This window comes from Larus michahellis, chromosome 9, assembly GCF_964199755.1.
Source record: "Larus michahellis chromosome 9, bLarMic1.1, whole genome shotgun sequence".
Classification (NCBI taxonomy): Eukaryota; Metazoa; Chordata; class Aves; order Charadriiformes; family Laridae; genus Larus; species Larus michahellis.
In genome coordinates this window covers 9,626,166-9,770,344 of record NC_133904.1, presented here as the reverse complement: position 1 = coordinate 9,770,344, position 144,179 = coordinate 9,626,166, and the positions used below count along the sequence as shown (strand labels likewise).

Genomic DNA, 144,179 nt, shown 5'->3' with positions numbered 1-144,179 from the left:
CGAGACTTACGGTTTGTATTCTTCATTTCCATTGAGGACATTGCTTGCAGGCAGGAAGACATTTGGGCTTCCAAGTCTGACTCATACACGTAACTCTAAGTTCCACAAAGAGCCCAGATCACAGAGGCAGAAGCAGCAGAGAGGGATGGACCCAGTTGCCCATCTTGCCTGTAAGTTAATGAAGGAACAGCATCTTTGTTAATGGAGGAGCAGTGCTCAGGACAGTGTAATTAATTTTTTTCCGTGTCTGCTCCATTGATGAGTAAAATATTAATATGAGGTCAGAAATAAGACATAGATTAGTTTGTTAGCAATAATATTTTTTCAATAGATTCAGTTGATGAATCCAGTTTTGCTGAGGAGAAGGCGTTATTTACTACAATCTAGATAAATAAGAAGTTTAACTTTGGTTCTATAGAACAGCTCAAAACCAATTCATAGAAAGGAATCCATCACTGGGATGGAAATGAGAAATCTGAGATGTTGAGGCAAATACATCCCTGGTCCAAAGGATGAAAGGTCCAAGGTAAATAAAAGACCTAAGACACAAAGGTAAATACAGTCCCAGTGCAAAGATTTCTGGCTAATCACTAATCCATATATATAAAGAAAAAGAGTTTAGGATCCACAAAACTAAATTCTGGCATTGGTTATGTCATCTCTGTATACTCCTGAGAGACAAACAACAGCTTGTTAGTAAGAGCTTGCTAAACCAATGATCCCTAAATATGAGGAAAGCAAAGATAGTGGTATTGTTGTATTACTGTCTTATCTGGCAACAATAAGAAATAATATCTACCCAGACATGAATTTGGCTTTGACACAGAACAGCACAAAGTCAAAAAATATTTCTTTCAGTCCAGAAGAATTACGTCTGACCAGTATTTCCAGAAATGCCTTTTAAAAATCCCCTAATAAACTCAGTGGGTTATGAAGTAATGTTGGATGGCAGACACAGAACAGCAAGAGGTAGTAATATATGTTGTTGGGTTTATTTACTTACTAACGACACAAGATTACTGTTGGAATACACACTGGAAAAAGAAAATGCATGGACAGATACAGAGACACTGCATTCCTATCCTGTGGATCACATTAGAACAATTTGGGGAAAAAAGCAGGGATCCAGATTATCAAAATGGTGTAAGCGGATGAAAGCAGTTTCTGTGGAGCACCTTCATTGAGAATGGGTGGGGGAAAACAGAGCAAATACATTTTTACCTTGATATTCAGTGAGCGTCAGTAAGTATTAGCATAAAAAGGTATTTTGCAATTTTATCGGAGCTAAGACAGCCTTCCCTCTAACCAGCAGTAAAAATTATTCATCAAAATTAAGAACATTTTTTTTGATACATATCAAGGTGCTATGTTCAGTGAGGTACTGGGAAAGAAATGTTAAAGTAGACTCTCCCAATCCTACTCACGTATTGTCTCCTGGTAATAGACAATATATTGTTCCTGTTGACAAATAGAAAATGAAATTTATAAGTGTATTGAGAGTCTTAAATACCTCCAGGAAGCTGTTACGAAGTTCTTGATAACCCGTCCTACCTATTTAAGCATATCACCATTAATTTGTCTGTTCAGATACTTATTTAGCCCTTATCTCTGTCTCCTATGTTCTATGTCACTTTTCAACAAGGCAGATTTTAAAAATGTGTATTTAGCCCCTGTGCATATCTGCCTGTCCTTTATCCAGCTATAAATGACATCAGTGTCAATGGGAAGAGATGCTCAGTGCTTTTGATCATTAAAACTGTTTCATTATTTATTTGTAAACATTTTTTCCCCAAGGAAAAAGGTTTTCTCAGTGGTGAGTTCAAACAATTCATTACATTCGAAAACCAAACACAATACTTGGTCCTGTTATGCTGAATAAGAGTAGAAAAAAAGCAAGAGAATTCATGGGAAAGGGTCAAGAGCTGTAGATGGAGCCAAAGCAAAAATGCAGCAGGAATCCTGAAAATCACTATTGATGGAACACAATGAACTTCCTTGAAACCAGACGTGCTGCTCCCAGTTCGCACACCCCTGAACTGACATCCCCTGGTGCTGCAGAAACCAGTGTTCCCATGTCTGTAGCCCCTACACAAACACTTTTTTTTTTTTTTTTCTTGCCAGGCCCAGAACTCTTCACAGGGAAAGGGCACTGAGGGTTATGGCTCGTTCGGGACATTTGAGTATTAAAATACAGCTGACTCTCCAGTGCTACCCACTCACTGAACATCCCTGGCAGGGTGGGCTCTCTGCGAGTACTGTGCAGAGCCAGAACCGTTAAAGTCTTTCTTTTTTTTTAATCACCCTTCAAGACTCACTTTTTCCAAGTCCACACATTTCTTCCAGCAAGGATGCTGTCGGGTGACGAATCAGAGCTGTAAATCTCTGACAATTTAAGACCTGGCCTTCCCGTGGGTTTCACGGGGCTGTCAATGCCTCCTTTGGGATGGCAGTTTCTTGGGAGCGGTCCTGAGCCTTCCTTTTCCCTGCCTTGGGCTGAGAACATGCTTGGCCCTTAGCCAGGATGCAGACACTTGCTTAGGTGGAAGTTAATTTCGAAGAGGCAGATGAACGAGGATAATACGTCACTCTGAAAACTCTGTGGCGCAGTATTTCTGATAGACTTTATAATCCTCTGCTGTATGAGCTAGCATAGTTTTATCTCCAATGGGAATATTAAGCTAGTTCTCTACAGAGATGGGAAAAAAAAAAAAAAAGAGCTGTTGCATTGCTCAGTACTCCATGTTAACATTAATCCATGGGTGGACCTGGAGATCTGAGCCCACATCGACACAAACTGGGGCAGATGTGTGCCGATAACACAACTGGCACACGTTCGTTTCATTGAGGAGAGAGGGAATGGGCTCGGCTACGCCATAGGGGTCTGTTAGCAATGGCTCAGCAAACTGAATTACTGCCAAGGGAGAAATTTGAACACCCATAAAAATGCAATATTCGTTCCAATATCTACCAAAAATTCAGTCCAAAATGGTGATCATTCGCCACAGCTTAGAAGCATATTTAGGGCTTTGTGTTCCAACTACACAGACTCCAACATGGAAGTTGCTATCGAATGATCTCTGTTCTGCTGTGGGCTATGGCTTTTGTACTGCAGAGGGATTTCCTCTCAGAAAACTTAGTATTTTCCTGAAGATTTGAACAAGAAATTCCAAATTCAAAAGCAATAATTCAATACTTAAGTGAATCCCCCTTGGATGAGCTGCTGTTATTATTTTGTAGCAAATATTTTTGCAGGATGTGGCCTGCAATGTGGCCAACTCATTGAGACGTGAAGATAACGACAGTCCCTGCTCCATGGAGCCCGCAGCTCGACTGACGAGCCGTAGCGCATAGCCAAGACAAATCTGTGAGATGGGGTGGCAGGCAGGCACGATGGGATTCCCAAAAATCCCAAACAAACCCCAGTCAGGGAATCAGCTTCCAAAATATTTATTAAGGTTTTCAAGGCTTCAAAGATAAAGGAATCGTTCTAAACATAAACTTTCATCCCACATAGACAATGTTTGTACTCACACGCTGTTGTCTCAACGAGCTTTTGTTTTCAGTAGAAAATCTTACTGCTTTTGAATATAGTTGCCGGCAGTTGAGTTAGCAGATGGGATGTTGACTGCGGAGAAGACCTGCATGTGGAAAATCACAATTAATTTACCAAAGGGCCGAGAATGGCTCGTCATAGCCTCTATGGCTTAGGATCAGGGTTAAAGGAAAGAAAGAAGGAAAAAGAGGAAAAAGGGATGAGAAAAGGAAATATGTTACAAAAATTTTCAAACATAATGTGTTTTCCAGAGGAGTTCAAACTAAAGGGACTTGCTTTCCAGAAAATTTCAATGCAATGTATTCTTTTACTTAGAGTTTAACCAAACCTTGAAGACTTTTCTTTTTCCACCAGCCAATATTGGACAGAAACGTCAGCAATTACTGCAGCTCAGCCAAGATGCAGTAGCTCGATGAACATGACTTGATGAATAAAGGTATTAGCACTTCCCAGATCCTCGTAAGTAAAGCTGACAAATTTCTCCACTGCATAGAAAGAAGAGTCTGGCTAATTCAGGGAAATATTATCACAACAAAAAAGATGAATTCAAAACTATGGGGGAATTTCAGCTCCAAAATCCAGTTTTAGAGCTCGCCCTCTTCCTTGTCCCATGAAAACCAAACTCCATCAAAAGCCTGGATATCAGTGGAAGTCCTTATGATAATCAGAGATTTCTAGTTGCCCTATGTCCAGGTGCACTAGGATTTACTTCCACCTGCTGCTGGAATAAGCACTGTGCAGGGCTGAGACTCAGCCCACGTTTTCCCAGTCTGCTCAGTTACCTCCATCTTTGGGCTCGGCCGCATTCCCTTCCTTTTTTCAGACTCTTCCTCTCATCCCCAGGCAGCTGCTCACAACCCACTTCTTCCTTTCTTGTTCCAACAAAGCTCTTTTAAGATTCATATTCTTTTTGATCTCTGGGCTCTCAGACTTGGCAAGCCAGCTGTGTATCTGCCTGGAGCCTGGAAAATAGCATTTTCCCAACTGATTATTGAGTTATTGTTATTTTAACTCCCTTGAAGTTGTTTACCCCAGGTATCACGTCTCGATCACTGTCTCGTTGCCCATTGGTTTCCATCTTCTCCCAGACTAAACAGCTTTCTTGGACTTAACTCTATAAATAATCTTCACATGCACAGGCTGGAGCATATAAACTCTTCATGAAAGCAGTATACTTAATTCCCCTGGTTCTCCAAACCACAGTAGTTAAGATCAGCTATCTAGAACGTTATTCTAAGAATTCCCAGATTTATAGGTTATGTCGTTGGTGGAAAAAGACTTCTGTGCCGCAGGGTCCCTGACTTTTGGATTTGCTTTCCTTTGTAGGTCTTCTCAGCTCTCTGTAATTCGCATGAGTGGAGGGCTGAGGGGGGAGGCAAGCCACCGCCTGAGGTGCTGTATAAGTAGGTATCTTTCAAAAAAATCCCAGTGGCCAGAGCTTTCACGCTTTGTAAATTCACTTGTTAAAATTTTCCCTTTGTTTAACATTTTCTAGTTTTCCAACACTTCTGTTTCCTTACCTATCTTTTCTTCCCCCCCCCCCCCAACTTACAATATTTTCATACCACTTCTTTTTATAAACCATTTTATACTGAGACTATTTTACAATATAGCCTGGGATTTCTTACTTTTTTGTGTTTCCTTTTAGAACCGAACCCAAGAGAAGTCTTCCAGCATAAAATGGAAAATATTTTTCAAGACGTCTTAAAATACAGTATTTGGGGGTAGGGCAACACACTGAAAGCAGAAAACACTGCATCCTACTTCTTTGCCTAATTTCCCGCTTCTGCTTCTTAGAATTAAAATTAGATACACTTAAAACCTAAGGAGAGAAGCATAAGTACCTGGAAGTGGAAAAAGAACTTGCAAATCCATTTCCAGTTTTCCAGGAAAATGTAGCTGAAATCAGCATGTACGTCAGGTTTAGCAGCTGACGTGTACAAACAGCAAAGTTATATGGTGACCACCCCTGTCATGGTGCTACAGAAAGCGCCAGTGGGAACAAAAGAGGAGGTAGAGCTGCAACAACTGCTGTCATTCACTCTGTCCTCATCAGCTCTACATAACACTGCATTAAAATTGCTTGTGTCTTTTGATACCTTGAATGTGCCCGTGTCCCCAGCACTGCTACAAGGTGGCACACTACAACAGGAGCAGAGGAAAAAGCCTTCCTAAAGCAGCCTGGATCCATCCGGAGCTAACTTCTCTTATCAACACCCAGTGCTCTCTTCACACCTGGTGCAAGGCTGAACAGTTTTCTCCTAATTCAGTGTCGAGGTGGAACTGCAAATGCAGGAGTTTTGTGACACTCTGTAAGAAACTGCTGGAACCATTGCAAAATCCGCCCAGACAAAACATCCAACTGTTATATAAAATGTAGTATCTCATTGCAGAATTAGGAAATGTTCCTTTGCAATGCAGGAAAACTATTCAACAGGCTGGTATTTATAAATAGCCACACGTCGCAGTCATGAGCTTCTGAAGAACACATTCTTTCCAAGAAAAATGTTGATGTTAATCCACTGAACAGCAAGTGGGTGAGTGCAAGAGACGGTGCGAACATGTGAGCGCAGCGGTGCAGGGCGGCTGGCAGGAGCTACAGCAGGAGGAACGAAGCGTGGCTCTCCACCCAGCCAGCTGCCAGGGCTTCCTCACCTCCTGCTCCCAGTGGGGGCCAGCAGCTGGATCCTTCAACCCCCAGCACCGGCAAAATGTAAAGCCTTGTGCATTTGACAAGCTGTGCCGTCCTGAGAGAGGAAGGTACAAAAGAGGTAGATGGCAACTGTAGCACGCAGGGAACAGCTTCAGGACCATATTTGCACGCTGACACTATGGCAGGGAAAAGTCCTTTTCCAGCCTTTGAAGACCTTCCGTTGAGCCACTTTTGGGGTAGTATGTGGAAACAGATTTTGGGATGCCCTTGAGGAAAGTCTGTCCTATATCTTCAGATTCTCCTAGACAATGGGACTCATTGAGAGGAATTCATTGTCTTTTCCCTGGCACAGGATGAAAAAAATCCATTAATGTGGCCTGAGTAGCAGAAAGAAGTAGAAGTTGTTATTATCGGTGTGTAAGGCTTCTCAGAAGGATAGAAGAAACCCTGATTCCCTCCTTAGCTGAACAGTGGATGAGAAAGTCTGCAAAGGGATTCCCATGAAGATTTCCATCAGTCACAGTGGGACAGTTTCTCTGGTGCAAACAGGCTCTCACTCAACTGAGATAAGACTCGGAGTTTTTCTACATTTTCATAAAGGAAAATACCTGACAGCACTAAATAAATAGCAAACTTCACTTATTTTTTCAAATGTGAAAAGAAGTTGCAGGTCACTAAAAAAATTAAAAGTTCAAGCCCTAAAAAACATTATTGTTACAATAACAAGGCTAAGGTCTAAAGGGACTTTTTTTTCTTGTCTTTCGATTTGTGGCAGAGATTTAAAAACTATTTTAGTAAAGGACAGATAATCCCAATATGAGCAATAATTAGAAGAAATTAGTTCAGCGATGGACCATTCACAGACACTCGGTCATAAAACAGCAAACAACTCGTCATTCCTAACGTTATTCTTCTCTAGGGAACCGAGCTTTTTGTTTGCTGTAACGAAGTGTTATAATTGAGCTCAACTTTACTGGAGTAGAGCTTTTTTCTTAAACAGCTGAGAAATGGAGATTTATCCTGGCGAAAAACAATGCAGCAGAATAAATGTGATATAACTAGGTCCTCCTCTGTGTGCAAAAAAATTACATTCTGTTACCTTTATTTTATATGTTCTTTTTCAAGGAAAGGCATTTCATTTTCGTTGCTAATATATGCTGGGTATCGAAGATCAGATGGCAGATATTATAACGAAGTGTTCTTTGTTTACAGAAAAAATTGCGTTCATGATTTTTTAATAATGTTTGACAGTTTCATCATAAAGAAATGGAGGTCTCAACTGGGATTGTTGTTCGTCATATGCCTGAGGCCTGAGGTTGATTTATTTTGTCACCAAGCTGAGCTGATTTTACTGGGACTCGTAACCAAAACTTTTCTGGCGTCTTTTGCTATGACAGTGCAATGAATGAAATGCTAATGTACCAGCAGTATCTCTCAGAAAACTCGTCATTATCTGAATGCAGGCTTTCCCTCCATTGCCTGTTAATTTTTAAGGCTATACTGTTTTATAAGGAGCTACATGTAGGAGGCAAATCAAGATGTAGGGATATCTTTGCTCTTCCCTCTACATCTACAGCTCTGGTCAGAGCCGAGAGTTTGTGCCAAATCAACCCCCGACTTATAGAACAGCCTAATGTATAACGGATACAACAGCAAAATAAAAATCCTATTCATGCAGCTTCATCTCAGAACCATAGTGAGTTTTGCAGTGTGGCTGCATAATAAGCCCACGGGTACAATTTAAATACCATCTTACCAAGCACATCAGCTAGAAAACCTCAGAGAGAATAGTTCTTGTCTAAATTGGGCTTGGCATGCTGTTTTACAGCACCCCTTGGAAATCACAGAGGATAAGCCTGGAAGATTATTTTTTCTAATGAAAAAAATTGGGAGCATTTAAGCGCTGCCTTTCATATGGCCAAAAAATTACTCTACAGAAGGAAAAGGACTGTGACAGCAAAGCGGAGACGTGTCCCACCCAAAGCCCATCACTTATCGGCTCGCTAACTAAAGGCCGGTTCCTCGCTTAATTGCGCTTCCAGAGGAGCATCAGCTCCACTGTAGTGGATTGCAAAACTACCAGTGAGTTTGGGGTTTATGATTTTGCCATTTGGATCCTAGGTATGCAAGGGAAACCTGGGGACTTGAGGGGCTGGTTATCGGTGACACAGCGGTTTGCTTCTAAGCACAAATCAAAACCTCAGGAGGGAACTGAGTGCGGGTGGGACTTTCTTCTCCCTTGTGCTAAAGACCGGGTGTGTAAAAGCCACATTTTCCCACTGAACACAATTCTTTTTTGAAGGTAAGTTTGAGTGGAGGCAGAAGATGAACATTTTCCAATAAACATCAATTTATATGATGAATTTCATATTTTCACCACTGCTTAAGCAATATGAGATTGTACAAAAGAGAATCGTAACTTCTCTCAGATATTTCCAACCTTTTCTTAACCTACATCCTGGAAAATAATTTTTTCTCCCTTGCTTTATGCTAAACTAAAGAGAACAACAGTCTGACTATTAGGGTTTGTTTGGAAATGCCTTCAGACCATTTTTCAACCCAAGATGCCTATGTATATTCCCTTTGGCAATGGGACATACTGGAAGGTTTATGTTAAGGTATTTTTCCTGCAGTTCTCTGCACTACAGCAAGATGCCTGCTTCTTGCACAGAAACCCCAAAGCACCCATGGCGGGAAGGCATGATTTGCTCTCTAGAAGAAAAAAACCCTTCCACTTGGCATGATGAACCATTTTTTGTTCCAAGTCCATATTTTCATTTTGGTTCTCCCAGTCATAAATGTCTTGTGATACTGAGTAACACCAACATAATCTGAAAATTATGCACAGATGAATGAGATCGTTCATAGCAGTTATTCCTCATCTATGACTTACACATTCCACAAATGATGCATTTTTTACCTGCATGCAGTTCCAAGGCATACATGCCGTGCACAGTGGTAAATATTTGAAGGGAGCCTGGCATAACGTATGACCCTATTACCCACAGGTCTTATGATCCATCCTGTAATAACCTATTTTTGGTTTGAGATTGTTTCCATCTCTTAAGAAGGTCTAACTTACTATAACTGTTTCTTGATTTAGCTTTGTTTCTTGGACATCTGAATTCACCAGTTTTTAGTTGTTGCTTAATACAAAGCATTAAAAGCAGATTCACACCCAACTATTAACCACTTGATGTATCCAGACGTTAGCTAATAAGGTAAAAATTAACGTGTTGAAACAAATTCTAGTAGTCTGGGTCTGCCCTCAGAGGCCATCTGAAATAAACACAAGATTCTTTCCCGTCACTGTTACTTCGAGTACACCCCAGGTCACCAACCTCGCGGAGTAGGAACCACAGTCATTTTGACTCGGTTCCACCGAGAGCCCGAGCACATCAGCCTCTGCAAAGCCACGAGATCCATCTGCTCTCAGCAGCGCTCCCAGCCCCATCCCACGGACACTCTACAGACAGGAAGCAATCCAGTTCTCTGCTGGAGAAACACTGGGCTGTGAAGGTAACTCACAGGTTTTGCTTTTTAACACTTGATAGTAGATTCCTTACAGCATTGCTTGCACAAGACCACCATTACCCGTGTCAGACAGCCACAGGGAGAGTTATGGACCCTCAGACCTGAATTTCTCTCTCATTCCATCTCCCCTAGATTAAGTCAGAAGAACATTAATGGAACAGCGTGGGGACCGCACTTGCCTTTCTCTTTGTAGAAGCTGGCTGGATAAAAGACCCATTTTACTAAATCCTTCATTTGCAACCAGATTGCTTCCTCTGCTATTGCACTTCTTTTGACCCAGCCTTTTGCGTGTTTGACTTCAATCCTGAAGAGAATAAGAATAAAGATGTGCAGATAAGGAGCTCATCAGATCATACATTTTCCCAAAGATTCAGGAGAAAGAGAAGAAAATATTTCTCAGAAGAGCTCATTCAATTTTAGTTCTCTTGGAGGCTTTTGGGAGCTGACCACATAAAAAATAATTTGGTTTATACCTCTGAAGCTTCAATACCACAGGAAGTTTGATAGGTAGAATGACCTCCGCTCAAATGGGAAAGGAACTTCATTATCTCTCACTCCTGTGCAATAAATACCTGTCACAGAAGAGCAATAAGAGACTGGTCGCTTGTCCTGCCTTCATCCCCTGACCCGTACCAGAGTTGTGAATTCCCAGCCTCTCTGCTGGCACCGTAGGTGATAGCTGGGGCTGCGGTTTGGTCACAGCCTCCGGCTCTCACTTTCTTTTTTTCCTTCAGCATACCCAAGGGGCAGCTAAACCCTCCCTTCTGAAATGTCACATCACCCTCCTGCTTGCTGTTCAGGACTCTCAGCAGCTCCTGTCTCTTGCCATGACCACCTCAAGTTCTCATCCCCATGTTGGCAAAATCAAAAGCACGTCACTTAAACTATCCTTCAGCCTCTGATTATCTCGGCTTGAGTCAAAAACATCTCCAAAATGAACCCATAAGACTTCAGATGGTAATATCAATCAGCTCCCCCAAAAATCCAGCCGCAAGAGAAAAGACATGCTCTGATCTCATGGACAATCGGGGCTGTCTGCATACTTTTCCGTTCACATCATCTGCTTTCCTCACTAACACTCTCCTCTTCTTTCCCTCATGCTGAAATATAAAACCAGAGCTTCCCACAGCTCCATAGCGCACCCTCTCAGAGCACATGCCTTTGCCAAACTGAAGGATTTGCAGGGCTGGGGTTGCCTTTTCCTCACCTGTGAAGGGCCACATGTATTTTTGGGCACAGAGACTACAATTTTTGTAAAATTAATTTGGATACTCTAAGTTAGACCAAGTTCAAGTTCCACGAGCCCACTTTGAGTTTCACTGGGGACATGCCTGGATTTTCCCATGCGACAGGAGGATTTCTCCTCTGTCTTGAGCTAAGAGAGAGCAATCACGTAAGGAAGGGTAAAAAAAGTAAAGCTGAACTCATGGCTTTACACGGAAAACTTTATGGATGAAAAGTTGTGGGTTAAATAACATATTTTATTCGTAGCAAGTCAATCACAGTAACAGCACTGAGAGTAACAAAAGAAATGCTGAAACAGAGTATAGAAGAGTATGCAATCTGCTAATTTAAGAGAAAAATATAAGCTAATTAAGATATTGATCCCCACAGTTAATTGCTCCATGAAATTAGAAAGTGTGTCTCTAATTCAAATGAGATGCTCTGCTGGCTAAATACTTAGTTCCTTTTGCTCCTCGTTGCCACAAGCTGGAGTATCTCAAATGGAATAGGATGAAATCAGTTTAAGACAGATTTGGGAATGTCCTCCTAGGACAGGCACGACTCCTGCGCACCCACTTTTACAGGGTCTGCCTAGGTAGGCATATTCAGGAAAATTCACCTGAAATAAGTAAAGATGCATATTTAAAGCACATTCCTAAAAATTGCATTCCTGTTTAGTTTGCAGTTATATGCTTATGTTGAAAATTAAGGTGTTCGTCATTCAATTTAGGTTAAATTATTCTGGAATAAGAGCATACAGATTATCAGCGCTAGTAATGAATGGGTGCCAATAAACAGTTTAACTGTAGTCTCATTCAGTGTATAAGCAAATCTGATCTCACACATCAAATAAAGTATTATTGTCCTAACTCTTAACGTGCAAATATCTGAATTTTATAATAATTTTTCATCTGGGACACAATATCAGGCAGCTTTTCCTCTAATTACTCTTATCAGATGATGTATAGTAAGGAAGTCCTTTCTCCAGTGCTTGATTTCTGTGGGTTGCAGTGAGTAGCTGGACCACAAAGCCAGCTGGAAGATGATGAAGCAAGAGAACATTTCAAATTTGAATTACATAATTTATTTGAATAGCTAAGAAAAAAAGACGATCTTTCGCCTAACTCTTTGGAAGGCGGCACAGAACATCCTTAGCTTGAAGTTGTGCTCTCTGAATTCTCTGAAGACTCCGGGTGACTTGAGCAGGCTTTGCTCAATCTCTACCACCCCATTTTTCGATTCCCCACCTGAATTAGCAGTCACAAGGTGACCTTCCCGCACACACTGGCCTCCAGCTCAGCTGCCCCACGTTCAGGCCATGCTCTTCACCATGCTGTACAGTAGCCACCACAAGTTATCGCAGGCCATTCCTACACAATAAACCTGTCCTGTTATCGTAACCCTCAGTAATTCAATAAAGGTATATCCAGGCTGCTCCCAAGTTCTTTTAAGCTTATAGAGTCTGTTCTTGACATAACTATATTGCTACTGTCTATATCTTTATATATTTATGACAAACAAATACATAAATTTACAATAAACATAAATTCATACGTGAACTAGTTTGCTTTTCTCACGGACGAGCATGCTGCACGGTATGGCTCTCTTCAATATTCCATGTCCGGAGTCAATTATAAGCCCTTTATGTTTCCCTAGCAGGAAGGTTAAAATTCAATTCTCTTTTATTGCAGTTTGCAGATATAATATACTCTCCAGCTGGCTTGGAAAAGCTCTTCAGTTAAATCATCTCGTGTAACGCTGCTTCTTAGTCGCTGGTACCTCCTACACAACAATAAATTGACAGCCCCATGCTTCCCGGGTATTTATTGGTCTGTTCCTTAAATGTGATAGTGATTTTACAACATATTTATTTTTTATTGAAATGACCCGCATAGACAGTTTTGGTTGGTTGTTGGTTTGGGTTTTTTTTTTTCTCTTTTTTTTTTTTTTTTTTGAGTGAGGGCACAACTGTGCTTTTAAATTTAAAATGTCTCCTAAAGGCTTTGAGTCAATGCTGTCGTCCTTTGTGCCTCTCCCCATTAAATCAGTTGCTCAGTTCTTTTTGTTTTCAGGGTTTAAAATACTGTTACTAGCAGAAAGTAAAGTGATGTGTTAGCATAGCGGAGTTTGCTGTGTTATTGAGCTGCGGCAAGGAGCCCAGAAAATGAGAGGAAAATGATCCATTGAAATCTATAATCCTTCCCTCTGCCCTCACCACAGCTCCAGAACATGAGATTACTATGCTTGTTAGAATAACTACTTATCTGCCCACGGCCAGGGCTGGTGTCTACTGGAATGTTAAAAAGGTCCACACCTCATTACGGTGCTGACTCAATTAGTTTTGTCCAACTCGTACTTCAAAGAAGTCCGTTACAGCTTATCCCCCAACGAAGGAAAGCAAACGGACTTATTGGAAGGACGGACATACCCCAAAAGGGTGAGAGGGGAATAAAGAGGAGGATTTGAGTGCCTTGCTATAGGGTGCTGGAAATCTGTGTGATTCTGTGATCCTTCAGCATGACTTAAGTGTTTCTGCCACCAACGCTGCAGCTCCCAAATCTGGCCAGGTTTTCCTGCTTTTCTTGCAACAAGGCTATCCCCTGGCAATCCCGGTTATTACACCTCTGCGTCGTTTTGCCTGATTTTCACTGGATGCTCCTTGGGACAGGGCCTGGGTCTTTTCTGCATTTTAAGAGTTAAGACACGCGCGCCCGATACATAATTACTATATACAACAAACTTAAAATTCAGGGCACCTTTGCTGGTTCTTACTTTCTATGACTCAACAAATTTGTTACCTTGAGGTGCTAAACACAGCTGTGAGCACGAGAGGGAGAAAAAAAATAAAAAAAGGTCAGTTTTTCTACTACAGGAGCTTCTTCTCATTTCATAGGAACCCACTGAGGCTGACACCGATATATTGTGTGCTGGTTTCCCCTCTCCTCTGAGATGTCATTTTTGTGAAAGTGCAAACCAGCACCTTTCCAGCAACATCTGTCAGTCGGGAAGATTGAGTAGCTTTGGCATTTTCACGGGCAGAAATTACAGCACTGAAAACAAGAGGTACAGTACTGATGATGCTGAGGGGTATCGTAGAAAGCTGCATTGATAGAGAACTTCCAGAAAAAGGAGAAGTCCGGATAATAAAAACACTTTCCAAAGGAAAAACGTGACATGCTCTTTCTAGATGCCTGTCCTTGACTGCCCTTTTTCTAAAGGATCCAATTAACATGCCCGCAAAATTTATTAGCCACGCTGTTTTTGGTGGCTGGGATTTCCCCACGCTATCGGAAAGGATCATCCGCCTCTGGGGACGCTCAAAGCCATTACTAAGGGGGTTAAAACCCCCTCTCGCCAACGCGAAGCTGCTGCTGTTCTCACCAGGTCTTAGTGCCCCTGGCAGTGGCAGAGAAAGCCTCCCCTGCCCATTCCTTAGGGGGATGAGCGAATCAACACCTTACACAACACCTAGTCTTAAGAAATCTTAATTAATGCTTGCAGTGCTATCTACTGGGGCACCCCGGTGGAGAATGCATCACGTTTTTCACCTGCAGGACTGCAATGTGTTTGTTTTCACCAATTTCCCACACCTGGTTAGGCGCAATGAGCACCGGGAGGTGACAGGAGGCCTGGGAAACAGGTCCAGGATGGGTCTCTTCTCCTGAGAGTCCCCGTGAAGGTCCGGGTTGGAGCGGGCGGCACACAAATCCGCTCCTCCGTATGCCTCACTCCAGCTGCTTAGAGGGAAAGCCGGTGCAGTTCCCCCACAGCTTCCCAAAGGCACGGAGTCAAACATGTCACCACAGTGATAAAATTAGGCGCCTTAATGAGAAACTATTTACCGTGGCTGTTGCTCTTTCTGCCTCTTTATTATTACTGCTGGTTACTTCTACCCCATCAGCATGCCGTAGGACCAGCCGCCTCACCACACAGTGACAGACGCCTTACAGACAACGCACGAGGGGGACAGTCCCTCCATCAAGACTAGAACAGTGCTTGGAGCGTGTTAAATCTGGGATGTTAGTCCATGAAGTTTTGGGCTGCTACTTTGTGGCCGTACCCTTTATGTAAGCGGGGCTGGTACAGAGCTAGGAAACCCCTCCCCTTCACTTCTGAAAAACAGAAGATTAAGTTCAATTGAAAGAGTTTGTTCCTCAACATATAAAAATGCAGTGCCTTGAATTTGTAATGTAAACTCGAGATCTCCCTGAAACATAAAAAGTAGTGTTTGGCTGCGAATTCGACTGCAAGTAAGAGAATAGAACAACTTGCACTAGGGAGAACTGTAAGGCAGGATGAAAGCATCCCCAGCCCCTTCGCCTTTAAAATGCCATGGAAGCACAGAGGCTTTCGGCAGAACACCTTATCTGCTCTCGAAAGCTGTGACTCCTCATCCTTTCGTTATGAAGCCCCGGGGGATTGCTTACTTAGCATCCACCAGAGGCAATGGCTAGGGAGAACAGCCACTGCAGCCAGAAAACCCCAGTGGAGAGCACAGGCGATTACCCTCCACAGGCAGAGACTCCGGAGCTGAATCGTGCTGAATAGAGAACCCCTCCGGCTGAGCGAGCCATGTGTGCCCGGCAAGAGCAGCCACTTGCGCTCCGCTGAAGAGCAATGCAGTAAGTGACTCGGATATTGCAGCAGGCACGGCGTCCCGGGGCTCACCAGGAGCTGGAGCCTTGCAGCTCGTGCTGGGAGAGAGAGGCACAACCTCCAGCCCGGGAGCAGTGTCAGGGCTGCAGGATTTTTTGTTGTTGCTGTTGTTTCTAACTGAGGTGGAGGGATGGAGGCGAAAGGCAGTGACACCGGCTGTAGCATTTTGCGCGGTGTGGTTGTGCGTGTGTTGCGGGGGAGCGCTCGCTGTACGGTCCTGGGCTGAACTAGTACCGTTAGGTTCGTGGCTTTTCTCTATAGTCATGTTTGACGGCGTTTAAACAGCGACGGTGCTTAATAACTTAATATCAGCGTACGTTTGTGCGCTCTCGCTTAATTCCACAGCATGCTTCCTGTGCTTGGGTGCAAACTATTCTCTGCGCTGTTACTCTAATGCTGGGTTTCCGGGGACTGTGCCTTGGGATAATGATAAATTGTAGATTGCAACTATGTGAAGGAGTGCCTGGATGATGAATAACGCTTTCATTTGACTTCAGCAGATATGGCTAATTTCTACAGTTTGAGGTGAATACTTCAACGTGGTCTGAAATTGCAGGTGCTTTTTTTGTAGATAAACGCTCATAAGCGGTACTTTATCGTGGCACAGCTGTGGCTTTCTTCAGATTCAAACGTTCTGTTTCTGCACTCTGCAGTAACAGCTTTCCATTTGTACCCGGCAGGAGAGGGAAAGCATGATTTAAAGTTTGGTTTGTAAGAAGGGGGATTTTTTACACAGTTCGGAAGGGTTTGCAAAATTACAGTTTGGACAATAATTGCGGGCCTTTGGAAGAAACTCTGTGCAGCGTTTAAAGCAAATTTGACTCTGCAGTTTTCGGTCTGTTAATTTAGGGACTAATATCGAGCTGTATTCCTCTGGTTTCTTGCTACAGCGCTGTCAGTGACTTACGAGGCTCCGGCTTTGGAATAACTGCCTGCCTTGAGAATAACTGCCATTTTGGGCTTCGGGCACGTTTAACTCTTGAAGGCAACGCATGCCAAATCTTTTAGAGAGCAGTACATGCAAGTGCCAAAAGTTAGGGATTCTTTTCTTGCTGTTCAGTCAAATGTCAACATGAAATAGCCATCGATCTCTCGTAAAGGAGCACTAATGAAAGCAGTCTTTAATTTTCCAACTCAATTTCTTTTTAGAAGTTGAAGTTTGTTTGGTTATTGTAAACTATTGTGACACGTTTAGGAAGCCTTTACATAACGGGGAAGAAATTTCCTCTTGGATTTATCTGCCACTTTAGTTTTGAGCAAAATTTGTAGTGTCCCTCTGTTAGAAGGGATCATTCTCAGCAATTAGACAAATGAACTTCCGTTTCTGCTGCAAGAGTTTTTGCAGGGATGCTGCTAAAGATGTGTGTGATGTTTAGTCCCAGGCACAGCTAACGGCACTGAGAAATGCCCTGGAAGTTACCGCGTCTTTCCACTCATAGGCGACATGCCCGTCTTGGGGACTTTTATCCCGGAGATGGATACTCGGGTGCTCCTCACGGCTATTCCCTCCGACACTGCAGTCAAGAGAATTTTCTCCTTTTTGCCTAACAGAACCCTTGCGACATATGGCGCTACTGAGTTGCAAGCATTAAGATAATGAGCAATTAATAAGTGATAGTTATTCTTCATTAGCTGTACATCTTTGAAGATGGACAAATCTACGAGGAGGGTGAATCCTGTCTGAATCTGATCTGCTCCCCTCCTCCCTTTCCCTCCTATCCCGACTTCTCCCTTTCTCTTCACGAGCACTTGGTGGGGGTTATAGTTGCTCTCATTTAAGGACCTGAGCCTAAGGTCGGTGCAATTCTCCCACTACCGGGTCCACAATCAGTGCTTATGTCATCTGTCCCCGTTTTCTCCGTCTAGATATCCAGCAAAACCAATAATGAATTTGGAACATACGAGGATTTATTATAAGATATCTCTGAACGAGCATTATAAACCTAATATTGATTTATCTATCATGAGGAAATAGCAGGGATTTCACCTGTAACTAGAACGTACTCAGAACACGCAGTTTTGATGACATTATCATCAGACATTTTCAGGTAAACTAATTCTGGTAATTTAACAAGCTACTGTTTGCAAATTATTTTCTCTGAGGAACAAAACAGGGGGAGGAAAATAAATACGAGTAAAGAGTCGATGTTGGAAAGATAGTGGATTCATAATGAGAATCACAAGATGAAAAGAAAGATTATAGCTGGTTTTATGCCTTCATGCAACCCCGAGTCTCTAATCAAAATGTGTTTCCTGAACTGGAACCTTAGAATTATTTGCCAGATATTATTGTTCATGTCAAATTTAAAATGGAGAACACTAGGTATAAAATCTAATTTCTCAGCAGTCTAGAGTAAGTATATTAGTAAACAAATGTTCTCACTTCTTCATCCTGTCTTTTAAGTAACCCTGGCAGGAGCCTTGCCTCATAAGTCAAGTTCACTTTATTGCATTGCAATCTTGGAGAGATACACGCAAAGGGAAGTTCACTGATTTTATCCTACATCGCCAGTAACGAGTTGCAAGTCAATTTAATTAATTAACGGTAGTTGCTGAACATTTGTCATCACCTAAACTGCTTTAATTTACATCATTATATCTCTACCGCTTTGTCACTTGCAGAAGCACTGATGTTTCCTTACAATATGAAACACAACTGCACCATCTTGTCATTTAAGTAGCAGAGACAAGGCTTCCAGTACAAAACTGCATAAAAGAATATACAGTGGGTGGGTAAACATGCTCCATAATTTCAAAGCATGGTGAAAACCTGTGTCATGGTTGTGCCAGGAACCAACGGTGCGGACGATGTTACGTTAGGAGATACGACATTCAGCACATTCTCAAAGAAAGAAGCTTAGGTGTATTCGTACAAGGGTAGAGAATTTTTGTACCATGCTTAGTAGAGCTGTCACGTTTATAAAGAAAAATCTTACAAATAGTGATGTCCAAAGCGTGCCACATACGTAGTCAATAGTTTCTTTCTGACTACAAAGGGAAGGCCTTTTTCCCCCTTTCCTGTTATTCAAGGGTAGGCTTGCTGATGGAGTCAACTACTTAGATATGCTGCATAATAATTATTTTATTCATATGTATGAAAGCGGATCTCTTAGAATCTTCATTATACTTATCTGCTGTGAGCATCAAGATCGGATTTAATTGGAATTCTAAAAAATTTTCAAATATACGCTTGGACAATCCATTTTCAACAACGAAATGAATATGCTATTATTTGCTACTATCACTTCTTACCAAGGGCAATTGCTTAATGCTCTACAATAGCTACAGTTCAGAATATTTTCTTTACCACAGCGACTATCTTTGCTTTCCACATCCACACAAGGCCCCAGAACCCACTGTGTGTAAGGCAGCAGTGCGGTAGTATTCAAGGAGGATTAAAGGACTAAGATCGAGTACTTCCTAAATACTGCTGCCTGAGCTGTTGTTTTAAACAGAAGCAAAAATAATGTACTTGGCTCTTCCAAATGCTGTTCAAAAGGTATAGATATGCACCCAAAAAACCATCCAGAATTAGAAAGATCATGCTCTATGTTTTGCAAAGTACCTTCAAAGTGTACGTGTGAGGCAGTTTGACCTTCAGGAGATACAGAAGAATGGGTCCACAATTTCTCCACCTTATGTACCTGTTTTCTAAAGCTTTAGGCAAGAATTCTGGCACCTGGCTTTCTGGAAGGTAATTCCATCCAGTGAACTTTAAAATTAGGCTGTGAAATTATGTATCCTAATAAACTTGATGATCGGTGACAGACTGCAAATCAGATATGTGATTCTCACTGAAACATCTGGAGGAAACTCCACACGCTGTGGGCTCAGTTCTGAGTCTTCGTGAGCCATTTTGTGGAACCTTTAATGGTCTTTTCATCCCTTTTCAACATAAATACAAAGGAAACGGCATCTGAACTGCACAAGGGTTTTCTTGAACAATGGCTGCAGAGACGCGTACCTTTTCTCAGCATTATTTTAGCATTTAAATTTCAGATCTATTTCGTCTAGCCCTGGCGAGACTAAGCCTCTGGGGGTCCTATCCACAGATATTCCGAACTCCGAGTAGTCGGCCAGAGAGATTCCTAGTCAGGAAGAACGTCGTATCCCCAGTGTCAGTCAGTACTTTGTTCAGAGGGAAAGATAAGGAAACGAGACAGAAGGTTGCTGAAAACACAGATGCTCACATTTCTTCTGCTAGATACAGAAAAAGGATTTATTTCTTTTTACCATAAATCACAGCTTTTCTCTTATTGCTTTTCTTTAGACTTCCAATCGGTGCTGATGGCTATAAAGAACCACATGCTCAAGCAAATCAAAATTATCTGGTGGAAAAGCCTCCCCTTTCTCTCCCTGCCCCCTCTGATTGATTTCATGATTACTGGAGAATTTGCTGCATCACACATTTAGTTTGTATTATAAACTGGTCCAAAGTGGCTGATGCCGCCCATCCGATTTTTCTTTCCATATTCAAATTCAAGCTCCCGCTCCCTCTCTCGGCATCACCAATATATCTACGACTTTTTACCAAATAACTGTAGCACACCATATGTTGCAGAATTGTTCTGGACTTTCACCAGCTTAGTCTAAAATTCAGCTCTCAGTCTGAGCATAATTCGGCTAGGAGGAGATATAGTAATAGATCATTTTTCCTGCCTTGCTTGGAGGCGTTAACTGTTTGTCACGTTGAGTCTTGGCATATTGAGTCCTTTACCTCCACTATAAAAATGGAGCATCTGGTCAGTGGGGCGACCCAAGTCATTTTGCGATCCTTGTGCTTTCTTTATCAGGGAAATCAGGGGAAAGAACATGGCAAATCAGTACGTCAGAGTGGCTGAGCAGCGCTGGCTCACTCTCAGCAATGAGTTTTAAAAATCCTGGTGGGAGCCATGAACCAGAAGCCCCTTCAGAGACTACATGAAACAGTGAGACTAAAGAAAAGAGGAAGCCTTAACCTTCAAAAAAGGAGGAGCCAATTTTTTTCAGGAAATTGTCTCCCATTATTAGAAGTCCAAATAATGACAAATCATAACTACTCAAAGTCATGAAGCTTGGATAATCCAAAACAAAAAGACTGAGCTCTGAAAAAATGAACACTGTGTTCTTTTTGTCTTCCATTTGGGGGAATGCTTTAGGATTCGTGCTTCAAAACTTTCATCTACAAGCAGGAGAGAGCATTTTTGAAAAAAGAATTTGAGATCCTTGCACAGTCACCTCACCAGAGCTTCGAAAGCATCACCACGTAGAAAAATCATACAAGTTCAAAAGTTTGATAACCCCTGTATTCAGAAGCACAATTTTACAAAACATTGCTTGCTTGCTTTTTTGGTTATCATTTTACATTCCTGTCTTTGAGTCTTACAGGCAGTGGAAATGTTTCCTAGGAAGAAAAATGGAAGGATTTTCTACTGTCTGCACCTGCAAGCCACCAGAAAATACTGTTTTCTGGATTCTAGTCTGGTACTGAGTTCACTGTATCATCATTGCAGTTTTGCCAGTTGTAAGCAGAAGGCAGCCAGAAAGGAAATACTCAAGTAAAGCAGACTGCTCCAACCCTCCTTCAGTCCAAAAGCACTCAGGAAGATCTCTCCTTTCCCTTTTCACGTGCTGTATTTGGTCAGCAAACTGAAGGTGACTGGCATTATATTCTCTCACCGTTCAGACTCATCACACCGTTACAACATTTACAGTTCTCATCCTCCTGTTCACTAGGGGTATTTTCGGGAAAGAAGCAGATTCTCCTGTTCAGAAAACACCTGCTGCCACTCCATATCATTTTCCTTCTGCCAGACCTCAGTAATGAGCTCTTAAAAGAGTTGCCTGGAGAATGGGAACAGGTTGGTAATCACATTCTAGCAAGTAAAAAAAAAATAAATAAACTAAGCCATAATTGCATCTCTGAAGGAGTTTTTCCCCCGCCGCCTTCTGCTTTGGGTCTTGATCCCAAACCCGTGGAAGACAACGAGGAGACTCCCACTGGCTTTGGATCAGAACCCAAAAGACTTCTGTGAAAGGTATATTGAGAATATTTTTGGTAACCTACAGCTACGTCCATTTGCAAAAGTCACTCTGCTTGCGGCACAGGAAAAAAAAAAAAAAAAAGGAGTGCAAGAGATCGTGACCTTGCAAACACTCGCCTTTGTGAGCAGCCCTCTCCCCTGTCAACAGCCAGCCTGTCGTCAGGCTTTGTTTGCCGAAGTCCTTGCACATACATTAAAGATTTATAACGGGGCTGCTATAGACAATGAAGTTATGTGCCGCCCTGTTGTTTTCTAACAGTGGTTTGATTTAAATTGCGTGTGGAACAAAGGAAATAATATTTTACAAGAGGAATGAAAGCATAGCACAAGCACAAATAAAATTTGGTTACAGATGGAATTTAAGTAGATGGAATAACTTTTTTTATGAAGAAATACTGTGCCTAGAGAGAATGTTCTGTATAGTACTCCATAGCCTGGGATTTGATTTAAACTGCCTTTTAGACATTCTTAGATCCCAAAATGCAGCCCGCTGGAGCAAACCAGCACAGGGATACGACTTTTTCTCAGCATTTAATTCATATAATCCTCATAAACCCAAGATTTCGGTGAGAAATAATAAGTGCATAGAAATGAAGCAGTATCTCTGAAAGAAACAAAATCAAAAAAACCCCAATAAATCAAGATTTGGAACGGAAATGAAGGCAGCATATATTCCATGGGAAAAGTTTCCTTGAACAGTATTTAGTACTAAAGCATTTACTGTCTTCAGTCTAAGAGAAAAAGCAACGTGTCACCTGAGCGGGTCCCAGCTGGATGTACCTGTCTCCTGATGGAAGCAGCTGACGACTTCAGCCAGCAGCCGCGGGGAAAGGCGTGAGCAGGCTTCATGTCAAGCTCACTGGGCAAGGCTTGGACAGCAAGCGGTCACAGCAATGGCTGATAGTAGCATTTGTTTCCAAAACTATTCCGTGACGCCATGGCCGATTAAAAGGATACTGCACAATCCACGCAGAAACCATCACTGTCCATAAGAGCGAGGGGCTGAATAACTGTAAAATACAGAGAGGGCAATTTGTATGTAATTGTGTAGGTGTACACACACGCAGATGCAAACCTTAGGGTTCATTTTTGGGGTTTCCACCAGCTGCCCATTAAAAGGGTTGCTAAGAAGGACTTGAGAGCCACTGGAGCCCACAAGCAACACAATATTTATGGAGTTTTTATCCACAGTACGAAAGGAATATACTAAGTTTCTTAGGGAACAAAGAACACTCAAAGCTTTTCTATTCCTCTTTTTTTTTTTTTTCAATACTCAGCTACAGAAGTGCCACCTCTGAGCTTCCTTCCTTGAACCTGTAGACCTGAAGGAACGGCACCTCATGAGCACTGCTCCCTACCCCTGCCCACGGGTGAGGGAAGCACAGATTAAATACAACAGACGTTGAGCTAAAACACGCAATTTAGAATCATCAGAACAGCTTCCTTCTGGTTGCCCTGCAGCTAGGATCTTGCTCTGAAAGCGATGTTATGTTTTCAGGTGCTATTTAATCAAACAGTCACTTGCTCATAAGAAAACACCCGAACTGACTGCTAGGCTTTTTTGCCCTTGGCTAGGGCTGAAGCATAAATGTACCAAGTGTGGAACAAACTCTTCACTGATATTTCCCCGGGTTCCCAATATCTTGCTATATGTGTAGTAGCTGAAACCCATCAGCCTGCGCATCACTGCCAAATATGAAGGATCAGTCTCACCTTTTATATATAACAGAATTACCAATGCTATTGTAGCAATCTCCTCCCATGGATTCAAAAGTAAAGCGCGTATGTAAACACACTGCCCTCAAAACTATTTATACACGCTCCAGTGACTTCCCTGGGCGGCCGGGTTAACATGGGACCTCATTGAATTCTTCTGAGTTAAAATTCACAGAAGTTAACAGTTTAAAACTGAAATTTGAAAGACTGTTTATACAAGGGAACCACAGGTGCAATCGGCCTCGGCTGAGATTTTTTTAGGAAGTTTGTGATTTAGTGGCTTAAACTTCCTTGGTTTTCTGAGAGGAACTACAAGCAAACGGGCAGCCTCATTACTGCGTCTCAGCTGACGAGAGGTAACTCCTAAAGATACATTGCCTGCATTGCTTGCTGCCTTAAAAGCATAACCCCACTGCATTGTAAGTATAATTCTAGTAAAAAGTTTGCTACCCTATCTGCAGTTATTGCCGTGTTATGTGATAGCAGTAACTGAAAGATATCAACATGAACTTTGCTAGAAATAGCTCTAACCCAGCTTTGAAAGCCACTTTTTCAGGTGAATGAAGTAAAGAGTTCACCTTTGAAAGTTTTCCTCTCCAGGAAACACGAGTCTCTCTAAGCCTTGGCCAACTGGAAGCCTTGGCCAACTGGAAGCAGACTCTATAGGAAACTGCTGTGCAGTCCACTTGGAAGCTGACTCGAGCACAGGAATTGAAAGAAATGAATTTGGCATCTACAGGGAGGTTTTGTGGAGTCAACGCTTTCTAAGCAGAGGACAGAGAGAGGTTTGGCAAGGCTGACGCATACATTATTGACATTTTGTCTCACGAAGGGGTAATCCCGGATCTAACTCTGAGCCAGCTGAAGTGGCAGTGGTCTCGAAGCCCACCCTTCCCAGGTGCATGACTTAAGCCATGCTGCGTGACCCAGACCGCAGTCTCTGTGTGGAAGAGACTGTCAGAAAACACAGACGTGCAAAAAAAAAACCCAAACCCCACCTTTTTTGCACTAACCTGCGACTTTCTGCATTCCCTACTACCCACCCACCAAAGATAAAGCTTTTGCGTGGACAGTTATCAGAGAGTTAGCATGGGATGTTGAGAAAGGGAATAATTTTGCCTGCTTTAGGTCGTTCAAACTGAAACACTTTTTTAAACTAATCATTCGGAAGTGGAAATCAATGATGGTTGGCATCACACTCAGAACATTGCCTTGGGACACCACAGTGCACAAATGCTCTGCCCATATTTTGGACACTGCAGGAGAATTTTCCAAGTGATTTTCCATCTCACAGCAAGAAAAATATTGCGTTTTCTTATTTACATGTGGACATCTATTTGCAGCTTAAGCAACCATCTGCAAAACATTAATGTCCACAGCAGGTTTTTTTGAAATCAATATCAGAGAAGGAAATAACACTGGCACTTTTAGCAGAATTTTATCTATTGGTTTTGGTAAGAATGGGATACTCTGTATCAACAAAGTCTTGTTTCCTTATTTGCATAGGGATCAGAGCGCTTGTCTTCAGCTTTCTTTCCTCCTGACAATTCGTTCCTGTAATCTCTTTACGTTCCTACATTCAAACCTTTGGCTAAATTGGGAGGTCACTCAACTGACAATTTAAGCAAGACATTAGTAAACATAACAGGAGGCGATGGAACAAGTCACTTCACCCCCCAAAGAAAGAAAAGCAGTGCACAACAGGAAATCTGTACTACCTCACCTACTACATTTTATTCCTTTTTAAAAAAAACTCGTTTCTTGCGATGACTTGCAAGTTACGCTTACTTATACTGAGTTCACGATATCTAAAATAGTTTGCACCACAATCAGGTCTGTTCTCAGGAGATCTTTGATATTTACCGGTGGTGAGCACACAAAGTGCATGGCTGGAGGGCGTTGAGACTCTGCACGCACCCAGGACTGCAAAGTACCACGGCAGGGATTTGAGATGGGCCAAGTGACCTTGTTCTGGGGCACATAGGAATCCTCAAAACAGCTCTGCATCCGCTGAAAACATCTTGTCAAGTGCAAGGTGCATGGTGTTACAAAACCTTAACTGAGAAATCACACAGCAGCCAATTCTAAGTAACTCCTCCTCAGAAATCGGGACACCGTTCACAAGATGGCTGGGTAGAGTCGGACAGAAATAACTGCAGCTGACAGCAGTGCCTCGGCTGAAGCACCGACCAGGATGTCCTGGGCACTCTCAGACGCTCGGGAAGGAGCCGTTCCTGCCACCAGCTCACCTCTGGGCACGGGCAGCTGTGAGAGGAAGGAGCAACTGCAGGAAACTGGTTTCAGCTCCAGGGAAAACAGAATTTCAATTCAGGACGACTGGGGCGATGCCGTCCGTAGAGTCCAGTGTATTGGATGGGGCATTTTCACTCCAGGGAAGCCAATTATGGAATTGGTTCCCAAAGACTATCAGGCAACACGAGAGCCTGATCGTCTCAAAGAAACATTGCAGAACTGTTCTCTCTCTCTCCTTACAAGCGGTGTTCAGTACAAATCATTCTATTGCATTACCACCGCACCAAAGTAGAACCCTAAGGAAATAATCGGTACTCCGAATTCCTGTCTCAACCAGAGCTGTGATCCTAGAGGCAGAGAAGCCCTGGGAATCTCTCAAAGGACTTTGCCAACACTTTCTCTGGACAAAGACCACGGACAATAAACAAATACAATTAATAGGGCATTTCCAACATGTTTTCTGCAAGAACCTGACTTGGCCTCTAAAACAGATAATCTCGGGGGCAAAAAAGTCTGTCCTTTTCAAAAACCACAGTTAGTATCTTGTCCTTTTCTGTGAACAAATCAATCTCTTTTTATTAGTACACACCAATCACTAGAGGGTTTTTTGTTTGTTTGTTTGAGTCTGTCTCTCCGTGTAGAGCTTGTATAAAAAGAAAAATGAGCAATTTAAGCTGGAAGCGTGAACACAGTTGAAAAGTTTTTGGCCCATCGGGTTTCATTCTAGCAGAGCACAAAGCAGGACCGCCTCCCCCGGGGCTGGAGCAGCACCACACCAAGGCGCCCTGGTCTTCAGAGGGGAAGGGGCTGTGGTGGAAGGAATTCTTTGAAAGCACCAATCTAGAGCTGCAGCCTCTCTGCTCTCCCGTTTTCCCCACTAGCTTCCCCCCCGCCCCCCCCCCTTCATCCCGTGATCCAACATCATTCCTTGCCCATCGAATTTCTGGAAAATTTAATAAGCTTGATCAGGAAGGGGAAAGTTTCTCCACTAGCTCTATTAAGTTCACTCGTTTTCCTGAAAGAAGAGGCTCTTTGAAACAGCAGCAGGGTATGCGATTGCAAGCAAACGTTAATTTTATTACATAACGGCCCAATAGCACTTTTCTGAAATATCTGGAAGTTCCACTGCACGGAGAAAGTCAGCATTTTTTAGAGCAGTTTAAGCCATAAAACAGAGTAGTAAACATCAGGGGAAAAGAAGAATAGCTGTTCCTTCAAAAATTTTTGAGCGATTAGACTAATTTTCAACCTTTCCTGTACATGATCTATTGTTTAATATCCCACCTTACTCCATATCAGCAAACAACAGCTTTCTATTCTAAACTTTTGTTTTTCCCCCATTATTGATGCATTTCTCTCTAAAATAATGGATTTTTGCAACATGCTTCTGTAAGAGAGATCAGAAGGCAGGAGCAGCTGCAAAACAAGGCTTCCGATGGCTGTGCCGGTTCTCCCGAGTGCGATCCATTGTCACTGCTGCTATTAAGCATATTCCTCACCTTGAAAAGCAAATCAAAGAGAATTTTAAAACAAGGAATAAAATTAGAAGGCTAAACACGTAAGGGTGAGGAAAGCTAGATGTGATCCAGTACTTACTAGGATGAATGAAATCAGAATTAGGCTTCCTTACTCATGATCTGGATTTTATTTCATAATAATACAAATATGGGAAAGAACAATCAGTACATGCTCTAACTACAACCTTATGTCAGCGGAAAAAGTAAGGGGACAGTCAAGTTTCTATAATTTTTTGGCTTTTCTCGCACGACACAAGGGCTAGCTATTGCTTCTTTTTTCCACTTGATCTCGCCATAAGATTATCTTAACGAGTTTTCCCCCCATGATTTGAAGAACTGAATACAAGGAACAAACTATTTCTAAACAGATTTTCTGGGTAAAATTTTCTGATTTCTGCTCTTACGGTTTCTTCCGGTTGCATTAGCACTTTCTTTTTTTCCCACCGAGCTCTGGCTAACATAAACCTGTATTTGATTAAAGCGACATTCAACGAGCCCATAAACAAGTTGGCATGCAGGTTATTTAATAACTAGTCAAGTTCTTGTAAAGACACGTTCAGCAAGTGAGAATGCATTTGAATGAAAAATAGCCACGTCTTTAAAATAGCAAAGCTAATTCTACAAATGTCTTTTTAAGATTTTTAGATCTCAGTAACTTTCTGAGGAGCTGCTGTTTACAAATGTGACACTAACGGGAGCGCGCAACATAAAACCTGAGGTCATTTACTTGCAGTCCTTCTCAAATGGGCGGCATTGGCTTGTAGAGCAGAACAAGGGTGCTGTGAAAAGCGCTGCTCCGTAAAGTCCTTGCCGGTTACTCTTTAGAAAAAGCATTTGTGAAGGAATAAAAGCACTTTTTCACCAGACTACAAAAAAGGAGGATGAAGAAATAGCTTCCAGTCGCTGGAAGTAAAAAAGGTGAGGAAGCGCGAGTGCAGGCAGAGGGGAAAAACACCGTTCTCCTTTGCAAAGGGGAAGGAAAGACAAGCTGGTGGTGTTCAGGAAAACACTTCTACGTGAAGAAAGATTAGTATATAATCAACTTCTGTTTGCCAAATAGCTGTTGCCAACATATTTCCATGCAAGCCGGTGCTGTTTTCCCTGCTTGAGTGGCATAGCAATAATAAATACATTTATTATGCATTAAATGACATCAAAGCAATTTAATACGCCTCAGCGTTTCCGAACAGTGTTCGAGTCGCAGCCATACAACACCCTTCTCACCTAATTTGCTGTATTAAGAGCCACACATTATAGTTTGCGCTCTAAACTTGCGGAGTGCTGGAAGGGGGAGGGTAATTTCCTTTGCCGTGTGTTACAGCGGAGGGAGGATGGGAGACCCGGCAGCGCGGGAGAGCAGGAGCTCACCTTGCTGAAGCGTAAGGCCAGACATTTACAGTCAGAATGGAGAATCACTTAGGTATCCAGAGTAAAACTGTTAAAAAGAAGCTTTTCTCAAAACAATAAAAAAAAAAATTAAAAAAAATAATAAAAAAGAGGAGGTTGAGCCTTATGCACAGCTCCATTCTCCTGTATTTTAAAACAGGATTAATAAAATTCACAGAGCTTTGAGGCTGTGAAACGTAGAAAATTTTTAAAGTAAAAGGATATCCATAGAGAGATGCTCTAGTATCTGCGTGCATTGTTTTGTGTGAGGGTTTGGGGTTTTTTTATATACATACATATGCAGAAAAAATAAGAAAGGAAGGGAGAATCAAGAAGATTTACTCTCGTGGTTTTCTCCGCTTGCTGCTCGGAAGCAAGTCTTCACATCGCTGTCTTAACTGGCCACAGGGTCCCAGCCTACATTTGCATGATGGAGAGCTCTGCATAGCATCTGCCTGAGCGCCACCGCACGCCAAAGGAGATGGAAGATGATTTATGGACTTTCTTGTTTATGGGGATAAATGAGGACAGAATTATGCCTAGTTCACCGTGTCCCACATAATTCCTTGAGGTTATAAAGTTTGTACAGCACTGTCTTACCAGAGGTTTATGCCAGCATAAAATTAAAATAATGGTAAGTGAACTACTGAAGCGGAATGCACAGGGAACGTACCAAAGCACATAGTGCTACGGGAGATGAATTTATCTACGACTGAACTGTGTCAGCCGCAGAGAAGAACCAAGTTTTATTCCCAGCTAATGCTCAGTGCTTCCAGTTAAACAAACCCGGACTGTACTATTGTCACCCAGTGCAGCATTTGGCAAACTATACCTACTAATAAAGTCCTGAAAAGTTTAGGGCATAAACAAACGAATCTGAAAGCGAAATAGTTTTTTCTTCTTCAAAGATCAGCACTTGAAACATCTAACGGCAGTTACCAATACCGTGTCCTGTTAAATACAAAGAGAGAAATCATTCACCGATCTAAAGCAGGCTACAACACAACAAACAGTAAAAGTGGGGTTCTCTAACCAGCAGGGAGATGACCGCTGCCATCCCTGAAGGGAGTTCAGAGGCACTATAGACGTGCTCCCACGTGATTGAAGCTGGCAGTAACATCTCACCGAGATGCAAAATAAGTCTGAAAATGAATATGCAAGTCCATTGGTATTGATGTTATTTACTGCATGTCTCCCAAATAAGAATACGGAACTCCAGGATTCTAAAGGATGGTTCCCAGCCTCCGCTGCCTTCTGTGTCTTGACAGTGACAGAACTCCCGTTCATGAATTCCAGCACATCCTAGGAGCTAAGGCTGGCTTTAGAATTTACTAACATCGCTGCAGTTCGAAACTGAAAACTGAACACTAATCTACCTGTTATAACTCTGGCCAAAGGCTTGCGGCATGGAGTTGTCTTTTTGGTACACCATCTCTTGCTTTCATAGCCGCGTAATAAGATCAGGCATTGAAAAACCGGTTTGTTGATTGGGGCAAATGCTACTGAGGTGGTTATACGAGGCTGTAGCCTCAGTAAGCGTGGGATAGGATTCACTATTCCGTTACAAAACGAAAAAGTCCAACATTTGTAAATAAAATGCTCTGAAAAGGTTCTGTGCCAGGAAGACAAGCCTTCCAAGATAGATTTCTATCTACTTGGTCCAGAGTTCTTCAATGTTTCTGTAAGCAGTAATGTTTTCATCCTGCCAAATACCCATTGATTTCAGTTTCTACTGACTGCTAGGTCAAGCTTGCTACGTATTTGCTTAATTAATTTCTCTGACCTTTCTTCCATTTAATGCTCAGGATGACAATCTTCCATTTTACCAGCTGTGTGGATGTGAGTCTGAAGCACTTATGATGTCAAAGGCTTTGTATTAATTTACTAAGCAAGTTATTTCTAGCCATTTTTTTGCAAATACGTCTGGTCAGCATAGATTTATGATTTGTTTTTTCAGCTCAATCTGATATCATTTGTCACATGGATTTAAATTAATGCATGCACATTGACTTGCAGGAAGGAGATGGTTACTGTTTCTTGAGATATGAGGAGATAATCTGAATTCCAGGGAGGATTTCAGATAAACGCATTAATTTTTAAAGTCGGAAAGTTCTGTGTAATTAGCAGTGCTTCAATTTCCTGCCTTAACATTCAATAGCAGAGGTGGAGATTGGAAAGAGAAGTACCATATCCAGTGAAAAGACTGTAACATACAGGGAATTCTAGGTGCCATCCAGCAGAACAAGCAAATACTTAGCGCATGTGTTTAAATCTGACAATATTAGTTGGACTGAGGTTAAAAGTGAAAGGCACAGGAATAGATTGGCTCCTAAATCCTGCCTAGGAACTCTGTTCTCATTAAAGTCTATGAGTATTTATGAACCCAAACACAATTAGGTATCTTGGCCTTACTGCTGTACTTCTCAGGGCTGCCCTAAGTGCGTATTTAAAGTTAGACGCGTGCTTAAGCCCTTAGGTGAAAATTGCATTCAGACAAGTGATCTACAATTAAAATATCAACCTGACTCTTCCATACTTGCAAATCAAATTTATTTTGACAACAGTTTAAGGTAAGACCCAGCTGAGACAGGGAGCCTAGAGCTAGGTGGATTGTATGATTTAATGCTCTGCAATTAAAAGACAAATCCCAGAGACGCTGCCTTTCAAATGTGCGTGGGGAAGTTCTGCCAGCGTTCTGTTGTCTGCCTGCATGCCAGTAAACTGGAGCAGTCGCCACGTTACTTCATGGAAAATTATTTATTAAGTTAATGATTTATTTAGTCTGTTTAAAGGGGGTGGGATAGAACTCTGGGCTGGTGTTGCCATGATAATTATGCTATTATTTTTTTTTTTTAATTAATATTGAGCAACCTGTACTGCAGCCAACTTCAAGACACTTGAGAAGCGCACTTCTCATTCTCTGGCTGGAGAACAAAAGCCTTCACTCTAGAGAAGGGTACGATAAATAATATTTTCCTTCTAGGACCCTACAGAAAACTACTTTTCCCAGAATCTTCCACACACAGGCAGAAAAAACGGACTCTTGATTTTACTGTTTTGTCTTACAGGGGAGATATTAGGGGTTTTTTTCCCCATCTCTGAGAAATTAAATATATAAACCCACCTTGTGTCAGAACAGATGCAGTCCTAGGTCTGAAGATCCCACAGAGGGGAAACAGCTCCTATCTCCATGCTTCTATAACTCAGTGCACTACTTACTTACCCAGACAGGGCGTTTCTCACCCTACTGACCCGGGATAAATGACCTGGGATTATTTCCACCCGTCCACCCCAAACCACCCATCACTCTCCCCTTCGGGCTCGACCTGCAGTTTGCCAGCACAACCGCCCTTGTGCTCACTCCCGGACCCGCTCTGGGCTGTTAAGGGGGAAGTTTTTTACCCACTTTTCAGAGGTGAAACAACACGGATTTTTATACCAGAGATTTGGCATTGGAGTAGAGGGAAAGGAAAAGAAAGGAAAGAGCAGCTGGGCACAATACCCTCAGCTCAGCTTGTCTGACCGCTAACCTCCACCTCTTTTTAGCAGCTGAACTTTATACAACCACTGGAAAAGACTCCTTCAGCTCACGTGGGAGACAGTAGGGTTTTGGTAGTAAAAGCCCCGGATATATTACTATTGCTCGCTGTCGGGGTCAGCAGGGCAGAGGCAGGTGACTGTCAGTCCCAAGTGATAGTGTCTGACTTGCGGAAAGCCACGTGAATTCAAAGCTGCCTGATCCAGAGAAGAGAGCCGTAGTGAACTGCAACCCATCCTGGTACAACGGTGTAACACTATGCTCTTTTAAATCCTTAATAGAAACAGTCTTCAGAAGCTATTTTAATCAATTAGGAACAGTTGGACCCTTTAGCACATGCCTACCATCATCTACTTATTATGTACTTAAAGTACAATTATGGACAGGAAAAAAAAAAAATGTTAATTTTCTGTTGACTTCTTTTTACTCAAGTGAATTAAGTCTACTTCTCATCTGCATTCGGAGTCCCAGCTGCTTCCTGGCTGAAACAGATTCTGTAGGCTTTTTATATCCAGTAGCATTGCAGCGATGCCATATGCGAGGCTGGGGTGTGTGTGGGAGCTGGGATGTCTCCTGGCTCCTGAAGGATCAGGCTGTTCCAAGTTCCAGTGCAGAATCATTCCCAGGTTGGTGATTCATGAGGTAGCAAAGAACCTAGATGCAGTTCCCAGGCTAAGTTTTTGGGGTTAGAAAAGCAATCTTGCTTTTCAAGCAAAGAAAAGAGAAAAAGAAAAAAGGGAAAAAAAAAAAGAAAAAAAAGAAAAAAGAGAAAAGAGAAAAGAGAAAAGGGAAAAGGGAAAAGGGAAAAGGGAAAAGGGAAAAGGGAAAAGGGAAAAGGGAAAAGGGAAAAGGGAAAAGAGAAAAGAGAAAAGAGAAAAGAGAAAAGAGGAAGATGGTTTTTAGAGTCTCTTTCTATAACAGAGCAGATCTCTGAGACTATTAGCTATCCAACAGGCTGGGGGTAAAGTAAAAAGGGTGAATGTATAGTGATGGAATTTTCCTAAACATGTATAAATAGCAAACCATCAAATTTTCACCGGAAGAAGCAAAATTTGCAGGAGGAACAAGTTACTGTGCTTTGAAGTGCATTTGACTTCAGCGACTGAAACGTCTTCATATGTAGCTTCAACAACCGACAAACCACATCTGAAATTCAGGGCGACGCACGAGAACTCCTGGAAACACAAAGGCTCGTATTCCCTCAATGACATTGGCGCAAGTTGCTTGCTACCATAATTAGCTTTGTCAGAAGACCTTAAATAGAAAGGAATGGAGGGGAGTCCCTGCAGCAGAAGCCAGCGGCCACACGTACCAGCGCGGTGTGTAGTACGGATGTCCCCAGTTTCTTAAAAGCAGATCTGCATTCATTCCTAACCACTGCACTTACACCGTCGTTGGATGCACAGATACGCATAGGCTAGCTGCATTTCACCGTTAGAGTGCTAATACAGTTTCAAGGTTATATTTATAAGAAACCTGGCAAATGCTTTAGTTGGTATCCACTGCAGAAGGTCACCGAGAAAAAACAAACAAACAAACTCCAGTGTAGAATTCATGTAATGAAAGCATGAAGCGTAAGCTTACTTTGTAAGCTTAGAGAAGTTTTAATTTCGGACAAAATAGCCTATCAGGGCTTCAGACTTCTGTGACGACTTGGCACTTGAAAACTATGCCTTCAGTAGACACCAAAGGAATAATTTGAACACCTTTCTTTGTGGTCAAGCTTAGGTTTTCATGCTGGTACTGTAAAATGTAAACCCCTCCTACTAAAAATTGCGTATCAATAGAACTGGCTACATCCAATATCAGATAACTGCTAGCACTTACTTTTCAAAGTCAAAACTCTGCTTGGACTTCCCTTTGAGAAAATGAGCAGTTTTATTAGTTGGCAGAGAAGGGGAGGTGATACCAAGGGGAATTTGGCTTGGGAATGCAGTGTTCCAGTTAGAGCATCCTTTCTGGCAGAAAGGCTTTCCTCAGCGAGAAAGTCCAGCAGGGTTTCCTGCGACTGCTTAGCTCTCAGACCTGGTTTTACAGAGACCTTGGAAGATGTCGAGATGATGCCTTCAGACCTGCGGACCCACCCAGCCGTGCCCAAACCCCGCCGTCTCCTCACTGCAGAGTCAGCGGTGAGTCAGCATGTGTGGCACTTGCAAAAAAAAGGAGAGAAAAAAAAAAAAAAAAAAAAGGTTGAGGGGGAGGAAGACTAAAGTTTGTGCTCGTCATATCACTGCAGCACATGGGAAATGCCGAGCGCAGGCTGTCAGCCCGCACGGCCCACTGGTTTCATATACGGGCGTCTCAAACACAAACTTTACTCGTCCTGAATATCTCATTGGGTGTCCCTCTCCTCAGGCCTGACTGACCAGATGTCCACGTGAATAATACTGCCCTTTATTGTCCTCCTCATGGGGGGACATTTGCCAGAAAGATGATGCCATTTGTCAGGTTAGCCCAAAAATACCGTGTTAAAGTGAAGCAATCAGAAGTTTCTAGCCGCCCGCAGTCTGCCTGCTTGAAGTCAATGCAGGTTTTATGAGGCATTTTATTATTAAAAGAATTTCTCTAGAAATCAACCCGCCCACTGCCAGTCCAACGTTTACAAAACTAATTTAGTTCAAGGGTGCTCGCAAGTCAAGTTAATGCATGCCAAGCGTTATTCTCTGCTAGGGAAAAGTTATTCAAAGAAAGGTACGGAGCAACGTGCAGAACATATTTTAACATGCCCATAAAGTGCTATTTTTTAACTTAGTGCTGTACATCTCTCTGCTTTTGAGTGGTTTGCGGTTGCAACGTTCACTCAACCCAGGAAAGGTGCCCGAGGCAGCTCTAGCGTACGAGCCCCGTTATTTACTGGGGCTGTCACTGGGGGGTCGCCGACCTCGGTACCGTCACATGCATCAGGCTGTTGGCAAGCAGGGCCTCCCCAACCTCCCTCCCACACTCCGTCTTCTTTACCAACCAGCCAATACGTGTCTGTCTTGTTTTGAGGCTTGGTGTATTTATAAGAACGAAATTTTACAGCAGTCTCAGGCTACTTGCCATTGCTGTTCACTCCCCCCAGAACTGCGGGTGCAGTTGGGTGCAGTCATGTAAATGGATAGAGGTGCTTGACTAAATCTCGATTTGCTGGGTTCGATTTGCAGAACAGGCTTAACCAGAAAGCCCAGCACTGTCAGGCTCCGACAGGTTGCCCAGAGAAGCTGTGGCTGCCCCATCCCTGGAGGTGTTCAAGGCCAGGCTGGATGGGGCTTGGAGCAGCCTGGTCTGGTGGGAGGTGTCCCTGCCCAGGACAGGGGGTTGGAACTGGATGATCTTTAAGGTCCCTTCCAACCCGAACCGTTCTGTGATTCTGTGACCTGACTTAGAGCAGTGTTGGAGGTTTCTGTTGTTAAAGGAGCTTCCTTGTATCTTTGCTTAATATATCACTTTCTTTCAGCTTATTCAGAAAAAAACCAGAAGAGGTCATATGGTTTTATTTGCCTTCCTTTAGGAGTGTTAACTCTTAAACTCGGCTAAAATTGAGGTCTGTGCTTTCCCATTGCAGGTGACTTGAACAATCCTGCTCTAAATAGCCAGCTTGAAGGAAACCAAGGCTCCTTGCCTTGTCCTGCGATAGAGAGCTCCTACGGCCCGCGTTGGCTCCCGCCGCACAAAACCTGAGCATCACCCACACCTTTGTATGAGACACGCAGAGGTCTCATTTTTGTGTCAACACAGAACAAAAAAAAAAACACCCAAAAGAAAACGACAGGGTTTTTTTTAGTAAAGAGGAAACCATTTCCCCCAGCCACTGCAACCAGATAATTCTACATGTAATCTGCAGCAACAGGGGAGAAGATCACAGGCTTTGTTATTTCTGTGCATCGGCTGATGTCAGAAACACTGCAAAGCTGATGAAAACCAATTCCTTTTGTTAATATTCCAAGATAAGAACTATGCTTAACCACAATGGAGTTATAAAGGCTCTTTCCTCCACTTCCCTCTCCCCCTCCCCAGTCAAACCCCTGGTTTAAGAAACCTGAGTGCTGCGGGCACACGGGCAGGAGAAGCTTCTGAGCCCAGCAGCGATGGGACGGCACCAGGCAGAGCTACAGCTGAGCAACAGAAAAGCAAGGGCTGGTTTTGAGCCGAACGTCCTGTCCTTCCAGATGCTCCCAGGCTCAGTGGTGGCACATGGAACCTGTGGGAGATCTGGACTCATTCCTTAGCACAAGGCACAGCACTAGGACTGTCTAGAAGACTTGCAGGGAAAAAATGCCAAGGGGAAGGAAAGAACACTTCGTCCAAAAAAACCCCCAAAACCCCAACCAGTTTCAGATCTGTATTTGCGCATATATAAAAAATCACCTTAGAAAAGGCTGGTTCTGTAACGAGGTATGACTGCAGTCCCATTAGTTCCCATCCTGACGTAAATCTTAACATAGAAATACACCAAACGAGGCAGGAAAATGTAGTTAAACCTAAAAGTATCACCTTGCTCCCCGCATAGTTTTAAAGATCATTGGCTGTGTGCTCCGTACCGAGTTACGTGTCTGGAGAGATGGTGTTCAGGGGGAATCCTGTCTTTTTCAGGACACACAGATTTGGGGGTGTAATTTCTGTCTGTTAGACATGTACTTGTTTCTGGCCCAAAGTCAAGTGTTCTGCAAGACAACTACCCTCTGCCGCCTGCATTTGCGATTAACTAAATCTCCAAGAGCACAGACATAAAATGAGCCTGTGACAATAAATAAACAGCTACCAGTCCGGGGGCAGGCAGAGACCCACTGGGACACATCTCACCTTATTATTCATAGGACTGAGCTGTTTGAGCTCAGTTTCCTTTCATGCATGAAAGGCTTTTGAGGAATCTCATTATTGTAGTGAATATGTAAATATAAAGAGATGGAGTTAAACTAGAAGCACAAATCGGTGCCTGGTTCTAAAAGTATGAGAACTATATTACTTAAAGATATAAATAGACATTAAGGCTGAAATTAGATCAGATCTTTAATATTATCTCTTTTTTAGTGGGAAGTTTCCAGGAGTCAACTGGAAAGCATTAGCAATCAAAGAAATAAGAACATAAGAACTGTGTTGTTGGGTCAGACCAGTGGGCTGTCCAGACCGGTACTCCATCTCCGTAGTGTGAAGAGTTGATGCCCATTAGGGGTATCATTCGGGTGGTGAGACACCGGCACAGTTTGCCCAGCGGGGTGGTGGAGGCCTGGAGACATTCAAGGCCAGGCTGGATGAGGCTCTGAGCAACCTGATCTAGTTGAAGATGTCCCTGCTCACTGCAGGGGGGTTGGACTGGGTGACCTTTAAAGGTCCCTTCCAACCCAACACATTCTATGAAAGCCTGGCCACATTTTGAGTTTGTCCTCCAACATCCACAACTGTTGCAGTAGGGAGGTTTTAGGGAAGACCTCTGCTTAGTGTTTTCAGCGTCTATTTATGGACCTGCTGTCCATAACTCAGCCAACCTCTTTTGAGCCTGCTGGTACTGTCTCCAGTGGCAGCAAATTTAAGGAAGTCACCACTTGCCAAATAAAGAAGGGTTTTTTTCTGTTTCAAGCTGATTTCTTACTAGTTCCATTGAATGCACCCAAGTTTCCCTATTTCAGAAACTGATGAATTTTTTTAATTAGGAGGAAACCATTTTCCCACCCACCTGATTTGTGAGTTTGTATAGTTCAAACATATTATTCCTCAGCCACCTTTTTCCCCAAACTGAAGAGTCCCATCATCTTCAGGCACCTGTAAAGCAACCAATTATCCCTTTGAGCACTGTAGGGAGTTCTCTTCAGAACAACTAATAGAAGGTATCAATTCCTCAGCACACTGACCCGCTTTCAAATTACAGTAACCCTAGTCCACCAGAAACCAAAATAATAAAGGTGGCTAGAAGGAAAAAAACAGGAATTAGGCTTGGGATGTTTGAGCACATTCAGAAGTTAGTGTGATCCTTGCAAGGGAGAAAAGACCTTCCAAACTGCTGAGTCAGTTCCGGCGAGCCCTCATTGCCCCCTGCACATGAGGTTCACTTAAAAACGTTCCTTGTGGCTAATGGCTCGTTAATAAGGTATTGGCCGTACAGGCCTGTCAGGTGCTGTGCCAGAAACACAGTCTTTTATAAATTGAACTTGTATAAAGGTTCTGGCACCCTGATTCCAAATGACCCACTGACAAGCTACTGATGTAGCTGAAGATGTGGAGATGGAATGTAATTGCACACAATCTTTTTAATCAAGGACTACACTTCCAGTAATCTGCTGCAGTGACAAGGAAAACAACATCAGGCTGTAATACATGGCTGGAATCAAAGCTCCGTTCAGTACAGTCTTAATTAAAGAGTGCCTCTGACTACAAGTTTTATAGAATAGTCAATGAGCTTCCAGCTGAGGAACCTTTCTTGATGTGAGAAAATAGCTGCACATGTACTTAGAGCACGATCAGAAGAAAAAGAAACGTGTAGAAACACAGGTAAAATTGTGTACTTGGTAATATGATCGATACAGGTTGGAATGAGAGGGAAGGCGGGAATGAAAAGGCATTAATCACCCCCAAAATCCCAAGGACAAACAAAGCTATGGCCAAAGCCATCACTGGCACAGATCAGAGCTGCTTCAGGGATGCTGCATTACAGCCTGGCTTGCAGCGGCCGCCCAGGACTCGGGTGCCTGAGGACTGCGGACTTGGAGGTGATCCAAGGAGCATGCCCCAGAAACGGGAATGACAACCAGGGTAAGAGCCATTGGGTGTCTTTTCACCCCTTGGACAGTCTTCAATGTCGGGCTGTGCTGGTGGTCACTAAATCGGTATTTTGCCCACCTCATGCCACCAAAGCCCATTCAGAAAGTGGCCGATTGCTTTACCGTTCTCAGAGATCATTTTTGACTGTTCTCTGTCCTTGATTAAACACAGGCTGTATTTTACACCCATCCATCTGGCACTTCTCAAATATATCCTGCCACTAAAAGATACTCGAAGTTCCCATGTTTATTTTGTCGTCCCCTCTATAGAAGCACATTATAGCGTGATGACCTGTCACAGAGGTCAGGCGAGTTTAACAGTATTTGCATGGGCTGCTCTTTGCCAGCCAGCCTCCCTGCCAAAAATTAGCCCTGGACACATTTGATTTACTAGTACAGATACAGCCCGCATGTCCTGCGAAGGACGAGAGACAGAGACCACGAACAGCTGGGGCTTAGGCTCAGGATCCCCCCGACTGATCCTCGCTCTTCTGAGCGATAGGACATTTATCCTTTCACCCATCCTCGCTCGGTGACACGCAGAATTTGGAGGCTGCTACATTTGTTATCTACCTGCAGAGCCGGAGACTGGAGTTCAATTATCCTTAAATTCTTATCGGGATCCTTCGCTCCTGCCAGCGCTGTCATGGAAATGTAATGCATGTCCTGCCTCAAGGTTTTGGTTCATTTGTAATAAAAATCATCTGGCCTCTCTCTGAAGGAAAACGCAATCCATCCCCACTGGGAGACAGTCGAAAATATAGTTTATCTGGATGCCAACTGGATCCTCATCAGAAAGAAGCTTTTGTGCAGTATCCATGTGCAGGACTGTGCAGAAAAGGAGGGTGGGGGTCTGAAAACAGGAAGATTTTCTGTGCTGTTGAATTGTTTGGCTGGTCGCACTCCTTCCAGATGGTGCTCCAGGCACTCAGCCTCTCTGAAAACGGGCCAATTTTCATTCTCCCAGTTCTTATAGTAGCAAGAGAAAAACTGTTCTCTTGAGAAAAGAAAACAGGGAAAAACTAGTAATGTTATTGCTACTTCTCCTGTTGGCAAATCATAACCAAAATTAGCTAACATGCTGCAACAATTCTGGCTTTCCAGCTGGAGAGGGTGAGGAGCAGCGAGCTTCTCTGGGTGTCTCCTGCAGCAGAAAGCACGGCTCCCTGGGACAGCCCTCACCCAGATTCATTTCAGATCACCTGGGGCCTCTAACTTTTCATTTCAGATCTTCAATTATTATTTTTTTTTCCCTCCTATTCCTTGTACCAGTGGAGAGAGATAAATCTGCTTAAGTAGGGTTGTTTTTGCCAATGTTTTCTAAGGGTTTTTCATCCTGACCCAGCAACATTTCTGGGCTTTGAGGCTTTTTCCTTCTGTAGGTCCACTTCTGCCCAGTGACCTGGCAACAGAAGCTGAGCAGTGTATAACGTCCCGTCCTGCTTTGCAGTCAAAATGCATATTTCTACACAGGAGCACGTCTACATCCCACGGCTTATTCATTCAGCCTTTAAGACTCCTTCGCAAAATTTTTTCTGTTTAAGATACGATGTAGTTCAGCTGGCATCACGCCTCTCGATCACCACGAAGAAACGGAGAAGTAGCACAGTAAATTAAAAGCACGAGCACAAGCTCCAAACTTCCATCCATACCATCCTCTGTGGCCTAAACCAGTTGTGAAAAGGAGCAGACACGAGCAGCGCCTTTGATGGGAGCCCAGTGTAAAACTGGTGCCACTTTGCTTTCGACCACATCATGCTCTGGACTTTGGTTGAGCTTTATTTTCACTTAGATTAGTTTGATCAAATCCTTCTCCCCACAAGTTGCTGAAGTACCCGAGAAAAGTCTGTATTAAAAAAAGCTTATGAATTGCTTATCGGTGTGGATTGAGGAGTACTTGCACACACAACACTTACATCTTTTACTATAGCAAAGCTAACTGTAACTTGGGGGTTTTTTTTGCTGTTTTGCCTCTGAGTTATTGAATTAATGCCTTCCTGACTAGGAGTTTCCTCCATTAGTGAGAACTTAACTTTTCATTTTAAATAAGCAATTCAGAAACGAAGCAGGGCTAGGCGATTTCTTCATGCCAACGTCTGTGGCGGTTGTACAGGTGTAGCCCAGCTATTTTTACCAAAATACTTTGCCTCAAATCCACAATACTTTGCCTCTAATGTCAGAAGGTTGGTACAGCCTCAGTCCGATCCAGGCACAAGCAGCTTTTCGAGATGAAAACGCAAAAGATGCGTCTCAGAAGTATCCTGCATGTCAGAATACCGGTCATCACCACCACAAGGTAGATATTCATGTAAAAAGGAGTTCCTGTTCTACCTCAAAGTGCAGCTTTTGGTTTTGTAAAATAATAAATAAATAAATAAAAGCTTCAGAGCAGGAGTGGAAAAAAATGTTTTTCTTTTTTCCTCCCTGTCAGCTTTGCCACAGTGAAAGATTTCCATGTAGCTTTGCCTATAGTTCTCCTGGCTAACAGCCACGGTTTAATTTATGAAATAACTGACAGGACCAACAGGCGCGTTTGTCTCCTTCCGTAGGATTTAAACAGCAGAGAGTTTAAACACCAGAAACTCCATTAAAATGAGTTCATATCGTATCTGTTCCGATCTTACAAGTCTTGGCTTAAAGACCAAATCCATTTGTTTTTCCAAGACTCCTTTACGTGTCCCCACTCGCCGTGATGAAGGGGGATGCACACACTGTGCGTCAGAGCACTGAGTGATAAGAAAAGCAGCTTCAGACTCCTTATCAAAACACGCATTGAATGAAGGATGGTCCTGCTGCAGACAGACCTTCCTTTTCAAGCCCATCTAAACTTTTCACGTCATAGGTATTGCTTTGCATTTTCCTGCCATCACCTATTAAAGGATTTCAGTACCTGATGGATCGACCTTCCCAGCAGCCCCCCGAGTACCGCAAGGAGGACGGGTTGAACCATGTTACAAAAATCACTGCAGCTCTCACACCCACAGCAGAAAGGCAGATAGGGAACCAAAGAAACGGCCCCGCAGCCTGCCCAGGAGACACGGCTCTCCTTTTCCCAGGGCTGGGCTATGGGCTCGCACACTGCCCAGCGCCTGCCCGGCTGAGGACAGGACTGGGGAGATGTAGCACGAACTCCTGAACTGGGGTCTGAGGGAGAACTGGATGCTCTTTCTTCTCTCTCCCCGCTATAGATCGTAAAGCAGCCGATACAAAGACAACCTTACAACCTCCGTCCTGCCTTACCTGCCCTTGTTCAGCTGCTATGTGTTGCTGAAGCCCTAGCACTTCCCACCGTTGTGCCCAGTAGCCAGCACCTCGTAAGGTCCATCACTGGTTTTACCCCATTTTTTTACCTCTGAACTACCATTTCCAGTCTCTGAAAAAGGCTCCTAGGTGTTCTCAAGCTCTCACTACATCAAACTTTAATCAAGGATTATCCACGCAAGTTGAACTTTGGGAGACCGGAGGCGCTTCTCTCCCCAGCACCCGACTGTCCGTCAGTTCGCTCAATGGCTCTAAACAGCGACTTGCTCCCAAGCACAACCATCTATTTTTTTTTATTTTGTTAACAAGTAATACCACATGCTCCTCAAGTGAGTGAGAAATGATTATTTAATTTAGGATGCTCTCAAATTATAAGCAGCCCACAGTTATTTTAGGCGTATGTTGGATCTTTTTCTCAATGAAGATTAATGTTACTCTTGCCATGGGGTTATGCAAGAAGGAAGCATTTGTGCAACAGCAATTTTTAACACTTTGCCCAGATTGATTTATGTGTTTATTTGTTTTCAGCTTTTTGGGAGCCCATAAATGATGTCTTTAGCCTTCAGAGGGAATACCGACATCCGGTAATTTATGACTGGCTAAAAGCAAGAGTGTTGAGGGAAGATTATTTGTCTCTTGACCATAACTGAGCGGGCTAGATTGAATAAATGAGTTTGCATAAAATAAGCTGAGCATAAAGATTTGAAGTCAATACGTAAAGCAAGCAAAAAAAAAAACCAAACAGTGGGTTAAAACCAAAGATTAAACCTGCCTGTGTGCTATGGGTACACAGGAGAAATCATGCTCACAGGAAGCCAGAGTTACTGAAATAAAGTATTGATTTTCTGCTGAAAGAACTGTAAGCATAAAAGGACAATTAATTTTTAAATGAAGGTAGTGGTCATATTATTGCTCTCTGGATATAGAAAGAAGCTCATCTGTCTATTTTTATCTACAGCATTTGACTCTGTGCTCAGAGGCAGGGAATTTTTCAATCAAAACTTGATTGTTAAAAATATTAGAGTATGATTAAATGTCCAGACTTCTCTTTTATAGTTTTGAACTTCAAATTGAAGGTGAGCTCATTTGACACACAAAATACATTCCTGAAGTAGCACTTCACCTTTCCTGGCCATTCACCTCTACTCCCTCGCCCAAGCAACACCCTGTCCTGCCGAGTCCCCTCACCTGGGATTTGGGGTCATCTTTGGCTCGTTCTTCTCTCCAGGCTTCACTTTCCATACCAGCATCTCAAAGTAACCATCCCTGCAGGCATCCTGAAAACAATCAGGCGGGCTTTTACCACCTCGCACCTTTCATTAGTACAACCTCCTCTCCTCCAGCTTTGACAAGTGTCTCACCCTACCACTGCTCCAATCAGTACCACAGTCATCAGCTCCCGCTCCTTCCTTCAGAGCTCCTCCCAGACACACATGAGCCACCTTCCCTTTCAAGGGCCACAACAACCTCTCACCGGCTCTTCCCACCATCTATCTCTATTACCAAAAGACCAATCCATGCTTCCCTTTGGCCCTTGTTCCAGCATCTGTCACTTGGTCAGCACCCAAATCCCCTTCAAAAATGGGAGAGGAGCCCTGCAGAGGCTGTCTGCAAAGTAAACCTCACTGTCCTGCTGGTACTCAAGGGGTTAGGTCCCCAGCCGTTACCTGTCCCACCATGTGCTCACCAACCCAAATACTGTCTTTTCTTCACATGTGGACTGTACGTTGCCTGGAACAGTTGCTGTCATTTTGGTCCATGCTCACAGAGACCTTAGCATGGTAGATATGGTCCATGGGAAAGTCCTGATGCCCGTATGGCAAAGAATAAAAGTAAGGTTTTACGCAATCTTTCTATGAGTTGGTGAGTGGCACTGCTGAGCAGCAGTCAGGGCCGTCCGCTATCTCGTGTCCATTTTCCGGCCTAGTTAGCGCTGTAAGTATGGAAATTCATGAGATATTGAGTTCATCAAGAGAAGAAACGAGTTTTCTCACCTTCTGTCTGACTGTGGTGGTGGGGCAGGGTTTGAGGAGCTCTCCATAAATGTGGTCTGGGCTCTGGGACATAAGAAACTTCAGAGAGTTAACAAAATTGAGTGGGGGAAATGGGCTTGTTGTCCGGCAAGTTTTGAGTTTGCCTGGTTGAAATTATTCTGTGTGCATGTAAAAAAAAAAAGAGTATCATCCCAAATCAGACTGAAAAAAATCCAAATAATTAATAGTTTTTAAGTCATAGAATCATAGGGTTGGAAGGGACCTCTGGAGATCATCTAGTCCAACCCCCTGCCAGAGCCTGGTCTATCGGTTCAGATCGATCAAATAGTTCCATTTAAGCAACTGAAACTTTTCACTTCTGGCCATTTTTAGAAAAGACAACTGAAAAACACCAAACCCAAAACTAACTAAAGATGCAGACTCCTGAGCAGTGTCAATTCAGACCTGGTCGATTTTTCACTATAAATTAAAAATAGGTGGTTTTTTTTTTCCCTTGTTTAAGAAGAAATAAGGATATGATGACTTTGGGCTCAAATGTTGCTCTTTGTATCATAAATGTTCTTCTAGGGAATGTTTGACAAATAAATCCATCTTGCATATGACTGTATCCGATTGCCTCAGGCTGTCACTGGAGCGATTCCCAACCGCTTAATGAATCTGTAACGCCCACATCCTGCGTGATGAGCAATGGTGAAGTATTTTTTTAATTTTTTTTTTTTTTTTTTTTTTTTTTTTTCAAGAATGCACCGGTGAGGAGAACTGCTTCCAGGTCTGGGTGGACGCGAACCTGAGTGGAACCTGAACGCCGTTAAAGCCACGCTGACTAACAAAACTTCAAAAACATGACTACAGTCAGGATTTTAATTCCACAATGCTGCTATGCCGGGATGTGAAAGGCTTCCTACCCAGGTCTGGAAGGTAGGGATCTGCTTGCATATATGAAATCGCATAGTTTCCAATCCCTCCCCTCCCTGCACATCTATTGTTTTGGGAAAGGAGTGCAGAAGAAAAAAAAAATAAAGTAATGTTTGGAAATATATCCTATGGGTTGAGATGAGTGTAAACATGATTAACCAGCACAGGAACTGGTATGGTTTAGACCAGCTCTCTGAAATATATGTGGTACATTATTGCCTTATATTTAAAGTGACAGTGCCAAGATTGTCAGGTTTGGGAAAAAAAAAAACCAAACCACCATGTATTTTAAAGTATTTGCATAGGTAAGGATGATTGCAAAATTCAGCCGTGCCGACGAGCGCAAGCGTTACATAGTCTGTAACAGAGCCGGTATACTAATGAGGATGGCAACCAACGTATCTCAATCTGCTTGTGTACATAAGGTCATAAGGAAAGGAATATACCATCTCTTCTGTGGGAATCCCTCATGAAAGGAGTGCTGGGAAACCCCCAAAAAACCCCAGCAACCCAGCAGATCAAAGACCAAATGCTCAGGATGGATTCGTCATTGAGGTACCCAAGTTCCTTATCCCGGGGCCACTGTCCCTGACCGTTGTTGCACGTGCCTGCCAGGGCTCCTGAACGCAGGAACGGTCAGACAGGAACAAGCCACGGGGACCAGGGCATCCAAACTAGATGATGAAGAGATACAGCTGCTGCCGGGTCCTGGTCCTTTGCAACCCACGGGGAGCCAAGTGCAGAGCGTCACTTTTCGTACTGAATTACCCTGCCCACCACAAGCTGGCACATCTCCATCCCTGGGATGTTGCAGCTGCAGAGACAGCAATTTCTTAAATGCTATTACTATTACGACTTGCCCCAGTCTGACCACCAAAGCTCCCAGACTGCACCCACAGAATGAAATACTTCACCGAGCTTCTGCAAAAGCTCTGGCCTGGTTTCAGGCCACCAGCATTTTTGGATAATTCCCGATGATCCTGCCCAGATGCAGGGCGGCAGACAGTCCCACCGCCCTCTCCAGGAGGCTGCCTGCAGTGCCCATCTATTCTCTGAGCCACTAGAGGGGGAGAGATTATGTTGAAGCACCTGGGGATTTACAGAAGAGCAGACACTCATAAAACTGCTAAAATGCTTAAAAAAAAATAAAATCGGAACCAGGGATTGCCCTTCTTCATCTGTTGGCTTTGTTTAAACCAAATTGTGTTTTCAACAAACCTGAAGAAATTTAAAAAAAAATATATATAATTCTACAGCTGGGTGCTGACAAGCTGGAAAAAAAAAAGTAATTTTCTACAATTAAGCTATTCAGAGAAAACTTGATCATTCAAGTGTGAACCTTTATAATTGTTTCTGCTAATCCTTCCCCCCCACATACGCCGTCAACATCGGCTGTGCTGATAAAGCATCCAGCCAACCGGCCTGTAGCTGGAGCCAGAATTAGTTTCAGTAGCACTGATGGATTTCTCAAGGCTGACTGGGACCCACAAAACCATTCTGCTAACGTACACAGCACGTCCCCCTAAGGCTGCGATCCATGGTAGGATGCACAGACAGGGTCTTCTCCAGCATGGACCGACTCTGCTTCAACCTATAAGACATTTCCATACCTGCTCCAAGCCCGGCTGTACCGCTGGGCACCAAGGAAGTGAAAGGGGATGCTGAGGCACTGAGCAAGGAATTGGAAAATAAGCAGACTCAGTTGTTCAGCTATTACAGAGATGGAAGACCAAAAATAGCTGGCAGATAGCGGGGAGGGGCACATGGCTGCCATACCCTCCCTCATGTACATAAGCACATCACGGCCATGCAGCAGCCGCAGCTGTCTGTGCTGGGAGACACCAGGCATGTTGGATATTCACCTGGAAACAAGCTCGTTCCCTTCTTCTGCGCTGGCGCATCTACAGGCAGACCCCTACCTGCAGCACTGCTGAAGGGTTTTTAGGAAATAATAAGCGAACACCACGTCCATGGTAAAATCAGGGAGCTGGACTTTCTCAGGAGGAGCCAGCCCTGGTGAATACGTGCAAATAACTCCTTCCACATCTGGGGACCATCTCTTGCTGGTCCTCAGGTGCCTGATCTAGAACAGCAGCATGTCCCAGCAATAATAAATTAAACTGGAGACGACTTCCTTGGACACAAACCCATCCCGTCACCTAGATCTGTTCAGCGCCAATAACTGTCTCTGCACGGCCAAGCCTGCTGATGTGCAACTGCAATGACTATAGCAGTGCGGAACATCTTCTGACACCTCACGCATCACGCAACTCGGATGAGCTTGAGTGTTACTTTGGCGCTGACAAGCTGGACCTGCAGAAGAGTTTTCCCCCTCTGGCAATGCTGGTGCACGGACAGATTCTGGTGAGCAATCAAGCTGTAAGCAAGAAGAGCAAAGTGGAACGCAAGAAATCCATTCTCCATCACCAATGACTTAATGCAGAATAGCAGTCACAGCACAGAAATGTTACCAAGTTTATGGGGAGAGCAGAAGGAGTGAAGACAAGCGACTTATCCAAAAATCAAGAACACAGCTTTTTGGGAAAAATATATTCCCGCTGAAAATGCTGACTTTTTGGCAGAACAGATCAACCTAAACCCAAAACCGTTAGATTCGAGCTGCCACTGTGATTTCCTGCGTGATCTACAGCTCGGGTGCCATAGGCTTTCACTTCGCTCTCTGGGTAAAGCTTTCTGCCTGCCGTATCTTTTCCATACCACGCTTTTCTCTTCCAGCAGGAGAGGGGGCTGCACAATAGCACTGGTGTTTCATAGGAAACGTCATCCATCCACAGTCCCGTGGGCAGAGGCAAGCAGAAGGATGCAACACTTGAACCACAACGCCAAAGAGTTGCGACGGCATTTTGAGGAGAAAAAGCTCTAAGGGATGAATCTCTACCTGAAAGCTCAGAGCATTTTCCAAGTAAATGATTCATCTCTTAGAAAAAAGTACATTTGATTGGAAATGCAGTTTTTCCATCAAAGAGCCGTACTGACAGAAATTACCAGGTAGTTCTGATATTCTGCAGGAGGTAACTTAGTGTGAAATAACACCACACGGTACAATAGCCAGTGTCAGGAGGGAAAAATCAGATCCATCCTTGTTGGACCTTCGCAAGAATAATTCAGGAAGGACGGGGCTACATGAGTAGTTTTGGTAACATTTTTTTCTCCACAAAAAAAATAAAGTACCCACACTTAATACTCAGCCTTGCTGACAAAGTCTTGACTCTTCTTCACCAAATAAAGTTATAAACTGTAATGTAAGGTCTCTTGGCTGGTGAAATAGAGCGGCAATAGAGTCTTCTGGGAATAACAGACCTCTGATCAGGCCAGGCGAGCATTAGAAGTCTGATCCCACTTCTTAGTGATTTCTTCATGAGCCCAAACTCACTGGTCCATCCTAACCTTCTGACTGGTAAATCCATGTGACGTCTGCTTGATTTCATTCACTGTGTGTCCCCAGCTTCTCTCTCATCTCCCCGCTGCAGGACCGGCTGCTGCAGTAATTTGTGCGCTTTCAGGAAATTAAAAAGATCTGCTGTCCCTGTGCTTAAAATAGACTAGAGAGACTAAAATAGACTAGAGACCAGCTGATTTATACTTGCCTTGTAGGATCTAGGAGGTGGTGAAATTGGAAAACAACTTGAAAAAGGAGTAAATTATGACATAGAGAAGGAACAGTGAACTTTTATTTTAAAAGAACCTCAGTTCACCCTGAGAAAAATTCTCAGGGCATAAGAGTTCCGGAGTCGCTGGGACACCCGCTCGCAGCTGGCACAACTCGATGCTGCGAGAACACGATGCTCCAGCCAGATGCGAGCCGCTACTGAAATAGCCCTGCCGGCAGCATCGGCTCACGGGAAACGTAACTGGGCAAGCTTGGCTGTGTAGATAGAACCCGTACCTGGGATTTCCTCGCTGCTTTAATGCGGTTACAGGGAGCAACTTGACCATTTGATACCAAGTTTCACCCAAATCTCGCTCTGACTTGATATCTTCTCCTTCCCATCTCTCACCTCCAAATGAAGCAGGGATCAGTTCCCAGACTGATTATTGCATTGGATGGAATGACTTTTCCCCCCCGCCCCCCCGTTGCTTGTTTTAAAGGGGCATTCCATACTCCTGCTCTTTTGCAGTAATAACCCTCAACACTTCTACTTCCCGCTTTAAACCCAGGTGGATGTCAGGAAAAGTTTCCCCCATCCCCGGGCAGTGACTCAGTCCCATGAGTCAGGTCAGTGCCTCTCCTTCAGCATCACCGCACAAAGTGATTTGGTGTTAACGGCTAACGAGCTATCCAGAGGCAAACTTGCAGAGGCAGAAGGGAATCAATCTCTGCTGAAGCCATTTTGGTTATGGATTCAGATGATGAGGTCAGAAGAGACCTTCAGCTATGCAGACATCTGCATCAAATAAAATAATCCTTGTACTAACCACATAATCCTCTGTACCTCTCTGGGTGATAAAACACCCACTTAAAAATTATACTGCTCCTAAAAATTTTCTATTGCCTGGAGAACCTGTGAGCACCAGAGATTAAATGTTATAGGAAATAAGGATGCATAATTTCCACTTTGCTTTGTGCCAGTGAGAGACAGGGAATGTTTGGACAGAGAGGAAAACTGGGATAGACACAGTCTGTTCTGCCATTTGTCTGCTCTCTCACACTAGCAGAGGAGAGGAAATATTTTTGTGATTGGGAAATGCTGAGACAAGAACAGTGTCTGTACCTCTTTTAAGGGATAATATTTCAAGTGGATAGCGTTCATTCACCACTGCCTCTCTTTTCTTTGTTAACATCCCTTTTTATCACCTAATATTTTAGCTAGAAGCATTCATGGGCTAAATTAAGGTGGGGATGAGATTTCTCCTCCGCACAGCGCTCTCAGTTACCCAAGCTATGACATTTCCAGCAGGTTTATTTCCCTATGGGAATATCTCACAGAGATTTTCTGTTTCCAGTTCCACCCCCAGGCTTCCCCATTCTCGGGAGCAGTGACCACTTGTGTCTGACACCGTGTTTGTTTTGCAGGTGGTTGATGATGTTAGGAGCAAGTACAAACCCAGATGAAGAGCGGCAGAAGCAATGGAGGGACCAACCCCAGAGCCCGTGTACGTTGATGTGGACAAAGGACTGACATTAGCATGTATCGTCTTCCTCTGCCTCTTCTTGGTTGTGATGATTATTCGCTGTGCAAAAGTCATCATGGACCCTTACAGTGCCATCCCGACGTCTACGTGGGAGGAGCAGCATCTAGATGACTGAAAGGACTTCACTAGATAGAGCCATGAAATGCTGCGATCCAGGAGGAGGCCTTTTCTGACCGGGAAGGCCAACATACAAACAGCCATTTTCAGATATGCAGGACAACGGCAATATCCCCAAGAGCACATAGTGTAAATCATTCTTCCTCAACGGATCAGGATATCAGCAAGCCATTCTGGCGGCACAGCTTAATACTATGCAGCAACCCTTATTTTACTGAAAACGGTCATCATTGTAACTCAAGTAGCACAAGACTCTCCAGATTTTTCCTAATATAACTCTTGGTCTCGCACAGTTTGTCCTCCCCTCCCTATCTCCCACAAATCCAGGGTAACCATCAGAATTTGGAAAAGCAACAAGGACATTGTGTCTTTCCTGGAAATAGATCGCTTCGAACACCTTCCTCAGTCATTATATTTGTGTTTTGAAAAAAGCTCGGATTTTATAGTTTTGTATCCAGAGCCTCACTAAGCAGAAGCGCTAAAGCGCCAATGGTTACGTAGGGTAAATATGAGGAGATTTATTCTTGACTCACTTCGTTCTGCAGTCATATTTCCAGTGGGCAGGATACGGAAGCACCCAGACTACAAGTCCCAAGGGGGTCATGGACTGCTGTTGACCCTGTAGCACCATTTTGCTTTGTCCTACTCAAGCAAACACTTAGCATTTTATCATCTGCCACAGGTCTATGGTTTAGCCAGATGAGCTTGGTAGCCACCAGAAGTCCATAAAGCAGAGCTTGGACACTGCTGGTTTCGACTACATAGAACTTGCTGTGATTTTCAAAGACTGATTCCACATGTAGCTTCATCCATCTTTTGTTTCAGGTGCGCCTCAGTGGGATGACACAGGCAATAAGGAAGGAGACATTGTTCTGAGCTTTGTCACTGAGGCAGACTCCCCAGCATAACAGTTCCAGTAACATACAATAATATGCATTCTACCTCGGAGAAATTCAGCACCTTTAGAAGACGAATTTTTCGTCTCAAATTTGTAAGGTGAATAGCTGTACATTTCCCTCTCTCAATTCATTAAGACAGCCATTATGGAAGAAGGCGAAAGTGAACAGGGAAGCTTTAGAAATTTATTATTTACATTTTGCAGAGTGGGGATTGAGGGACTCTGATGTCCTCTATCCCCCAAATTCTAAGCTTTGCTCACAGCAGCCTTTTATAGTGACCTGTTTGGCTTAAGGCACTGTAAGGAGCTGCTGAAGCAATATGGAGTTGGTACTGCAACCACCACAAGCATCATGAGCAAACAAGACTTGAAAGCACAAATCTGCAAGAAGGGCATTTCGCTATTTCTCCTCTTCCTTACCATCCTACCTGACCTCTAGATTCTTGCCATAAGGTGATGCACAGTGGGTGAAAAAGGTGGAGCCAAAGGTGGGACAAGGAATCAGGATGTAGACTTTGTAGGTTACTGTTCTCAGCTCTGTCAGACTTGTTTGACGAACACACAAGTCACTGCTTTATGTGCCTCGGTCTACTCATCTGCGAAATGGGTACAACAATATGAACTCCTCTCACATTGTTTTGTCTGTCTCATAATACCAGAAAGCACTTGGAGAGCCTCAGACAGTGATACCGAGATGAGGTATTGATTTACAATTCTTCCTTGTGAAACTAACGGGGAAGAGCTGAATGTCGGTATACAGCGAGGGAAGTTCTCCCCAGGCAGAGGACTTGTCCAGACCTCCGTTTGATCTCTCATAAGGATTGCAGTATTTTGAGGCATGCCAAACGGCACCTGGCTGGGTTACATATTCCCCTGATTTCTGAGCACAGCCTGGATGTAAGGTGCTCAGCACTGATTACAGAGTTCCCAAAATAGCAGGCTATGAGGCACGTGGAGATTTTTGCATGGATCTTTTGCACTGCACAATTTTTGCTAATCTCTGTTGTAGGAGATCCCATTCAGGAGGCAGGAGATTTGAGGATTGGCTTTAATCCTGCTATTCTCTACTCAGAGACAGCCACTGCTTCAATTACCCACCGCAGACTGCTCATCAGGCTGTTATTTAGCCTCAGTTTCTGCTAGCCAGTTAATCACCAGTAACAGGACTTTATCAAGCGTGACTGTTAATGCTCACCATACTTTGAGCGAGTGCATCGGTCTCTTTTTTCATGAATGTGGCTATCTGCACTATAGGAATGGATGCCCTAGCTCGAAGGGGATTGCTTCTGTTCCCAAAGGTAAAGTTTAGAACGCATTTTTGCCACCAAATTTCATATCCTACCTTCATACTAGCGGGGTTACTTACAGAATAGACAAAAAAAAGACACCCCAAAATAAAGCTATTTCCAGGCTAGAGAGGCTTTCAGTTCACCAGTCACCTGGCCGTGCTCACAGCTGAGGCAGAGCAAGACCAGAGCTTGTCATCACTCCCCCCCGCCCCGTGCCAACGCTCCCCTCAGTGTTCGTCTGCATGCAGAGCTCTCGGGCTTTGTCGCGCGTCACCGATAAGCCCCTGTTCAGCTGAGGGCTTACGCACGTGCTTAAGTGCGAGCCCTGGGCTGCGTCCTGGGCAGGGCAGGGACGGCAGCGCACAGCCCTTGCAGGAGCAAAGCCGGCGTGACAGCAAAGGGTTACAACTGCCAGGGAAGCCAATTAACAAGTTGGCTTTGCAAGAGTGTTTGCCACTTCTTTTTTTTCCCCTCTGTTTGTCCAGCTGTACAAACCATTTTATGGATTTTCCTGAAGATCCTAAAGGAAAGGTCCCTCTGGGTAGCTCTGATTTCTAATAAGAAGGTACTTATCTTCCTAGCATAGCCTGCCAAGTCCATCCTTCTCTTGTCAAAAGAAAATCTCCATTAGCATCTACATAGTCACATCCAGCCCTCTCACATAACTGTGTAACAGTCAATGCGATTGTTTTTATATAGATAACGTAAACGCGTTCTAATTCCTGCCTTCCCCCGCTGGTTACACACACGCCACCTCACCACTCTGACCAAAAGCAATACGAAACATCGTGCCGAAAGCAGAAACGCTGCCCTCCTTGTGTTCAGAGCCGGGACTTGCCCGCCCGGGGTGGGTGACGGCGGCTCCTGCCCGGTGCCGACAGAGCCGCGCTCACGGCCAGCGGAAGGTCTGTTTGGGCAGGAGCTGCATGGCCGGGCTCGGTACTCATGTCAGCTGCATGCAACAAGTGCCTCTGCTAGATTTGGTTCTTTTTTTTTTTTTTAAATCATTACACCACACTACTAGCAATTGCACTCAGAGGAAATAATTCAAACTCGTTGCAAATGTATTTATCTAATGCAATAAAACAGCTTCAACATAGAAACTCTCCTTGTCGTCTCCGTTGTTGTTCACTGCTAGTTGCCAGGACCTCTTAAAAACCGCCCGCAACACAACAACATGATTTTCAAGAAAGAGGTAGATTGCTGAGAGCCTTCCTTGGAGGGTGGGAGCGGAAAACTGGTCCCTGTGCACCTCTGTCCTGCGAGTTATAGATTCCGTGACTCCCAGGACGGAGCTGATGGAGCTCCAAGCATTCCTGTGGCTCTGCTGGGAGGTCAGCCCCTCCAAAGTGGCTATTTGATGTTTATTCCCTCGGTCAGGAAGAGCATGGAGCTGAGCAGAGCTGCAGTTCAGTGGAGGACTGCAGCACGCTGTATTTCGGCAATTCGTTATCAGTAACAAATTGCATGCCAAAAGAAACAGGGCCACCAAGACTGGAATCCTTCCCGCTAGCAACTGAAACTGAAGAGTGTGGAGCATCTGTGGGGTCTCTTTGAAGAGTCCACAGTGTACAGGATATGCTGAGTAAAAAGCAGCCAGGGAGCTCCTCTTGAAAAAAAGATGAGGAGACAAATTGCCAATTCTTTCGTCTCGTAAGAGGACTCTGTTGCCTGAAAGCTGGGCACTTTATAGCTCCTCGTCCCCGCAGCGAGTCCTCTGGCAGAAGGACCTTTATACCATGAACCCAGTTTGCCGCAAAGACAAAACCCTACCAATTAACTGTGTCCTGGTCAGAAGCAGAGACTGGAGTCTTTATGCCATTTTCAGAGCAGCCACTATGGCTAATATAAAAGCAGACCCGAACTGAAGCCAGCAGTGGCTGAATTTGGCCAGACACCCTGGAGAACTGGGAGCATAAAGGTTTTTCTGAAAGAACCAGGGACTGGTGTTAGCCAGGCATCTGCACGAGCGATGCTGCTGCAGCCTGTGCCCTCCAGAGGTGTCCCCAGCTTGCGAGGTCATTACAGGTCTCAGTGGGCAACTTCAACCCATGTTACTAGAGCTCAGAAGTCAAGTCAGCTCAAGATTTGGATGTGGAAAATGCTGTGATCGGACTCCAGCAATCTCCATGGCACACAGAGGGAGCGTGGTGAGGATGGCAGGCATCAGGTGTTTCACTGGTTCACTTTAGAAGACGGTGCTCCAGCATATGAGAGATGAAGGCAGTGACTTTTCAAGACAGCCCCAAATTAAACTTCTATGGAGCCAGACTGGTGCTGGTCCCCTGTGCTACCTGCAGTTTTCACACAGTTCCCCATCAGTGCTTAGTGATAACTGAGCCTACACAGCCTCGAGCTTCTCCACCTGGAGAGACCCGAGGACAGCAGTGACACCATGACCTGCACGGGGACTGGGCAAGGAGCTCCTGCCCCACTCCTGCTGGGGCAAGGAGCCGGCCAAAGGAGCCCCCACCCCTGCAGTTTCACATCTTTGAGGTCAACATGGCAATGCACAGAGTGACACCCACGCACCAGCTCCCCGGCTTCGCACCCAGCTCAGTCCATGGTGGTGCCGGATCTGCGCCAGCCGTCTGCACAGCAGCACCCTTGCAATGGTATCGGCTGAGCTGCCCCAGTGTGAAAACCCCGCTAAACACAGCCTGGAAAATTTAAATCTGTCTCCCCTCCTCCCTCTCCCTCTCCATCTTTGACCTTGTCAGCCCAGATTTGCCAGGCTTCAAACCGCTTGTTTTAGCTGCCTCGTGGTTTTACATCTCAGGTGACTTGATTTAAATAAAGCATATTAGATCCCCAGTTTTAACCATGGCTTAATGCAACGATGGGAATTCTTGGTTTCAGTCAACATTCTTTTGCATTTGCACTTTTTTATTTTTTTTTTTAAAAACTGTTTTCATTAAAAACGGTTGATATCCTTTGGCCACCCCTCCTTCTTGCTAACCAGGGGGAAAACACTGCGCAATGTACTTTTTTAAAGCAATACACAGTTTAAGATCCCTGGTTGCATTTATTCTCAGGGTTCGATTCAATCCACAATGGCATTAGGAAGTGTTGAATGACACAATTCTTAGTTATAAAGCTCCATGTTTCATACTGGGGCTTGGCCAGGCAGCTCCCGAAGGGAAATCAGGAATCAATCAAAAATGTATTAAAATTGCATTAAGCGCGCTGAAGCTGTAAGGAAAGCAGAGTTTTTCAAAACATATTTTCTATTTAAGACTAATTGGCTTTCTCAAGCAGCAGCTGTATTGCCTCTGCAGAACAAATGACGTGCCTGGTAGGGGCAAGCGAGCCACAGAGCTGGGCAGCCCACCAGCCCTCGAGCCAAAGGCCAGAGCCACCCCTGGAGCAGGGTCCTGGGACACGGCAGCTCCAGGGCTTCCACGGATCCAGCGCACAGCAAGAAGGGGGACAAGAAACCCTTCTGACGCTCGCAGCTCCCAACCAGTCAATCCCACAGGCTGACCCAAAGGGTGCTCAGCTGCCACCAGCTCCCGCAGCATTTCCCTCGTACATCAACCGTGCCCACCCCAGCTCTGTTGCAGCTGCCAGTTAGACAATATGGAGCAAAAACTAGAAAGCACAGGTTTATAATTAAAACTTCATGGAAAACCAAACAGGTGTGCAACAGAGAAAGCACTGAGGTGAAGATGTTCTCGGGAATGAGGGGGCATGGGAAGGAGGAACAGCTCACTGCAGATTTATACGGGGCAGCATGGTGCCAGCGCTTCAGCATGTCCCTCACGTACTTCCAAAGCCTTCAATCAATTTTAAAATTCCAGAAATGATCTCTCTCTTTCTCACTAAGCAGCAAATGTGTGGGCATCCTGAAGAGAAGCAGCAATCAAGCCTGAGAAATGGCCTCCTGCCTTACTGCTTCAAGCCAAAGGCAGTGTGAATATCACCGACCAGCTCTGTCCCTCTTAACAAAGTCACTACCTCGACCCTGAATAACCACTGAAAGAGCGTTTTACTTTGAGTTATTACTGCCTGGTTAATGAGGGAGTTATGAATATTGCTGACCCGAACATTTTCATCAAAACTAGGGGTTTTTTTCCATGATATCACATCCATTTCTAATTAGAATCTCTGCAGAAAACTATTTTTGGTGAAGAATACCACCATTGCACGCAGAAAAAAAAAAAATCTATTGTTTCCTCTAAATCCTGAAATATGCTTTAGGGTTTTTATTCCATGCTTTTCTTTAGACACTTAATTATACCAACAGTGCTATTATAAATTATACGCAGCATACCAACCAGACGATGCTTTGATCTGTAAGAAAAGGCATCTCAAACAGGATCAAGCAGAGGCTGCCCTTAGTTTTCTCACCAGCAAAATAACAGCGCCAGATGCGACGTTGTCAGACAGCCTGACTCACTGCACGTATGACCACCCTGCGATAAGTCAGTACGACGCAGAAGCACCCCCCGCATCCCTCCAAGACCTTCCATCCAACATCCCAGCATTACTCACGCCCAGGATCGCTGCGCTCCAGCACGGGTCACTACTGGGAACCGTTGACCTCCGTTGAGTGTAAAAGACCCCTCCGGCAAGAAGGGTGCTCCAGGCAAGTATAAAAGCCATAGTTTCCAATTTGATGCACATTTCCCTTTCCTCGGGTCAGGAAAGCAGGATCGCTCTTCCCACACAACGGTCTGTGATTCTGAAGGAGGCCTCCCAGGTGGCTGGCACAGCGGAAAGGTTTTGTTTTTCCTCCAGGCTTCTGAAGATCCAAGAAGAAAATTCTTCTCCTGCACCCAGGTCACAAACGTGCTGCTATTACAGGGCAGAGGAAAAGGAGCTCTGGGTTTGATGCCTTTTTTTTTTTTCTTTCCATTTTTGCTGAAAGTCAGGATATAAGCAAACTAAGGAAAACAGATTTAAATCAAATTAAAATTAATAACCTCTAGAAGCAGAAAGAGCCACGCTCAAACTTAATTACAGCAAAAGCTTCCAGAAGTGGAGGGGAAGCTCTGCATAGAGACGGCCAAACAAATCAGAATGGCACTTCAAAAATAAACATTTCTAAGCACCAGGTCTGCATGCTGAACTGAGAGCACCCAACATGAAGCATCTCCTGCTCCAAGAACCTCATCTTTTCACCCCTACCCTGTAGACACCTTCCCCCAAAACCAGGGGAGAGCCCCATGAGCTTCAATTTAAGGGCCAAGGCTGCAAAATGGTCTCAGCTGCCCCAGTGGAGGTGGAGCACGTGGGAGGTGCCCAGAGCACCTGGGTGTTTCCCAAAACTTGTGTTGGAGGCTGCTGCGTCCCCAGGCAGTGGGTGCTGCTGTGGCTATAGCGCTGCTTGTCCCAGGGACAAGCGATGCTATTTTAGGACAGCGCTGTACGTTGCAGTATAGATCTACCCTTCATGTGCCCCTCCACACCGGGTACCCTGGCAGGGGTGAGGATTGACAGTGCTGGTGGCTCCGGACTTGCTGCGCCCAGCTACGGGCTCCCCTTCTCCCCACCGCCCACCCGAATGAAGCCCACTACCTTCTCCTGAAGGTGAAAAGAAAGTGGCCTTGGGCATAAACCAGAAAAGTTTCTCTCCTTTTTTAGCATTTCATGGCTTTCTGGCCCCCGTCCATGCAGCAGGCGGCAGATGTCTCTGAGCTCTGTCCTGAGCGAGGTTTTGGACTTTCTCCAGCTCACCTCTGAAACCTGCTCTCAGAGCTGTACCTGAGCTCCTTTCCAGAAAATCTCCACCTTCTGGGAACCTGGGACTTCTCCAGATGTCCCCAGGCTAGAGAAGTCAGCTCTGTCACCCGCAGGGTCGTAGAAGGGACTTAACCACCTCGCACCCATGCCCAGCACGGTGCAGGGGTGCTTGGCCAGACACTGGGGGCTCTGGTAGTGGGATGGAAAGCGTGGCCACAGCAGATGCAAAGCCACCCTTCTCCCTCGGGGCTGGGGCTGTGGGTGGCAGCCTTCCTCTGGGTCGGGACGCAGCCTGGGGGGATTTGCGGCTGGGGGCCTCCGTCCTGCCAGGGTTTGGTTTGCAGCAGGGCTGTCGGCACCACTGACCTTCCAGCCTGCCCAAGCAAGGAGCCAAATTTTCACTTGTCAGCAGCAACTGCAGAGTCAGGTCGGCTCTTTGGGAGAGGAACTCCTTCCTGTGTACAGGACTCTCCTTTGCTCCGCACAAAGCTAGCAAAGAGCACTATGGAGTTACCAGTTTCTAATAAGTATTCCTGCACCCCGAAAGCATTGACACCGTGGTCCTCCCTGGCTGCAAATGTCTTGTATCGACATCAAAGCCTGTGAGTAATGACATGCTGCCCTGACATCTCCATCAGCTCTTGTCTATATGTGGGTGCACCCCCCACCTCCTCGGACGCTGCATTTCCAATACATAAAATACAGCAAGGTGCGACATGGGTGTTGCTTCTGAGCAATTTCTCCACTGGATAAACACTTTCTGTGTCCTCGTGCTGCTGCCAGAAGTAGTCAGGCTGTGCTCAGAGGAACCACATAAGTTATTTCTGAATCCAGGAGTGGAGGTGTCAAGTCGTGGTTGTCCTTTGAGGTCAAAAGAGAGCACAAAGCATCCTATAAATTGACAAGTGAGTCAGAGTACATTAAATAAATACCTGCCTATTAGTTCAACTGTGAGTTTCCACATGAGCCTGAAGGGGAAACAGCTTTTCCTTGATAAACAACAATGAGCCACTGCTTTCCCGGCCAGGTCATCGCTCCTGGTGATAGTGGAATGTCTCAGGCTAAAAATTTGAATTGATTTGGGGATGATCCTCCAAGTATCATTCTTTAAAGGAACTATTAATACTGCTCACTGGAAGAGAGCCCATTTTGGTGAACATGCCCTGTTAGTAGTGATTTATCTGCACTGCCACATTTTTTCATTAATCTTCATTTCAAATTCATTTTTCTCTCTTGTGTGGCTAAGAGGTTCACATTCCTGATAAACACCAGGTGGTCTCCAGGGTGACATCAAGTACCAGCGTGGCCCACACCACCAAAACCACCCGGCAGAGCTCGGGAGGAGCAAGGGGGCAGCCATGGGAAAGCAGCAGCCCACGCTCATCCTGCTGTCGCTGCACGAAGCCGGCAGCTTCATCAGGCTCTTCACTTTGAGGACCAAGCAAATATTTAACAAGTTCCCCTTGCACTGTACCACAGTTCATTATCCGGTCTCCTGAGCTCCTTCAGTCAGTAATATCCTCTAATTGATGTGATTTGGCACTTGGCCATAGAGTTAAATTGATTTGTAGACCAGCGGGAGACGGCAGATGCCCTTTACACTTGAGAAAAGTGGCATGTGGCTTTGTTTACTGCCTGCTGCAAGCGGATGCCACGGCAAGAGATGCCTTTCAGGAGTGCAGGAAGGGGATCTGCCTCCTCGGCGTCCTCTTACCGCAGCCCCTGTTAGGTGACAAGGGGTGACTGCCACCGGTGAGCACTTGGGGATCACTCCAGCCATGAAGTTCGCCCTCCTTCCTTGACGCCAGGGAAGCTGGTGCACAGGGGGGGAGAAATGGGCAATTCCCTTCTCTAAAACCACGGCAGGATGCACGAGGTATCTCCATGCGCTCCTTGTTGGGGTACCCCAACACAGGCTCCCAGCTCAGGGCTGGCACCAGTCTGTTCTGGGAGATGGAGAGTTGCCTCTGCCTGTGTGAGGGCAGGAGGAGTGGGGACATCCCGCCTGCTCCCGGGGCAAGGGGAGGGCGGCAGCTGAGGCTGTGACCTGATGGGGTTCATTTCCAGAAACTCATCAGTGCTGCAGTGTAAGGGTTGTGCTCCAAACCCTGCCCAGATTTGCTTTCTATGATGCAGGAATTGAGTTCTGAGCCTTGCGCAGAGCTGTTAGTTGTGTGTTGGGATTTATTTTTTGCTGTACAGTACGATTTCTGTTTTCACTATTTTGAAAGGTTGTCAGTTTGTCTAGTATTTTTTTTTGTTTGGCTTTGTATTGATTATCACATTTGCAAATTGCTTTGTAACAAATTAGTTTAGGGCATAGTCATGTAACTCTTTTTACTCAGGATGGTCTAAAAGTTTTTAGCATCCATGTGCAACTCGCCTTCAGGATTTTACCTCCACCATATTAACACTATGAAAAAAAAGTCAGCGTGCAACCTCAGCTGTTATCATCAACCTAGTACTCTGAATATTTATGTTTACTTAAAAGCCTCTTTTTATAATTACAACAAAACTATTAATATAGTAGAAGAGTTAAGAATCTCGCTTTCCGTTTCAGTCATCTTATTCTGAGAATTTTAAGTTAGCATCGAAATCCTTTGCTTATCACACCAGAGAGCCATATTAATCTTTAAGATATTTATTCATGATTAAAAATAATAAGATTCTGATCATTCCTATAAAAATAATAAATGTGAATAAAGCAGTATGACTGTTAGAGGTGGGGGGAGAAAGCCTCCTCTTCGGATGTCCCCTTACTCCAGTCATCATGGATCCGACAGGGCTGGAAGGATTTTTCCCGAGCACTGGCCAAATCCCACACGGAAGCCGTTGCCCTGGCAGTAACCTAGGGCCAGAAAACAACAGACAGCTTGTTCTGTAAGGACAGCAGGATTTTAACAGCAATAAAAGTGAATAAAGGCATAAAGAGACCAAAAGCGAGTGGAAACATTTCAGAAATGCAATGAGGGGTAAAAAAAGGGAACACCTGGAAGAGTTCAAGTAGCCCAGGAATATAAAAAAAACGAACAAGAAAGAAGCAAAAAAAAGTTAAACACAGCAATATGCAAGTTCAGTGAATATGATCAAGGAGCAAACAAGAGGTGCAATATTTCTATTTTCAAACCTAACGTGCAGCATCATCAATCTAGCTGGCAAGCTGATTCACTGCCTGGCCCAGCCTTGCTGTTAATAAAGGAAATCTGGATTCTCTCTCTGCAGCATTAGGGCTGCTCGTGGGACGCTGAAGTGTTCATAGCCAGAAAGATGATCACCAACACCCCCCCAAACAGCAGGACCTACCCTTATAGGATATGTTTCGTTCGCGAAAATAAAGGAGTTTAGTTGCATGAGAAGCTGAGCATCTGACCCAAAATACCCATTTATCCTTTTTCATATAAACAGGCCCTGAAGGGCTGCTGACTGCCGCTGAAGGTACCGGCCTGTGACAACATCTCTAGCTACAGGACAATTCCATCTCTCTCTACTCCGCCGTGATGGGAGAGATGACATTAGGACGGAGATGCCGCAGCGCCTCTTGCTGCCACAGCCAGCCGAGCTGCTCCAGAAACAGCATCCGTTAGCAAAGATGCAGATGAAGGAGGGAAGGGGACGCAGCCAGGGGCTTCTGGCCTATCTGGGAAGACTATTCTGGGAAGAAACATCTGAGGAGACCTACTGTAGCTGTCTGCTACAACAGCTGATCAAAGTAAGGAAACACGTGGCATATGCTGTATTTTAAGGACTGCTTTCATAGTTGGAGATGGGTTTTCTTAAAATAAAGGAATATGTCATCTTCCCTGCATGGGATAAAAACCAGCTGCCTTCGGGAAGCCAAGAGGGAGCTGAACAGAACAGACCTTAATCCTAATTCCCACCCTCGGCACAGACCAGCAGAGACCTCCTCTGAGGAAGAGGAGGACGGGTGGGCTCAGGCCGCAGAGCAGCCAAAGTTATTGCAGCACGGGGACGGACTCTGCCAGCTCTCACCCCCAGTGCAGCTCCCACAGCCAGGCCGAAGTGAAGTTTTTCCAAGGCGAGCAGTGTCTCTAAGTGCTTGTGTAACAGCCTGCCCACAGACACCATCCCAGTACCTGCCGGGTAATCCTCTTTCGTAAGCAATACTTGAGTAGGACACTTGCTTTAAGGCTCAGCTCAGTTTCCATTTTTCTCATTAGGCTTCATTGCCAGCTTTCCCTTGAGTGCTGGCTTATTATTTCAGTCCAGTTTAGGTATCCCCGCTGTCAACTACGATTTAGAGCAGTACCAAGGAGCGGCACATTCGACAAAGCAAGCTCTGCGCTGCCAGCAGCGTTGGCCTGAGCAGAGTGCCAAGGAGCTACAGAGAGGTTTTTGCAGCCGGCTGCAGCACACCATGCGCAAACCCTCCCTCGCAACGCTCCCTCCCCGAGACCCACTTCTTGGGAGAAATATATTTCTCTCCTTTTATGTGGTAGGGCTCTGAAATAGCTCCCACAAGGGGAAGGAGAACACAAAGTTGAAATGGGAGACGAGAAATTATGGGCTGGGCACTTGGCAAGAGCTAACGGCACCGCCTCGGGAGAGGATGCAATAGCACTAGCCCTGCCCCAAGGGTGCCCTAAGGCTCTGGATCTGCCGTACATCACTAAACAGGAGCAGATCCCAAACTGTCCCAGCAGACAGCCCCAGCAGCACCTGGCTCTCATGAATGGCACAGTGCCCTAATCACTACAACCACAAACTGTTGCTAGTGAAAAATAGCACAGGAGACCGGTTAACATGAGACAGTCCCACTGGGGCAATGGTGCCTTCATCCAGGTTAACAACAATGCCACCGTGACACCTTTAAAGATAAAAGACATTCAGGATTTAAAACATTCATTTAAGGGCAGCTTGTTCTGGGCATGAAGAACAATATGAGTCATGGTCTAGTCCCATTTGTCCCTCAGCTGGCCACCTTGTGCCAGCAGCTCCCAAACTGCAAGGTGCTCCTTGCCAATAAGGATGTCAGCATCTAACTCCAAAGGGACATTCATAATTCCTAACTGTGCCCTGATTTAGAGCTCCTGGCATAGTTACTGGAGGGAGATGTGCAACTCTGGAGGGCAACGTGGTACTCTGGATTGCTGGAGAAGTGTCTCTCTGCACTGAATGTATAGGGAGACTATGGAGAGCAGTGCCAGATGCCTACACCTTGCAGCATGAGTAGTTGCTGCATTGTTGGGAGGCTGGAGGATGTCAGAGGTACTGGGGACTCCGCGGTTTCATAACCTATGGCTCTCCAGTACATCTCAATCTCCAGTTGTCTCAGCATCTTCCTCTGCAAAACTGGCACCACGTCACAGAAATATGATTTTCAAAGCTATTGCATCAACTGCCAGACAGGAGGCACTGGGGCTCTGGCTGCAATACTACCAAAACCGCTATAGAGCCATCACTGGGAGACTAGAATACATCCCTTTTTTCCCCCCCCCCCACCATAACACAGAAAAGTTCTCAGGTTTTGTTAAAAAGCTTTCTGAAAAAATTCGAAATTTTAGACTATTTTGGCAAAAATCCTAAAAGTCCTGGATGGATTAAGCAGGCAGAGGTACACGAACGCATACTAGCGTCACACCATCATGTCCTTCAGGTTGCTGCATAGGCATTAGTCACTCGCATTTTCTCTGCTCTAAGTCGCAACTCATCGCCTGAGCTGTTTCTATCTCTGTGCAGACTATCTCTGGTGCCATCAGCATGATGGAGTTGCTCAGAGCCAGGTGTGGCACTGGCTGGGTCTCATCTGATGATGCGCAACATCCCACAAGATATTCCTTAAAAATTCAGTAGGCAACGTAGCAAAGACATACACAGGCTTGAATCAAAAGTTTCTCATGGCTGTTCTTGCCAAACACTTGCCACCTCAAAGCCAGAAAGGGGTTGACAAGATGAGAGGAAAGGAAAAAATAGATTTGTTGTGCACTAGTCTTTGGATTAAAAAACATGTAGGAGTGGGATTTAGATCACAAAACACCCCGGTAGATTTTAATTCATAAAATCCTTAGTTTCTCAAGATGAAAATTAAATCCATGGCCCAGCATGAAACAGCTCTCAAGCACAGCCCTTTCCAGGGGGGAGCTGGTCAGCTGTTCTGGCAGGCTTCACGCTGTTTGCCACATACTTAATTTGCAACACACTTCATTGAATATGCCTATGTTACAAATAAAAGATTATTTGCAAAATAACTTTTTTTCACCATTTGCCAAGCTCTGCTCCACACGCAAACTTGGACTGCGGTGGCAGCAACACATCAACTGCTTCTAGCGCCAGGATGTTTTCGCCCATAAAGGCAAACTTGCCCCCATCATCCCCTTAGCACTCACACACGGGCAGAGCAAGATCGTTAACTACTTAGCAAAGCAAATAATCTAATCCAGAAAGCATTTTTTGCAGGGAAATTTAGAATCATAGGATGGTTCAGGTTGGAAGGGACCTTAAAGATCATCCAGTTCCAACCCCCTGCCCTGGGCAGGGACACCTCTCACCAGACCAGGCTGCTCCAAGCCCCATCCAGCCTGGCCTTGAACACCTCCAGGGATGGGGCAGCCACAGCTTCTCTGGGCAACCTGTTCCAGTGTCTCACCATCCTCACAGTAAAGAATTTCTTCCTAATATTCAGTCTAAATCTACCTTCTTTCAGTTTGAAACCATTACCTTGTGTCCTACCATTACGCTCCCTGACAGAGTCCCTCCCCATCTTTCCTGTGTCCCCCTTTAGGTACTGGAAGGGGCTATAAGGTCTCCCCGGAGCCTTCTCTTCTCCAGGCTGAACAACCCCAACTCCCTCAGCCTGCTGTTTCTGTCCACCTGCTTTTGCCTCCTGACAGGTAGGATGGAAACTGCTGTGCTTGCGTGGGAGGTACGTGCAGAATAGTCCATCTCCCCCCCAGGCACTCACACGACTGGGATCAACCTATGGAAACGTCCTCGGTGCGGTGTAAGAGCCGTTGTTCGGCTATTACCTGTCAAAATTATTTCATCTCCGTCCTGCAGGAATTTACGAGACTGTCCGCTGCCAAGAGGGATTTCTTTTGTTCCGTTCCAGGACAGCTCCAGCATGGAGCCGAAGCTCTCCGGCTCCTGCAGCAAGAGTTCATAAACAAATAAACAACTTTTTAGTGTCTGTCCCGCTGTTAGGCTACTTGCTGCTGGAAGTACGTGCGCAAGTCTGTTAACTCTATAGAACAGAGTTTTGCTGTTGATTGAATTAATTGATACATTGGCTTATTTTCCCGCCTTTGCATTTTAATTGCTTGTTCGCTGTAAGCAGCCATGCTTCCAGCCGTCAGCTGGCGTGTTTAACATAGTGCTAAACCCTGTGAAAGCAGTTTGGGTCTGCCACAGAAAGAATGGAAACAAACTGAGGGCACTTCTACAAAACCAGCGCTTTTATGTAGTCACGTTTCAGAGTTTTATTTACATTTTGTTCTTCAGAAGCGCAAAGCTGGCAAATGTTTGCAAGTCTTTAACGTCAGTCTGCAGTACAATAGTTCAGAGGAAGCAAAAAGCACTTCAGAAATGCTCAAAATGGAAGTACAGGTATCCCAGCTTGGAAACAACGTACCCCGAAGCTGTCTTTCAGAACAGGATTTGTCTCTGATGGTTCAGAAAATGCCAGTAGCTTACCCACGTATTGCAACAACTGTGCATGTGGCAGTACAAGCAGAGTAATAGCTTGTGAAGTTAGCTCCAAACATGTAGGATTAGAGAAACTAAAAGTTATACCCGCGCACCTTTAACATTCGACTCAGAAATAAAAAAGCTGTATTTCATACAGTATAAACGGGCCATGTGGATGCTTGTGCACAGAAATTAGTTTGCATCTGTACTAAAATGGTTCTTAGGGAAAGGAACATAGGAGAAATTAAAAAAAAAACCAAAACAATAACAAAAACCCACCACCACTTCTCAGTGCAATTTTGAGGCTACCAAAGCATTAGCCCAAAGTGCCCAGGAAAGAACTGCAGGTATTTTCTGCTCCAATCAAACAGGGCTTAGACCCAAAGCCCTGCTCATTCCGATTGGGATTGCTGACCAGTTCTCAGTGACTGTCATTATTTAAACACTTACGGGTCCACTGATTGTGCCGGAGGCCAGGAGATCTCCAGGTCTGAGGTTGCACCCATTGATCGTATGATGAGCCAGCTGCTGTTTCATGGTCCAGTACATGTGCTGGAGGAAGGAGGAAGAGGAGGCTAAAGGAATGAAGGACAAACCTCTCTGGCATGCCACTAGCCTATGCGGAACGTATTGCATTCTCGGGATGATGCTGGTAAGACTGTCCCTAAAGTTTCCTTATTTAATCAGGAACCTTCAGCAGCCTACAAGCAACTCCACTATTCCTTAGTGCTGCATTCTCAGTAGTTACCATGGCCTGGCTGATTGCTTTCTAAGCCATGACCAGGAGCTGCTATGTGCATACAAAACACATACTTTAACATCCAATTTAGTCTTTTAAAATTTCTCTTCTTTCAGCTGGATGTAATTTCTCATCTTCTTCCTCTTTAAGGCCAGCACTGCTGACCCAGGATCCATGATTAAGCCCAGTATTTTAATGAGTTTACAGAAAAGTCTCCTTATTACTGATTTGCTGACTACTGATTTACTGGTTTAGGTGATTACTATGCAAAGCACTAAATGTGAATATAAAATTGATTGAGAAATCCTGCAGCTGGTACATATATCTCTTGGCTTCAATCAGCCTGTAGAGGCAGAGCCACCATGCCGCCTGCAGAGGGGCTGGGGCAGATCCGGGCTTGGAGCGGTGTTACAGCAGCGAGTCTGCAGCTAAATGACCAGCTGCGACTGTGAAGCTGTATTGCACCTCGGCACAGCGAGAGGCAACTCCCTCTGCCTGCGAGTCCTCCGCTCTCACCGCTCCCTGCCAAATGAGCACACTACTTAGGACGCTCCGAGCACCCTAAACGCCCTAAACCGAGCAGCAGAAAGAGCTTCACCGCCCGAGCATTCAGGTGTTTCCATCTCAATAGGAGTGAACTATCACCACCCTCCGCTCTTGCTCTTCTCCCCCCATCCCCTACGCACACACAGTACCAGGCCGGATCTTCAGCTAATGCAAAAGTCAGTGTTTGAAATTGCCTAAGGCTGGAGGTGATAGCATCAGCAAGATTTCAAACAAATAAAAGATACGGGAGTCTTACCTTGAAATTGGATCTGCATATAGTAGTTGGCATGCTCATTCCTTCTCCTGCGGAAAATAAAAAATAAGAAGCAGGGAAGCAATTTGTTTGTGTTGGATGAATGATGTCGGAGTCTTTTGATTTTACAGATGGATGGAGACTTCTTTTATCATTGTAATCCCTAGCAGGAAACAAGTAATAACATTTTCTATTCCAATAAGAAGGCCAGCATTTCACAGAAAACAAGCGTGTGGATGGCACTGGGTTAGTATCAAGGTGCCCATTTCCTACTCTCTGCTCTACTAACGGAGTAATACCCGGACCTACCAGCCAGCAGGGCCATGAGCTGGGGGTCTGAGCTGAGTTAACATCTGAGTATCACGGACATCTGCCCTTTCCATGCCCTGCTTACCCCTGCCCATACAGGCAGAGCTCCTCATCGTAAGCTGATCGTGTAGGAGGCATTCCCTCCTTGACACATCGCTGCACAGCCAACGGGGAGCACGAAGAGCTTTGCCTCTTTCTCCGGCAAAGGCAACCTGGGCAAGGATGGAAAAGTAGAACCACAGAGCCAAGAGCAAATTGTCTGAAACATGTGGTGGTTCTGCAACCCTTAGTTGGCAATTTCATCTTTATAACCCGCTCGGCATTGCCGTACCTTTAATAGCAACAAAGAGCTTGATGTCAAAAGTGTAGGGTTCTTTATCCTGAAGGTAGGGCAGCGGCTTGGGATCCTAAAAGCATATAAAAGGCACCACAGTCTAAACAAACAAAAAGGAAAAATTCCGCGAGCCATCCTAGTGACTTTTTTGTTTAACCAGCCTGTGCTGCACACCCCATTTACTTGGCCGTTGTTACTGCTCAGATTATTGCTTTGCTTGCTCTCGTGCACGTACTTTTAAAGATCTTTCAGAATAGATGTGATATCCATATAACCCGATTCCTTTATCTGCATGTGGGCTCCAAGGCCTTCTCCATCCTTACGGCATGGATGTTAATCCAAAACAAATACAGTGCTAGCACACCTTTGCTCTGTGCCTGCACAGAGAGGACGGTGAGTTCTCTGCAAGACTTTTTATTACCCTTTTCAATTTTAACTAAACGTCCGCATAATGCAGACAACTGGAAATGCTTGAACAAAGTGTTTTGGCTAGAGTCCACTCTCTCTCCGCTGCTTGCTGGATGCCAAGGGCTACCAAACGCTAGCAAGAAGCTCTCGGATGAGTTTATTTTCCAGGTGTTTTGAAGGGGACGATTTTTCTGCCCTGCTCAAGCAGGCAGGATGACACCTCAGGGCACAATGTGCCAGCGCCGGTGACATCAATGAGCATTTGAACTCAGAGGGCCCAGGGTGCTTTCGTATGTTTGGAAGCAGGATCACACTTGTAAACTCTATGAAGAAAGTGCTTGGCATTGATACAGCTCAGTGATTTCTACTGATGGGACCTGCCAGTTCTGCTGAGACTTGTCTAGCACTGCTTTTCCTTAATTTCACCCTTTTCTCTTGCTAACCTGGACAGGGTTTGGCAACACGAATGGCATGAGAGCTTCCATGGTAACAACCCAAGGAGAGATGGTTGTGCCAAAGCTCTTGCTCAGGAAGGGACCCAGAGGAACGTATTCCCATTTCTGGATGTCGCGGGCTAGGAAAAGAAAATTGAAAGCAATGCTGTTAAACTTATCCTAGGAGTTGCGCAGCCATCGCACCCGTGACAGAGTAACACGGATTGGAAATGTTATCACCACCCTTTTCCAACCGTTGTGCCCCAAATCCTGATTTAAATCCAACCCTTTCAGACCCTCAAACCAATTTTCTTAGACCAGCTATATTAGGAAGAAAGTCAGCAATAACTAAAACAAGTCAGACCATCCCCATATAACCAGTATTTTTATCCCTAGTTTAGTTAATGCTTTTATACCCAGCTAATGGTCCGTGCTAGTTGTAGGGCCAATTTCACCTAGTTAAATTTATGCAGAGACTGAGGGATTTGCGATTGCCAAATCCTTTTCCTACTCCTGACACTGAAATCGATCCTCTGTTGGAATCACCATCCTTAGGTCTGCTCCATCCCTGCCCAGAAGAAACTAGACTGATATTAGCTCTTTCGTAAGTAAATAAATCTTCATTAGGCAGCGATTTCTGGTTCTACTGATTGATCGAAGACGGATTGAGATAGAGCCTGAGAAATGCAGACAGCGTTTCATTTCCATCCCTTTCAGCCCTAGCCAGTGGTTTCAATGATCACTATTCTACTATTAAAATATATAATTTATCCCTATCTAAAGTTTCCCGTGACGCTGTAACCCCCTCTCCAGGCAGACTCCCGCAGCACCAATTACCGCTCCAGTCATTCATAAGGACCATCCCAAAGATGTGCTCCTGGGCTCTGCTGATAGGAATCGGCTCCCCGTACTTGTTTCCAGGACCTACAAAGAATGCCTGAAATTGAAAAGCGAAATGTTGATTAAGGAATTTTTTGAAGCTACAAATCCTTATTGCACAGAGGTTTGCACACATGAGCAAGAGAGGCTGGACAGGAAGGGGTTTGCATCATTTTCCATACACATCTAGACAAAACCCATAGCCTGCTCCCTTTTTCTTCCCCTCCATGAAGGTGTCAGGCTTGAAATCCTTAAGAGCACTGTGTTGCTAAGAGACAGTCATTAAACAAGGGGATGATGTTGTCAAAATGCAGGAGCAAAAATGGTCACTCCTAATTATAATCCAGATCCAGAACAGGTTTGCCCACTGAAGTGACTCTGTTTGCTGCAGGCAGTGAACAGGAAAGAGTTTGAAGTCATCCGAGGGGATGCTGAACACGGCTGGAGCCTGTCACGGCAGTGAGGAAGAGGAGGCAGGTGGAGAAACGCGCCCACTAAGTGAAACAGGTCATGAACTGGGTGCCTGCACTTGCTCCCCTAGAAAAGTACAGCCTGAGCACGTGGCAGAGAAACCTACAGGGAATCTCAGTTGTCTCTTTCCACGAACAATATGGAAGTGTTTTCTGCCAAAGCCTTCATCAGTCTAAATCTGCTCTCAGAACAGCCAGTGGTAAAATTCCGGCTGCAAAGCACAGTGTGGCAGCACTTTGTGTACCCCACTTTATGGGACTGCCTCCCACCTTGTATACTGCATTGATCTGCAAAGCATACAGCATTAAAGGCTTTCCGTTCGTTTTTAGTACCATTTCACTTAATATGAGACTTCTTCCACTGTTTTTTTTTGTTTTTTTTTTTAAAGGGGAGAGATGGGGAATAAATCACATAAATGAAAGTGAAAAATCCTATAAAACTTTCCCTTCTGGACCATGCTAAGCTACAAGAAGATGCACCTTCCAAGCGTGTTTTGTTACAACACCCACAGCACAGGTTTCATCGTTCCAGCCTGAGGAGTTTGAATTGCACTTCCAAGAACTCACGGCTTCCTCTGCTCTAGACTCAAGGCTCAGACAGTCTGTACTTCCAAAATCCCCAACATCCATTAGAAGGTCCAGGCTGCAGTGCAGAGGTAAGGGCTAACCAGGTAACGGGCTGTGGTACCTGACAAAAGGAATTATGCCTGCGTGCTTCCAGACTGCTGCACTGGTGCTCAGATTTGGCCAGACGAACTGTTTCCAGCCTGAAGGCTGTAGTAGCAAACCACTGAATGAGCTCGTGCCCTTGCAGCTTGTCAGAAGGGAAGGTTTCCCCCAGAGAAATCTTTATTGCCCGCTGCACGGACTGCTCAGAGGGAAACACAGGAATGGACCTCATGAGCCATTCATTTTAGAAGAAGCTAAACCTACCTTTTCTTCCCGGTTTCTATTTTAATGTTTTTCAAGTGGTAGGGAAAAAAAGCCCCGTCTTACCATTTCTAACTCGATATCCAGACGCTTACAAGCACCAAACACTGGAGGTTTGTCTGTGGGTAGAAGAAAGAGTATTTTATGACAGGGAGGCAGGTAGGGAAATAAAAGTAACATCCAGAAGAAACAGAGCGGCGGGTGCTGCCTGGGTTGCAAACACAAGATGGACTTCACTCAGGGCTTTCTCTTGCCCTGACCCCAGGCTGGGCTTTAGACAAGGCACCCCATTCTCTTGTAGGAAAAATAAAAAATAAAAGAAAAAAAAAGAAGCCACATTAAAAGCCCACCATGGACTCACCATTGTCAGGTCTCATTTGCCCCACAGGTCTCCGGATGGGCGTCCCAGACACCACAACGGATGATGCGCGGCCGTGATAACCGACAGGTAAGTGCAGCCTGGCGAGAAAGCATCACAGAGGTTAGCTGTGACAGTCTGGCTCTGTAACCGTCGCCAGCCAGAGCAGCTTTTTGGGGTGGAAGCACCATGGGGGGGGGGGCGAGATATGAGGCGAGAGCTCTGCATAGGTGGGACTTTACTTGCTCGGAGATAAAGACGTGAACAAACTATAATCCAATGCCATGTGGCTGTGTTAATGCACTTCTGTGCCACTGCTCTGCTCAATTCCTTGGAGTTTAAACCCTACTTTCTTGTCACTCAGCAAATACCAATTTTTTAGCAAAATTTGTCTTTGAACCAGAGGGCTGCATTGTAATTGGTGCGGCTGCTGCTACAAAATGCTACAAGTGCAGACTCGGCTAAGGCGGGGGAAATGTCGTTTTCAGTTCTGTTATCGAACTCCTGACAAGTACAGGTTCTCATCTGCTATGAACTCAAATCATTATCTTGCTGAAACACTACTCAGATCTTTCGAATTTATATAGACGTACAGATAAGCATGCAAAATAATGCTGCACCAGGGAAAAAACTGAACTACCCACCAGTTAGGCATCAAAGCGTTCTCCTTCCCCCTGAACATGATCCCAACGTTTGTGGCATGTTGGCGTGAAGAATAGAAGTCAGTGTAATCTCCTGCATGGAAAGAAGCCCATAAAATAGGGAAGAACGGTAGGAAAGTCCCTCATCTGCTGGGGCTAAAGCACATCATACGCTGCTGGCAATGAAAAGAGCAGAAAAGGAGACAGCGAGAGCGCTAAGCCGAGGCATGTAGCAACATTTAATATTATTAGCACTGGGTTGTATTTAATGGCATAAAGGTGGTGATTAACAGTTCGCTTATAAATTATGCTGGCCTTTTTTTCTTTTTTGTTTTTTTTTTTTTAAAGCCTCCGGTAAAGAAGAGGGGGGAACATGCTGACACGAAGCCGCAGCCAGCTTTCCAAAGGCAAGCCACGTCCCACTGCCCTTTTTGTCTTGCCGGTGGTACCCAGGTGGAGGGAATCGGCTCATACTCAGGACATCTGCTGCCCTCTGCTGCCATCCCTGGCAAACAGCTCCCCACCTTTCAGCGGAATGGGAAATCGGAGGGTTTGGGGGGAAAAAAACGCAACTCGGGAGGGGGCATTTACATTGCGTTAAGTTGTTTTGCAAGCTGGGTAAGTTTTACCTTGCAGCCCCAGCAGAGGATACAGCCAGTGCTTGCCCTCAGGACAAGCACGAATCATGCCCAGGACAGAGCTGAACATAAGCATAGTAGGGACCTAACTAACTTGTAGCTGAGAGCTCTCCCAGCACTCCCGAGTGCTAGGAGCCAGCAATTTTTTGACAAGACATATTCAACCTGAAGCTATTTGCATGAAGGTGTCACATCTATGGAAATTCATCACGGTTCCTCTGAGTCAGGTTAGACTTTGTCCCAAACCAGGGCTGTGCCCTACGGGAGCCAGAAGCCCAGCGGGAACAGGGCTTGGCCGGGAAATGGGCAAGTTCACACCCCTGCTCCTGTGAAGGTCACATCCCTCGAGTGATTTTGATCAAGCTGGTTTGGGTCCAAATAGAAATTTCTGTAAAAACCAGGAAAATGTTTATCTATCAATACGGATACACTTACTCCAAAGCAGTCCATGGCCTCATGGGAGCGGAGGTAAGATTTGGGACACAGAGTAACAGGCTGGGAGCGGAGACTCATGCATGTTACGAGGCTATGCTGGAGTATCTGCCTTGCAAAACTTTGAAGAGCTGAATTATTTTCTGATAGCAAATAGGGAAAATGTTGGAAACTGAACAAATGTTTCTCCCCTGGCTCTAGTCACAAAGACCTTTGGTGATGCCAACCTGATGACAAGAATTATATGGCACCAGACAACCCTGATTTAGTGCAAAATGCATCCAGGAAATTTCTGGCTGCTGTTGAGCTTCCCCGGGCTTTTATTCTTGTGCCACAGACAGCACCTACCTTTCATTACCTACAATAATCTACTTCTGGCTCCTGCAAAACCCATTCCCCGTCACAGCTGTGATCTGTCTGTCTGAGCGAGCTGGAAATAAAGCAGCTTCTGCGGGCGGGAGCAAAGGGCAGCGCTGAGCAGCCCTCCGCCGCGGGAGACTCACCGATGCGGGCTGGCAGGTGCATCGTTGCAGAGGCCTGAGGTACAAACGCTCTGAAAATGAGAAACGACAACTTCAGCTCTCGGAAAACTTGCAGCTCTCGCCCCTAAGTGGTTTATAAGCGCGTAAGAGGCTGACTCTCTCTCTCTCTGAGCTCCTTCCTTTATTTTGCAAAGGCTTGCAGCAAAAAAAACCCAAAAACCTTGCAGAAAAACTAAGATGACTGGACAAGCTGCTGTTACCGGGATGGTTATGACTGAAAGGAGCATCCATCAGGGAGCAAGCGGGAAGGGAGGCACGCTTGAGGTGAGCCGGCTCTTTCCCAAGGGGCACAGAGGAACACCCCCTGCCCATGCACACAGCCGAGCAGGTCACTGCTGCCTTTGCGGCACGGGAAGGATGATTTTATGGGATGTGGCTCTTGGGATGCCCAGTTGGAACTGCTGGGGCTGCTCAGGGAAGGTGTCCAGCAGTGGTTCAAACCCCCTCCTGCACGCCTGTGCCTAAACCACCCTGGCAGGACAGGGAGGAATGGCTCCCGCTTGCTGCCAGGGCAGGCGGTTAGTGTTTAAGGCATTGCTCCAGACAAAGAAGAAGGTGTGTGATGAACGGACACACGCGTTTTCCATCAGCACAGCACGGAGCAGAGAACAGCCCTCCCCTCCCACTCCTACACTGGGGCGCTGCCCTGGGTCTGAGGCCAATTTGCCACAACAAATTTGGTTAAAACCTGGCAAAGTCAGGCTGTTTCTGAGGAGCAATCGGAGGGGTCTCCCCATGCCAGAAGAAGACCCGGGTGGGACAGGCAGGGCCATGGTGGGGAGGTGGCAGAGGCGGAGGGGAGGCCCTTGCCGCCACATCTGTGTCGAAGGCTGGGGTTGGGAGGACATGGCCGGAGAGACACCAGGCCCCAGAGAGGCAGCAGGGCCAGGCACAGCCCTGGGTGTTCCCAGGCCGAGGGTGACACCCCAGATCTCTGGGTAGCTGAAGGATTAATCAGAGACATAATTAAGAGAGGGAAGCTCTCAGGGTGCTCAAACCCCACGTAGGCGGCAGGTGGCCACCTCCATTTTGGTGCCTGGGATCATGGGGTGGTACAGGGCAGCGCTGGAAGGCCCCCGCGCCCCGCAGCGACTCCCCGCTCCCTCCTCACCTCCTCCGCAGCTCCGTGTTGTCCCGCAGGGCCGGCTCGCCGGCTGACAGCAGCTTCTGGAGAAAAGCCCTCGCCTCCGTCCACGCCGCCCGGCCCAGCCCCATGAAGGCGTTCAGGGTAGGCTGACAGGTGACACATAGAGGTGGGGTGGCAGGTAAAAGACCATGTTTCGCCTAACCTCTGCGTGCGTGGAAGATGTCCTGCTCTTTCACGGAGGGGTTGAATGCCTGCGGGCCAGGGTTACGCGGTGGTGGCTGCCCAGGTTGCCCATCGTCCCACCACAAGTCCGCTGAAGCAGGACCTGCCGCGTGCTTGCATTGCGCCCATCCTAACACACCACTTCAGACCTGAGCAGCTTTGGTATCTCAACCAGAGGTCCTTTGTATTTACTCTCACCCTTAACACAACCTCTCTGTCATTAAAATCCCATCTGATTCCTTTCCATAAAATGCTGAAGGCACAAACGGGGCTGAAGTAATGTTTAGGCTTTGTGTCAGACCCCTGCATTGCCAAAGTCTGATGAAACTTTGGGTGAAAATGTCCTTTGGACCCCTGATGCCTCTGCTCTCCTTGCTATGGCAGGTGTGATGAGTTTTCCCTGCAAGCAGAGCCCACCTGACAACACACTTCCAGTTCATGTTCATTATCTCACCACAAATTTCTAAAATCTCTTACGGAACATTTCTAAAATGTGTGTGGAACTTAGAACAACAGATTCTGTTAAATACCTGGTCAAAGACATACTGATGTTTGGCAAGAGCTGGTCCATTGAACAGATGTTTAATGACGCTGAGATCCAAAATCTGGTCTCCAATCGCTACCCCGAGCCTGTGCCTGGGCTGCAAAGCAGCGAGAGGAAGGGGAGAAGAGAGAAGAGGTTATACGTGTACACAAAAATCCTCAGAAGAGGGCACGGGGGAAGACAGTGACCACAGAGAGTTGAGTCCATCAGGGACAAGCGTCTGATAGCACAGCAATTGACCATTAAAAGCCAGTCGATGAGACCGGCTGCTAAAAAACTTTAAGACCTAGAGGCAGAGCGTCATTGCAGACTCCCTGCAGACTCGAGGGCTGGGAGAGAGCCTTCTCCTCATCCCTGTCTTTTGGGAGAAGGACAGGACAACAAGCAGAAGTTCCTTTCCCTGCTCCCTTTCCCCCAGAGGTGTTTGCCCATCCCTCATTAATGACGAGCAGTGCAGAATAAGCCCTGAATAACCTGAAATGCGCTGTGAAGTAGGCAACCGCTATTCCTCCTTCTACAGGCAGGGAACTAAAGCATAGACATGCTATGGGAGGACTGATTTTACGATTCTATCTCATCCCTATAACCATGTAATTGGAAATAGCCATTTCTGCACCACGGCTCCTCTCTAGAAGACGAAGGGTGCTCTGGACTCCACTGACATATCGGGAAGGCAGCACATCTTCCTCAAGCCACTTTATTTCTGTACCACGTCGAATGAAGCTGCCCTACACAACACATCCTCACGCCATACAAGGAGCCCACGACTTGCGTGCCAACCCTAGTCTAGATCCTCGCTGCAGGGACAGCTTCCCGCACGTAAGGGACATCGTGGCTGTGTTCGCCGGACAGATGCAACCTCGGACACAAAGACCCCGTTCATCCACCGTGGCTCTGGCAGGGCCGGCGTCAAGCGCGTGCGGAGCCGGCGGCGACGGCGGGGGAGAAGCACGGACCATCCCACTGCAGCTCTGCCGCAGCTGGCCGGGGGGTTATAAATACGCCGCAGCGTTCAAAGACAAATTCCAATTATTCGCTTCTTTAGGCAAATAAAGACAAACTAGTTACAGTTGTTATGAAAACCAGCTTACCAAAAGGGAATGACCATCTATGAAAATCCATGCTACTGGGCCTATTTTTTAACCTTTAATTTCTAAGCAAGATTCCACATGCGATAATAAGTATTTATTCAGCAAACATTCCTGCAGAAAAAAAACTAAAGGTCATGTCAGGTTAATTTGTAACTGGGATAGTCAGGAATGACATCAACTGCTTTAGCCTGAAATCATTAAAACATTGGGCTACTTTTAGAACAGTATTTTCCTAAATAATTTCCATAAGTCCTTGCCTGTCTTTTCACAGGGTTTGAGTGAAGATGTTTTCTTCCGAGAGCAGTTACTGGAGAAGGCAGAAAAATAATCCAAACTTGCTAGATAACAACACGTACATTTAGGAAGAGATTAAATGAACCATCTCGGTTTTATCTTTGGAAAATACCACATCAGAAAACACAATCTTCTGCTTTAAATTCTATTTTTTTAAAACCTGCATGGATAAGCCGAGGCAGCAAAACCCAGGAGATAATCATGAAGTTTCCTTGAGCAATGATAAATCCTTCACTTTTTCCTTCTGAGATGCGGCTCTTGGCTTGTTTCCCTTTCCACAGGAGGACACATCTCCGGGGCTCCATCCCACCAGGCACTCGGAGGCGTGAGGTTCACCCCAGCCGGGCTCAGTTCTCACGAAAATGGGAATTGGGAGCTACCTCCTTGGAAGAAAGGCTGAAACGTGTTTTCTTACGTGATTATAAAAGATAAGGCCCGAAGCTGGCTCAATCTGTACCCTTTGGGCACAGCTTTAAACATTAACACTCTTCTACACATTTAATGCATCACTGCATAAATATATGCCCCCTAAAACACAACAGGACAGAAATAAAACACATTTTGTGCCCCGGTTTAATGCTTTTCAGCCACCAAAAACACACACCGAGAGCAGACACGGAACAGACCAGAAGACAACACTCGTTTCAGATACGGTGTTTTCAGTTCAGACTTCACTTTTCCCTTATGTCACTTCACGTTATGCAAGAGGGACTGGGCGCTACAGAATTAGCAGTAGGTTAAAATAAATATTTAATGTGGCTTCTTAAGGGTGACGGCGTGATTACACTCAGTCACAAAGAAAATAAGGGATCGAGCTTCAAAAAAAAAGTCAGCGCGAATTATGCTGTGCCTCTACTTAGTGTGTGAGAGGATCAAATGCAGATTTAATGATTTCACAAAACCAGTCAAAAACACAAAAAACCTACTGCGTGTATTCGCCAAAGTACTTCTCATAAGCGTTAGCACTTTTCATTTCTTTTGCGCAATTTTGAGGGAGCTGTCATCAAAACAACCGCATTAAGAAAAAAGACAATGCGGCAGCTCCAGTTCTGCTGTCAAGTCAGGAAGCCCGTGCAAGTGTCTCAGGCTGGGAAGTTGTCCTTTATCCCAGGTTGCCGGGAATTTCTGCTCTTATTCATAGCCTCAGAACAATGACGACACCCCAAGGACAAAGGTTGCCGTTACTCACCTCCTCCTTAGTGGAGAAAACCCCGTAGGGGAGATTTTGGAGAGGAAAATCTGAGTCCTTGTCTACCTGGATGAAAGACATGCTGAACTCCGAGCAGTCCCTGCTCACGGACGAGAACCCCCACCTCCCGGGCTGCTGCGCGCCTTCCAAGGAGGAAGATCCTCTCCAGATGTTGTAACCCAGAGCACAGAAGCACCAAATCCCACCCTCCATCCTCACCCCAAACCAATCGCAGACCTGTCTCCATCCCACCCCTCCGCAGCGGTTAATTAGTGCCAGAGGTCTGCGTGAGTCAGCGGCTGGTAACTGTTCCCAGCGAGGTGGGGACCGGTGGAGAAACAGCCTCTTCCTGCCCCATAAACCCTCACGCAAAACTGGTACATCGCTCGTCTTTTACCAGGTACATGGCTGCGGGGGGGGGATCCGAGCAGGCACCTCTGCCTTCTTGAGGGGTTGCTTATGCGCCCGTGCCCTGGTTTCACCATCCTGGTGAAATGATGATGCCCACGCTGAGCCGTTCCTCCGCCAGGAGCTCAGCAGCCCTGGGGAAGCTGCACAACTCACACCTGAAACTGCCCCTCTGGGGGCTTTTTAGTTTTGTAAACGCTGCGTCCTTCCACTTTCTCCAAATAGTTTCAGCAGCTTAAAAATCGAGCGACAGAATCATAGAATGATTTTGGTAGGAAGAGACCTTTAAGATCAAGTCCAACCGTTAACTTAGCACTGACAAGTCCACCACTAAACCATGTCCCTTAGCACTACATCTACACATCTTCTAAATACCTCCAGGGATGGTGACTCCACCACTTCCCTGGGCAGCCTGTTCCAATGTTTGCCAACCCTTTTGCCTAGTATCGAATCTAAACCTCCCCTGGCGCAACTTGAGGTGAGGCCATTTCCTCTTGTCCTATGACTTGTTACTTGTGAGAAGAGACCGGCCCCTGCCTGGCTACAACCTCCTTTCAGGGAGTTTTAGAGAGCGATATGTAAGTACAACCAGCCCTAAAGAGCACGGGGGGGACTGGTCTTTCTGCTCCCAGCTCCCAGCTTTCTCCCACCTGCAAGAGAAAATTCACCCATGTTCAGGAAAAGCAGCAACCAGTGAGGGAATATCCTTAAAATTAGAACTAAATAGCAAAGACCACCCCTTCTCGATAGAACCCATTAGATGCTTGTGACTGCCAAGCCAAAGAACTGGTTTCCTGCTCAGCTTTTTTTTTTTTTTTTGGCAGAGAAGCCTCATTAGAAGAAATGCAGCAAACTGTACGGATATTCAGTGGAAGATGACACACCACCATTGATGACAGCTCCTCACTCATGAAGACGCAAGCTCCCATGGTGCTGTTTGAAAGGGGGTCTTATTTAAATAATACAATACCTAGCACAAACTTCTGTAAAATCCCTGTACCTAAGGTACAACTCCATTCCACTGACTGGCGGAACGGTTTTTAACACAGCAAAGATGTTTCATGCCAAGGTTATATAGGACTCGGGTAGAACCTGCTTATTCCAAAATCAAACCCAAACCATCTTGAAAGCACGTTTCAGATACACACTGTGCATCTCGAGAAGACAGATTTACTCAAGTGTTGCGTAGCGCTGCACGTGTGCTGGTATTAATTAAAATGTTCAGCCGCTAACCTCAAGCTGATGACACAAAATACAAAGCGCCGCTAGTTAGCCAGGCTGAGCAGCGGCTCAACCACCACAGTAACACAGAGCCGATGCCAAAGCAAATAAATGATGACACGCAATTCTCCAGCGGCAGGGAAAGGCGGATGCAGGTTTATGTATGAGGGCACTTTCAATATTCTTAATAATACTTAATATTCCGAGAACTTCCACAAGCCAGGCCAAAGGAGGTGTATTAGATTGCTTTGAGAACAGTAGGCGTGGAAGAAGGGCCTGATGCTGATCTGCAAGGAAGGTTTCCTCTTGGCCTAGTGACATTTCCTACGATATAATCAAGGGCCAGAAGAGCTGTTGCTTCACAACAGGCAGCAGCAAAGGTAGTATATGAATTCCAAAGTCAGTCGCTATTCTTGTACTTTCTCTTCTTTCAGTCTCTCAGATACCAGAAGACACCAAGAGGAGTGGCTTCCCCCCCCTGCATTGCGAGATCTAGAGTGTCTCCTCTCTGCTTGGCCCAGAAGCATCAGTGGCAGATGAAAGGTGGACTGGAGGGGAGGGCGTGTAGGGGAGCGAAAAGGAAGGGAGAGACCAGAAATAGGGAAGAGGGAGGAGTCAAACCGAGAAGAGAAGGATTAGAGAATAGGGAAGTGGCAGCAATGAGGAAAGCAAACGGAGAAACACCCACCGGAGAGAAGACGCTGCTGCTCTTCCACGCTCGGTGCCGCGTAAGAGGAAGTTTAGCAAATGCTCTGAGGAAATAGAGGATCTTTGACCAATAAAAAAGGCAGACCATTACCAAAACTTTCCAGAAAGAGTTATTTATTCCCTCTTTTACTACAAAACCCATGTGTTTCATAGATTGTGGTTAAACCATTTTTGCAAGCACGAGATACTTTATTTATTATTGGGTCTTGCAGATTACTTTCTATAGCTATATCTGATAGAGAAAGCTCCTTCTGCTGCCTGGTGTTTATACGCTAAATGTAGTGCTTTATCTACTAATTGCCAGCCATAGCTTTTAAAGAGCATTCAGAATTTTAAAGGATGTGGCTAGCTTTGATTAAAAATTTAATGTTTTAAACAAAGCCACACAATCTCATTTATTTCACAAATGCTTGAAAGCAGCAGCAAGTCACCAAGTGAAATTTCAGCTGCAGATCAGAACCATCTGGAGAGGAATTAGTTCTGCTTTAGTGTACTGTTAAGTTTGGCGATAAGCAGCAGTGGCTGAAGTTACCATGGTACTACATAAACCACTCAACCTTGCAGTTATACAGATGACCCGAGTGGTTGAATGGTTGAAGAACAGACTACGATCTGACAAGACAAGCGGTCTTAATTAAAAGAGTAACTGAGCACCCCTCACAGGACAATAAAAGAACAATTCCTCCTACCCCCAAATGGGGATCACTTACAAGCCTGCAGATCCGCAAAGGAGCACGTGGAGGGTGGTTGTGGCAGCGTTCAATGTTGAAGTCTATGGATTTCAAGCCTCAGAGTAAAGGACATGTCACTGGAGAAACTGTCTCCAGAACCATTCCCTCACCTAACTTCAAGGCAGTCTGTGCAGTGCTGCCTGTCAGACACTGGATCACAAACACCACAGCTGTATTTCCCAGAGCCGGAATCACATGCGCAGATCCTCAGTCTAGTCACTGGCCACATTCGTTTTACCTGTAGCTCTGCCCCCAACTTAAGTATGCTGTCACAAATGACCCCAACTCCTGCACGAGTGACACGCTGCACCAGAAACACAGAACTCCCTGGGCAGAATGTATCAATGCACAAGGTAGGGAGCTTTTGGAAACTGTATTTTCTTTCTGACAGTTATAGGCAAAAAGGTTAAAAAAAAAATAAATCAGAACTTATGGCACTGGGATATGGACGGTCTCGTGTGGATCAATACACTGTAAGTAACGGAACCACCAATGGAAGGTGCCCATGAAAATAAAACAAGAGAAATCCAAATTACAGATGCCAGTGACAGCCACAGGGGCTCCGATTTTTTAAATTTTATTTAATCAAAGTTAAGACGTGGATAAACATAAATACAGCACAGATACTTCAGATCATTCTTCATATTTGTGTACAGACAGACTGATGGATGTAATCCCAATGAAACCTGCAGTCAATGAAGTGCATACAGCCTTCCCCCCACACACACAAAAACAAAAACCAATTTAAAAAAAAAAAAACCACGCAGACAATCTCAGCACACACTCTCATTACAAATGATTCATACATAAATAGGTAGAGGGTGCAAACAAGCTAATATGCGAACATGTATAACCTCTCGTTAATGGGAAAAAAAAAAACCAGAAGCAGCCATAATGATTAAAATACATTCAGTTACTGATAACTAGTTGTGCCATACAAGGCATTATCAAAAAAAAGGAAATTGTGCTGCAGAGAAAAGCTATATACAACAAGAAAATAAACTGCAAAGTTAACGCATGCATGTTTTATCCTGGAAAAGCACAGCCCTCCAATATTTTCTCCACGTTTGTTATAAAAGCCCTCTGCACTCAACTAAAATTAGAATGATCTTAAAGGATAATACTTGTAAAGTTTACTTAAGTCTTCAGCCACAGAAAACTGCAATGAAAATAAATGTTCAGAGTCATTTTCAAAACAAAAAACAAAAACAAAAAATCTATTCATCTGATGACATGCATGATTAAAAGGTCTAGGCAAGATACACTGCTCTACATTCCTGATGACTAAGGAAAAAAGCTCAAGTCAATTTAATCTGCAGATGGTCAGAGGATTTTGTATTCCAGCAGAAGCAGCAGTTCAGATCTTCTGGATCTTTTCCCCAACAACTACAGGATTCTCTTTTCTGATTTTCTCAGCAGCATCAGCTTTGTAATTGTAAGAGCAACTGTGTACATCTGAATAACGGTGCATACCACAGTAGACGTTTCCACACCGACACTCAAACCCTGTGGACAGAAATATTAGCTTAGGAATTTCGATATTCTTATTTATACTGGTTTGGTTTAAATCCTGAATGTGTTCACTCACTAGCATTAAATCTCAGTCACCAGTGTCAATCAGCCAAAGAGCCTCTGCTGCAGAAAGCATAAGAATCACAAATAATATATTTTTAAGTGATTACAGTAAGATTTGACTTGACCATTCCTTCCTACCACACTATCACAAGACATATTCCTAGAGACCTCCTGCTCTCTTCCTTTGTTTATGAATCTTCACCCCCCAGGACTCTAGTTTTCTTAGGCCCTTTCACTGAACCACTGCAAAGCTGGTTAATGACAGCAGCAAACTATCATCCAATTCCTCAGCTAAGCAGACTTCCAAAGGGAAGTATTTGGAGTTATGAATTTCACTTAAAGACAGGAAGCTGAAAAACAAAATAATACATGAATGACTAAATCTAGTAAGAGCCAAGCAGAAAGCACCTGTGGCCAAGTTTTACTTCAAATCAACATCGAGATGACCATGCCCCATTCCCCCTTAAAAGAATAAACTTTCAAAGGTGCAAAGGCTAAACAAGTCTCTCTAAGAAAAGTGAAATCAGAATTTCTTACCAGTAAGTCCAACCTTCTTCCTGCACATGAAACAACGATTCTTTTTCTGTTTTGGTTTATCAAGCGACTTGTCTGGTTCTTCAGGTGTAGGCTCTGCGTTCTCTGACACTGAAGCTAACATTAAGAAAGTTAATAAGAACAATGGAAAAAAATGTCAGTCTCTCTCCCCTCTTCCTCTAAGTCTTACAATAATTGAAAGCCCATGTTGTAAATTTTTGGTTTGGGGTTTCGTTTGGGGTTAGCCATTTTGCTGCAGCTTCTGTGTCCGAGGTGCGATGGACTCTCAGTAGCGGTACTGGAACTCCCTCCTTCTGGACCTTCAATCTAATTAGATAATTCACCAAATGCTCATACAAAGTTCACAGTACAAAAACACCATAAAGAAACAGACTAATTAAAAGTTCGGTTTAAGAGTAAGATTCAGTGCTGTCAGGTCTGGGAAGAGAATCCAACACCAAGAGTTTCCCCACCAGTGTTACTAGTCCAGTTCCTAAAGTCTGCTTCCAAGAAGCACTGCATTTATTAGGATCAGTTGAGTAAAACACTCCCTTTCAAATACTGAATCAACATCATTTTTGCTGAAGGCTGCAGTACGGAGGCCACACAAAATGCAGCATTTCAGAACAATCTCTACCACTGTGACGCTGCTGCTCTTGCATACCTGGAGAAAGCCTACACGGGGGCTACTCACTCCCTGGGGTGAGACACCGTCAGCTCAAGACACACAGACTTACAGGGAGGAGGGTACACTATCCTGAAATCCAGAAGGAAGCAGGTAAACATCTAATTTTAAAGACACTTTTGCTAGGACAGCTTTCAGCCTACTCTAATACTCTCTCACATTTGAAAGACAGGTTACAGGTTGTGTGGGAGAACATAAACAAGTAATGGTAGTATTTGCCTGACCCAGGTAAAAATAGAAATTGGCTGGTTTTCCTCAAGTATTTGCACATTCCTTACATTACAAAACAGAAATAGAAACCAAAAAACCCAACTTCATTTCAAGAAGGGCTAAAGGCCAATCTCTGCCTCCCAGCCCTTGCTAGATCACAGCAGGACAAGTCTCCAGTGAGTCAGGTATACAGAAACTAGGAGTATTTGCAGCAAAAAGGCAAAGAATGAAAGCAAGCTCCAGCTGGGAGGAGTGTCAATGGAAGCAGAGCTAGAACCAACCCTGTAAAGAAGGGAATACAACAGCAAGCTCAGACGTTTGTCAGGGAAAAAGCTGCAGGCATCTCTGTGCAGCTGGACTTTTGTTAGGCAGAAAATGTCAGATGGAGTTCCGTGCTAGTTCTACGCCAGCCGACTGCTATGCTGCATGACAATTCTGGTGGGTTTTTTTTTTTCCTCTGCTGCTATTCTGATGAGGGTTTTTTTTCAAAGGAAAGGGCACTTTCCACTTTCGCAAGTGTATCAAAACACTGTAGTCTGCACCAAGCAACATCAACAGGTAGCAAAATGCCTGACCACCAGCAAAGACTTTGCTTGAGTGGACAATATATTCCAAAGGTTAATCTAGCAAAGATAGACTGTTATACATGGTTTATTAAATCAGTTTAAAATCACCATCTATGTTAGAAGCAGAGCTTTTCTTTGTCCTGAAGTTTATAATAATTGATAGTTTGCAGAAAAAAGATTCAATAGCTTTAAATGGCTGTTAAAGGGCACATTTCTGAGTGGGCAGATAATATTCAAAGCTTTGCAAGACAAGAATCAAAAGCAGTAACGATTAAGAGATGCGAGATGAGGATCAGAAGCAGTAAGACTTAAATGAACTCTTGCAGTGCTATACAAAACAGACATTGCAGTGTTTATTAATTAAGAAAGCTTCGTGCCATGCGTTAGTGTTTAGCAGCTAATGTTCTCAAGTTTGCATTTCCTATTTGTAGCAAAATCCAGATACCTCAACAGAAGTTTGACTAACAGCCTCTTTAACTATTAGCCAAATTTAGGAAAAACTGGCACTGTTCCCTGCAAAACAGAGCTACGATGCACATACTTACATTTTCTTTGTGTGTATGGCTCTCACATTAAAAAGGTTTAAAAATACTTAAAGGGCTGCTGCTCACTGTAGAGCCGAGTGGGAAGATTTTTCTACCGCTGCCACGAGTCACTTTCTATCTACTGTAGTAACCGTAAATTCTAGATCTCAGTTTGCTTTTGCATAGAAGCCAGAGATTTGACTCAAAATCCTCTATGATAATCATGAATACCCCAACCACTAAGCCACCTTTAGATGACAAAATGCCAGCGTTTAGTGCTCAGTCTACGAGCTAGCTGTGACCAACACAAGAGAAAAAAGCCAGGTAAAATGCAATACCACCCAGGTTGGAGCACACAGGACACATGTCGCAGCCACTCCCAGCTCTGGTACTTCTGTCTGGATCCCAGGATGCTGCTGCCTCCTCTGGCTGAAGCCATTCCCTCCCTTCCCCCAGCCCTGCCTTTAGCTGGAGAACAGAAGCACTGGCAGCACCAGTTCAAACTGACAGCTAACCAAAAAAGAATAAAGCATGAACACACTCTCATTTTTCTGGAGCTGACAAGTTGGGCTGGCCGCTAGAAGTCCCCTGTTTTACAGAGCATGTTCTTTGCTGATCAAAACAAGCGGAGCCTGGATTTCCTCTTAAAGGCAGCAGCTTTTGCAACCGCTTTGCTTGTGCCAACCCTGCTTGAACTTGTGTACTCCGACTTCCCATGAAAACAGCACCCGTGAGATAAAGTACACTCCAGTCCTTGCATCCCCGGAGGCACAACACGGAACTCCATGTATTTGCTGCAAGATCCCTGGCACCTCCTCTGTTCCCTCCTCTGGACATTTTACATGTATTGCCCCTCTATTACCAGGCAGAGCTTCTCAAAGAAAAAGGTTCCTCATTCCCACAGGAAGAATATTAACAGCCACCTTTACCTCTTAAGCGCATCTGACCAGATCGAGGAAGAATACCCACCTCTCCAGAGGTTCATCCTAAGCAGAGGATCCATGCTTCCTAACATTTTAACCCTAAACTGAAGCAATCAGCCTAAAATATGCCATTTCAGTATTAGGAAGAGGCAGGTTAAATAAAAGCACGCTTACCTACAGAATTTAGTTTTAAATCTTTCTTGTGAATGTTCCCTCTCTCCCTGGAGCATTCATCCAGTAAATCAGGATATCCTACGTTATTTTCTACACTTGTGTCATAATCATACTCCACCTCTGAGCCTCTGGTACTGTCACAAAAGCCTGAAGGATCCATTAATTCCTTTCCAGTTCTGCCCACTGAGGTAGCCTTGATAAGCTCCACTGAAGTTGATGCCATTAGTTCAACAGCATTCAGTGTAGATCCACCTTATCTCCATGTAAAAGTCTGTAGCGACTTAATTGTTTTAATACCATTTTTTTTTTTTAACGTAATCAGCAATGACTAAATTTTTAAACTGTTTTACCTCACACAGAAATCCTAGATGAGTGCAAAACCAGGTGACTTCCTCAAAAAGAACAGCCACATACCTTTCAGTTAGTTAATACAGCTAAATCCAGTTTGGAAATCTTGAGTTTCCAGAACACTAGCCACATCATATTACAGGACCGATTGCGTTTTGCAATGCTAATATATGGATCTCCAATTTAGCAATGAGTTCGAAAATCAGAGCAGCTGTTTTGGTTCTCCAAAGTTTTCAGCCTCTGAGAGGCTAAAACTGACCTGTTAATATGATTTATACTTTTAGCCCTACGTTCTCGAGTTGTCAGAGCTCCATACATGTGTGGTGGAGTACTCCTGCCTTCCATGACAAGTTTCATTTACCTTTAAAAATCTCCCTGCAATATAAAGCATGAATCCTAACCTGGATGGTTTCAAACTCATTGATCCTAGAGATGCGAAGTGCCTCTTTACCCACTTGCAGGCTTGCTGTGAGGCAGCCCCGTTAGTCCCCTGGCTAACAAATACAGAATCCTGACTAGCTAATCCTAACAGGCTGTAGTGTTGAGCGAAGGTACAACAGTCCATGAGGCAATCTGAAATGAGTTGGAGAGATGCTCAGAACAGAAGAAAGCTACTAGAAAAGCTGGATTGTACCTTAATGAGTTTCACTTTAGGTCATCTTTAACATATGTTCAAGATACTTAAGAACATTAAAAAAAGTTCTACTGGCCCCCATCTAGCATCTTGACTTTTTGCAGTGTTCCATACCTACAAGCATTATCACACAATCACTAAATGTAAAATCTAGATTTATTAACATACTCTATAGTTTTCCTCTCTTTATTCTGCAATGCATGAACCCAATGAAGACAAACAAATCTGAACTGCTCTTTGGGATTTTTATCCCTTTGTAGTTTTAGCTTGTCTGCAAACAGCAAGGACTGTGTGCACACAGCTCAAGTCCCATCTAGCTGTCTGCTTTAAAAAAAAAAACCCTAACAGTAATCCAAGAAAGCCTAACTATTCACCCACTCTTTCATTCATTATTATTGTAGCCTAGTAAATTATGTTAAATGGTGAGTTAAGGGGCCCTCAGCTACATAAAACTACAATAGACTAACTTATACAAGTATCATAAAACAATCTGCTCCAGAACAGATGTTCCAAAGCAGCAAGATTTTTATCAGAATAAATACTGAACAAATGATCAAAGCAGACATAATTTCTTTTTTCTTCCCCTACATCAACAGAAGTAGCATTATAAGCTCTTCAGTCTGGGACCAGCTCCCACAGTTCTGAGACTTTTTTTCTTTTATAAATGCTACAAAGCCAGACAATACTAAATAACTCTGATTCACACATTTCTATTACATTCTTGTCAGCAGCCAAAAATTCAAATTCTGAATGATGCAGGGTAAAAGAGGCAAACCAAAAAACTTTAGGACGCACAATTGTGACAACAACTCAATGAAATCCACTTAGCATCCACTGTAAGCCGCTTTCTTTACAAACTTACACTTTCAAAGCAAAATACTTTAAAACTGGAAACACTATATTTCCTGTGATTTTCAGTTAAGCGATAGCACAGAAACAACTCTTCAGAAAATGAGGCTGACCCTGCCACAGCGAGTTATAAATAGGGATTGTAATTTAGAACTGCAATTACATGGCAGTGGTGTTCTTAGTTTAGAAATCACTATGGTACAAAGAAAAGGACACAGCTGAGTACTCTAAACACCTGATATAGGTTGAACCTTGAAATACTTACTGTCAAATGCGAATACACCCCCTTGAAATCTTACCTTCTCATAGGGAGAATTAGCTTTAGAGGTAAAGAATTGGAAGGAGCATAAATTTATCCAAACGGGTAAGAAGAGAGGCATTCCTCTGAAAATTTGCTGGGAAAAGTCTTTTCACAGGCTCAAGTAACCTCACAGTAGAAGCATCAAAGATCATTTTAAAATAAAGCGCTCTCGCCACCTCCCAGTGAAAAGATAGTAGACACTGCAAACCTAGAGTTTCAACTTACAGCTAAGCCAAGCAAGTAAGAGACACATGTAAACAGAGAGACTAATTCAGGCACTGGATGGAAAATGAAGAGTCATGAGACTGACAAGAAGGGGGGAGTGGGAAAAGACAGGGCAGTAAGAAGATCATCTTACAGAAGTTGCCTTTATATTCTCTGATATATGCCACATCCGTATCAGCGTAAACCTGCAGTGCAATATTCACGTGCTCGACTGAGGTGTTCTACTTCTGAGGTTCCCAGAAAGGGATGTACCTGCATGGGAGCTGAGCTGGGTTACAGCTGACATGCAGCACATCCCAGGTTCCCCATACTGCAGAACAGGCTGTATCCGCATTACTCAGAGGTATATCAACTAAAAACCTAGTATGCAAACCCACCTCTGTCGTGAAAATATATAGAAATTAAGAAGCATAAAGCTTTTCAGCACTTGCTCTTCTCTCAAGCTGGGTAAGGCTGGACAATCACTGACCAGTACTAAGAGCACACCTTATGCGCATTGTCAAAACTGAGGCAACAAGAGATCTCAGCTCCAGAAAACAAAGAAGCAGGTATCAGAACATGCATCTAGAATATACCTTTTTAAAAGTAAACATGTTTCTAATAATTGACATCTCAAAGGCTAGTACAAAGTGGCATTAGCATTAAAACCTTTTCTTTGAGTTCTGCAGCTACTGTTTGTGTGATGAGGAGGCAGCCTTACTCAGTGCAGTAGCTGAATAATGACTCTTCCATTCCACCCTACAAAAAGGGAGGTCTCCGGCTTAGAAAAGTATCTGAAAAGCAGAACTTTGGTACCAGAGGTACAATGAAAGAACTTCTGTTTAGCATCTTTAAGCGGAATTACATGTTGTATCTGTGGAAAACCCAAACTCGTATGTTTAGACTCGTCTACAGAAACATAACTCTACCCACTAAAGCCTTAGCTGTGTCAGCAGAAGTAAAGGCAGACTACTTACTGACTTACCTTTAAATAACTTTTATGTCTACGGATTAGAAGTCTGAGCAAGTTTTGTATACTATCTGGCATTTTTGCACTTTCCTAAGAAATACTATCAAAAACTCTTTAGTTTTAAGCTCTGCAAGCCTGCACATAAGAAGAAAAAGATTCAAAGAGAAAAAAAAAACCCTTTACATCGTACCAGCAATAAAGATTTCATGCCAATATAGTTAAAATCACACACTCAGCCATTTTCCTTCAAGAAACCAGAGTTTGTGGTTTGGTAATTTTATATTTGATACAGTGAATTTCAGTGGGTCAAAATATTACACCACTGCAGTCCATTGGTGAAAGGTTCTTTTATAGGTGTTTCGTGTTTATAGAAGATACTAACACTGTTCCTATAATAGCTATGTCATAACACCTTCTATCAGAAATCTGCTCACAAACCTCTGCGATATTTGCTGCAAATGACTACTCTGAGAAGTAACAGATACTCAAAACTCTACTTACATGTAACAGCTGTGGCATAAAGACAGAACAGTAGATTGATTTATGATGTGCATTTCCAACCTCAATTAACACACTTGTTACATCAGATACTGAAATCACCAGTTAAACAAAAGAGTTTTCAGTTTAAGACTTGCCTTTTAAAAAAATAAAGTTTAGCCTTATTTTGCCTTCTGATTTCACAGAATATTTGGGTTTGAGAATAAGCCATCGCTTGAACAGGAGTATATGAAGAATAGTCAAAGTTTTAAAAACATTATTCCTAAGTTCTGTCTCTGAAAACTAGGCACCAACCTTGCAAATCTTCTGTCTCGGGTACTGTTTTGTCCACAGCCGTGCTATCCGGTTGGGATGATGCTACAGATTCTGTTAAAAGTGACGGACTTGACACAGGGCTGGCGGGCAAAGAAAAAGTTATGATTTTTATGAGGCACGTCAACGTTCTACAGAGCATTCCTGAAAAAAATACATTAGAGTACATCTTGATGAAAAACCATGCCAGAAATATTTCACTCTGAAGTTGTTTCTGTGACCATATAAAAATGCCATAGCGTCTAAGGACATTAAGCATTTTTGCATTCATACTGAATGCAATAAACCAGTTCAACTATCAAAAGGGAAAAAAATATTTTGGGGTAATTTGGCATACCATCCTGCCACACAGAAACAACAATGCAACATTCAATATGCAAGGATTTTATAGCTTAAGTCAGGAGGATAATTGTAGAGGAGCTACTTTTGGTGTTGTAGTGATATGAACGAGAAAATTGTGGCATGTCAACATTTCCAGTAATAAAGCATCTGCAGCTGTACACAGAACCCCTTAGATTGTCACAGTGTGAAGTGGTGGTGGCCAAACTTCCCAACCCTGTCAGCCACACTGCTAAAGTCACAGCATGGCTGAAAACTCCCAGAGGAACACCCTGGACAGTTATGGGAAGGAGATTTGACACTACTAGTCACTTGCAGCCAAACTGCTCACCCAGCAACTCTGCTATGGAACGAGACAAAGCTGATGTCCCAAGCGAGAGGTAGCACTACCCCATTTGCACAATTTTCTTCTGCCTTTCCACTTAGGCATTCACTCCAAATCCAAGAAATTGGATTATCCTGCAGCTCATGAACCAGCAAAGCCCTACCAGTAGTCCATGACAAACCCAGGGCATTGGAGCTGCAATTTTAATCGCCAAGAATTTCGTTTAGGTCTTGAAGGACAGGTTTGCCTACAAGAGGGCACTGTCAATTTAGTAGATATTTCCTCAGAGTATCATAAATGAGGCATTACCAGAGGCTGAAGTTGAATCCCTGCTTTTATTTTAGAAAAAAAAGAACACATGACACTGATTTTTTGAAGCGCAAGTCTAAGAGCAACCATCCATGCATTTCTCCTGTAATCAAGATAGTGATCAGAGATACTTTTTTTTCCTCTTTCATGGTATTATAAAGATTATGTGAGAAAACACACCCAAGGCACTGTAATTGTAATTGGTTCACCTCTCTGCACTGACCTGCATGATTTTTTTCTTTTTTTTTTTTTTTAACACATACCAGAAGAGTTGTATCAGGGTAAGATACCTATTTTCTACCCCAATTAGAAATCCCAGAATGGAAAGACCAAATACAGCATCAAGCACGGCACCTAGCTTTCAGTTCACATGCAGGATCCAAGCTAACACCTCCTATAAAAAGCTAAAGAGCGGAAAACACAGCCCGAAGAGAATCAGCCATCAGTAACTGATAAAAATCACTCTCAGCCTGTGTTTTACTACATTTTGATTTTTAAAGGAAAGTTGGAATGAATACTACAGCAAGTTAGCTTCCACAGTATAACACACTAACATTTTTCACTCAAAAAATTTCCAAAGCACTTAAGTTGCTGTTGGTTGTGTCATTCTAAACCGAAATGCAGCCACGAAACGTAAACAAATATTTAGCTTTTACAAATGGAGAGCACTTAGTCTGAGTGATTTACAAGAGGACATTATGTCTCCTTGAATAATCCAGTTGGAAATTGCTTGCTTAATACAAAATCAGTTCAGTAGCACAACTTGTACTAAGATTCAGCTATCTTCCCCCTGTTCTAGTACGCTCCACTTTTTGTGAGGCAACTACTTCGTTAACACATTATCATGCACTTATTTATGAGAGCTCTAGTCAACAGCTTTCTGCCATTTTACAAAATCCTCAATTTTCTAAGATGAAAAGAGCTCTCCTTTGGTAAACGCACAACCAACTGCAAGTTGTGGAGTCAGAAGACTAGCCAGAGAGATCTCTGTAGAACAGCATGAAGTTGGCAATGCTCCTATTTGAGCCTAAATTCTAAAGACAAATTTGCATTTGAATGCAAGACGCTGCTAACAGATCAGCTACTATTTACTGTGAGATCCCATGCTTTAAAGTTAGCAGTTAAATATTAAAACGTTTTCCTAATCCAGGTCCTGGCATTTAATTAGGCAGCATCAGTACACTAGATTTAATCATTCTTGATACAGATTTTCATGCAAAACCACAGAATAACAGACACAAACAGCTTACCTTGGCTGCATAGATGGAGTCAATGTAGAATCTAAAGTTGATTGAGTTTCCTGGGCGCTGCCTTCTGTGCACTGAACCGGTAAGGACTCAGTTATACTACTGACAGAAGTTGCTGGAAGGAAGACACTAATGTAAAAGGCATCACACTACTTCCTGGGATTACAGAAGTTACACAATGCGATTATTCTTCGACCCCCATGACATCAACTAGGAAAGTAACTGAATCTCAGCCTATATCATAAAGAAACGTAATTTTGCAAGAAGTGATTATGTTTGGTCATATTTTGATCATGTTCCAGCCCCAGGCCCCCAGAAGTTACAGAGCACAAAACTCTGAAGATGGATCTTTAAAATAGTTACTATTTCTTCTAATTAAAGCATCCATAAACAGCTTTCACAGCATAAACTACAGTATCCTGACATGATAATCTTGGGTTTTGTTTAAAAAAATAGGATGGATCTGTGAGAACCAGTACTATAGCATCCTAATGCCAACTCAGGATCCATTCTGAAGTAGCAGAACCTAGACCCCAAGATTTCCACGGCATTTATTGCTTCAGTTTTAAAAGTCAAGTTTGACACTGAAGTCAAGGAGGGAAGTCTTCAGGAGTGTGCCATGAGATTCTTTGCTGTCAGCATCCAGCCAAGCCAGAAGAGACATTTTAGAAGCTCCAGGGAAGCACTCCCTAACCCTCCTTGCCCCAGCAGAGCAAGTTGAAAACATTGGGGTGAACAGAGCAGAGAAGGGTTCCTCTCTCTGAGGGCATTACCATTAATTTAAAGGGGGAAGAGCCCTCTAGCTTTTCCTAGAGAGTGAATGTAGGAAGGCAGCACTTCAATGGGATATCTGCTTTGTAGGAAAGACCATAGTACATGGGGCATTGGGCCAAAAAGAATAAAGTATCTCTATCTGAAGTTAGGAGAAACTATTCTTAAAAAGCATCTACAGGTTAATCCTTCAACACCAGGCTGTAGAAATTAAGTACATGTATTTTAAATGATTTTCACAAACATTGCCCAAAGCTAAGCGTTATCTCTACTGCCAGTAATTTCAGGAAAAATATGTTGGTGTAGTATTTTTTCTGCATTTTTATATCTTCAAATTGGAAACACTCAATTAATTCAAAAGGTATTAGTAAAAGTCTACTTTTGAGCAGATTAATCACAGCATGATTATATTATGAGCATTTCATCCAAGTTCATTCCATAAGGTAAGATACTTAAATAAAGTGGTTTGCACTAATGCTCCTATACTTTTAGTATTTGGGCATGATCAGGAAGCAAGTTGCTGTCTACTGTGTCATTTTGAGTTGTTCAAACAGACATATGTTAGCATTACTTACCAGGAGGGCTAATTCTACCATTACTGTTCTGCCTTTGAAGATGTTCTTTGTAGCACACCGAACACATGCCATTTGTACGAGGATTCCCATAAAATCCGCAACCAGTGGAACAAAGCATAGGCACTTGGCTACGGTTAGTTTCTTGAGCCATTTTCCCTTCTTCTATAAACCTGAAATTGATACATACAACCCAGTTTTTACAAGCCTGAGAAAACCCTGCTTTTACAGTTGACATTTGAAAATCTGCAGTTTCCTACAGCTCAGCAAAAAAGATCTTCTACAAAAGACGCCTCGCGGGTAATTCAATGCCCTTTCCTAAAATGTCTGTAGTCTGACCAATAATACAAACACAGTCATATGTATGCTTTGTGCAACTCATACATACAGACCCTTCCAGTCCCACCGTTTTATGGTCAATATGCAGCCCACAAAGAAAAGTCATTTTAGAAAATATTGGAAGTATTACTGCTCCTAGCAGGAAGCTAAGGGGAGGACACCTATGCTCTTCTTGAAACTTGAACACCTGACACTGTGAATGAGAACTATAAAATGAAAGGCAAGCACAGTAACGCATGCTTACTTACTGCATAATAATTATTATTAACAATAGTCACATGAATTCGCAGGTTACTGTTTAGTCACGACGTCATTAGTGACGGACAACACAACTACTTACCACAAAACCCATATTATGATTTTTCACATGCAAAAAGAAAATCACCCTTTTCAGCCAAAAAATATTAGACTAGGTACACATACCTCCTATATATCAATTTTGTGTGAAAACATACTAAAAGTGAGAAATAGGACATAAATTTCAAGGCAACTTAGGTTTTGTTTTCATAAACTCTGTACAATTTGTAATTTTTGTCCCTGCCTTGTAAAGATCTGAAGCCTTCTTAATACAAGAAAATTACAACAAATGATCATTTTCAACAGTGTTCTGAACCTCCTAACTATTCTCAAATGGTCCCTCTTGTAAACCAGTTATTGAGATCTGTCACTCAGCAAGGTTAAGTTAATTTTCCATTTTTTGCCCCCCTCCATAAGTATATTGTTCTCCTTTTCTGTATCAGTTTTGAAAGAAAAAATACAACTTCTCATTAAGAAACTAAGTATCTCAAGGTATCCCAACCCTAACAATTCTATGATTCTATGATCAATTATTTTATTCAAGATCAACTTAGGTCTACCATTTTACACTTCCTCATTAAAGATGAGGCTGAAGCATGGATAATTTTAAGTCAAATCAGTGATAAGGAATATTACTGAAAAAAAATAAATCCATCTTTCAAGTAACATCAGTACATATTTCGAAAGGAAAGAAAACAAAACTCAGAGGGGAAGGGGTTTCAAGGTATTTGAATACTTCACCAATTGCCAAGTTATAAAACTAGATTAAACCACAGTAAGAAGGACACCAGGGTAAAAGATTTGCCTTTACATAAGATGTAGTTGAAGCCAAATACAAACAAGTTTCCCATTATTTTGTTTTTAGACAAATATCCTCATCTCCTCTCACACCCACATCCATCGCATTTTGTTTTTATTTCCCCAAAGCATATGAAATTGATACTTCAAAAGTAAACCCCTGGGTTGCAAAACTAACAGCAACACACAAACAGCAGCCAAGTCGTCTGTTCAGAGCAATAAGGTACTCTACTCAAGGATGAGAATGTATTCAAGATATAAGACCAGGAAGATGGACAGGCAGGAAGACAAAAAAAAAAAGTAGTAAAAATCTTTGATAGTATCTTATTCAGCTTCAACCTGCAATTAAGCTTATTTCAGCTGTTTGACTGCTCTCCCCCACCCCAATAAAGAAGCATTTGCTTTCGACATACAAAGCCCCCATTGACCTCAAACGACAGCTAAATTTGATTTTGCTGAAGTACTGTACTTATAGCTGAAAGAGCACTTTCATTCCTGCCTTTCTCCAGACACCCTTTAGAATGAAACTGCAAGGAGCGCATGTGGGAATTCAATTCTTCTGCTGGGCCCAACGCTCAGTGAAGCCATTTCAGGAGAATGTAAATGAACACGAGTTTTCTGTGCTTTGGTAACTCAAACCAATTTAAAGATGAAACTTTACGCAAGTCACTTTTGGCACAGAATGTTTAAGATTGAAAAACTAATTAAAAAAAACACTTTGGAGAGAATATTTCAAGGTCTAATAAAGATTCAATGTCACAATACAAGTATTAATCCTTTTAATTTTAGACAGCAGCGCATTAGAAGAACCCTGCCACACTAACTTTCAAAATCTACCATGATTACCTTTCTGTTCAACGGTTAGCTTCAAGCAGCACGCAGGGACTCAATAACCAGTTACTGCTACTTTCTTCTTCCCCAACACAACCGTTGCTGAAGGGATCAGGTGCTAACGCAATCACAGCATAACAATTTCTAACACAGACATGAAAAAAAATAAGTCAGCTCCAATTCAATAAACAAATTGTGAAAGGTGCACAAAGATGGCCAGAAGAAAAACAAGAAAAGCTGGACTGACTTCCAGCTAAGCCAGTTCCCGAGTTCATTAACCAGTGGATCCTGCCACCAGCCAAAGCACAAGCCACTGGCATGAGGTTCCAGAACACTTAAATCTCTAAGGGGAAGTGCCAGGGATTCTTCTGAAGAGTTTTAATAAAAGCCACAGGAAGCGGAAGATCCTTCATTGGTTGCTAATATTTGGGAAATAAAATAGAAGAGATAGGATCAAACTGATGCAATGTTATGAAGTCAAACGAGAAAGAAGTCGAACCAATACAAGAGCTTGCTGCATTCAGAAGGGGGCAATTGCATACACTCCCCCACACCAGCTCGTGCTCAGCTGGACCCTCACTGACCCAAGGAGCTCCTGAGCTGGGGCGGGGAGGAAGGGAAGAAAATTAAAAAGAAAAAAAAAAAAAAAGGAAGAGAGGTCCATCACCACCATAGAAAGTGTTCTGACAGTTTGGTGAGCTCAATCAGTTCATACACAAAAACTAAAAAGAAGAAAGCACCGCACGCAGAAGGGGTGGGGAAAACTCTGGAACTGATGCGAGGGATGACATGTGACCAGGAGGGACAACACACTTTAGCAGCCTGTAAGCTGCTGAGATGGTTGAACTGATCTATCTGAACCCTAAAGCCACAGAATGTCAAACCAGTATAATAAGCTCTTGCTCCCCAGCTTCTCACTCCCTCTCCCTCAGTGCTCATGCGCACCGAGGTGAATCAAGGAAGCGATCAAACTTAGAAAACCAAGCACCCCATCTTTTGCCAATTAGTTTTAACTAATTGTTACACAGATTGGTTTCTGAGCTTGTGTTTGTCACATGTGCTGTTTGGGCACGAGAGGGTCTATCTGAAGACACGTGTGGAACCACTTGTTTCAGCAGCAGAGCAGGCTTAAAGCATTAGGAGAACCACTAGCCAAAAACAGGCATTGAAAATACAAGGGAATAGAGATCCAAACACTGGAGGTTCCTGCCACCGTACTTCAGACATGCCTCCCCCGTTCACATCCACTACTGCAGGAGGGCAAAGGCCAAGATGACACAGTATTGTGCCTTGGGGACTTTTCCTCACCACCCGGGCACAGCAGGAGCCAAACAGCCGCAAGCAGAGCAGCCCGACTCCGTCCCCATCTCCGCAAACATGAACAGCAAGAGATCACTGAACAGATGTTTTGGGGGGAGGGAAGACCTCCCTTCACCCTGGTTCTTGGCTCAGTTTCAGATGATTTTTGTTTCAAAACTGTCCATAATTCCTCATGCAGGAAGATCCATAGTATCGCCAAGCCCAACTGTCACATAAGGCCATAATGGTGGGCTGTCACTGGAACTGCACCCCTAGAAGTGCTGCAAAAGGGGTGAGCCGGCTCCCGCAGCCCCGGCCCCTGCTGCACACCCCCACCACTTCCCTCGAGTCATAGCAGCTCATCCATCTGATGGAAAAAGCAGGAATATTTATTCTGGTGGACTAGAGAACTTGATGATCTGACAAAAGATCATCTCTAGAGAACTGACATACAGTGCAAAGGAAGCGACAAGGGTAAAAATAGGATGACCCTTTTTAGGGGCAGCCAGCCCGTGCTGAGCATCCAGCCTACAGTAAAACACATCCCAACTGCAGACCCAATCCATAGTTTCAAAACTGGTCTCCTAGCTTGGTCTCAGTACAAAACTTGAAGCAACTTCATAGCCAAAATGACAGCAAGGTCTTGGGATCAACATCACTACACATATGTTCCACTCGGTTTGAGGCGTCACAAAACAAACGTGGAGCTTGTAAAGCTGCTGGAAATACCTCTGGGCTCTGCCCGTTCCCCCCGACCTTTGCTTGCACAACAGCTAGGGTCATGCTGTTACTCTGAATGCAGAATTGGTTCATCTTAAAGAAAGAAAACAACCAAACTCTTTACAATATTTTAAGCATGCTCCCTGCTTTGCTTTACAGTGTAGTTGTATAACCAGTTGTACAAGCACTAATGAGAAGGAAGTGTACCAGAGGGAAGGGCAAGGGCCTTAAACAACCCCCCCTCAATGCAACCCCAGAACATCTTTGTTAAAGATTATGGAATAAATGGCCTCTTTTGTTAGATAAAAATTGCTGAGCTTAAGCCGAAATGACCTCTGATAATTTTCTTCTCAATTTAAAAATACTTACTGTCACTAGAAGCATGGTGGCACACAGCTCTGCAGGCTAAGTCCTTCTTTTGCCATAAATCTAGGGCTTAAAGTCCACCCATTCCTGCTGTTCTCGTCACCTTGATGTACTGTATGCATCTGTAAGGCCTGCTTTCTGCTGAAGCTACAGGTCCTACCATTCCCCCCTCACCAACGCACATCATCAGGGAGTAAGTTACTCTCTGTACCAAGCAACAACCACAAGAAATCGTATAAAGGACATTCCTGATCGCAAAACGTATGTAGAGCTGAAGCTGTGGAAACACTAAAGCAGGGTAAGTCTTTTGGACATCAGGTTCTCTGGAAAAAGAGCCCCCTCTTGCAATACTCTGCAAAGCAAGTCACAAAATACTTGTTTATATCCTTTCCCCGCAGAGCGGGCACCACAATACTGGTCTCCCCGCCCCCCCCTTTTCCTTTTAATTAAAATGTTTATATGCTACTAGTTTCAAATAACTGATACCCTAGCTTTATAGGCTTCAAATGTTAATCAGTAAGATCAGGGAGAGCAGCATTTAGCAGGATTAAACACACAAGGTTTAGGAATAATCTCTTCTCCCCCCCTCAAAAAGTAAAAAAAAAAAAAAAATCCCGCACAGAAGTCAGCCTTCTCTTCATCTGTCTTCCCCAAAGAAAAAGGTCTCTTGAATTCCAGTTGTCCTCATACTTCAAGTTGCGGTAGGGAAAACGAGCAGATCCTCACATCTGCTCCCCCAGCTGAAGTACGGCCCTGTCTTCCGCAAACACTCCTAAAATTCATGACTGGTACGAGAAGTCTCCCTCCCAAATGCTAACGTTGAAACAGAAGAGACCACCCAAACAGCATTCTGCTTCAGTTGCAGTACCACACCAGACACAGTTTGAGCCACACTGATGCCAGCTTTGAAAATGCTTCTCAAAGAGAAAGCAGAGCATTTAGTGTAAGGTACTCTCTTCGCTGTCAAAGATCAACCCACTGTCAGATTTCAGCTGACACCTCAAAGGATGAATCCAATTTTTAACAAGTGATTAAAACATTCCCTCCTCCATCATAATCACCTTTATAATGAAGCAGTTCAGCGCTGATTTAAGTTGCACCAGTACTGATGGTCATTTTTCCTTTGTGCTAATGAAGCAAGGAAGCAACTGCGAAAAATGATAATTTGTGCTCCTTAAAAATATAATGCTTCATCCCAGGCACAAATAAAAGCAAGATACGAGTTGTGGAGACAAAAATACACTTCATTTCAGAGCATGTACTGCTATGGATATCTGATACTGCTTGTATCAGATGTATGAAAAGGCGTGTTGGTACAAAAAACAATAGGAAATGCATTCCTCTGCAGCCTTATCAAAACGAATGGCAAATAAAGGCCTAAAAGCAGAGCTCTGCTGAATCTTGCTGCCGAAGTTACCAAAGCACTGGCTGTCTTCGAGGATAGCACTTCATAGCAGAAATTTGCAGAGGCACAGCTGCTCAGGTGTCCTGCTGGAAGCGGGACACTACTCGGGGTATAAAGCACTAGCCTCATAAATTAACAGCAAGTTACAAAACGATCCTGTTTCCTTTTTACTCTGTTGCTCTCTCCCAAAAGGCCCCAATTTACATTCACTGAGCAGTCATTTGTAGCTGCTTTAAGGCATTACCATGTCCCAGCAACTTGCTGTGGAGCCAAGAAGAACTGGCAGACCTGAATAGGGGCCTCAGCCATTACAGTTCAGCCCGGCTTGCTGGTTGCAGTCAGACATGTCATTTCATCTGCAGCTCACCCCGGCTAACGCACTGCAGCTGGTTCAGATTTGCCAACAGAGCTACATGTGTAGTTACACTCTGACCCAGTTTCATCAGAATGCTTTGAGTTAAAAAGAGCGAATATGGTTAAGGACCAACTGCAAGCAGATCTGTAAGGGCAGTGACCTCTTTGTTCCTGTAGCAGCAGAACACACAGCTGCTGCATTTTTCAAAACACAGGAGTTACCCAAGTTCCCCAGCACCAAGAGAATCCATGCATTCTAAAAGCTTTCCATTCCTTCCAGTAGGCCTCCAGTTTTCTTCCTGCTCACACATAAATACAGTTTTAAGTTGCAATTTGAACTACTGAAGCAGAATTTATATGATGACTTAATATCGAAAACAAAATATGCAAACTAGTGACCAAAGACTTACATAAGATGTTCTCTCAACTCACTTGACAAGTCGTCCAATATCTACTTATGTTCCAGCCTATTCCTGTTAAACAGCTTTTTATTTTTGTTTCATGGGTAGACTTATTTTAGGTTAAAAAATCAAGAACTTGTATTAGACACTCCTGGCAGAAACTTTACAAAAAGATGGAACGAGTTACAGAATTCTTTTCTTCACTTCTAATTCTAAGTAGTCAGCAAGTTTAAGTCCTTCAGTACAAGAATTAAAATACAAATAAAGTTTGGACCCTCAAGAAAGCTACATGCCCTGTACAGTGTAAATCCCCGATTTAAGATGGGACAAAGACCGTGAAAGAATCACACTGAGGGGAAAAGAGAGCCACAAGTATGAGAGAAAGCGCAATCTCAGAAGTGGCAGATGGACAGAAAAGAGAGAGCTCAGGTCTTAGGAAGGGACATCAGCAACTTTCCCAACTAATCTGAGCCAGAATATGATACTAGCAATGTTACATCATTATACAGCCCAGGAACACTTAGTAGAGACAAAGCCCCCAGTGTACACCGCTAACTACAGCTGTCTGCTCTCGTACTCAAGGTTACACGAGGAACAAGGGAACATTTCACTACAACCTCTTCACTCTTACTAAGCGAGAACAAAGACACACAGATTCTATACTGGTATCAAGAAGATCACTGATAATAAGGATTCATCTTTCTATGCTTGTCTGCATACACTATTAATAGATGTTACTTTGAAACTGTAATTACTACTTGTGGCCACGCTCAACCTTTGCCAAGTACAGATTACTAGAATCAAAGATTAACTGCTGTAAAACACGGTACCTCAGAAACTCTCATTCACCTCATCAATGCATCAAATCACTTGCAGCAACCACTTAAAGTCTACAAACAAAAACCGGAAGTATAAGCAAGTTTTTCTTATTTAATTTCCAAACTTTAAGCATAGTCACTATACCAAATAAAGGAGCAATTCCATGAAGTTCACTACTCTACTGAAGATTAATCCTAAAAAAAAAAAAGTAAGTAATGTTACAGGTACAATTTATTAACTAGGAGGAGGAATCATATTTTGTTTACCTGGGATTTCAAAGAGGCAGAGTATATAGAAAAGGAGTTTCATGAAAGTGTTGGAATTCCAGAAAGCTGCCACAGAGAGCTGCTGGCTTTCACTACCTGATCGTGGGGTTTTGGGGGGGAATGACCACTACTTTATGCTGGAGCACCTGGTAACTGCTGCAGCACCCAAAATGCTCCCATAGCGCTACTAAATGCAGCACTCTGTATAAAGTCTCCAAGAATCTTCCTCCTATTTATCCTGTATTTCAATTTGAGTCTAAAGCAGCAAAATACAACTCAAGATACCGAGGATTATAATCTTTAGTACATTTAAGCACATACTTCTTAGTATGTGCTTAAGGACTTCTTAGTTGTTCAAGACCAACACTGCAGCACCACTAGAATTAGGCCCTTGTATATGACCATATCCAAGTTTTGTGAAATTCAAAGGAACACCATTTTTTCCTCTGACTTAAAATTTAATAACCTCTTATTTATTTCTTATTGCCCAGTAGCACAATACATTTGTAGGCAAACCCAGTTAATCCAGGAAACTCCAGCCCAAAGACGTACGTAGATACTTTCAGAAGCAGCACTACTAGCGTGTTCTAAGTTTCTGTCTCTTCAGTGATGAGCATCAGGAAATCTAAGCTGACAAAGCTGCACTTTTGGAGAGGTCAACCTGAATGCAATGAAAAAAAAAGAACAACCACCCACACACACCACAAAAGTCACTTCTTGGGTTCAAGAGAAAAAACAGCAAATAACCCTTGGAGCTGGACACACTTATTTACAGCAAGACACAACACGGACCTTCAACAAAGATAACTAGTTAAACATTAAAAGCAGAGAGGGCAACATAGTGACTACAGTTGTGCCTGTACAAAGCAAAGACAATTTCTGAGTGAATTATAGACCAAGATAAGTGAACATGAGAAAAGAGCACATCAAGTGTTTCTGGAAGCTGTTTTTGTCCTGGTGTCTCTGTGAGAGTTGTGGTGAGAGAAGTCCAAGAGGCGTAACTGAGGAACCCAGAGAGGACACTGGCCAGCCGCCCCACTGGGCATACCGTCCTACCCAGAGCACTGCATGTCCATACACAAGCCAGAGGAGAGGCCAAAGCATTTTGCTCCCAAAATGTGAGGTTGTACTTACTCGGTTTAGCCTACCCAGATCAACCACGATTTAAGAGGCAGGCAGGCTCAGCAGGTCCATTTTTGGAAGGTGGCTGTCTCTATAACAAAGCTGCCACAGAAACCTTACACGAAGTTACACTTGTGATAGAACATGCAACTACTAATAAAAGAGTACACTTTTAGGTCGTGCTTGCTCTGGCGTCTCTGCTCAAGAGGAATAAAGATTCAGGCGTTACACCCATTAGAAAAAAAATCAAACCATCTCAGTAATTACTTGTCAGCAGTCTGCTACGTCAACTAACACAAACCACAGTTTCCATCATGTGTAGCTGAACCGGTGTAGAGGCGCATTCGTTGCAAATACTACTTGAGGAGCCCTTTTCTTTCCTCAAGAGTTTGTGCTATCCCATAGCTGTACTTTGGCATTAAGGTGCCTAAGCCAACGACTGCAGGAATCCTCAAGTTGCTCTCCAGATTTCTATACAGACCTATAAATTTAGGGCTTACTTGAAAACTGTCATATTAGAAATGTCTTCTTTTAAAATGCTCTATAAAAATACAAGAAAGCTACTCTGAAACAGACAAGACAAGGCTACATACTGCTTTCTTTGGCATCATATATTGGTTGGCCATTTCAGAAGTCAGAGGTTGTGTAAAATTAGAATCAGGCTATTCTAAAATTCTCTACATTCCCAGACCAACATTTAAGGGATGCAGGAGGATGGCAACTCCAGAAACTATCTTTGATGCTATATTTTAAAAAAAGGTTTGGCTTTACAAACCGATAAAAATAATCTGTAAGGATTCAAACACTTACAAGATTACCCATATAATTACTGAAAGAATAGATATAGATTCAGTAATCGCTTCTTTTGAGCTTCAGTGAATAAGTAATCTTCTCTCAATACAGCATAAGTTTCACTTATTTTAAGCATATCAAATCCAGAAGAGATAAAAGCTGCTTTAACACGAGTTCCCAAAATAGACAGCTTCTTGTTAACAAAACACCTGTTGCTGAGAACTGACAGTAAGCACAAAACACATTATAATTTGTTTTTGTAAACAGCACTATGTAGAATTTTAATTGGCTTATAATGCTACAGTTCTACATAGGCCTAATGCTAAGGGAGGTCCTGCTCTAATATCAGGGTTCCTAGCTGTTAATAAATAAAACCATCATCATCATTTCTGGCTCTAGGGCATCTTGAATTCAACTTAACTTCCAAGAACATTGTGATTATCATGCACGATGTGTTGCTCTATTTAGAATTATGCACTATGTCTAATTTAAGTGTTCAAAATTATACAATACCCTTACTGTGGTTTGATGGGCAACTCAACCTAAAGCTAAAGCCTGACCAAACAAAGAGGGTATTTGGGGACACGTTTTGGGGAGAAGAGGTATAAGTATGATGTTCCCTGTGGCAAAGCTGCATTCCTCATCTTTTGCAATGCACTTAAATTTAGCCAAGGGACTCAAAGGTGCTACTTTGTTTTAACCCTAGGGTTTTTTGTTGGCTTTTTTTTTTCCTTAATTATTATTTCAGTCACTGAGGAAGACAGCTTACATGTTCTCAAACAAGTTACTGGATGTCTAAATATTAAAATCTATCACCCAGTATAAAGCATAGGAAAATATTATACAGCTGATCAGCAGCCAGCATGAGCAACTGATATTTATCCATCACTTAGTATACTGTCAACTTTCACTGAAGATATGAATATACCAACTCACCAGTCACAATATGAAGTTTTGCATCTTTCCTTAGTTTCCTCTTAACTGTCACCTAACACTTTGCAATGTCTCAGGCAGTGTAAACGTCCACGTGAAACAAATAGACATGTACCCCATATATATTTATATGCAACCACTGCAACCTTTTCATGATACATGTAATTTGGGGCTGTAGACACTTCTGCCATAGTGTTGCTGGGCCAGGAACTGATCTACTTTGAAGACTTCATTCTTCAGAAGCCTGAATTGGTTCCTGTATCTGGTTTATGGTGCAGCTCTATGCCAAAACAGTGAAGGTCAACAGTGCTCTGCAACAACAAAGTGGAACTATCCAGTCAGTATCAGAACTGAACTCTAAGCCTCAGTCACAGGAAAAATGCAAGCTGCACACATCACCAAGAGGTCAGAGTGCAAATTAAGTATGAGTTGCCTTGTGTCAGCCTTAACTACCCGAGATACTGTCAGATTAATAGATAAGGGGCTAAGGAATGATCAGAAATTCAGACAGTGTAAGGCACCTTCCTTTCTGAAGGTTTCCAAAACTACACCACTTGCTCAGATGGAGAGGTCATTACACTGTTTAGGAAAAGCTTAAAAACTACTCGAAGAAACTTGATTGAGGACAACTGGCATTTTTCCCACTGCCATCATGGAACAGAAAGTAGGGTTTTTTATATTTCTTTCCTAAGCCCATACAGAACAGACTGCACGTATTTCAGTGTCTCAGCTGACGAGAAAGCCAGGGCTGACAGTCTTCGAGTATAAGGCTGCATTGCAAACATTGTGCTTTAATCACCAGGACATCCTTTTTACCTAATACCCCAGGTACAACCCTGTAAACTGCCTTTCTGATAACTAAGTTGGCTATTCATTCTGTTTTCAGACAAGATCCAGCCATGCCAGCACGCATTTCTAGTACAATGTCTCCCCCACTTACTGTCCAGAACACTTAGATCAGCAAGTTAAGAGCACAATAGCCTAAAAATAGCATGGCTGGATGCCACCGTCTCCCCATTTATTACGATGGTACCTTTGTACAGAGTTCTTTCTACAATTCTACATAGAAAAATACAGCCATAAATGGCTTTAAGGGAGGGACTTGTATCCAAAAGGGCCAAGCTGTTTAGTGCCATGGGATTCCCCCTTTTTCCTCAAGCCACACAAACAGAAAATTGCATTTTTAACAATAACTCTTTAAGTACATCTGACTCCTCTTTTTATCCTCTTGCCATAGTACAAATCGACACATGACAGAGTAACAGCACTTTCTAGAGAAAAGAAAATTCATGATATAAAGGAGAAGCAAACTAACATAGAAAACCCAAGCCAGATCTCTCTTCAGTTATTTTGCTTGGCATATTAAAGCCTGTATCACACTTTAGAATGGATGAAGAGGGAACAAAATCTGCTCACAAGATATTGAGCCTCAATTGTCAGCAAGGTGTGGCTTTCTATCACAATGGTCTTCTCTTCCGTTCACAAACACTGGCCAACAGGGCTTCTATCAGGAAACAATGGAAAAAGAGCACAATATATTCCATTTTAATATGGTATAAGGTCAGAAACAAGAGGGAGATCAGCAAGACCAATGCCCTTCAGCTTGGCCTAAAGATGGATTCACAGGCACCGCAGCTTCAGCTGCTGCATTATGCTAGGCTAATTCCACAAGTACCACGTCCTTGCTACAGCTTGAAAAACAAAAGCTCAGTGCCCTAACCCTCCCTCCCAGAAATCTCTTGTCTCGCACCCCTTTTGTGAAGACAAAAAACCCTACAGTACTGTTGAATAATATTTGTGTCCCTTACATTAAAAATCATTAATTTTAACCCATAACCCTGGGTTTCACAAGGAGACTTTCCCATTTTAACAACTAACTAGATGCTGCTTAAGTAAACCCAGCAACACACATTCTACACTGTATACGCCACCCTGTGCAAGTTCACCAGATAGAGCTAAGAGGCCATACAAAGAAGTTTCAATAAATTCTTCATCTCAGGCCGTGACAGTCTGAGAAATTAAGGTGTCAGAGCCGTGGCAAGGACAGAGGTATTCCTCAACACAACAGACTGATATTTAAAGCATTCTGATTGTGAAGGGGGGGATCTGAGGTAGAAGATAGAAGGATAAGTAGGTAGCAACTAATCAGGGATTTATTTATATACAGAATGACTAGGTATAAACTTAAGACCATGGGTCACAGTCACATTATGACTTTGCAGAATAACAAGCTAATTCTTGCAACAGGAGAGACCACAGTTAACAGTCAAAAGTTTCACAGACACCAAGTTAGCGAAAAGCAGGAGGGCAACACAATCAACTAAGTGACCAGAGTGTGAAATTAGGTTTTTTTGTTGTTGTTTTCTAAAAATTTTTTGAAAGCCAGTCAGTTACTCCACTGCTATGCATACAGTTTTAAATCACAATCAAAGCACTAAGTCAAGTTTGACTAGACTTATTAGGAAGGCAAAAAATTCATACACAGCTGACGGGCCAGTCCACAACAAATCCTCCTTGATCTCGGCACTAGTCTCAGCCCCTGCATGGTTTGTCACTCTCAGCTGACAATTTGTTTGTTAGGTAACTAATAATACACTTACCCTGACCTAGAGTTACTAATGCCGCCTTCCTCCTCTCCCAGGATACTTTAAACAAACACCATGAAAATAGGCTGATATTCAAAACAATCCTATTGAGCAATTCTAAAGTCTCTTCGCTAAAAAATGATCCAGGTAAATCCTTCCATATTGCCCCGACTACTTTTTTTTTTTCTTTTTTCAAGTTAGTAATCAAATGTTTTTGATATCGTAAAACACTACAATAGCTACTTTCAAGTTACTTTCCACCAGGACAGTACAATTTGTTTGATAACTAATTAATACCTACAAAATCACTTTATTCAAGGACTTAACACCAATATCCAACAGTACATCAGAGCAGCACGACAGCATAATCCCAACGTCAAAACTCTGGTGAAGTTCACTTAGAAAACTCTCCTGCATCAGCAACAAAAGCTACCTTGTAAGCTTCCTACCTGATTCTGAAGGAGCCAGGCAGGAAGAACAATGTCCAAATGTTTCAGTTTAACACTCAAAACACAACCACTTCTTTTGCCCCTACCTTATAATGGTGCAAATTCCAATGCAAGGTCATTCTGTTGCACAAAAAAACCCAAAACATTCTGCTACATAACTTTACATTCAATTAAGGCCTTGATTCTACATATGATTTTAGAAAAACTTCTTAAATTCATACAGGGGGTAGTAGAGAAACAATTTTATCCTTCTTTGCAGTCTCATATCTCCCCTGCCACCCCATCTCAAAAACAGTATGATCAACAACTTGTTAAAATACTTTCTTCTGATAATCTAACTCAAAGAGCGCCTTTTGTATAAAAAGACATGAATATGTCCAATTTAGGTATAGAAATTCTACATTTTTGCCTGCAGAATCAGTGGTTCTCTCTCTTGCCTCTCAGCTCCAAATATAATTTAAAACCTTAAGTGGAAAATATCTGCCTTCCCCATGCGATATTCTGCTTTCATCAGCCCAATTTTATTCAAAGGCACACACACGAAAACTGTCTAGCTTCCTGCCTTGTTCAAGCTAATGGTGAAAACTTCAGTCCTTTCATAAAAAAAAAAACAAAACACAAAAACTGCAACTCACATCCAGTGCAAAGCATTTAAACAAGCTGAAAGCACCTCACTTCTGTCCTAAGAATTACTGCTATTAAGTTCCCATTCCAATTTGATTATTAAGTTTATATTTGTTTCCCTAATCCTTCACATAGATAAAAATGCATTAGCATCATGAATCACAGGCCACACCAGCGCAGTGTTGTCTTAAACCCTGGGCTAGTTAAACTGTTCAGGTGGTTGCCAGGGCCTGCCAAGTCAGCCACACTGTTTATAGTTTAGTTCTCCAGATACAGGATTATTATGTTTCAGACTGACAAATACCGTATCCTGAAGGTCAAAGTCCTGTGATACAAATACATCCTGACAGGGCAGAATGGCTGAGCAGGGGTGGTCTTCAGCGTGGAGACAGTTTCGGCTTCTGCAAGACTGCTGAACCATTCAGTTAAAGGAAGAGCTGTGTGTTTAGTAAAACTGCTGCTTAAGAAGGAGCTATTTTTAGGAAATACTCAAATGCTATAGTACATTTGTCTAAGTAATACTCAAAAGATTGTCTTCAGTTGATCTAAATGGAGCAGAAGATGGATCAAGTTAGGATTTAACTCGGTTTATCTCTTAATGCATAATTTAATAACCAAAAAGTTACTTTTCAAATGAAAAAAAAAACTCAGTCTCTGTCAACAACTGGAGAATGAGCAAGAAAATACAACTTGACCAAGGAGAAGTGATTTTTACACTGTCAAAGCTTTGTTTTTGCTAATCTCTATTTAGCTCAAAAGCCCTATAAACACAGTTGGAAGAAGGGATCTGTTAAAAATATATCACCCCACCCCTTCAATTAAGGGCTGAGAAGCTTATGACACATCTGAGACATCCAACAAGAACAGGGAAGAAGGACTTAATGTTCTTGATATTTCTAAAGGTAAAAAAAAAAGAAGGCAGATTTAAAAATCCCAAACGTTTCATGCCTCTCTTAAATGGATTTTGAAGCAAGAACAGATCCAAGCTATTTTTATTCCTTTGTAGGTCGTGTAATTAACTGCTTATTTTCACAAAACCTTATTACAGCGTAAACATCACTGGCCAGATCATCTGCCCCACCCAGACCGAGCTCCACACCATGGGAGGCCAACTATCTCTGTGAGGAGCCCTTGTACCTGCAGGAGAGGGATGTCCCTCAGTACCAGCCTCCCCTCAGCAGCAGGGCTGACACGATCAACAGCTCCAGAGCTCACCCCTTCACCGCCTCTTTCCTAGAAACCACAAACAAACTAGTTAACAGGCATAACCCCACATCTAAAACTATAGGCAGATGTCCCTTTTCGGATATAGCTGAAACTCTGTAAGATGACATTATTCCTCTCCCCAACTCCCTTCTGCCTTGGGCACACAGCAATTAGCAGAAATGATCACTAAACCACTTGGGAAATAGGGGGAGGAAGAGGAGGGGAAAGAGCCACTTGGGTTGGCTCGAGACCCTAATTTAAAATAATTTAAGCCAGCCTAGTTGATTTCGCATCCAGCGCTCACACGACCCACTCTGCTGGAGGAGCAGCAAGAGGTCCTGGCACAGAGCAGAGGGCACTCAACAAGGAGGGATCTGAAGCCCACAAAGCCGTTTGTAGGATGGATGTCTGCCCTCCCTAAGGCTCTGGGCATGTTTGACAGAGATCATCCCATGGGAGGCCTGCAGCCTTCTCCAAGTAGTACTAAACAGAACCAGAGCACAGGGTTGCTATCCCAGCGCATGGTGGGCCACCCACTTCACGACACTGGGAATTACCACCAGCAGTCGGTGGACCAGAGAGCACAGATCCCCTTCGCCTCATAAACAGGGGAGATCAAATTTGGTCCTGCATTTTGTACACAGGTTTACAATCACTTAAGAATATCTTATTCACATCAGAGATGTATATTACATCCTGGCACAAGAAGCAGATGCATAAATCCCACAGCGCACAACACATTCACAGTGTTTAAGATCTGCAGATGGAGCATGTGCAGGAGAAGGTTTTATGAACAAGAAGTGCTGGAACAACCAATCGTCATGCAGGGACAACACGGGTCCTGCCAGCGACGGCTTTGAATGCAGGCAAGAAACATTTGCTGTAGCCTGAATACAGAAGTTGTACAGCTGTGCCAGCAAAGTGGTATGTTTATCCTTTAGGGCAGATTTGCTTTCTACAAACAGCCTGCATTAGAATTGTATACATGTGGTAAGAGAGTTGAGCATTTCACTTCTGTGTTGAATAAATCAGGAAAATTGGTCCCAGATAATACATCTTTCCCAACTAAGTTGTGGGGGGTAGAGGGGACCCAAGAAGAATGGCTACTCAGTCAATCAAGCAATATGAACCAAGTTGTCTCATGTATTCAGCTTTTTTCCTGTTTTAAGCAAAACCAGCTACTGGCTAAACATAGTAATTAACAGCACACAAATAGTTAAGTTTGCTTCCTTTTGTTTAAGCAAGTCTAATACACATACTCATAATACAAGTTTATAGAAATTACAGTAGACTGTACTACTCTTCTTGCCCTAATCTAAGGCATCTGATCTAGCCACTCAGTCTAGGCCTAGCATCACTTGTAAATTAGGAAATGAATCAAAATCCAGGTATTTAAACACTTATACATCCCAGTCTTAAATATCTCCCCTGATACATAACATCCAGCCCACCTCTCTGCTAAAAGGCCACACATAGTCACTGCTCATTTTACAGTAGCATTTCCAGGGTTTAAATACAATCTAGAACACTAAAAAAAAAAATGCTATAAATAGATAAAAATAGCTAGCAAGAGTGAATTAGTAATTCAGACCTATAAGCCACTGGAGCATGGCAAGACGCCAGCATGTCAAGACACTCTGACATACATAGAAGTAATCTGTACCCAGCATTTTGGGAGAAAACAAAATGGCTCAATGCAAAACTGAAAGAACGGGGTATACTTTAATAATCACACTTGTTTACATTCAGTAAAGATCTAAGCAATTGGTTTCCAACACCACTTGGAAGACTGTTTCTCAGTTTTCACACAACCATTCTTCTATCATCTTGACTAATCACACAAAACCTATCAAACTCCTTAGACTCAACAAGTATTAGGGCCATGAGTATTTCTTTCCAGTTCCCAGGAGCAGCTGTATATAGACACAAGTGCTTTTATAAAAAAAAAACCAAGAAATATTTAGGGAAGTAAAAAAATTCCTGAAAGCATTATTCTGTACATGGCCTCATCTAACACATTTGTCAAAGATACAGAAAGGATGACCATTAAAAGAAAGTCTTCATTCGCATTAGAAACCCCCTGCTTCCTGACTCGACACTTCCTGCTCTCCTCCCTCTCACCCTATCCCATGCCACCCATGGCAAATCATACTTTTCCTGTTCCTGAAGACCTTTCAGATGCAGAAAGTGTCACTAAAAAGACCATATATGATAAACCTGGCACAGAAACTGGAAATAATCTTCCCTCAAAGAAAACACCTGCTATCCTCAGGCAATACTGGATTCAAAAGAGATTCCGACCAATTCTAAAGAAAAAAATCACCACCACCACCTTTTTTTTTTTTGGGGGGGGGGGGGGGGGGGGAAGAGGGGGCTGGAAGGGTAGTAGCTGCAACACAGGGCGATAACACATAATTTTCCTGCCTGTGTTTGTAATCAGAGCTCTGACAGACACAGATACTCTGCAAAACTAATTAAAAAAGAAGAGAAAAATGGTAATGTTTTCCATAATTTTTACATATCTTTGTTCTAAATGCTAAAGACCTGCGAGACATTCATCTCGTCAAGAACAAATATACAGACAACAGCACAGCAGTCTTCAGTGATACAACAAAAGGCAATTTAAGACAAATGACTTAGAGCAAATGCTATCACTGAATAATCCCATGGCAGCTGTCATAATTCGTTAGCCCAAATCTCATCAGAATCAGAGAAGTTAGAGTTAAAAATGAGCTCTCTTCCTGTAACATTGTGTAACTCCAAACCAGCAGCATTATCCTCGCTATTTTAGAATTAACATTTCTCTGTAAGATAAGGTGGAACGACTCAATCCTTCCACGCCAATAAAAAATAAAAAAATAAAAATAAAATAGAATAACCCGGTGCAAGCCAACAGATGACAAAAGAAACTCGGTCAAGTTTGAGCCTCTCAACACCTTATTTCCTGTCTAAAGAGCCCTTTTGTTCTGCTTCCCTGCATAAATGTTAATATTCTGCCATCATTAGAAAGCGAAACAATGAGAAAAAAAAGCCCCACGCACATGAACTCCGCTGCCCCGGAGGGCGAAATAACGCCACACCACGCGATTAGAACCGGAAAATTCCTACCAACAAAAATCTCCACAATTTTCTGTTTGCTTCACCCCAGATTAACTTCACTTGGAGCTGTACTTCGGCGCAACCTAGCCTGGACGCTCAGCCCCGCCTTCCCCGCCCCTATTGGCCCAGGCGAGGGAGCCCCGCCCCGCCAGCCAGGCTCCGCTCTCCGATTGGCGGAGCGGCGTATCCATTATTTAAAGAACTTTTTCCTTGCTAGCAGGTTAGGCTGGGCGGGTTAGAACACCCTGGGCAAGCTGGTTCTTAAAGGGACAGGACCCCGCTGCCGGCTGTGACAAACTACCCACCCCCGGCGACGCGTCGCCCCGAGGGAGCTCCGGCGACAGCCCCGGGATCACCGGTCCCGGGGGCAGAGGCACCCAGCCGGCCCAGCGCAGCGCTGGGGAGCCGGGCGGAGAGCAGCCGGCGGGCTGGGAACGCTTCCCCCGCCGCAGCTACGGGGGGGCGGCTCGTTGTGCTCCCGAGGAGCAGCTGGGGCCAGCCTGGGGAGCCGGGCACGCTGTAGAAATCAGTAGCCCCGGCTGAAAACCCACCGGGCTGCCAGTTCCAGAGACTCTTCTGCCCGCCTAAAGCGTGAGTCAGCAGGAGAGCAGCTCGGCAGGAAGCCACCCGCTCCGCCGCGCAGGGTGCCATGGCTGCGGCCAGAAACTTTTTGGGCTGATTGAGGCTTCGCCCCACCGAACACAGTTGCAAGAGACTTCACCTTCTGACCATCGACTGCATTTCCCACAAGCTCAGCTTCCCCTTCAGCTGCTGTTTAGATTAAAAGCCTTTCTTTTTCCTCTGTGCAAACGCTGATGCAGTTCCCTACCCCTTCTATCGAGTGACAGAAGCCTGGTATCCAAGCCTGGAGCACGCAAGAGGAGTAAAAACAAAACAAGGCTTAATAACTATTTCACAACTGCAGATATGACACCTCATTTGAGAAAAACCTTGCTCCATTCCGAACACGCAGAGCCCCGGGACACAGCCAGGGTTCCCTCCTGCACCCACAAAGTATCATCGTAGCAACGCAAGACTCATCTGTTTAGGAAGGCTGCCTTACAGAAAACATCCTTCGTGTGTTTAACGTAAAATAACTAAAAATATTAATCTAGAGAAAGATACAGCACTTGTCAGCGTAAGCACATTTGGGTTGGGTTTTTTACTGTGCAGGGAAAAAAAGAAAAAAAAGAGGAAAAACTCCTTGTTTCTGGTCCTTACCACCTCTCCTCTGGCCAGCGCTGGAGCAGCCCGCCTTCCCCTACGCCACAAAACAGGTATCTGTTTTAACTTTCCTAATGCAGATTAATTAAGTCAAAGACAGTTTAGCATACTGCTTTACTGCAAATACCACCCAACATCAGGAAAGTATTTACAGCTAAGTATTCCCTTGAGCTACAATACATACACCAAAAAAGCACAAAAACCAAACACCTTCAGGAAGGACATTTAATTCCCCCAAAACAGTCAAATAGCACATTTTGTGTTACCTTGTATTTTAAAGCAATTTATCACACCACAAATCCAAATAGGACTGAAAAGCAGCAATTCTTACAGGTTTAAGTTAGTAAGTATGAAACACTAAAGGAACAGAATTAACAAGATTTACATAACTTCCCCTACAGAACCTAAAATACAAGCTGAAAGAACCAGACCTTAACCCTTGCACCCGAATTCAGTGCCCTGCAAGCATCAGTACTGCTGGAAGTCAACCGAGTCCCCCGAGGATAACTGTGAGGCCATACTTACATGACATGTTTTTTTTTTTACCAAATGTTATCTAAACAATCAAAACCGAGAACATAGTTCATGCAAATAAAACGTACCAGTAAAGTGCCCTCTAAGTATCTCAGTAACCAATCTTGGAAAGCTTCACTTTAGAGCACGTTAACTTTAGGCCCATAAAAACAACAGCAGAAGTCACAACTCTTATCAACCGAAGTGCCTAGTGCTAGAACAGGACATGAAGTCTAGCCACCTCGCAACTGCAACAGCGATGAAAAATAATGTTTATCATCAAACATCCCACGCTTCAGCTTACACTTCGGTTATACAGGCGGCAGCAGCTCCTTATCTCTGCAAGGGAGAGGTTTCATCCCTTTTTCTCCCCACCTTTCCCCTCCCAGTCACACAGTCTGGCCCGCTCCCTGAGCCCAGCTCCGGTGCTCATCAGACCCTTCCATCTGCCCCTGAGTCACTGATCTGGCAGAAGTTTGGCCAGCTTCTGATAAGCAAGAGCACGGCCTACCCAGAGCATAAGGGCAACAGCAAAGCAGATTCTCCTCCATCCAGCACTGTGACCTCCTAGATCTGCTCACCTCATCCCGTTCCAAAAAAACAACCAACCACCACACACCAAAAAAGACCACAAAACATAAAATTATCTTACTAAGAATGCCCCAAGAATAATTTGCCATCCTCACAGAAGATAAAAAAAAAAAGTATCTGTGAAGCAGGGTATTGAAGCTAGGTTCACATTTGACCCTACCTCACTGGACTAGACATCATGGGTACACACATCTGTATCTAGATGTTGGGAATTCAGACATAAAAAAACCTGCAATTCAAGTTATTACCCCATGCTGAAGGAGACCTAGTGAAACTAAATGTTAAAAAGCCTAATTTATAACCTCCGTTTCTGCACATAAGCCATTTATTTTCCCTGTAAACACACACACATTGTAGAGAAGACGCAGAGGCACTATTTTAAGGTCTAGGCTCAAGTTATATCTTTGCTACTCTTACAATAACTGTAGCAATGCAGGAAAAACGAAAATAGCAGACTGCAGTGCAAGTACATTAAATGGGGAAGCTTTGACAGCAGCATAAAAAAGATTCAGTTTGCTGCCACTGAACTTTGCACGGAGGACAGTAACAAGAGAAAGCACCTGACTCTCATTTGACTATTGTAATCATGGAACAGCTAAAAGGCCATTTGTTCCGTAATCTTACACACACAGAAGACAGCAAGTTCGGAGGACTTGACAGCTCAAGAGATCAAGACCAGAGCCTTTCATCTTTAAGTCACCAGTTCAAACAGAGACCAGAATAGTAGCGATCAAAAGCTACATGTGATGGCTGTTCGGGGATTAGATGAAGAGATGGTTACTTGCTGCCCAGTTCCCAGAAGATCAGTGTGAATCACAAGAGCTTTCTTCACAATTTTGCACCTGTTTTTCAGAGTCTTGAATACATTATACCTCTTGGATTCTGTACACGTTAATAAGTAGCAAAGCAACTGAACTGCTACGTACACGTTCTGAACTTCCATTGTGGAAAAGGACTTTACCCTCTGGTTGTCAATTTTGTCAGCACTACAGCATGTACTGAACTTCTTATTTATTATTTTTAAACAATTATAGCTCTGTCTTTTAGCTTTTTTTATTATTAGAGACAGCTTTAAAAGCAATATTTAGCTTCCCATTCCTTTCTCACCCTCAGATGCTGCAATTCTGTTTCTAAACAACAGTTCTCGTAACCTTGCCGTGTAAGATATTTTTGCAAATATATCAATTTAAGAATTTAGGAACTTCAGAACTCCGGCATTTCAGAAATTATTTTGAGACATTAGTAATAATTTTTTAATCAAACCTAAACAACATAAAGTTCATGAGATCCATGTCTATGTAAGAAAAATAAAAAATTCTCTGTGCGATAGAAGAAACATTCCTTTTTGTATTCTTATATGTTCTTCAATACATCCATGTGCAGTCTCTAGAAAGTCAATTAGCAATAGCTCCTTTCCAACCTGACTTTAGTTTTAGAAGCCTGTAAAAGTACCTGGAATTTCCAGGCAGGACAGGCAAGATGAAAACAAGTTCAGAATACATGTTGACTGAAGGTTCTGGAGTGCAGGTTCATTGTCCTGCTAAGAACTCCACTACGAAAAACGATCTTCTACACAACTCCAGCAATACATAGTTGCATAGTTCTTAGTAGCATATTACTTCCCAAGAACGAAGCTGCTGATGAAAAGCCAAAGTCCTAGAAACTTCAGTATCCTCAAGAATAACTATCAAGGCCCTCACATACAAAGAATTCAACTTGCTATTCCAGGAGTCTAGAGAGCGCAACATACCAGACTGATGAGATTTCAGTAATCTTGAAGAACTTTGTGATTTCTCTTGCTGTTTTCAATCCAAGATGTACTGCTGCACTGCAATAATCAAATCTGGAAACAACAAAAAGGTGCATGTGATAAATACTGGGTCTTCATCAGAGCAGACTGGTTAGTTGTCTGGACAGCAGTACAGATGCACCAGACAAACACATTCCCCTGGAAGTTTCAGCAGCTACCTCAGACCATCCAAAGCTTGGGTACTCAGGGAACTAAGTTAATCCACATGTTAAATCCCAACTGCTTCTTTCTACACAGAGAACAAGCCATTAACAGTCTTTTTTTTTTTCCCTCCCTCTTCCCCTCTTATCTCCTGGCCTATGAAGCTGCACATCCTTAACAGGTCCCAGTCACCCTCAGCAGTTGCCATGTTTGTTTGGCTTTGACTTTTTTTGTTGTTTTTGAGGGGGTTTTTGTTGTTTTATTTTGTTGTTGTTGTTTTTTAAACCAGGACATGGAATCATATCTTGTACGACTGTACCACTGAGGACTCCAGTGATAGATGGCCACATCACTCGCTTCAGTCAGAGTCCTTGAGAAAGGATCCAAACATTTAAAAAGACTTTTCCTTGACATCCGATATCTCGAGTGAAAGAAAAAAAGTACGCTAGCTTGCACTGAATTCAGCATGCTCCAAGTTCATTTATATGTAATTTATAATACTCTTTATAGCTTAAATCAAGTATCTTGAATGCAAGTCATAGCCCAGTCAGTATTAAAAAAAATAAAAATAATATGATTACTGCATGGCTATTAGCTGCCAAGAAAATGGAGCCAGAAGTTTGTATACTTACAATTCTCTCAGAAATCAGACTCATTAATATAGCTGTTACAAAAGGACACACTTTCACAGAAACAGGGATTACCTTTATCAGTTACCATGGCAACTTTTCAGTAGTTTGCGTTAATGCTACTCTCCTTCCGATAACTTGCCACTATCTCTTTCAAGCTATTTGTATAAGGTTTCCAATGTGCCATCTGAGACCATAAAGTAAGAAGTTGAAATGCAAACTTACATTCTTAGATCACACTCTTACAAGTATATTATGTAACATACAATGTTGTTCATTTTTGCCATAAATTCATGATTAGTCAAGAAGAAAATTTATTTTAAACTGTTGTTATTTTAACATGATTCATAGTTTTGCAAGACAAAAAGTATTTTAAGAGGTATCCTATGAAATACATACAGAAGACAGTTTCTTCAGTAGTGAAGAATTTCTTCTCCTCTAACTGGAAACTAGTAAACCCAAGGAATTATGCCAGTGATATGTCATAGACCTTGATATTCAGTATCAAAAGGAACAAAAATCCTCCACAAAAATAACACACTGGTCTTTTGGCCTGAGCAAATATATGACAGATCAGAAAAGAGCCTGTCCCCTTGACCTAGGTTAGGTGATAATTAATATAAAAAGCAAGTGTGTAGGTACTTCAGCACTAGATAAACAAATCAGGCAGAATTCAAAAAGCAAAGCCATAAAAGTTAAAGGAGAGACAGGAAAGAGACTAAGGAAGGAATTGACATATTTGCTTCCTCAATTGTTGTGTTACCACCATCACCAGTTCAGAAGAGGATTAGCACTCTGTGCAAGAAATTATTTAAGATGACATCAGACAAACAAAATCATTTACTTGGAAGCAGGAGGAGGAAGAGAACAGTTTCTTCTTTATTTTTTTTTCCCCCATAAAGTTCATAGGGCAGCTTACCAAGCTGCAGCCTTCTCTCTTCAGTGTACACAGACAGTTTGGCAGAGTTAAGATGTGAGCACAGATCCTTAGAAGAATGAAAGAAACTCGGCACGCTCTTTACTCCCCGTAACTCTTATGCAATGACATTACAGGACAAGTCTGGACAAACATCCAGGGAATGGACTTCAGAACACAACGGTGCACTTTAAGTCAGTCCACGCAGGGGGAGAAGTAACTACCATCGGTTTTGCTGAATGCATCCACATTACATCAGCACATTTGGTGGACGCTTCTGTATTTCGTCGTTGTTGCCGTTGTTATTGTCAGTAAGATACTTAATGCTTTTTATTTTTTTAAGATTGCCCCATCCTAACATCCTGTGGAAACACGAGGGGATGCTTGCAGCCCTTATCTATCACTCCAGGCTGTTTGCAGAGGCTAGAAGGAGGTACGTTTGGTTAAATTTCGCAGGGTTCCTCGGTGAACAGAAGAACACCACCACAAAGAACTTTTCGCAGAATAAAACGCAAGGGGATGACAGCCTATGCGGGCTGGAACCCCTGGTTTCATGGGAAGGCTGCCACAGCACAAACTGCATGTTGCTTCCTGAACGCTCCGTCTCCCAAACCAGCCCAAACCGCTGCCCTCCACTTACCCGAGGAGCAGAGACACACACCGACTGCCGCCGCCACCGCCGGCCCCGGCCCGGGCGAAGGCCCCGGCCCGGAGCCGGCGGGGAATCCCTCCCTCCTTCCCTCCCCCTGCCCGGGCACCGCCGCTCCTCCAAGTCCGACCCCCGCAGCAGCTGGCTGGGACCTCGCCGGCCCTGTCCCTCGCCTCTCCCAGCCAAACTAAAATAACTCTGGAGCCGGGGAGGGCGAGGGGAAGGGAAGGGCGGCGGGGGAGGGGGGGGGGCCGGGCTGGCGGCGCGCCGCGGGCCGGCAGAGGCTGCCTCTCCCCTTCCACCCAAGGACACGAGTACAAACACCTCTGCCCTGGGATGGCTCCTGCGCACGCAGCCAGGAGCTGCCCGGCGCGGGGGGGGGGGGGGGGGGGGGGGCGGAGAGGAAGGAGGAAGGAACGACCAAAAAAGGCAGAAAAAGAGCCCCGCGGCCCTGGGCCCGGCCCAGCCCCGCCGCCACCCCGCAGCCCCAGGCCCGCCGGCTGCGGGGCTCAGGGGGAGCGGTGCGGTGGGGAACCCTCCCCTCAGCGCCCCCGCCGCTCCCCGGGGGCGAGCGGGCGGCCACCGCCCCACCTGCTCCGCGGCGGAGAGAGGCCGCCGGCCCCCACTCAACCGCCCGCCGTCCCCCGACCCGGCCGCGCTCCCCTCACCTGCCTCTGGGCCCGCCGCGTCCCGCCGCCGCCCGCCCGGCCCCGCCTGGCCCCGCTCGCTCCTCACCAAACTTTTTTTTCCCTTTCTCCGTGTTTCGTTGCCCTCAGAATGACGCGGGCGGGCGCTGATTGGCGGAGCCGGGGAAGGGCGGCCGCTAGCAAGAGGAGGCGGTGCTATGGCCCACGACTAATTATTACAAGGAGACGGCGGCGACGTGAACCACAATATGCTATTTAAAGGGACCGCGGCCCGTCTCGTGTTTATCCCCCTTACGAGTGACCGGAGGCAAGCGGAGGGGCGGGAGCTAGGCAGCGGCCGGGAAGCGAGCGGGCAGAGTCCGCCAGCACCGAGGCAGGCTGAGGGGGCGAGCCCTGAGGTGGGGCGGGAGGCCTGGGCGGCGCTGAGAGGGGGCTGCCCCCTTCAAGCTGGGGGCCGCGGTCTGCCGTGGCCGTTGGGGGACAGACAGTGAGGAGGTGGCCCCCTCACACCCGCGCGGTCTCTCAGCACGTCGTCGTCCACACATCTCCCTCCCCACATAAATTAATGTTGCTGTAAAAATACAGTGTAGCTGCCCACTGCCTTCCCATCTGCCCGGGGTGGGGGGGGGGGTGTGTTTTAAATGTGTGAAGGGAAAGGTTTTCTGTCAGAATGGGTTTCGCTTGGGTGGGCTCAGTGGAGGTCTGCTCATCGCCCCCTTGCTGGTCACCTGCTTTACTTCCTCTGTAAAAAGTCATCTGTGAATCGCGAATCTCTTGTTATCTACAGCATATCACATGACTTGTTTCTGTTTTCTTTTCTTTCCCCCACTGTGGGGCTCCCAGGCAATACACCACAGCTTGTTTTTATACAGGTTTTCACATCCCACCCGCTATACACAGTTTCACCTAATGTCACAGGCAGCTGCAAACTATACCATGAAGGAAGGTTTTAAAGGTGAGATTTAAGGACAATGGGTGACTTGGCCGCTGGAAGCAGATAGGAAGGGAGGACAGGATTCCAGAGAGATGAAACAAGCCAAATAAAAGAGGAATTTTATCTGTGGATAGCGGAGGAGCAGGCCAAGACTGGAGGAGCTGCCAGGAGGGGAGTTGAGTTTGTAGAGAGTTTTGGAGGAGGAAAAAAAAGTGAGCAGTTGTGAAGCTCAAGGGAAGCCCGGGAAGCTGAGGACGGGTAAAACATGTTTCCATTTCCTTAGGGAACAGTGAACAGATTTTAAAATTTTGGGTGTTTTTTTGGGCAGGGGAATGCGAGACTACTCTAAGGCATTGCAAAAGGACGCATAGAGATTCCAGCAAAGATAAAGTCCAAGCAGACACTCTTCTGTTGGTAAGAAAGAGGTCACTATTACCAATGTTGTGAGCTGAGTAGGTAGATCCATAAACCTGGCAAAAGCACTTAATGGGAGGAAGGCCCCTAATTTTTTTTTGTTTGTTTTGAATATCTGAACTTGGATCAACACCAGAAAATGCTGGTGCAACCAGCATGGAAGTGCTAACATAGCTTTACAGCTATTTTGGTAGAGATTATTCACTCTTGGCTGTCTTCACTGATGCAATAAGTCTTCCAAATGCCAGGTTGCATGAACAGAAGATGACCTGCATTGCATGTGGGTATCACAGCATTCCCCACAACATTATTTGGAGCTCTTTCATGGTCTTGGCAGTAATCATAAGGAGCTGTGGGGAGTGATGATCGCATTGCTCCAAGCCTCTCCATGATCATCTTTTTTTTTTTTTACACATGATTTTTTTAAAAACCTTAAATTTCCTTTGGTTCATCTCGGACTGCTTGCTTTGTGCCAGGTTTCATCTCTTCATTAGAAATATAGATGTGGAATAGTAGGGTGGAACATTCACAGTGTCTATTTAGAAAAAGGCCAGACGATTCTTTTGCAGTTGTGAGCAACCAGCACAACAGCTGGTAGTGCAGCAGCAGGAATAAAAAGGGAAACGCAAACAGTGAACAAGATGGACACCTCCTGCCAGGAGTTATTGACCAGCAACACATGGTAGAACAAATGTTAAGTTACGGCATCAAATGTCAAGGGGGGGCAGCAGAGTGTTCAGATGTGATCTTGCTCTAGTTGTGTATGAAGCTTGTCAGTTTTCTGATGTGCCAAAATAAAACTCAGTTACAGTAATGCTGGAATAAGTAGATTTCTTGAAGCATTCGGAATTGACATGTTTGGTATGGTGAGAAGCTGCCACAACTCAAAAGAGACGAGCAACTGGGAAACAGGGAACACAGTTTCATGTCATCTGCAGAAAAAGGGCCAGTCATCAAACTGTCTCTGAGGGAGAAAATTCATAAACAAGATGACCAGGCTTATTCTTGGGGTAAAATAAAGGATGCATTTAAAAATTAAATGTACATCTTGATCCACTGTGAATGGAAGACATAATATTAAAGAAACAGCATTCAATTTTCTTGTTTGAGGACCTCAAGACTGGTAGGCTGAAAAACCGTGCTGAACTCAAGTAGGACAAAGGAGAGTGTATGATCAGAGAGATGACTAAACTGTTAACCACTCAGAGAAGGGCATCCTTGATCCTGAAAGGGTCAGAAATCAGCTAAAGAAGATGGGAAGTCAAAAGTGGCCCTGAGCCAGGAGATGAACACAGAAGTCTGTTTTCTGTAGACCACTGCAGAGGAGTCAGAGGCTGCACATCCACCTTAAGTTGATAGGAATAGTTTTGATTTTTAAGAGCCTACAAATGTCCAGGAGGACATAGGACTACCAGAAGCATGTGGAGCTCGATATGCAGCAGGGTGCTCATCTTCATGGAACAACTTCATGCTACCAGACCTGATTTTGCTTCAACAGAGCAGTCAAAAGAAAACTCCAGACAATTAAGTAGGTGATCCTGGTACAAGCTGAAACACCCATGAGGGAGGTGAAAGATTTCCCAGCTGTGCCGGTGATTTGATGATATATGGCAAAATGGAACACCCAGTGAACATTACTTCCTCATTTATAACGTCACAACTGAAACAGTGTTTAATCTCCTTGACCTGCATTATTTAGATCTGTCTGACATTTTTAAGGCTCCCATCACCTTGATACTCAGGATAACTTGTTTTCATGTTTTTAATGGCCACCTATTCATATACCTATTTAGAAAATGTTGGCGCAGATTTTCTGAAAGGAGTTTCTCCTAATTTTTTCTCAGGTCTACCAAATTCATTTAGTCTATCTGCTAACAGAGAGGACCGTTTTATTTGGTTCCTTTTATGTTTGCTTCTGCTAGAGTAGCTTGTTATTTCTTTTGGTAAAGCTGTAGAAATCACTTGAGGAATCTCAGTAATGTATTCATTTTGAGGTAGATTTCTCTTCAGAGCCGGTAAATAGAAAGTCTCTTCTTCACTTCAGTGGGCTTTGGATCAGGTGTTTAGTGCTAACATCATTTCAGTTCTTCTAATCTAGTTGTTTGGGGCCCAGCATGCAGCCCCTGAGACTGCTGAGATTTTCACCGTAGGCTTTAATGAGAGCAGAATCAGACCCTACTTCCCGAGAGGCAGCCTATAAAAATCCAAAAGAAATAGAGAGAACTGAGTCTTAAATTTGATTTTATTTGATTCTGAATCTCACTGGATTTTTTTTCCACAGACACTTTGACCTCTGTTCTAAGTCTTATCCTAACAGGATGAGCTGGAGTTTCAGTTGCCCAGACCTACTGGAAATTGTGCCCAGCAGTCATTTGGCAGTGGCCTTTCAAGAGTAGCAATGCCAGCTCTCTATTGCAATGCCCACATTCAGAAATCTGTAGCATTAGAATCCAAGTTCTGCTTGTATTTGCAAGCCCGGAACGCCGATGACTTCAAGGGGATTGTAGGATTTTAGCCAAGAGCAGAAATTGGCCTGGGATCTTTTCAGATTCCCTCATGCTTCTGTTTATGTGATGTTATCATCAAGAACTAGCAGCATGCTTCATGCTGCATTTTACTTTTAAATTACATAAAAGATATTTACTGTGCTGATGCTACATAGTTTGCAGGAAAGATGCACATATGGAAATGAAAAAACACTGATTACCATTAGGATTTCCAGCTTTCAGCATTCATTTTCCAAAACAACCCAGGGACTATTTCTTATCAAAAAAAAAGCACAAATGAAAATCCCATTTCTTGGCATTTATATATGGCATTCTGGAGTTTTACTCATCAAATATGTTACGAAAATGGTCAGAATAAAAAAGCCTCGTAATGTAAAAAAAGTTCAATACTCTGCTTTTATTTTCTGTATACTGGTTTCCTAATCAGACAGATGACTCCATCCTGAAAAATAATTAATGTTTTTGTGGCTCTCAGGTGGTGGGAGAAGAGAAGGAAATCTGGGAAAAGCAGAGTGATCACCAAGGACAACAGGTAAAACACAGACAAAGGTTGAGAATGAATGGATCAAAACTGTAAAAACGGGTAAGGGGGATGCCAGGCAGAGCATGTGGGACAATGCCTGAAAGCATCCAAGCAGCCAGTGGAGCGAGGTCTATGCTGACCTGCCTGGACTCACGGCACCCGCTTCCAAGCCAGTAGCTCATGGATATTCCTGGAGCTGCAAAAGGGACCTGAGAGCAAACTGGCTGCTGAGTGTCTTCCTTGAGCAGGGAGCAGCATAGGATGGAGGTCCTCCACAGAGCAGAGCTCCAGGCTGGTTCTAGTCGGAGCTGCTGGGCTGCTCGGCATTTTTCAGAGTGAGGCAGACTGTTTTGCCACACGGTTAAAAAGCTGGGAGCTTCCTTCTAGATAGCCTTGTTTAGAAATCTGGGCTGGGACCTTTTAAAGCCTTAACAACTCCCTACTTAAGCTTTTAATATCCATGTTAAATAGTTCATTGAGCATGGCCTGGTATTCAGGAGAACAGTGTGCCATTGTCGGCCAATGAGTAACTTTAGGCAAAGAAATTATTTTGTACCTCTGTGCTTTTTCTTCTCCTGCATCCGTTTTGTCTCCATAGATAGTAAAGTCTTTCAGGGAAGGAGCAGCTCATGCTATGCGTGTCTAGTCATTAACACAGCGAACTTGAGTCCCACTGAGAGCCCCTCTTGTGCTCCTTAGTCCTACCCATAACAGTAGCATCTTAACACACGTTGGCCTCTGTATACGCTTCCTTTCACCCTACTGTTGAAACAGGGTTTTATTATTAATTACTATTTAAAACAAAAATTTGTAGTCCTAAATTCTGTGCCATTAAAGTATCCATACACCATGCTTGCATAAACCCTTGCACAAATATGTCACTGTACAGAAGGCCCAGAGGCTACCAGCTGCTCTGGCCACCAAGTGCTAAATTGTGAGCATAAAGGGACCGGAGACGCTCTAACAGGACTGCAATATTCCTCCGGCCACTGAAGAGTCTGTGCACGCAAGAAAGCTGGCCCGAGCTCCTCTCACAATTTAAGGGGAGCAAAGACCCCATCATCAGTGCAGCTCTGTTTGGTGATCCCTTCATAGCAGTACTCCTTCCGAGACCTTTAAAAGCCAGCAGAATTTAGTGCATCCCTGAGGCTGCTCTGGGCCAATTTTTGCTTTTGCAACTTTCTGTTGCCTCCGCCCTACGTAGCAGAGCTCTGAGCTCCTACTGTGTCGCTGGATTCTTGGATTTATAGGGCTGTTCTGTGTAAATAATCTCAATGCCTGGGCACATCCTGGTGTCTAGAACTCAAACAGTATGCTCAAAGCATCTGTCAAGGATCTAGATCCAAGTGTTCCAAATGACAAAAATGTCTGTTCATCTGATGCTCTTGTTTGTTCTGTTACTGTCCATCTGACCTTGCTATTTCAGATAGGCGATTTGTCAACGCCAGAGGAATCAGCTGCAACAACAGAGGGAATATCTGGTGTCAGTATTCTCCAGCTCCTTGAGGGAACTACCTCATTAGAGAAGCTAAAATGGTGCTCTGATTGCTTAGAAGTAAGCCATTTGTTTTGCAAAAATCTCCAAGCAGTTATTCACTTCTTGTAAAATTGTAACGCCTCAAGTCTTTTTTCTAAAGCAGTCTTGGATACTGGAATGACTTGAAATTTTCAGCCAATAAAAAGTTTTATAGCAAAGCAGATCTTGATCAGTGTTTCCTTAAGTGAGACAATTAATCTTCTCTGTCAAAATGTCATCAGATTTCGGTGGATTTAAAAACGATAAAATGTTTTACTGGAGAAAGTAATAAAACAGGACATTTCTATAGCTTCACAGATGTTCATAATGCATTTGAGATTTTGTATGCTTGCTTTAGGAAATTTGGAGCTGAGGCTTTTAATATGCCTAGAGTGTATGTCTTTGTCCCATAATATACAAGTATTCTGTCATGATCAGCTTTGAGCGCTCTCATAAACTCTGGCAGGGGACATCAAACTGAAATGGGATGACTGCTGTCCTGGTATTCTACCTTAGGAAAGAAGCCTGTTGGAGGCTTGATAGCTGTGATGATTTTGGGTAGTACCTTACATTCAAGGATCCTAAAACAATCACAGAAATCCTTAAGTCTTCCTAGCCAGAAATATGACACAGCCTTGCTGCTTTTCTGAAGCGTACTTTACTCTCTGTGGTATCGCATCAGGAGGGACAGTCTATCCATCTCTCACCTCCATGCTGTCAGTTTCCCAGAAATTCCTAGTGAACATAGGTTACAGACCATGCTCCCTGCACTCTCTGCATAGGGAGGAGGAAAGGACAGAGGAGAAAAAGAGGTATCATGTTCCTGTTCTCTTGTAACAAATGGAAATCCCTTGGGTACCATCACACGTGAGCAGCTCCTACGCAGCTGTAGTCTCCATGAGGACCACAAGGACATAGAGAATAAAGGAACAGCAGAGGCCTGTCCATCCTCATTCCCACCATATCCCTGCTACATTTTATAAAACCGGATCTGGTCCAGCTCACACACTGTTTAATTTAATTTAATCTGAAGAAATTCTGGTGCCTGATTCCCTGTACTATCTTTTAACATCTTGTGCATTGTACAGGACATATTAAAAACACATTCCACCAACTTACCAGAGTTACACAGAGTAAATGGCCAATGGAATTCCTGAGCAGAAGTACACGCAGAACAAGGTTGAGGATTTGGGTCGTTGACAGGTCTATGCTTGAGGAGAGTTTTGTCTTAACATCACGCTCACAGGCCCATTTTTGATTCTGCTGTAAATGTCTTAGCTAATGTTTCTTAATGTGCATCAGTTGACGTGGAACTTCAGAGGCCTCCGATTCCTCCTTTCTTCCCCATGACGCTTTTCCCTCTTAATCTTTCTCCCCCTCTGCTCTTCACGCTGTTCTGCTGCCCTACGAAGTACCTACTACTGAGTAGTGGCATTATGACATAGTTGATAAACTAGGAGATGATGACATCAGAGCAATAAACCACACCTCCCTCCTGGCTTTCTTCTCTCTGCTTCTTTCTTCCTTTTCTACTTGTCTCCTAAAAGAAAGAAGAAAACCGGGACAGTAGAAAGAAGCATCTTCTCCCTGTCTCTCTGCTCCCGATCACCCCTCTTGGAGGGGGTGATTTTATCCCTTTGTTTAAAAATCTCTAGAATTTGTGACAATAAATTTATGCCCCCTCAGTCTTCAAAGTGAATGCATGAGAGAGTCTTTTATTTTCACAGTAATGGCCATTTGACAATACTCTGACATCTTACAGGCTTGCAAAATTTTCCCCCCTTTGGAAAATTGCTAATGATCAGTTGCTACAATAAACACATTTTGCAAAAAGAGAGTAACACACCACAGCATAGAGCTCCAGACTGTGGCTGACTTTTTCTTTTTTTTTTTTTTTTGCTTATCAAAACTCTGGTATTTCTGAAAGTCACACTTCCTAGAATATAGTGCCCCACATGTGAAGATGTGATGGGTTCCTGCGTACTTCAGTCATGAGCAAGTTGTGTGTAATTCAAGTTCTTCATAAATACTGCTTTATAAAATCTACTTTACACTGTGCTTTGCTGCCTAATGTAGCATTCTCTAGAACCTCCTTGGGGATATTCATCTTACCTATTTTCTTGTCCTTACTGGTACAAAACAATATTTACACACACCACACCAAGCTCACTAGCTCCCACAAAGAATAGCACTTAATATATTGCTGAATATGTCAACATTAAGTTATGTCTACATGACAGGCATTGATGTGGCTGTTACAGATGTACTCAAACTGCCTTAAAACAAAGCTTGGCCACTGCTACCAGTGTAGCCATTGAGCCATGTGGACAGCAAAACCAATCAGAATAACTCAATAAATATTAGAGACAGTAGCCTGTGCCAAACGCTGGTTTTAACAGTTAGAATACTACCGGTAATCAAGCCAGCTCATGAAGACCTTGCCCTGTGTGTCTACCTACACAGCAGCAGTCACAGCCTTGAGTCACGGCTCTGGCACATGGTGGGCTTAGCCGCAGAAGGATGAGGTTTCATCATCCCCCTCTGTCTCCGTCTTTCTTCTCCATGAGAAGTTTCCGCCATCATGGAGGGGGTGGGAGAAAGGGATGGTAACCCAGCTTATAACTCAGCTGTCCCAGGTCACAGCTTAAAGCTGTGGTGGAGATGCATTGGTGCCAAGATGCTGGACTCTAAACTGCGGTACAGGCACACAACCTTTTGTGCTACTTTTATGCTGGTATCAATAACATCCAGCAGAAAATACTGGGAGAAGCACTGATCATTTACAACACTACTGCTAAATGTGCAGGAACTGATCTGCCAGAGCCCTTGCTCTTGGAAGAGAGGAATCGGGAGAAATACAAACAATAAAACAGAAGGTTATCTACCAACAAAACATCCCAGTATAGTTCAAAATCAATATTTAGTCTTGAGTAAATCAGAGAAAGTAAAGCAGAGAAAATCATAAACCTCAAAGAGCTACGTATTAATCCATATCTAACACAAAAAGTTACTTCTACAGGATTTTGTTGCTCCAGTGCTACAACAGATTTTCTGCATGATCTTGGGCAAGATGCATAATTTCTCTCTCCCATGGTGTTAGATAGTTCCCTACCTTATAATAGCTTGTGTTGGGAGTTGCTGAGTGTCAAAGAGTCCTCATTAGATAGGATTGTATCAGGTCCTGAAGAAGGGGGAGGGCCTGCAAAAAGCAGATAAAAATGGGATGAGTTCAGTTGTCCTTGGAGTCAGTGGGAGCTGAGGGCATGGCAGATGCTCAGGCATTCTCAGGCTCAGCCTCTTGATAAGGAAGCATCTCCCTAATCAGCATACAGGGAGCAGGTTTAGCATAGCGGCAAGTATTTACACTCTTAATACTCATTGAACAAATTGATTAATTGCAAAAAAGTGTTGTTTGATTCCTCATTGGCACCACTTGTAGAAAATATTTCACTGAAGTCAGGACTGATTCTTCTCCTGAGGACTGAGTTCCTGGTAAGGTTTTGGGAAATATTTGAGTCAACTTTCTAATGAGGCAGGTCCTGTGAATGATGGGGTGACAAAGGACAATACTGCATAAGCTTTGCTTGTTTAGCAAGGCAGAGTAGTTATTAAATATGCAGGGGCTGCACCAGCATAGGCGTCCTTGGTGGTGAAGAGTCTAAGTACCTAGTGACAAAGATGGAAGACGACAGGGGTGAGCATTAGCAGATGGCCAGGCACGCCAGTCCTTGCAGCGTTGTCTATATTAAATTGAATAAGGCACAATGGGAAACACTGGAGAGTGCCAGCATTTGGGAAGACACCAGTACTTTGAATTCATTTGATGGCTGAATCAACTGGCTTTTTTTTTAGAGTGGGTTTTATACCCTTTAAAATGATTTCCACCTGTTAGTAGTGTAATAACTACAGACAGATCAGAACAGCAACACCAACCATTTCTGTGCACAGGCAAGAATCTTCCACCTGCAGTTGAGTTCCCTTCCCTGGCTGTTACCTTTATTGCCTTATGTATACCAGAGAATCAACACTTCAGCTTCGCAGCACTCTTTGTCATGTCCAGGTAATTAAAAGTATGCCACTGCACCTGGTAGAACTATAAAAAATGTCCTTATAAAAGTCTCAGCAGCATTTAATATTTTATTCATTGCTATGTTGTTGTGTTTTGCCTGCAGTAAAACAGCCTGATGGAAGTGAGACGCCACCACTGAGGGCTAACAAACATTCTCCCTTCAACACGTTTCTTTAGCTCCGTGGCTTTTTTGTCCTTCCAGTTTTGGCTCCTTGTTTTTAACAATCTTTCTGCTTTCAAGAAAGAAAAAAACATAACCAGCCAACTCTCTTTTGCTAGAAGCAGGGAACCAGAACAGGCAGTGTTTAAGCTTTCATCCCTTTTCCATAGTTGGAAAAGACTGTCTGAAAACTTTATTTCCCAGGGAAATATATTCCATGTTTTAATCTTGTAATGCCTGAATAATTGCTTTGCATATAACTATCTCTCCTGTTAGTGACTCAGGAACTAGAAGGAAAAATAAAACAAAAACCTTAATATATACAAAACAACATTGATAGTTTTATTACAGAAGGTGTAGGAAGCCAAATCGCACAAGCACAGACATAGCTATTAAAGGAAAATTAGAAAGTTGCCGACACAAGCTGTTCAGAAATAAATTTTCAGGTCCCTCAGACTTACAGACGTTTGGTTTTCAAAATACAGGTTCGATGTGTCCTTACTTGTCTTCCCTTTTTGATATGCTGGGGAGTCACATGAAACCAGCTTTATTTTACAAATGTGGAGGCTGAAAACTCTTCGTTTAATAGAGATTCTTGAGTGCTAACGTGACTCCAGAATTGAGAGATTTCAGAAACCCACCACCAAGGCCACATGGCCAGCAGTGACCAGTTGGAAGATTTAGCATCACTAGTCTATTCAATGCAAGCAAACTAACCAACGTTCATCTATTCAATTCAAGCAAACTAACCAATGTTCCCATACATGTAGTTCCCTGTGGGCATGCTATGTTTTTCCATCCAGCAACCTCGTCTCAGAGAAAAAGGACTCTGTCTAGGATTTACAGGCATCTTGTTGCACAAAGGGAAAGCAAAAGCAAGTTGGGACATCATGAAATTCCCATTATGTTCTGTGGATGCTCAGATCATCCATAAGTACATATGCAGTATGTCTGACTCATCCCCAAATCCTGGATGTGAGTATAGGAGCCCCAGGTGGAGATTGTGCCAACAGTGCAGTAAGAAACATGACTAACATCTATCATATGTAGTTTGTTTTCTCGTCCTTTTTTTTTTTTTCCCAAGGGAAGGACCGCATGTCTTGGCAGGTACTATTAGCGCTCTCTTTGTTTGCGAGAACACAAGCTCTAGGAATTGCATCTAGCACAGGAAGCAGAAGGTGGTGACGTTTGTGTCAGCCACGAGCCCCCGAGGGGATTCGTTATTTACTCTGGGATGGGGCCTGTCCCCTGCCCAGACAAGCTGCACTGTCATTTTGCAGAATCCCACTTATCCGAGGGACACGGCTGGCAGCTAGGTGTTTAGTCTGAAGGTTTGGGTGATGGGGTATGCCAAGTACAGCCCTCTGAGCATCTTGCTGTAACGCTCAAAATTTACGTCAAGGGGAAAAAAAAAAAAAAAAAAAAGGAAAGAAGGCTTGGAAGAAAAAAAAAAATCAGAAATACATTCTGGCTAACTGCACCAGGCTGCGTGAAGGTGAAGATATGAAATGAATATGCCAAGCCCACGCCGACTCAGTGGCAGAGTCAGCCACAGGGGACAGTCCGCCCTACTGTGACTTTGATCCAACACCAACCCATTAATACAATATGAAAAAGTCTGAGCAAAAGCAATCTATATTTTCCTCAAGTAATTTTATGTATCCAAACACTAAGTCATTGGTGCTGATGTGAAAAGCAAAACCCTCATTCTACATCGAAAAGGAAAAAAAATCACTCATTTAGTTTCACTGAGTACATTCAGTAACAGCACCAGTGTTGCCAATTCTGGCCATTAGGTCTTAAAACATTCCCTGTTTTTCTGAAAACAAGAAATTATGTGTAGCTCATGAAAAATGAATGCCTTGAATTTCTAGCCTTAATGGCTGCAAAAAATAGGTTGAAAACCTGAAATGGGTGTGCCTCACAACCTTAGAAAAACCCAAAGGCAAGGTGAAAATATGCATTTTATTGTTTTTGATCATCCTTGTGATTTTAAGTCATGCATGACTTCTCGGAGGCCTGACTCACAGCTTTTAAATGTTCTTGTGGGGCTGCAGCGTCCCAGGAAGAATCAAAAAGCGACTGCAGGAGCTGCACTCAGGTGCCAGGTTAGGGGCAACCAAGCGTTTTGTATTTGCCGGCAATTGCTGCTGCGTGTTGGCAAACACGAGGAGTCTGACCCTGCTGGTGTTTTGTGGGAGCAGAGCAAGCTGATGAGGAGCAAGGCGAAGGGCAGAAGGGTTCCTGACTAACTCGAAAATAGGTGAAAGTTGATCCTGGGGAAAAAAATAAACTGAATCTAACTGCTACCGCTGTGTTAATGAACGGTTGGGAAGACAGCGAGGGAAGGCATGTGTTTATATCGCAGAGCTGGTAATAAGGGATTCTTCTTCTCATGCTGATTCTGCCACTGACTCATCCAGCAGGGCTAGGCCTACTTCGGTTCTCACTTCAGAGTAGATTAGACTTAACTATAGACCCAGCTGCTGTCACATTTACTCAGGTGCAGCAACACTTTCTTCCCTGGTGACACTATTTGTGAAGGAAGAAACTCCACAGGTCACAGCAGGCGAATGGCTGAGCCCCACTGTAGAAACAGAAAAGAAGCATCTGAAGCACAGAGGTGCTCTAAGGCTTAGCTGATGAGGGCTATGCCAAATGTGACTCTCTAATTATTTGAGCCACATGTAGATATCAGGATCAGTTACTGATCTGCTTCTCTCCAGGCTTTCCTTTAGTAATAAACAAGCAGGAACTGAGGAAGGTTTGGGAGTTGGGATTTGCTGTTGGCAAGCCCACAGACTCATCCCGAGTAGCTGGCGAGGTGGCTGAGGACCACCTAGCCCCTCTCCCATGCTTAACTCTGACCCAGCGACAGAGAGGGGGAAGAATTCACAATATCTTTACGGAGATACTTCTAAACATCCTTGTACTTAAGTCTAAGATGCTCTGCTCCAGAACTGAGCTGCGTTTGGAGCCCTGTTTGTAGAAGTTCTGCCAGCCTTGAGCGCACACGGTGTACCAACACCCAAACTCGTGAGCAACCCCTGACAGCACCGGAGTGCTATTCGCTCAACCCTTCCTGGCAGTATTTTCATGCTTAACCAAATGTTTGATTGAAAAATAAAGTTTTAAAATGCAATCAATCAGTTGATTAGATCCCTGGACATCATTTGTCCAGGAAATTATTTGGTTAATATTGATGAGTATTGTCAACATTAATATATATATTATTTAGAGGTGCCAATTAATGTGATATATCTGCTTTTCCCAATGCCTGTACTGTGCCATGCCTCCATTCCCCCTTGGAGGCATCCTTTGTAGAATGGCTGCAGATCTGGTAATAAGCACTAGATTAGAAACTAAGTCTCACAGAAACTACATCTGTTATAATTGTATTATTGTGGCTAAGCTGTTTAAATACAAGAAGTGAACTTTTCTCTTGATAACCCCTCAGACTTCAAATAAACTACATTTGGAGGGAATTCAGGCCAGTGTTTCATTTGTGCTCTTAGAGACGCCCTTAGGTTTTTACTTTTGATCAGAAACATTTTGCGTGATCTCAAAGAAAACATTGCCTTGCTACACTTCCCGATTCCTAAATTATCTAGTTCACATTTATCGTCATTAGCCTGGTACACAAAAACCAGGCTGGGCAGCTGAAGATCACCCGCTATTAAATGCGCACTTCAGAACTTACAGCCGCCATAAACCCCTCACCTTTAAGCTCACTGGCTCAAGAACTTCATGCCCCCCCTTTTATTACACATCCATAACTTACAGCAACGTAAAAAACACATCGTTTTTCCTGATAATTTTGCCATCCTGCTATTTTATGGGCCAGCCGGTTGGTCTGCGAGTACGCGCACCAGGTACCGTATCTTGACGAAAGGGTTGGATTATGGCCAAATAAAACAGTCGGGCTATTATTACAGCTAATATGCTAGAAGCGTTTGCAATGGGTTTTTAAATAATCCTCTACGTTTATATTGCGCCATTCATCCTGAAGAGAACCAAGGTGCTGTGGAGACTGATAATGGGTCTTTTTGCTCATTGCTAAACCCTAACTGCTGCTAAGCTGGAGAAATAGTGACCACCCTGCACAAACAGTGTTAGCGAGTGCAGTAGGTAATGAAGCAAACAATAATATTGCCATTTGAAATTGCAAGCTAATTACTTGATTTGGAATTTGATGAGGACATAAGAGCTGATATGCTGCTGCTTGTAAAAATATGCCCCAAAGCATTTTTGGGTTGTTTCATCACTTGTGAGTGTTGGCACTTCCACCAGCGTTAGGTTCCCCGCCATCACACTTGGCACACTATTTCCAACTGAGCTCCCGGACAAGATTGCGACTTGAGCAGTGAAAACTTCATTTCTAGTAGCTTATGAGCTTCTCTAAAACATTTCCTAAGCAGCCCAGCGGCTTGCGAAGCCCAGCTGCCTTTGGCTTAGGAGAACTTGGAGCATACACAGCTCTACTCACTGCAGCCCCAACACAAGATACGCGTGGGAAGGTGCGTGACAGGCAGCCTTCAGCCAGGGACGTGTAAGCGCTTTGCTGATGTCTGGGTTGTAATGCAGATAACACCACGCTATTTAACAGACAGCGAATCTTTCCTAAATGCGGTAGGAGGATATGTAGCATTCTACTGGACTTAAGAGAGATGCATCATTAGTGCCTTACCACAGTCTGCTCTGACTTCTGCTTTGGGGTGGCTCTGCCACGTATACTTGAAGGATAGAAAGATCAGAATATGGGGAAGGTGAGAAATTCTTCTATTATGTGATTTTTTTTTTTATTGGTTGTGTTGCTATATGTAATGATGGAAGGGCTTAGCTATTATCTGAAATAGCAGACAGTTCCTGACAGACTGTCCATATCACGTTGCCTATAGAACCTGTCATTATATGAATGGAATTGTACTGCAAGTGAAGACAACTGATCAGACCTTCCCTGTAAAATTTATTGCCAAAGGCAGATGGGAAGTACCAAAACACCATACACCAAAGCTGAAATCTTGCTTACAGGGAAGATATGGGAAAAATTCACTATAGAAGTATTGGTTTGTGTCCAAATTGGATCCAACTCCAAATTCTTTGCAAATTAAAGATTCCCTAGACCCTTCAGTTGAGTGTCATTTTTAAGGCCAGGAGCCCAACTCAGTCGACAGTCACCCAACTGGACTCCTGCATTCCTAGCAGCAGGATAAAAGCTGGACTCATGGCAGAGGTTTTGGATCCATTACAGTGAGTACCGCTGTCCCAGGACATCTTTATCTTAACACCAGTCTCCTCCCCTCCCTTACAGTACTGGGAACCAAGGCATACACGTTGCAGTGCTGTATTTTCTCTTTGGCTCCCCTGCAGGAAGCATAGTGTGTCAAACAGGTTCAGATGGTGCTTGTTCTCGGTGCTTAACCAAAATCATTAGGCAAATTATTTAGCAGGGTGCACAGGGATTTAGCAGTAGGATTCCCATTAATATGGCCAGACATACACGGCTAAATCTCTGCACTTACGTTTCCCTGCACAGTATTGCCTTAATAATCTTTTTAACTTCAATAGGTTGTTCTGTCTACACAGAGATGCCGTAGACAAACTGAAGGTAAGGCTTCCCAGATTTTAATCACTCAAAAGTCAATACTCCCTTTCTTCAGGTTCCTCAAGCCAGAAGAAACCCTGTGATGTTGCATGACAAAAGGACAATGTGCCAAATTAAAAGCACTGTAATAGCTGAAACCAATTGTTATCGATCAGTTCTTTGTAGGCTGATAACTCAACTGCGTTCTGGAAATAAATTTCTACAAATTCCTTAGGAGTCAACACTGACGGATTGAATCATTTACCCACGATAACAAGAGACAGCCTGTGCTGACTCAGCATTGTTGCCAATTTAGATGTGTCAGAGGTACCAAAATTCCAAACTTTAATAAAGGGGGTATGGGGACTAGTGCCATCAATATTAGTTTGTCTAGGGTTAGAGAGTACAGAATAGCTTGTCACTGTATCCTAACTCAAGTAAGTACAGGGACGCGTAGGAACGCGAGCAGAAAGACACCACCAATGAAGGTATTTGGCTTTAATGGTGAACTTCTTACCTATCATTTCGGTTGTTTAACCACTGAACCTGCTGCAAAGCATACCAGTGGTACGGAACAAACTCTCACTCAATATCAAACAGGTACCTCAGGGTGGAAAGATGGTTTACAACATTACTGCACCACCATTCAGAGAGGTCCAGAGTCACGTGCAAGAATCATCTACTGAAGGACAAGCGGGACTGATTTACAGCACGGCAGCAAGAGAGATCTGCCTCCGCCGTGAGGAAGGCTCAGCTCTCGCATCACAGCTACGGCACTGCTCCAAACCAAGACACTGGGTATTAAGGATAATTTAAATTGGTGTTTGTCCACCTTGATCCGCTGAGCTCCATCTTGCATAAGTTCAGATTCTAGTTGATGAATATTGGAGCTGCCTTTGCAGGTGGGGGAGAGGTGGGAGGGAAGGACTTGTGAGAGAAGGAACCACAACAGTTGGTTGCAAAGCAAGTCATCAGCGTGTGTGAATCAGAGCGCCCGTTCTGGATTGTTAGATCTCTGCAAAACCATTAAAAGGAATGAAAGGATAAAGCTGTGGGGGATTCATCTAGCCAGCAGAGCCTGTCTCGCTCGGAGTTACGAGCTTACGCAGAAGGTGGTACTAATTGAAATTCTATGGTTTGTGTTACCAAAGAGGGCAGACGAGATGATCCAATTCAAATAGCCACACATTTATCAGAAGGAAGGAACCTATTTTGACCTTATTCTCATCCAGTTGCAACCTGGCTAGTGTAAATATAAAGCAGGGGCAAAACTCTACCAAGCCACGACTGCAACACCTACCTGGGAAAACGACTACATGGGCTATAGGGCAGCCGACCTAGGGCATAACCCCTTTTTATAGCTGGCAGCTAAGAAACAAATACTGTGTTTTTGCTTGTAAACTGAGCACATTCGGTCTGGACTCAGAGAGAGCCAGTAATCCTGCAGCTTGGAAGTGACATTTTTACTGAGTCACTTTTCACAGCAGAACACTTTCAGTGGATTATTAGGGCCATAAACGCTTGTCTCGGCACTCCTGTCTTATTAGTATCACCAGGAATCAGGGAATGAGTTTGCTAAAACTGAAGCCTGTTCCAGAGCGGGAGCTTCTGGACAACACTTTGTTATCCAGCCCTGCTTCCTCAGAAGATGTCAGAAGTTTTCATAACACTTGAGAACCGAGGTGGCAGCTTTGCAGGTTGGATCCTGCAGCTGCGCTACCTGCCTCCACGCAGGAGGATGCGCCATCAGTAAAACTCACTCAGGTGCACATGGGGCTGCGGGACAGGGCTTTAAATCCACAGAAAGGAAGAGAGAGGATTGGATTGCCCAGATGCTTTAGGATGAAAACATTAATGTCTCAGGAGACGCAATAACTAGAGATCCCCAGTGCACCTAAAAGGCCTCCTGATTTCACAAGAGGCCGTGCTTAATGTAGACAGCCTTGTCTGGCGAGGAATTAATACAATAAAACCCTAGTTATTTTCTTTGTTAGGTATCCAGCTGGACAGCACGAACAGAAAACCTGACTACATCATGCAAGTGTGCTGTGCTTTTACCTTCTAAGGGAGATCAGCTTCTATTAGATTACAAATTAATTAACTATAAGTGTAGTTTATTGCTATTACAATTATTTCCAATTTTCCATTTGCAAAACATTACATACTGACAAAACTATTTCTTTAGTTTAAACTGAGATTTTTACCCTTTTATGAACTCTATCATTTTAAACTATTTTGGAGAGCTACACAACAAATTAATTCAGTACACTAAGCACTAAAGGATCTGACCATGACTGATTAGGAATCCTCTCACAAATTGACTATCCAGAAAGAGTGATTAGGAAATAACAAAGGACAGACTACAAAAACAATGTTGTTTACACCATTTTCCAGATTATACAAAAGTAGCTTCTATCTAAGTGGTTAAAAAAAGAAAAACATTTTCAGAAGCAAGTACCTTGGATCAAAGATCAACGCACAAGAAAACAAACTGCCTCAAAGCGTGGTAACACAGCTTAATAGAATAATTTTACAGCTAGCAAGCCTTACTGTGAAAGAAAAGCGATTTGAAATGATGAACTTGATAGAACTCTCTTTCAGATTGCCTTGCGAGCGCTCAGTCTTTTGTGACTTAACCAAAACATGTGTCCAAAGAATTAGGAGTTCTATATCTTTGGCACCTCCGAGGCAGATCTATCTGCTATCTACAGCATCACGCGGGAGAAGAGAGGTGTATACACACACAGAGACATATATAAAAATGCCAAACCCAGCATCTCCCTCCATAACACGCTACATTAGCCTGTGTATTAAAACTAGCACCCAGGCCTGGCTGGGATGAAGGTCCCAGCACGCTCACTGCCGTACAAATAAACAGCTCCACCGCTTCTAACAAAGGATAGAAGAAAACAAATATTAGGGCTCTGACTCACACCCAGATGGCAAATAACTGGAGTGACGCGCCTTTGAATCAGCTCTTACCTGCTTCAGCTCAGTTTGGCTCATGGCCACACACTTGTTGTCATCCATAGCCTGGGCTAAGCCATCACAGCATGACCCAGACCAACCAAGAGAGAGACACACACCAACTCCCCCAACACACCTCCCTGGGAAGGCTGCTAAATGAGGCAAAAGACACACACCTGAATGCAATTGTCTAATTTCCTCTATTTTAGAAGTGGGGAACTGAGCCACAGAGAGTTTTCTCAAGGTCAAGTAGGAAAGCAGTTGTGTCAGTAGAAAAATGATGTTGTATGTGCTGAGTCAGCAAACCTTTTGGAGAATTCCATCCTGCAGATGGGGAAACCAAACCTCAGAGAGCTGAAGGGGCCTGCCAGGCCATAGGAACACCACGTTTTATACTGAATAGAATGACTCTAGATTTTGTGGCTTGCCACCTTTTGTAGAGAGCGCTGGTCCCTGCCAATACACGCAGCTGACAATTGAGTTGTTCTCAAGTGCGACAACAACTCGCAATCCCCAGGAGGCAGCCAGAAAAATGAACTCCCTCTGGAACTGCAGCCGTCATTTATTCGCTCAGGAATATAAAAGAGAGATGTAAAGCAAACTAATTACATTTGATGGGGGCTTTTTTGGATCTGGGTTCTGGGTTGCAAAATAGATTGGGAATGGCTGTTCATTGTCAAGCCTCCAAAAGGAGATTAAGGGCAAAGGAGACACAAGGATGTTGCTGTTATTTACGTTGCTTGAGCACTGGCCATTGGAAATGCGTTTCTCATTGAGTGATTAACAGTTATCCAGCACAAAGAGCAAATAAAAACCTTGTCTAACTCAGTCATCCCATTCTCTCTGGTCTTGCTGCATTAAATCATGTGAAACTGGCTGGTTTATTTACTGTCGCTCCTTAGTATCCTTAGTCTGCTGTGATGTCATGTTTCAAAATCAGGAATAATTAAGAAAACATAAGAGATCTTTAACTAAGGTTCTTTTCTCTTGAAAATCAATAACCTTAGGCTTCATTTAGCTCCCTGTAGATAGATTCACGTCCCTGCACAGATGAAGTTACCAAAATCAATAGAGCTTTGCTGAGGCACCGGGGCTCAGTCGGTGCCGAGCTCCTCTGACTTCATGAGCAAAGCACTTGCTGCTGGGTCCCAGCGTCCATCTGCATTTGGGTGTTAAAAAGTTTCTCGGCGCTAGAATACACTATGAAAGCCCTTGATTAAGTCATTCTGATGCATAAATCCCTGGCATGCCAAGAATCTAGTCCCAAACGGATACAAAGGCAAGTCTGCTAAGGACGAATGGGTGTTCTGGGGTTTTGTTGTGAAAACTCAAGGTGACATACACCGAGCTGCTGGTATGGAGTTTGCTTGCTGTTGCTACCGATAGCCATTAAAATGCCTCACAGATTAAATGGAATCGTCCTCACTGTTGCCTAATGAGAGACGATGACGGTCCCACTCCTGCTGGTTTGTGAAGGCCGTGGGCTTTGTGTGGGCCCAGCGCTTCTCCCCACACGCAGAGAGCTGGGGGGAAACTCCCCCGGCTTTAATGGGGGGAACACCCAGCACAAGGCAAACCCCGACTGGGGCATCCTCCCCCTCCGCTCTGCCCTGGTGAGGCCACACCTGGAGCACTGTGTCCAGTTCTGGGCTCCCCGGTTCAAGAGAAACAGCAAACTGCTGGAGAGCCCAGCAGAGGGCTACAAAGATGATCAAGGACCTGAGCACCTCTTTTATGAGGAAAGGCTGAGAGACCTGGGTCTGTTCAGCCTGGAGAAGAGAAGGCTGAGAGGGGATCTCATCAATTCTGATCAATACCTAAAGGGTGGGTATCAAGAGGATGGGGCCAGACGCTTTTCAGTGGTCCCTGGCGACAGGACAAGGGGCAACGGGCACAAACTGAACACAGGAAATGTCAGCTCAACATGAGGAAAAACTTCTTTACTCTGAGGGTGGCAGAGCCCTGGAACAGGCTGCCCAGAGACATTGTGGAGTCTCCTCTGAAGACATTCAAAACCCGCCTGGATGCGTTCCTGTCCAGCCTGCTCTGGATGAACCTCCTTTGGCAGCGGGGTTGACTAGATGGGATCCTCTGGGATCTCCAGAGGTCCCTTCCAACCCTGACCACTCTTCTGTGATTCTGTGATTTAGGTGTTGCTTTATTGCCTATAACTGCCAGCACAAATAAGTAAGCTCTGCATTGAGGTCCCTTCCGACCCAAACTATTCTGTGATTATTTCATAGAGTCTACAAGAACTCTGCTTTCTGAAAGACAGAGCATTTTAGCAGGCACCGCTATTAGCATCATTGCCAACATGCTTATAGTGCCCATGCTAGATGAACCGGGGGCTCTACCCACAGCCATGGCAATGAAGTGACGGGCAAATGTAATTCAAAGCACAGAGCACTGTAAAGTTACATGATTAAAAAATGAGCTCAAAAGCAAATTTCTTTCTGCTTTGGTTAAAGAATGGCATCAGGTTTGGATAACTAGTCATGGTAGCATCAGCTTCCTCCACACTTACTTAATGGAACGTCATTTCACCTAAAAAGATTGAGGGTATTACACGTATTACACGCTCAGACAGCACAGCGATGACTGTGGTATAAATACCTGGGGAGACAGATTAGTTAGCTATTTCTGCTCCCAGCCTTCTCCTAGGAGCACAGAAATGCCACTTCAACATGCTTTTTTTGGAGGATCAGAAAATCATAATAAACATAAGGATAAAAATATACCATGGGAGTTACAGCTAATTTCTTGCTATAATTTGCAGCAATTTACACATAATCATTGTGGGTTTGAAAATACTGCACAGCGCCAACAGCAGAGTGTCTGCTGGAATGGTGCAAATCAGAAGAATGAGAAATGCAGTTTGGATTAAAAAACCCTCCAAAAGGCTTGGTTGGGATATTAGGTTCTCAAGTTCTTCCTTGCAGTTGGCTTATGCAGGAAATTTCAGTCTCCCATACGCAGTCCGGTTTCTTAGGCTACAGGTGGATGGAATGAATTTCATACCAACTGCTTTTAGACTTCAGAGACGTGCTACCAAACAGCAATGTAGTCTGTGTCTTCCTTGTCTGTTAGATGAACCGCTTTTTTTTTTTTTTTTAAAAAAAAAAAGGGCCGCAAAGAGTAGGCACTAGCACCACAATGTTTTCATGCAAATATACATTTGAGGAGGTAATAAAACCGTAGCAAAATTACTGAATTAGCATACAGAAATGTGTTTTAATATAAATATTTATTTCTAACATATGAAAATTACTGAAATCACATTACACATTAATTTCCATAAACATAATTTCCAGCCAAAGATCTGGATTGATTATAAAAGAGGAAAATATCTGTACACTGTAAATTTTTATTTTTGTCCATTTTCGTAACTTAAAATAATTCAAAATGATTTGAAAGGGGAATAAAAACAAATGTGGCCCCAGATTGGAACCCTGTATATAAAACAAACTAAAGATGAGTTATGAACCTCCATGAAGAGTGATTTATAGAAGAAATACTAGTGTTGCTACAACCTTCTTTTACAGGGTCATCAGCAGAGGGGATATCATAAACGGGGGGTAAAATGATTTATTAAAAGAACACGTTATCTTCTAAAGGAAAGATATTTAATCTATGAATCACTAACACTTGACCCAGTGCAGGAGCAGATGCAGCTTTGATTTAAATAAGGGAGAAAAAGTCCAGGAGCAGATGCAGGCCTGATTGAAAGGAGGGAGAAGCGCGGAAGCAAGGACGCTCCTGGGAGGGCGCGTGTAGAGGACTGCAGACCTCCGAGGCATGCAGGTAAATTCTACCTGGTGAAGTGAGCTTGGATTTTAAAGCAATTTATTTAAAAATGTGAGATACATAAGCTTCCCTTGGAAAATCAAATAGCAAAGAATGTAAAAGCATGCCTAACTTCAAATGGTTAGTGGCCTTACTGAATAGCTGTGATTTTTTTCAAAGGCACCTAAAGGCACTTGGCACCTTTATCCTATTCACTCTCAGTGGAAACTCTTTACCTAAATCTTGTTCGTATTTTGAAAATCTCATCCAGTGGGACTCTCTGTACGCTGAGTAAGGCTCAGATGTGTTGCTGACATGCTGTCTCACCACATTTTGAATGTCACCACCACTTAAAGCACTGGTGCAGCCAATGTTGAATGCCTGCCTCTCATAATGGCATCATGTCTTTGGAACCCACGGTCCTGAACCAAAGCTGCAGGTCAATATACAAATGGACTTTGCACATGGTCACGTTGCACCTGCCACAGCAGAATGAGCCAAAAGTCAAAACCACCCTTGACTTATGGGTGCAAGGGACACACAAACTTTTGGTTATCATATTGAGGCATGAGCTCTTGACTTCTTATTTCATAAATACTCACAAGCAGACTTGTTTTTGTTTTTTCTTCTGGGAGCAAGTATTTTCACCAATGAAGCTGGCTTCATCAGACAGTGTTTCTGCTGGCATCCACAAGATCTTGCTAAGCTTCTACCAAGATTTTACTTGCTCATGCTCCATTGTCTGGGAAGCCTAGGGAGGCTTACGTTTCTGTGGCTCACTGCTGACAACGATGACTATTGGTTCAAATTCTCCTAATCCTGGATAAACATTTGGAAAGGCTTATGAGAATGTAGAGAACATGTGTCTACACACACGCACATGATGACACATGGTACATGCATGGTGGAGCGGTGTGTTTGGCTGCCTCCTTGACTCATGATGATGAGAGAAGTTGGGATGCAGACAGGCAGAAGGTGAGTTCTGAGCTGAGATGAGTTACCAGAGGAAGTGACGAGGCAGCAGCTGAACCCTGAGTGACACAGCCAAACCTTGCCCTCCCTATAGTTCCTTTATGTCGCTGGAGTGCTGTGGAGGAGTCATAAGGGGAGCGGAATGGCCTCTCAGAGAATTCTTCTCATGCTTGAGCAATGGAGAGACACAGTGTGCATCTTCATGTGTTCCATCCTCCCAGCCTTTGCTGCGTGCTATTTTGGGAGCAGGAGAGACCTTATGCCATATTGGTCAGCCCTCAGTCATTCTGGGCTGCACCACAGCTCAACAGTAAGTCGGAGTAGCTTCTTGCTTTAGTTTATGTTGGGGACCACTTTGGCTTTCCACTTGGCCCAGAATCTCTCAGATGGCCCAGAAGATGCAAAAACCAGCTACATCCTCCTATCCTTCCCAGAGCTTGTCTTCTGTGCTACAGCTGCATTTCTGGAGACACAGAGAATGTAAGCTGGCTCTAAGTCTCTCCTTCCATTGCCACAAACTTTTGAGATCCAGGATCTTGCTACAGGTATTTCCTATTCTGTCTCCATCCTAGAAAGATTAGGAGATGGGATGAAGTGCTTTAGAATTAACTGCTCCCAAAACTTCTTATGGAGATGACCTGTCCAAGCTTTGGACTTGGACAATTTGGTGCTTCCCAGCTGACAGAGTTCTTCGGGAAACGCGATGTCATTTATTAATTTAGATCATTACCGCGGGAGAGTCACAATGCTATTGTATTTGAGGGGTTTTTTTCCTGCATATAGAATATCAAAGCACAGAAGATCCATGGAAATAAAGGGGGTTTCTCCTTCCTCTGCCTGCAGCCAGGCTGGCTGCGACTAGGTGGCAGCACTCCACTGGGCAAACCCGCCTCTGCCTTCAAT

General features: G+C 43.8%; 3 protein-coding genes and 1 long non-coding RNA gene across 14 annotated transcripts; 1 reads left to right on the top strand and 3 right to left on the bottom strand.

Annotated features, from left to right (window-relative positions):
- The first annotated feature begins 15,475 nt into the window (after positions 1-15,475).
- Positions 15,476-50,397, top strand: CTXND1 (cortexin domain containing 1). Its single transcript, XM_074600800.1, has 3 exons — positions 15,476-15,586; positions 44,786-44,963; positions 49,996-50,397. The coding sequence occupies exon 3, from the start codon at positions 50,050-50,052 to the stop codon at positions 50,227-50,229; it is 180 nt and encodes a 59-aa protein (XP_074456901.1). The 5' UTR covers positions 15,476-15,586; positions 44,786-44,963; positions 49,996-50,049; the 3' UTR covers positions 50,230-50,397.
- A 10,331-nt stretch (positions 50,398-60,728) lies between these two features.
- Positions 60,729-78,240, bottom strand: FAH (fumarylacetoacetate hydrolase). The gene is made up of 14 exons (XM_074601231.1): positions 78,085-78,240; positions 75,497-75,607; positions 74,769-74,890; positions 73,619-73,668; positions 72,049-72,139; positions 71,408-71,505; positions 71,113-71,165; positions 69,605-69,704; positions 68,777-68,907; positions 67,923-67,998; positions 67,286-67,332; positions 66,195-66,296; positions 65,087-65,204; positions 60,729-60,951 (listed from the first exon to the last, which is right to left on the bottom strand). Exons 1-14 carry the CDS (start codon positions 78,163-78,165, stop codon positions 60,872-60,874), a joined length of 1,260 nt encoding a protein of 419 aa, XP_074457332.1. The 5' UTR covers positions 78,166-78,240; the 3' UTR covers positions 60,729-60,871.
- Positions 78,241-81,713: 3,473 nt separating this feature from the next.
- ZFAND6 (zinc finger AN1-type containing 6) lies at positions 81,714-120,462 on the bottom strand. 11 transcript variants are annotated; one of them, XM_074599587.1, is made up of 7 exons: positions 119,936-120,462; positions 116,806-116,898; positions 94,026-94,195; positions 92,683-92,794; positions 90,442-90,542; positions 83,265-83,378; positions 81,714-82,658 (listed from the first exon to the last, which is right to left on the bottom strand). In XM_074599587.1, the coding sequence occupies exons 3-7, from the start codon at positions 94,174-94,176 to the stop codon at positions 82,510-82,512; spliced, it is 627 nt and encodes a 208-aa protein (XP_074455688.1). In that variant the 5' UTR covers positions 94,177-94,195; positions 116,806-116,898; positions 119,936-120,462; the 3' UTR covers positions 81,714-82,509. The 11 variants fall into 11 exon arrangements, with proteins under 11 accessions (XP_074455688.1, XP_074455685.1, XP_074455687.1 ...); XM_074599584.1 differs by having other exon boundaries at positions 119,869-119,992; XM_074599586.1 differs by having other exon boundaries at positions 119,873-119,979.
- A 5,960-nt stretch (positions 120,463-126,422) lies between these two features.
- On the bottom strand, positions 126,423-138,641 carry LOC141748746 (uncharacterized). The gene is made up of 3 exons (XR_012589088.1): positions 138,537-138,641; positions 128,854-128,940; positions 126,423-127,281 (listed from the first exon to the last, which is right to left on the bottom strand). It is a non-coding gene; the product is annotated as an uncharacterized LOC141748746 (long non-coding RNA).
- Between the last annotated feature and the right edge of the window lie 5,538 nt (positions 138,642-144,179).

Coding starts and splice junctions, on each gene's coding strand:
- FAH (XM_074601231.1), bottom strand. CDS start 78,165: ATGTCTTTCATCCAGGTAGACAAGGACTCAGATTTTCCTCTCCAAAAT. Junction 71,166..71,407: donor GCAAATGAGACCTGACAATG/GTGAGTCCATGG, acceptor TTCTACCCACAG/ACAAACCTCCAGTGTTTGGT. Junction 60,952..65,086: donor AGATGAAATAATTTTGACAG/GTAATAGCCGAA, acceptor TTCTGGCCCTAG/GTTACTGCCAGGGCAACGGC.
- ZFAND6 (XM_074599593.1), bottom strand. Junction 90,543..92,682: donor ACTCCATCTATGCAGCCAAG/GTAAGCTGTTTG, acceptor TTTGCCCGCCAG/CCCTGTGTCAAGTCCGTCAC. Junction 83,379..90,441: donor CGAGACAGAAGATTTGCAAG/GTTGGTGCCTAG, acceptor TCTTAATGTTAG/CTTCAGTGTCAGAGAACGCA.
- CTXND1 (XM_074600800.1), top strand. CDS start 50,050: ATGGAGGGACCAACCCCAGAGCCCGTGTACGTTGATGTGGACAAAGGA.